The sequence below is a fragment of the Ambystoma mexicanum genome, chromosome 1q (assembly GCF_040938575.1).
Source record: "Ambystoma mexicanum isolate Mex_15411 chromosome 1q, UKY_AmexF1_1, whole genome shotgun sequence".
In the NCBI taxonomy this organism is placed as follows: domain Eukaryota; kingdom Metazoa; phylum Chordata; class Amphibia; order Caudata; family Ambystomatidae; genus Ambystoma; species Ambystoma mexicanum.
This window is the reverse complement of record NC_090922.1, coordinates 1,474,888,556-1,475,032,734: the sequence shown is the minus strand read 5'-3', so window position 1 is coordinate 1,475,032,734 and position 144,179 is coordinate 1,474,888,556.

Here is a 144,179-nt window from a genome sequence, read left to right as displayed (position 1 = left end):
GTCAACAAGGGATGGTTAAACGGGTAGTACATGTAACTGAAATCGTCTTCAAAGGTCAGGGTAGCATCCAAGCAAGGTGAGTAGATGGGTGGGTGAGATGCAATATGCAGATAATTCAAAAAGCGTGCAGGCTCTTACAGTTTTGAAGGCAGGAGGGGTAGTTGTCATCCCATCACTACTTCTGAAGAGTGGGACTAGGTGATGGACCAGTCTGAGAAGTCCGGAGGGCTGGCAAGGCAGCAACCCCGGCAAAACAGGCTCAAAACAGGAGCTGGCCTTGCCTCCCGAGGGCCTTGGAGGGAGAGGGCCGGCTTCGCCTGCCGGCGGCCAATGAGATGCAATATGGGCCTGGTGACCAATCAGCTGGCCTCAGGTGGGCCTGCTTAGGTGGAAGAGGTTGTATGCAGCAGGCGGTCGGCCATCTTGGAAGAGCCAGGTACCTCGTGTACCACAGTGGCGGCGGGGGCTCAAAATAGCATTTAGAGAAAATAAAATGCGTTTTTTTTTCTTTCTGGGAATCGGAATCAATGTGTGCTCGGCTCGAGTAAAAAGAGTGCTGTGCACCCAATTTTCGTAAGGTTGTGCTAGTGGCATCAACGCTTACCGTATTTCGTGGTGGTCAGGGCTGGGCATCTGGTGTCCTCCGTGGGTCCCCTGCTCCTGCAGGGACCTGACCTGGAGCTCCTGCTCCACAGGTAGGTGGTGTTCACAATTAAATTGTTGGCTATTGTGTAGATTTCTAATTGTTTCAGCATATTTTGTAAGCCAATGGGTGTCTGAGAAAGCAAGACCAAATCGTCTACATATAATAAACATGCTATCTTTTGGTGATTAATTCGAGGCGCGTCAGTAGTACAATTCGTCAATGTAGGACCCAAATCTAGAATAAAGAAATTAAACAGAAATGACGCAAGGGCACAGCCCTGCTTCACACCTCTGTGTGTTAAAATTGGGGGCGACAATTTGCCTTCCAAATTTTGTTTCACTCGCATAGAAGTATTCATATGTAATTGCATCACCAAATTCATTGAGGATGGAGGACAATGATGTTGCTTAAGTTTATGTACAAGTATTGATCTGTCTATCGAGTCAAACGCTGACTTAAGTGCAATGGACAGCCACCATTCTCTTGTTTTGATTGAATTAATGAAAGGGCCATAATGTTAGGAATCTTTCCCATTCCTTTTACAAATCCAGACTGGAACGGATCTTTGAGTTGACTATCGGACAGCCACTTATTGAGCTCCTTCAGGATGAGTCTACAGAATATTTTGCTCGAAGCATCTAACAGTGAAATCGGACGATAGCTCTCAGGTAATTTGCGATCGCCTTTTTTATAAATAGGTATTGTGATCGCTTCAGTCCAAGTCTTTGGTAGTATTTGATGTTGATTAATGGCTGAGAATATTTTGAGGAGAATTGAGCCCCAGATTTCCAAATGTTTTTTCATTGTGTAATTAGATATCCCATCAGGGCCCACAGCTCGTGAATTACTGGAGGTCATGATTAGTTGTTTTATGTCGACCAGGTCCACTTGCAACCAAAACTTTGATTTTCCCTGGGGTAAAGTCAAAGGTTGAGAATTAAGGGGTAGCGCATATAACTGCTCAAAATGGTTCACCCACTGGTGTACTTCCACCACTGAAGATTGCATATTCATTGGTGATTATTGGTAGCCTGATTTAGTGTGGCCCACATTTTTGATATATTTTTCTGTGCTAACGTGGTTAACATATGTACACCAGCCCTTTGGTATAAGGTTGCTCGGTATTCCAGGCGCCAGTTGTTGTATGTTAAACAAGCTCTTTTGGTGAGGACCGTTCGGACAGACGGAGAAAGCCTTGTTAACCTTCTTAATTCTGCACGATATGCGGTTTTCCTGATATGAAGGGACCTATCGAACTTGTGCAAGTGGACCCTTCTTTTCGAGTCAAAAGGTTTTGATTGACTAAAAGCTTGCATCACGTCACTATAGATGAGTCCCATATTAGTCGTTTGCTGAGTGTCATTTCGGTTAGAGTCAAGAAGAAATTGATTGAAATGGATCAAAGCATTCTCCGTCCATCATAAACGATTCCCACCACAATTGACAACCAGACAACCATTTTTCAATGCCTTCGGCTTATCAACCTCGGTTCTTATCCCAGATTGCCAATTGGCACACAGCAGATCATGGTCACTCACCATTGACGGTGACACCTGAAACGCTTGCATCTTAGACCATAGCACAAAATTCACATACACATAATCAATCAAAAGTTGGTGCCAAAGGAACATCTGGGCTAATGGCTCCATTCAAAAAATATACATTTCTAAATGACACTAAGGAGTTCCATCGCACCAATCTCTCACATTGTTGCCCGTCATTTTTTGCAAAGCAGTTCCAGTTCAGGTCCCCAGCCAAAATAAGGTGAGTGATGGTTTTATCTTCATCCACCATATCAAACAATGCATTAAAGTCCTTAAAGAACAGGTCTGTGGTGATGGCTACAGGATTCCAATAAATATTGAAAATCGCATATACGCCACCATGGATAACCGCCCTGACAAGTAACATATAAGGATTTGGAGCTGCCCAGAAATCAGATAAATAACCCGGTCCGTCTTTCAAAGCTACTACTAAGCCCGCTGATGGTCTGCCTACCAAGGACTTTAAGGCAGGAGCATGATGGATCTGATGCTCAGCCCAACCTAAAGGTGAAATTAACCACGTTTCTTGGAGGAGGGTTATATCAAACTTGCTTAGCCCACTCTCGTCATTGTTCAGGAGGTGCTTGAAGCCTCGAGAATTCCAACTGACCAATGAGAGGGAATGGTGACCTCTAGGGTTGCATAGCTAATTTCGATTTTCATTGCAGTTGCAAGCACAAGACCCCCTCTCCTTGCAACAATTGTTTATTATTTGTGTCAATCGGAGGCAAGGTTTTAGACTTAGGTGCACATTCCATACTACTTGATGCTAATGGACTGGGCATACTGTCTGTTTCCACACTGAGCACAAAACCCAGGTTGAACAGGAAGCTCTTCGCTTGCCAAACTAAATTTTAAATTGCTCTGGATTGAGTCCAAATTCGAACAGCATTTACGTTATGGTTGGATACAAATTCTACCAGAGTTAAATCAGCTGATGCGATGTCCTGTAATGGCGGTACATCAGAAAAAATTGCCAAAATGGCTCTTCGGTTTAAATCATACTGGGTGCAGGGAGCCAGTCTGCATTTAAGGATCAAAGAGCATAGGGCCGGTCGAATTCTACTTTTCAGGTCTCTCTTGTTTTCTTGTTTTCCTAGTGATGAACCAGAGGGAACAGATGCCTTGCCTTTTATGTTCATTCCCAAGTCATCTAGTGCATTTGTAATAAGTGATAGCACTGTGTTTGAGAGGTCACCTGGAATGTTCATGTGAGATGGCATTATCGGCTTCACACTGTTCGTGAATTAGCTTGTAATCGGGTAATTGTTGTCAATGCTAACTGGAGTTGTACTCAAGGTGGGAGCTACCAGATCAATAGTTCCATTTCTACTTGCATCATTATTGATTGTAGGATGCTACAGAGCATTTCCCAATGTGTTGGATCCATTATTAGACAAGCACTGCTGAATAGCAGGAGCCCCCAATATCAAAGGCGGAAGATGCTGCCCCTGCATATAAGCATCTACCGCCTTCCTTATTTCTGCTCTATGTCGCATTACCTCCTCTGTGCAAAATAGAATGCTGGCCTCACTTGCACCAAGCTGACTACTTTCAGTCATCGACAATGATTTTAAAGGGCCAACCTGAGACTTCAGCTAAGCAATCTCATTCATCAAGGCATCTAAAGGGGGATACTCTTCCACCACCCCTGCGCTGAAAGCCTTGATAGACTCCCTTGACTTAACTCGATTCAACATCATATATATTTTTTTAATTCCATCAGATACATTTACACTTAGTTTTTTGTTTGCAACAGTTGGTACTGAGATGGATTTCATGAATCGTTTAGCAGTAGCTCTCCCTATACTTTTGGGTGTCGGTTGATTTTTTGGTAATTTCATTTTTACTTTCTTTTCAACTGTGTTACTAAGTACTTTCTTTTTCGGAGCCTCATCCCCACTTCTCGCGTTGGTCACTTTGTTATTAACACAATTAAAAATTGAGTACACTTTTTGGGCAGATGTAAGATTCGATGGATGAGCACAGTCAGGACGCGAATCACATGTCACAAGTGGATTCAATTCTCAAGTTACCGGCGCAGAGGCTGCTTCATATATAACAGAGTCAAAGCAGGTAGAATACTCGTGTATCCCTGATTTTGGAGATTACTTACAGGCGAGCATAACACCGTTGGAGGGGGAACCTCTAGAAATGTTTGTGTAGCTACTGAACACATAGATGCTTTCCCCCTCCCATCAGATATAGACAATAGTTCATTAATCTCATTTCCCTGTCTCATGACTTTCTGATCTAAGGAGCATAACAAGTCTCTTAGTGATTGAACATACAAATTCAACGCCTGTAAAGTGATATTGGACTGAAGGATGACTGACGCATTTGAATCCAAGTGGGTGCTAGTCTCACGCGAGCGCATCTCAGAGCAAAAAGTATTCGTGCCCAGGGTGCACACACATGGACCAACACTTACTGACTTGTTTGATGCAGTTGAATGATCATCACAGCTTTGGGAAGAGTCTGTAAACAACATGGGTGTGCTACACAAATTATCTGACATGCATTTATCAGAGAATGCCGATCCATTCATATCTACGTCAATAATGGCAGCATCCCCTGCCACTTGTGCTAAACTCTTTATGGCAATGGGAAGAATTGCTCCTTGAGTTAACAAGTCTAACAATGCTGTATCAGAGATGGATAACTCATGCAGGCGAGAGTTTTGGCACGCGGCAGTAGGTAATTGGCCCGGTGCTGTGCCTAATGTAGGGCAGGCAGTGTCGGGTGCAGGACTTACCCTTAAAAAGTCCACACTACAAACACCCCCAGTCGTCTGTGTCTGATCACTAGCCACGGCCCTCTTTGCCCTATGGGCTGATAGTGAACCGCTGCGAAACATTCGAATGTCCCCATTCACCATCGTACCTTTTTTAGCCGGACCCTGAACCGGAGTCGCACACTCATGCTGAACTGACAATCCCATACCATTGTGGATGGTTGTGAACAACGGAGATTGAGTTTTTAAAGTCATGCCTGATTTCATAGATCTGGTCAGCATAACAGCCAGACCAATTTATTCATCTTTAACCAAGGAGCACAAAAGTCACAGAAGGACCACACCTGCCGCTTCACCTCCTCGGCACCTTCTCACTATGGGCGTGTCTTAGCTAAAACTGTTACAATCATACTATGACTGAATTCTAAGAATAAGAAATGTAGACAAATGATGTGCGGCAACTTGTTGCGAGTAACAAAGAAGCGACTGGGATCAAAGGGTCTAGCCCCACAGTCTCCCGCCACTCGCTATTCGTAAGAACACAAGCCCCCCAGTAAAAATAATGTAGGTTGCTGAGTTGTTCAGTTTATTTACTGACTTTCAATTGCCGTCTTTTCTGATGTGTGTGACCATACTAACACGCCGAATCAAGGGTCCTCAGCAATCTCTACTTACGAGGATCACCGGAGCACACATTCCTCCTCCTGTTTCCGCCACTTTCGATGCACGCTCCTCCAGCGCCAAACAGCCGCACAACAGTCAGCGCCCTTGACTCCAACGGGCTTAACGCGGCAAGGGTGGCTGTGTGCAGCTTTTAAACTTGTAAAGAATTCACGTGAACCAGTCACGTGATCGCGTGAGGGTCTGCGTGTGGGCAAACTGCAAGAGCAAGATGCTCTCAATGCTGTACTTCAAAATGCTCAGCTTGCCAGCACTTTTACAAAACTAAACAATCAGCAGGAGTCCTCACGTCGCAGCGCCGCACGGGCGGCTGTGTGCAGCTTTTAAACTTGTAGAGAAGTCACGTGACCCAGTCACGTGATTGCGCCAGGGCCTGCCTCTGGGCAAACTGCAAGAGCAGGATGCTCACAATGCTGTACTTTCAAATGCTCAGCTTGCCAGCACTTTTACAAAACTAAACAATCAGCAGGAGTCCTCACGTCGCAGCGCCGCACGGGCGGCTGTGTGCAGCTTTTAAACTTGTAGAGAAGTCACATGACCCAGTCACGTGATCGCGCGAGGGCCCACCTCTGGGCAAACAGCAAGAGCAGGATGCTTGCAATGCTGTACTTCCAAATGCTCAGCTTGCCAGCACTTTTACAAAACTAAAAACATCAGCAGGAGTCCTCACGTCGCATTTCCTGTTCTTTTATATTGTGCTTTCTTTCAAATAAATACTAAAATTTATGCTGAAGGTGTCATCTCTCTGACATTGAGTTCATGGTTGTCACGTAGAGTCAGACCTGTATGGGGGGGACGATAGGGTGTTTTATTACAATCAGGGCTGATCCCGGGGTGAGCAAATGCCCTTTTCACCACACTTGGCGTAGTCGGCAGGATTGCGCAAAGCCATGCCATGCTGGAGAGATGATAAATGTGTAAGAGAATACAGTGCAGATTGAGGGGTATGCTGTTGCATTTCATGTTCCCTCACTGCAGCTCTGAATCAACAAATGGCAGTACTTGTGTGTCGATTCTTTTGCCGCGACCGATAGCTTGTGTAGTTGAGATTTCCCTTTCAGTAAATCAGTAAATGCTTGGCTGACTTACTGCTTGGGAATGAAGCCAGGGAGCAGAAGGCTCTGCAAGCAAATTGTTGAAGTGGCTTTGTTCGTGAGCGCTCTGAGGAACAGGTGAGGAAGGATTTATTGCTTTGATTAGGAAATCATTTTTCATGCAATTCTCCTACTAAAAGGTTCATATTTGGATTGCAAAGTGAAACAAAGTTCTCGTCATATTTAGGAAGAAGAGGCAGAAAAAGTTGCAAAAGAATTCAAAATGTAAATTGTGAATGGTGATTCAAACATGCAATTGCATCACAGGTGATTTGGTCCCAGTGTACTAGTAAATGAGTGTGGGGGGCTGAAATATTGACTGGCTATGGTTCGCCTTTTGAAACCGATGTGTTAATTACTGGCATTTCTGAATACAGCATAGGAATGGTTGAGTTGTTAGGAAAATAAGTATCATCTATGTTGAGAGACTTGAGAGGATTTGTTTTTGGCAACTGTAAAATCCATGTGAAGGTGGCGAATTCTGTTTTAATTGGACACGCTAAATTGGCTTCATTGCATTTTGCTGTGCCAGACTTGGTTACAATGGGTGAGAAACTCACTGAAGAAGTGGGTGAATGCATATGATTATTGACTTGTGCATGGATTTGGAATTGCAGGATCAATTTGCAGTGGTTTGGAGGGACAGACAATTTTAATTTACTAAATTGCCCCAAGTGTATTTGATAAGTCACACTCTATGCCATGAATTGGTTGCTAAAGACATGGAAATGTTGCAATAAAGTGTTGTATGCATGGAACAAGACATTGTTGATATAATGTTAACTGTGACACACGTTGAAAAAGTTGTTTACAAATTGACAGCCCACGGGCAGAATAGAGTGTGGGCAATTCATGCAGAGAAAGTACAGGAATCTGCACAAAAAGTGACATTTTTAAGTGATATGTGGTTGGCTCAGTAAAGAAAATAATTGGTTTTATTGTGGCAATGGTACTACTGATTAAAAACCCTGTGCGTGAAGCAGAGGCGCAAAGATTCCGTGGGTTGAGGGTTCTTGGGAAAGATCACACACTGCATCGGAGTCTAATTGTAAGGCCAAACTACAAAGTTACCAGGAAGAAATATGCTTTTGAATGCGACATTGATCAGCAAACTGCTTTTCGAAAGGCTAAAAGATGCTTTCCAGAATTATAGTGAGTTGAATCTGATGACAAAAAGAACCTCTTTTGAACTGAAAGTTCCTGTCGGCAATGATTCTGCTGTGTGGAGCTTCAGGCTTGAGAAGACAAATTGCACAGAAATTCCTCTCATGGGCTGGGTGCGTGAAACTGGCTGTGGGAAGAAGAAGTGAGAAAAGAGCAGAGTGCCGCTCATGTCAAGTGGAAGTGGTGTTTACAGCAGATCACAAAGGCTGGCAGTACGGGGGTTCTGAGTTGCGTGAGCAGATAATGAAAGCAGTAAATCTAGAGGAAATGTCTGAATCGAGTGCCCCTGTAGCACTGCCAGAATCCCCCTTTAAAGTCGCACCCGCTTATGATTTATTGGCAGAAAAAACACAAGAAACAGGCTTGCTTTGGGAACGCCGCTGCCATATATGAGAAAGAACAGAGATACTGGCACGCAATTGCATTCCATCCACATTGAGAAACGCTGTCAATGAGAGAGGAAGTTGGGGGTGTGCAAGCCAGAATGCTGAACTGAAAGCGGTAGCTACCATGATTGTGAAGGTAAAAAGAGCACGATTTACCTTATGCATGCCGATGCATGCATGCTTTCTAACACCAGCATGCTGAACTGTTCAATAATGAGCTGATCAGATGTCAAAGATTCGCTTAGTGACAACACTGGAAGAAAAGGAAATGCTGCATGAAATGGCAGACTGGGCGCATCAAGCATCTGGACATTTGGGGAAACTGGGAACCTGTGAATGGGCTAAGAAATGACAAGGGCCCGTCACAGTGGACATTGCTATGCAAGCTGCATCCCAGCGCCCTACATGCTGTGCAATAAAGCGCTATACACTAGAAAAGAAACCTCAAAGCGCTTTGAAGAGGGGTGAAAAACACAGCCAGCATTAGCGAGCTACATTGCAAGGGCAGGAGTAACTGATAAGACATTATAGCATTCCAGATTAAATCAAATCTGGCAAAGGTAGCCATTTTGCAAGACACAACATGCAAAATTGAGCTTTAGAGTATGACATGAACACTGCACATTAGCCATGATCCAGAAGCCTCAAGGCGTAGTGCAAGAATATGAATGAGTTATTTGTTGAAGCAAATAAAGAAACTGACTGAGACTAACGCTCTCAAGGAGTAGCCCAAGAAATCAGCAGACACTCTTTGGGAAACTGACAAGTGAAAAACAAGAGACTTCAAAAACACAAAACCTAGTTGCATGGAGATCTGTAAAAAATAAACAAGACTGCTTGTGCAAGCAACCGCAGGCGGTAGTGGAATAAAAGATGTTACCTTTGAAAATGGGGTAACGGCAGCAGGGCAAACCAAATCGAGGTCATGAGACACTGGAAGTGAGTTGCTGCTGGCACTTATGGATGCATTGGTGAAGAATAGCATTGATCTGTTGAGAGATGTGATCTACTGGGCTATTTTTAGTATGCTTTTGCCAACAACACAGGTCGATCTGAGGTACCATTGACCAACTATGATCGCATTGCACAAATGATTTGTGAACAGGCAGTTACACCCCAAGTGTTTGAAGGAAAACAAGCCCCCGATACCACATAGAAGGGTGAAGGTGTTTTGGTAGCAATGATATGAAAGTGTGTAGTCACCTGCTGAGACTTCTGAAGGCGGGGGTGGTATTAAGCGAAGGGGTGGATAACACTGATAGTGTACTTTTGTGAAATTCTAACATTTCAGTTTGTTTCTGCTATTAGCCAAAATACCTGGGGTTAAACGTGTGCAATTATCGGGTGCTTCTGACCAGTCAAGCAGACGCATTCTCAGAGAAAACGGGTAACTGCGGGTGCCCTGTAACATTGAACATTTCCTGCACCGCACTCAATGCTACTGACGTACGTTTGTACTACAACCTGCGAGAAGTGCCCAACAGACTAGTAACTTGTACAGAACTGCCACAGTGCTGACTTGGCATATTGTCAGACACTTGATGATGTACATTCCCAAATGTTTCAATGGGTGGGTTTAATAACCTGTTTGATATGTTATGCCTTTTTTGTCTAAAGGCCTGTGGAGAAAGCAACTGCAAAGGGCTGTGGACTATAACATAACCAAATGTGACACAAACAGCTGCGTGAAACAGCACTTGAATGCCAAAATGCTGTGAAATGGTTTTATTATTGGTGAAATGCAATGGGAGATGGATTTATGAAACTGCAATGTGTTTTTTTTTCTCCATCCCAGCTGCTTTACCCAGATTTTTATTTTTGTAGACAATTACTACGTTGCACGTAGCCAGGAGAATGATTTATGAATTGTTGGGGCAGCAGGGTTGTGCGAGCAGGAGCGTTAAATGCTTTGAGATAATGTGAGTGCATACATTAAGCTATCGGAACTTATGTTAGGGTTTTGCTTTGAAGAAATGCTGCCAAGAGTATGAGCTCTAATTGGAGATTTTTTGCAGCCTTGGGCGGGTAGATGAAACCATGACAGACTTTACATGTATTTTATGACACCATTTGTTGGACCAGCAAGTTTCATTTTTTCTGGGGACGGCTGTCTCCAGCACACTGATACAAGGATTTACATTTAACTACAAATGTTTAGATCAAGCCATTTGGTGTTTTGATTGTTAGAGCAATAATTGAGTTTTGATGCAAATTAGTAGAATTGTTTGTTTTAAAAACATGGTGCCCATGTTTTTAATCTTGCTCATGAAATTAGATAGTTTTGGTTGAGTTCCACATACATTGGGGGAGTGTCTAATCACACAGCCCATAGTCATGCTTGTATGCCCTGGGAATAGGGGGGTGGGTAGGCCCTCATACTGCAAAGGTGCCAGGTTTAGAGCTGGTGACTATATATGAATGCAATATTTCATTCAGATTAACCAACACCAGATTGACTTGTTATTAATCACATGCTGCTTATTAACAATGATCAGTTAGAAGATATTGTTGTAGGTATTCTGAATAAAGCAGGTTGTGGCTAGGTTAGATGCCATTATTCATAGTGTGTACATTTTTGTTTAGGTAGGGTTTTCATTCACCTTGCATGCCGAGCTGACTAACAGGTAGAAGACAGTTTGCTTAAACCTCTTGGAAAGCTCCAAGATCTTTAATTGTTTCAGTTATTACTGTATAGCATGAAATGAAGATAGATATAAGCCAGCATTGTTGCCCACACTTTGAAAAGGGGTGGAATGTAGTGTGAAGGAAGTTGCATTTTCCTTGGCTGCATTAGCCTGCTGAGCTAACCATAATACATATTAGGTCCTTAGATGGCTGCATTAACAGCTAAGACTAATAGCTTATTCGAAGTGTGTGCTAAATGCTGAAACAGACCTTTATAGATGGGTTTGTAATGCTTAGTAGCGCCTACATACCAAGCATAGTGAGCTACATTGAACGTGCAGGCATCAAAGGGGTGGAAGGTTACATTCATAGCTTGCAAAGTAGAGGCCCAAGTTTAGTAGCTAATAGAGACCTGTATTTGAGTGCTTAAGCATTATAGCGCTGAGATAGCCAGTCCTGTAGTATCAAGACACTAGCTAGCAGAGTGCAGGCCCATTAAAGCTTGCATAATTATTTCAGCTTCTACTGGAATACTCTTTCTTTGCAACCGTAGTACTGCCAGCCTTCCTAAACAGGCCCATGAGAAGAAACGGCACAACCTTGCCCGCACTGATAAGAGACATTCCTATACTTTCGCAGATGAGTTCTGAGTCTCAGGGAGGGGCAAAAGGGAGGGGTTTGGAAGCTGGGTTTTTTCCATCAGTAAACTTGTTTTGCACTGAGCAAGTTCTAGAATAGTGTGTCACGCTGACTGACAGCACAAAGGTACAAGAATGCATGCACACATGACCATGGGGGGATTCTTCTGTGGACTGCTGTCGAGCAAGTGCCCGGGGCTTGATGTTGCCTTTGTGGCTCCTTGTAGCGCTGTCATCTAAGAGCTGGCTGAAGGATATGAGGGAAGCCACCTGATTGATGGGCAACAGTTTGTTTAAGATGACCTGGGTCTCCTGCGCTAATTAGATCAAGGAACGTGAGACTGTGTTCTGAGTATTTGTGATTTCTCTAACTTGCATATTATTATTTCCAAATTGCTGCTAAATTTACAGTTCTTTCATATTGTGCTTTCTTTCAAATAAATGCTAAAGTTTATGCTGAAGATGTCTTCTCTCCAACATTGAGTTCATGGCTGTCGTGCAAAGTCAGACCTGTATGGGGGGGTGATAGGGTGTTTTATTGAAATCAGGGCTGGTCCCGGGGTGAGCAAATGCCCTTTTCACTACAGCACCTATCCAACCAATGATTCCCTAACCCATTTTGCCCACTAGATTTGCTGTGTCTTGTGTGTGTAATCAGTGCATGCTCCAAAACCCCTGGGGGGATGTGTTATTCGTGCTGCCTCGGCACTGCGTTGAGAGATGGAGGACTCCAGGTCATGTCACTATTATAGGCAAAGTGAAGCTAAGTGATAGTTGGCAGATTTTACTGTGCGACGGAGAAAGTGAACAGCTAAATCTCTGGTGTTCCTTGGAAAGCAGACCATGTTTGCAAGCTCTGCCTACCGGGGATTCAAATTCACACTTCCTCCGTAAAGTGGACGTAAAGTGGATGCTAAATTGCAGTCGGCAGTCTGCAGCTGGTGGACGGGAATAAGGATTGAAAACAATCGAGGCTGGTGTGCCGAAAGCAGTTACAACTAGACACACTGTTCCTTTGCTGTTCTTTGCAGAAGCACGGGGTGAGTCATTACTTGAACCTATTTGTTTGTTGTGCGGGCTGTGTTGGTCAGTACTATAATGGAATCAACATACATCCTCTGCAGTAAATCTGCAAAGGAGGAGGGGCTTATTTCTGAACAAATGACAGTGAATACCCTGCAATATGAATAAAACCCTGAAATGGTTTAACCGATAAAGGTTAAGCCCCTAATAAAAGATCTGAGGGAGCCATTTATATCAGAAGCAGTGTTCACTAAAAGGCTGTGATGTAAACAGCCTATACTTTAATAAGGAGCACAAGTTATTGACACCTAAAGTCCTAACTAAGACAAAAATATGTTGTCTGCAGAAGCCAGTCAATACTGGTATAATTAATTTTAGTAATGACCAAACCTTGACTCCACACCCCTTTAATAGTTCTCTCTTTGATAATAAATCTACATCTCTGGCGCTCCTCCAGAACAAAGGTTTCTTCCCTGCCTGATGTTTGTCCTTGGTAGGGTGTTTGCCCCCACAATTAGAAATGGTTAGGAGTGTATGTAATAAATTGTTCACAAATGAGATCTCACGTGCTGATATGTTGAATATAAAAATGGTTGTACCAGTTGTGCCAATAAATTCAGAGTTTCCAATCACAGGCAGTGCGAGGCTATTGCTCTGTCAGCTTTGAATGTTTTAGCATCTAGGGAGTCGTCTCTAGAGCCAGTCATAAAGTTTTATAGGTGATAGGATCTAAAACAAAAGGATCGAATGCCTTTTTTTCGACACCAAAAGGACCGAAAAGAAGGGTTGCATTTTTTTTACATTTTATTATTATTTTTTTTATGGGGGGTTTCCCCCATCCCCCTTTTTCTTTTAAAAAAAACTTTTTTTTAGCATACTAAACTAAACAATATATAAATAAATAAATAAAAAAGCTTTAGACCCTTTTTTTTCAGTCCTTTTGGTTTCGAAAAAAAGGGCGTTTTGGCTGGACACCATCATAAAACAACTAGAGCCAATACGTTTCCTGTATTTGAAGCTGAGGATAAAAGCCTAAATACGTCAATGGCTTCTCATCATTCTGCGCCCAGGGCTGCGACATATGTTATTACGGAATCTTTATCAATGGCTGAGATGCCTATGGTTGCAATCGATTTGGTGTTGAAATCCTTGGTCCAGCTGCACTCTAATATAAATGATAATATGATCAATCAGAGAGGTCTAATAGCACAGATGATGGCAAACATTTCTGGAAGGCTTTATAACTGGTGCTAAAAGGTCTTCTAACATGAAGGGGAATGGCTTGCATATGGATCAGGGGGTTGACATGGCATACCAGCATTCCAATCCTTTGGAGACGCAGGATGCTTTGATCGTTGTGATTCTGCCTGTTGAAGGAACTTCCAATGTAGACCAGCCTTTGGTCAACATGAAAGTAAGCGACAGTGAAATTGATAACATTTATGAAGTGCCTGAGACTTAATTAAGTAAAAGCGTCTTCCTAAAGCATAGCGAGAAGTTCCAAATAAAAAGAAATAGAAACATCGAAAAGAGAGAAGTCTTAATACTAATAGAAGCTCATGTAAATTCTTGCGTAAATTGGAGGTGTGAGAGCAGTAAAGTGTCCCAATGGAACCTTCACGTAAATCTGCAAAGACAAAGAAGACCAAAGCAAAGGAGGAAGTAAGCAAGCGGGACAAACTTCCTCTTAGCCATGAGAACGACATCGCTTCGAATCTTTACCATCATGAAGCTCAGCACGACGGGGATAATGAGTGTTCAGCAGCTGACCATCTTTTACAAAATATATCAGTCTATTCAGCAGGTTCCAAGCAGAATAATGATGTTTTCCCGACTGCAAAATCTCCTAGTAAGTTTGCAGACTAATGGCACGCCACAATTGTTAAAGCTGTGATTTTCCAATCTGATCAAGAGCTTTTTTTTTATTTGATTTTTTACGTTTTTGTCAAAAACATTGCACACATTACAGGAACATTGTTTGGGGTATAATATGAACATGAACTTTTCACTTCCCTCCCCTCCCCAAACCAACCCTTATTGCCTGCATTGCAACGTCCCTTCCTCTCCCTCCCTCCCCCCGTGGAACAGAGTCTCTTCCTGTATTTATCAATATCCGTTTTTCTCTTGGGCTTGGTGTGTGGACACTTTGTTCAGTGGTTAATAGTCAGGAATTTTGGCTGCCTAATAGAGGCCCAATCTGAGTCACGTTATAAGCCCACTCGGGTGAGACTCCCCTCAGATATAAATTAGCCTTCTTCAAATGTGGATAGTAAGCCATCAAAGTCTGGGTCCTTGATCTTTATACAATACAAACTCTTATGTGTTCGTCATATATTTATTCATGAATCCACCCCAAAGCAGTTCATTCGGGGCAACTCTCACATGGAGACTGCAGTTATCGTTTCCTTTGTACAAATATTGGTGGCAACATTTATCCATTAATTCTTTCCCGGTACCTTAGCCCCTTTCCATTGGATCACAAGGCAAGCCTGAGCGGCTAGTAGGAGCGACGCTGCCACCCCAGTCATTCTCCTGAGCTCACCCTCAAACTCTTCCAGCCCAAATAGTATGAGGAAGTCTCCATTGATAACTTGGATCCCATCCAGTTCTTTCATCCATCCCAAAACCCCTTAATACGGGGGCATCCCCACCACATATGCCAATAATCCGCCCTCTCACCGCATTGGTGCCAACACAGGGGACTCGTTGATTGGAATATCTTGGATGATCTATGTGAGTCATATTGCCATATGTGTAGCAGTTTATTGGCGTGCAGTTTGTACTGGCTCGCAATCGATGTATGCAAGGCCCCTTTGCATATCTTCCTCCATAGGTTGGAATCAATTTCTGATCCGAGATCTCTTTCCCATCGGAGCCTCAGGTTTACAGTTGACCCCCTCCCAGCATCTATCAGCGCTCTATACATGGCTGAGATTAGGCCCTTAAAGTCTTTCTTTTGGCTAGGAGCTCTTCAAAGGGGTTGAGATCTCTCTGGATCTTTTTCTTTCCATGTGTCCCTCGTAAAGATTCCCTTACGCTGAAGGAAGGGAAAAACCAGTAAGGGGCCTATCCCCAATGCCTCTTGTAGTTCTATAATCGTAACAAGGTTTCCTTCCTTCCATAGTTGACCGACCCTCTCGAAACCCGCTTCAAACCAGGATTGGAATCTTTTGTGATTGGGAATGTCTTCCCGGACCCCAGGTGCCCAGATGTTACTCAGGGGGATGGCCATTAGGTGACCGATCGCATGTCAACCCCCTCCCGCCAGATCTCACATATGGTGCCAAATATAGGGTGGTCCCTAATTCTGCGTATGAGCTTGTTTCTCAGGACCCAGAGCCATTCCACAATCGTGGCTGGTGTCAGGGTGAGGTTGTCCAAGTCTATCCATTGGAGTCCTTTCTGCCCTCTGAGGTGGGGGACAAGAACTCTTAGCTGTGCCGCCTCGTAGTATTTCCGTAAATCTGGAAGGCCCACACCATCCTTGTCTTTGGGCAACGTCAGAACCTTGTATGAAACTCTAGCCTTCTTTCCTTGCCACAGAAACCTCAAGATTGCCCTTTTGACTTCAGAAAAAAAGGGTTTCGGAACTCGAATCGGAAGCATTCGGAAGCCAGGATATAGTGATCCATTTTTCTCAGTCTGCCCAGAAGCTTGAGAGGAGAAGAGGAAAGTTGGCAATGTATAGAGAGTCTACTTCCTTCGTTAGATTTATTCCCAAATAATGGAGAATGTCACCTCCAATCATTAGGCCCAGTGGGGCAAATCTATTAGTCTCCACCTGGTCAGACTTCTGCAGAGGAAATAGAGTTGACTTGGTCATATTGATCTTAAAGCTAGACAGTTCCCTGTATTGTTCAATCACATGGATTGCTCTAGGTATGGATATCGGAGGGTTTTGTGCATATGAAAGCAGGTCGTCCGCATATAGACCCACTTTATATTATTTCCTGCCCACCTTCAGTCCCTCTACCTGTCGTTCTCCTCTGAGTCTCTGAGCCAGTGGTTCAAGGGAGAAGGCAAACAATATTGCCGAGAGGGGGCATCCCTGCTGTGTTCCCCTACTTGAACCATCGGGAATAATCCCCATTAACCATTACCGACGCTTTGGGGGATGTATACATTCCTTCACTCCCCTTCAAAACCTAGTGGCCAGTCTCACTTTGCCTAGTACCGCCTCCGGGAAACCCCATTCCACCCTATCGATTGCCTTCTCCGCGTCTACATTGGGGAGGACCGGTCCACTTCCATGTTCTGTGACTCCCCCATTATGAAACCAACCTGATCCGGGTGTATCAGATGGGGCATGTGTGTTTCAAGTCTCGCTGCGAGTAGCCTTGTGTAGATCTTGACATTGATGTTCAGTAGCGATATGGGGCGGTAGGATCCACACTTTTTGGGGTTCCTGCCCTCCTTGGGGATCACCGTAATGAGCAACTGCGAGAAAGAGTCAGGGGCTATACCCGTCTCAAGAATGTCATTAAACAGCTCTACCATGAAGGGGAGGAGAGACGAAAGAAAAGATTTATAGAAACCTGCCGTGTAACCATCCTCCCCTGGGGCCTTCGTTAAGGTCAGCCTCTTCACGGCCCTCTTAATCTCCTCTGCGGTGATTGGGGCATCCAATTCATCTGCCTCCACACGGGAGAGTTTCGGCATCTCTACTTTCTCCATATATTCATCTATTCTCGACCGCACGTGGCCCACTTCAGATTTATATAGGGTCTCATAAAATGTTGCGAACGCTTCCAGGATTTCCCCTTATCTCTGAGTTCTGGACACCTCCCTCGTCCTCTATGGACGTCACCGATCTCTCGGCGCGTTGTCCCCGTAGTCTGGCGCCCAACAGTGTGTCCGCCTTGTCTCCCTTCTCGTAGAACTTCTGTTTGAGAAGCTGTAATTTCTGAACTATCTGGCCGTCCTCTAAAATCCAGAGCTCCTCTCTCTTCCTTTTAGCTTCCTGGATCTTGCTGTCCCTGCCTTCCATGGCATTCCGTGCTACTCTAGCCAGGTGGGCTATCTCTCTTCTCAATTTACCTTCTACTAGAGTTCTCTCTCTCTTTTTCCTGGCCCCTTCCCTAATCAGGATCCCCCACCATGTTGCCTTACCTGCTTCCCACACCGTCATCCTAGGTATCTCCACCATATTATTCGATTTGAAGTATTCAATTATTTCCCCCTCCATCTCAGTTCTGAAGGCTAGATCTTTCCATAATGATTCATTACATTTCCACTTTGAACCCTTGCATGGGAGACCTACCCAATTCACGTCAACCGTGACCATATCATGATCAGACCATGTGATTGGCGAGATCTTTTAACCCATCGCCACCTCCCACAGGTCGCCCGTGATGTAGAGATAGTCATTCCTGGTGAGAGTACCATGAGGTGTCGAGTAAAAGGTGTACCCTTTCTCATTCGGGTGGAAACCCCGTCATGCATCCCGTAGCCCATAGATCTCTAACATTTCCATGACTGCAGCCCAACCTCCATTCAACGGATCTCGTGTGTCGGGGTTACCCACTTGCCTGTCTAGTTTAACGTCTGCCCAGAGGTTAAAATCTCCCCCCAACATTATTTTTGGGAGCGTTGTCTGCAGGAATCGGGGTTGACCCGTATTAGGGGATTACACTGTTGCCAGTGTGAAGGTCATTTTCTGCGCAGTACCCATGATCATAAGGGCTCTACCTTCCACATCTGCCCACACCTTGGTCCCTTCCAGATTCAATCCTCTCCTGATGAGAATCCCTACTCTGTCCTTCCTCAGGGGGCCTGAGCCCTATTATTCCACCCCCAACCTCGGGCCCAGGATCCTACGTTCCTCTCCGCGTGCATATTTGGTTTCTTGCAAAAACATCACATCAAGTCCTGCTCTTCGGAAAATCCCTGGTCACTAGGGACCTTTTTCGTGGGCGAGTTCAGTCCCTTAACATTTAGAGTTCCCACTATGAGGAAGCCACCCCTTTGAGTGTCTAGGTCTGCTGCCATTTCTTCCTCACTACATCTATCGACCCTTTGATAGGCCCCGGAGGCCAAACCCGCAATTCAGCACACACATCACACACATCACCACTATGCTTGTGCTTGAAGAGGATCCCATTCCTACCCTTTCCCCTCACCCCTACCCCCAAAACCCCCCATGAAGGCATCCGATACCGCTCGGTCCCTTCCCAAAACAACCACATTAGCATTGAGCCCCCTCCATGCCAACCCCCCAAACGTCTTACAATCCCCCAAGCCTCCCCCATTTCTCATGTTGAACTTGCCCCATTATCTGACACATCATTAGGACCGCTAGGGTCCAGGATGTTCCTCGTCCCCTATACACCAGTACCTGGATTCTCTAAAACCATTGCAGCGTGGTGATATCATAACCACTTGAGGTCCAGGCACCAACACTAAGCGCATTTCTTCGGGTCCAATGACTCTCTCCGGAGTACCCGCGGGGCGGACCCGCTCCTAGCACTTCCGAAGTGTTTGCAATAAGGTTACACTCCAGGGTTAACCCCCAGGAACTCACATGTGGTACTGCCCCATCAACTTTCAGCACTGTAAGGGGCACCACATTCTTTTAGGTCGGTGTGCCAAAGTTCCTTAGGTCTTTCAAGCGTCTATCCCTGGGGAGGCATTCATCCTCCTATATTTTCTGGAGCCTGGTATGCGTCTTCATCTCAGTCCTTGAATAGTCCACTGTCTGTAGTCATCATCTCGCCTGACATCTTGGTTCTGCCCATTCTCCTGGTTGCCTAAAAGCTCAGCCGTGCAGTTTTTTATCTCTCTCTCCATTTTCAGCTTCTCCTTGTGTCCGTCCAGTTCAAATGTGAGAGAGAATGGGTAGCCCCACCTATAACAGACTCCTTGTTCCTTTAGCCACTTGGTGAGGGGCATGCACATCCGTCTCATGGCCAAAGTCAATGATGACAGGTCTTGGAAGACCGTCACTCTCGCTGCGTCAAGGGTCACTGGACCACTGCATTTTGCGTTTTCCAAAATTCTGACCCTATCGCTGTAGTTGTGGAACCGGACCAGGACGGTCCTCAGGCCCATGGGGGCTTCCCCTGCTCTATGTATCCTTTCAATCTTTGGTTCATCAATAGAATCATCTTCAAAAAGGAGCTTCATAATTTCATGGAGTGTCCTTTTCAGGTCCTGTTCAGACTCCCCTTCTCTGTCCGGGATGCCAAAAAGTCTTAGGTTATTCTGTCGTTCACGATTTCCCAAATCGTCCATCTTCAGGCAGAATTCCTTATCCCAGGTCTCTATTTCGGTTATTCTATGATCTATCTGCGTCTCAAGGGTGTTCAACGAGGTCTGGTTGTTCTCAACTCCTTCGAGCCTCTCCTGCATCTTGTTGATCCTCTGGGTGATTCTGTCGACCTTACCACCAATTCAGCCCTCATGTTCTTGATTTCTTCTAGCAAGGCTGCTACATCTCCTTTGCTTGTGGCATCATCAGTCCCTGAAGCCGCCATGGAGGGGTGAAGAGGGGTCTCTGGCTCGGTGCAGAGTGGAGTATACCTCTATGTCGCCAATTTCTGTCTTTTGTCATGCACTCCTATACCGGCACATGTGCGTCGTCCCCTGGTCTCTCCTTGTGGGGCTGTCTTCGGCTAGTTCTAGAACCCTCGGTGAGGTGGGGCGAACCTAGAGTCTGGGTTCCTGTCATTCTCGGGATGTGTTCCTCTGTCCCCGTGGCAGGCACACAACCCTATGTCGGGGGCCCACACCACACTACAATCGCCATTCCGGAGGGCGGGCGGAGTCCCTCCCCTCTGAGCAGATTGTGTCTTCAAATCTATGTATTCTCATGGACTTCCGTCTCATCGTTCCTGCCCCTGTAGTGGGTACTTGTCCTTGTGTTGGGGGTTCCTCACATGGGGGAGCAGCTCAGGGTGGTGGGATGGTCAAGTACTCACCCTTACTGCTCGCTTGTGTCTCCACTGTGCTCCACCAATACCCAGCTGGCGCTTGACTATTGGGCCTTCCCCATCCAAGAAGATTGTTGACCGTGGAACACTTTCCCTGGGATGCAATCGTGATAGTTTATGTTTTCCTCCCTGGCCACAGCCTCAGAGGAGGGAACACACCCCAATGTTGGGGGGCCAACCTTCTCACTGACCTGGGTTGTCGTGTGGTCCTGCTAGTCAGTAGGCGCACCACTCTTGATTTATTGTGGGAGGCGTTTCCTTAGTATTGAGGGCTTCACAGGTAAGCAGTCCTTGTCCCTCGTGGGGATCGGGTGCTGGTTGGGGGGGGGCACTAATGAAGCGACTTGCATCATTCCCTGCAAGCACTCCTCAAAAGCGGAGTGGACTCTGGGACGTCGATGAGGGGAGTGATGGACCCCTATGGCCCCTATGCATGTGGGCAGGAGAATGGTCTCAACCTCTTCAGGGTGTCTGGCTCTTTATTGCAGGGACGGGCACGGCTCACCCAAAGTAGCATGCCTCAGGGTGCTCACAGTGCACAGGGTTTAACTAATGACCTATACGGCCACCCGTGGCTCACAGTACATTAGTGGGTCTCATCCCAGTGTGTAACTGCATGGGCATGCGTGTATTATGCAAGCGCATAATACCAACAGACCTGATACGTGCTTGCCCGCCGGAAATTAGAGTGCGTCCAGATCTCCTCCAGCCCCCCCCCCCCCCACGAGTGCAGCTCACCTCTGGATCAGGGCAGGGGGGGTCGACGAGTTCTGTTGCTGACGAGATCCGCAAGGTTCCCACTCCTGGTGCGCGGCGCTGTGTACCGCCTCAGCAAGACAGCTCCAGCTCTTCTCCTGGTCCACGGAATGCGGGACAGTCTACGTTGTTCCTTGTTCTCCCAAATATGGGGGTGGAGGAAACAACCACCTCCTACCTTCACCAATCTGGAGCTGCGGACGAAAGTGTCTTGTATGCTCCTTCAATGCCTGGTCTGGGCATGCCGCGGGCTCAGAAGCCACATACTCCTCCTCCTTCGCCGCACAGGAAGAGCAGGATTTTACTTTCGCTTTTGCAGGTGATCTTGTGGGGCCCGTTCTCTGCCTTCTCAAGGCCGATTTCTCTCAATCTTGGGGCAGTCGGTGCTGGGTCAATTCCCACACCCAGCTATATGGTTCTCTCTGCTGGGGGTGGGTATGCAAGTGGGGGCTCAATCCACTTTTTAGGACCTCAGGGCGGAGGTCTACGCAGAGGCTTCCAGCTTCCCTGCGGCCCTGGTGGCCAGTGATCAGGAACTTTTATATTCTAACATGAACTGTGCTCAGTTTATGACTTTAGAACAGAGACTTCTTGCACTGGAGAGAAGGTCCACACTGAACTTGCGTGAATCAGTAACTTTTTAAATTCTGGGCCAAATTCAGATACAATTTGTCTAATTTTAGAAAAACTTGTGATATTAAGGACCAAATGAACCTGAATAAAGCAAATGTTCTGTCACTTTTTTCGTTCAATGTTCAGTTTGATGGATATTGTATCAGCAGATATGGATTGGGTAGAATTTTGGTATGATGTGGAGCTGTATAGGGTTATTCTGCATATAAAATCAACTGCAGCGGAATTAACAGCTTTTACGTCAAGGATATGTCTCCTTTGAATTTTAAGAAAAACAATCGAACGATCACTGCGCTGTTTAAACGGTCAATAGAACTTTCGGGGAAATTGTTTGGGATGTGGCCTTTTGAGAATTACATGTACAGGACCTATCAAGCCAGAGCTATAACTTACGATAATAGTCACTTGCCCAAAATCCATGTCTAGGCAATGTGATTGAAATGGTGCAACACATGACACAACCTGTGAAGGAAAAAGAAGAGACTTGTTGGTTTGATGTGATTTTGGAGAAAGTGGGATATGGCACCAATGTCCTGCTACATGATATGAGCGCCAGTGTATCATGCTCACACCTTAACTATGATGATATGATGGTCATATGATGGCAACAGCTGGCAAAGGTGCTCAATTATACTATTTGCCAGGTGACAACTCAATGTCTCACAAAGGCCTATAGAGAGCCCTCATCTACCCAGACCCTTCACTCCGTGAATGCTGTCTTCTTTTTCCTCGGGGAAATCAGTGGAGATAAAAGAAGCTATCAGGTTTACTGAGGTCAACCATCATGTACTGCATGTCTTCTCACTCACTCATGTACATACATCTCTGTCATCTAGAATAACCTGTGCGTAGAACAGAAGACTGTAGGCAGAGCAATTCAGCTCATCTCTTCCTGACCCTCAATACAGCAAAAGTGCTAAGGGTGTGAGTTAGAGCGTGCATATGACTTACAAGCTCTTTTGATCATTAATATAAAAAACATAGATATAATATAAAACATGATATGCTTTCTTTGCCGATGGTGGGGGGGTGATATACGTCAAGATAAAAAACATATATATATATCTGAGGAGTCTTTTCACACGCACTGCAGTCGATGACTTAATGGATGCCTGCCTCCTCATTCCAGAGAAACTCTAGCACTTTGAGGATGGTGGATTGTGTCCGTTTTCTGGCACCTGCGTCCTTCTGTATGGCCTAGTGGCTGTTACCATAGTAGCAATATAGAATGCTGTTGGTTCAAGTGGCACCCCCTATTCATTGTCTTTGACATGTGGAGATCCCCCCGTGTTCATAACATTGAGCCCCATGTTTCAGTGTCCCCTGGCCACGCATTGAATCACAGATCCATCTCTGCTGGTGCGATGATGGATCTCAATTGAGTGTAAGTATCTGACCAAGGACGGCTATGTCCCCGGCAGAAACATCACGGACAACCACAGGAGGCTACACCACATCATTGAGCAAACTGAGGAAGACCCGGGCGAGCTGGCCATTGTGTCACTGGACGCGGTCAAAGCCTTTGACTCAGTGAGGTGGCCATGGCTGATGGCGACCCTGAAAGGATACGGGATGGGGCCGGGATATATCAGGTGGGTCAAGATGTTATATAGCTCCCCGATTGCAAGGGTCAAGACAGGTACTATAATCTCAGATAAGTGTCAGCTCAGTAGAGGGACCAGACAGGGATGCCCCTGGTTGCCCATGTTATATATTCTTGCGTTGGAGCCATTGGCAATTTGCCTTTGGGAACAATACGGAGAGGTGGGGATTCGTACGACAGGGAACACACACTTGATTTCACTGTACGCAGATGATATGCTCCTCTATCTGCGCTTCCCGGAAGAGAACCTGCAGTACGTGCTGGAAGTGATGGATCGCTATGCTGCCCTTTCGGGCATATCGGCAAACTCCGGGAAGTCCAGCGTGTTCCCCCTGGGTAGGTACAGGAGTGTTCCACCGGGAAGACTGCCCACTCTGCAGATTCCCTGGCAGACTGCAACGTTCAGATATCTAGGCATAAACATATATCATAAGATTGAGGCAGAGCACAAGCACAATACGGAGAAAGCAGTTGAAGGCATTAAAAATAGCATGGTGTTTTGGTCCAGATTGCCCCTTGCCATGATGGGAAGAGCAGCGTTGCTCAAAATGGTGGTCCTGCCCAGACTATTACACTTTTTTGTAAATGTCCCGTACTTGATCCCTAGACGGTTCTTTGTCAGACTTCACAGCCTATGCAGGGGCTTCATGTGGCACAATTCTAGGAATAGGGTGGCCCTGTTGAAACTAAAAAACTCGTGTGATAAGGGGGGCATAAACCTGCCTAACTTTGAATTATACTACCTGGCGAGACAACTGTTTTATGTAGCCAGGTGGCTGTCAGCGGAGGAGACAGCGGAGGCCAGGCTTTTGCGGGGGGACTCTGCCCCATACTTCCTGAAAGAGACAGTATGGCTGCACAAAACGAAAGTGTCGGGGATGGGGAGACTGCTGGTGCTGGGTTGGGAGGTCTGGCGCAGGGCATGGAAAACTGTGGGTGACCCAGATTCGCTCTCTCAGCAGGTCCCGTTGGTGGTGCTATGTGGGGAGGACTCCCAACTGATAAAAGGGGTCCGCAAATACTGGGAACCGGTGGGCCTGGCCACCATTGGAGACATATGGCAGGAGGGGGGGCATTGGAATTCCAGGGGTTGCAGGAAGAGACAGGGGTGCATAAGGGCCAATATATCAATTATACTAGGATCATGAAACGGGTAAGGAAAAGGTGGCCTGAACAGTAGAAATGATGTATGATGTCTCGGAGGGTGGACACGAAATATCTCGGATATACGAGCTCCTGAGGGCGAAGGCGGGGAGGGTGCTGCTCCAGCTGAGGCTTGACTGGGAGGGGGAGGTGGGCGAACCCATGACAGAGGGACAATGGAATAGGGCCCAGAGGTACCATAAGAAAGTGTCCCGGAATGCGAGAGTCCAGCAGATTCAGCTATATGTCACCCACAGAGCTTACCTGACCCCCGGCAGAATAGCCAGGTTTGGAGGCTCAGCTGTACAGAAATGCCCCAGGTGTGGGGAGGAGGAGGCTGGGCTGTTGCACATGTTCTGGGCTTGCCCAGAGGTGAAAAGATTCTGGGTGGAATTGAAGACAAGATTAGCCAGTCGCGGGGTGGTGCTGGATGTGGAGTCTGCTTGGGCGTGTATGCTTGGGGGGTTTTCCAGGCCATGTAATCTAAAGCATATTAGCAAAATGAGAGATGTGGCTTATATTTTGGCCAAGCGTAGAATTGCAATGTGCTGGAAGGCGGCCCACCGGCCCAGAGTAGAGATGTGGTGGGCAGACCTCCTGAAATGGGCTGAAGCAGAAACTGCGGTCTGGTATGAAGCAGTTACTAAAAGGGGGGAGGAAGAGGTAGGCCCTCTAATAGCCTGGAGACAGTTGGTGGCTTCAATGGCAAACCCCCATCAGGTCAATCATGAAACGGAGGACTGTGATGTTCTGAGTACAACTGAGACATCTGAGGAGATCCAGGTGGATGGCACGGATATGACGGCTCGAGTTGTTGGGGAGGATGGGGAGAACGTAGAAGGGCATTAATAAATGTAATGTCTTAAGATCGATTGTGAAAAATGGTTGTAATGTTTGGAGTGTTGTTTGAAAAAAAAAAAATTGTTTAAAATAAAAAAAAGTATCTGATCAAGGGCCTTTAAAATGGGACAGTTGGCAAAAAGAAAAGCCAAAATAATAGGCTATGCACCTGTTTTTAACGACCATTGACATTTTAGTCAGGATTTACCTGATGAAGCATGGCTTCCAAGAGTAGAAGCCAACAGCATTACTGCCCGTATCCACTTTTCATGCAGGTGAAGAGGTTTGAATCCCTAGGGATTCCTGCCTGCTTCTTAAATGTAAAAAAGCAGACGGAATCCATAGGGGTTCACGGTGATAGAGGCCGGCCTGCATTACCGCTTACTTCCCAGGCGGGATGGTCAGAAGGCAAAAGAGCTGCCCGGATTGCCAATGCATTTTTCCCATCCTGACCAACATCCCCTTGAGTGGAGCATGCATGCAGTCTGCTCGGGGGAGTCTACGGCTCATTCCATTGAGTGGGCTAGCGGACACCAATGGGTCAGGCTGCTTTACTCGGATCCTTTGCCAAGATGAAAATTAGAACCTTTGGAATTTAGGGAGCCCAGCCTGCTAAGGTGCTTTCCCAGGCACACATGGACGGATAATCTTCATTGCCTTCAAGAGCTTTAGTCATCTTTCAAAAGTTCACGGCGCTCAATAAACAATACGATGAAACCCTTCCGCACTTTAATATTTCACAATTTAAATACTTTAATAACTTGGAAGTCACAAAGAAAACATAACAGCATTTTTCACATCTTATGGATCAACTCAACCGGAAAGGCAAAGCAAAAGATCTAACTCTAAAGTGACTGTTCCTGACCAAGAGCAGCTTGGGTTTTACTAGTGCAATAATCTCTAGTCGTTTGAGCAGCAATTTACCCAGCCTTACTCCATGGAATCCAACAGAGATATCAAGTGATAACTGCCAGGGTGATCCCGATATCCCTTTTCAAAGATAGACACCACTACAGCAGATCATCAAGAATTGGGCAGCGTCTTCGTGAAACCTGTAGCATTCACAGATTTTGTTATAAGAGCGGCCCAGAGCACACAATCAGATTTATATAAATAGACAGGCATGCCATCAGGGCCTGAGCCCCTGTCCTGATGGTAGACCTGTTGAATTATAGTAAAACCGGGAAGGTATACATAGTTTATTCATATTTAATCCCAAACATTTTGAAATGCTTATTCAGTTGCTGGAATTTCAGGGAGTTGGGTGACTCGTTGAGACCAATGAGGTGAATCTGTGTGGCAGAGCCCAACTTCTGGTGCACATGAATTCTGATTTTTCTCCGGGCATGGCCATGATCGGTCATTGATGTTGGGACGGGTTACTGAATCACCAAGGCACGGAAAGCCAGTATTAGTCGCGGTTTACATGCACGGTGGGTTGGGATTGCACCAAAAGATCGTATCTACAATGCTGAATGCACGTTTAGAGCACATTCGGCAGAGTAGATTACGATCCAAACCCATAATACCAAACAGGAGTGCGGAGGTTGCAGGGGTGGTCCCTGCATACAATATAGGGAGTGCAGGGGACAAACAGCCAAAATCCCAAAAGACTGAATTACAAAATGCGGGCTAATGGGCTCAGAGATTTTGATTCGTTCTTTTGGGAAATGATATTACAACATACAACCTGGTGGGTCAGGGTGGATAGCTCTTGGAGAGCAGCCACATTGGCCGATGCCATGGGCATGTTATCTTATACAATGAAGCCGTTATGGGGGGCAGGTGGGATGCGTGATCCCCGTGTGCCAGCATGAGGATTTGCTGCATGGTACGTGCTGTTTCCACAGATGGATCCCGCGCCACTGCGCAGCAATCCTTCTGCACCCGCACTCCGATCTGACGAATGAGCCTTTGTTGTTGCATCTGCCTCATTAGTAACAGTCAACATTAATTGCCAGAGCGGGGCTGGGTGTAAAGATCCAAAGTAATCAATTTACTTCCCATAAAGTTCGAAAGTGCTTTGTTACCATACGTTCTCCATGTTTCTGTCCAATGATCTTCACTCCCTGGGAATGACCGGGGAGTTTGGATGTGTTTGCATAGGCGTTTCGTTGGCAACGATTTTCATGGAGTCACAATATAGCTAAAATCTCCCTCACTGGAGATGTCAGCACCTCCTCTGCTACCATCTGTCCCACAACAACCATTTGGGTTTGGTGAACCAGATAGGGCCAGCCTAGAACCTGATTGGTTCCTTGCGCATAAGGTGCACGACTGGCACCCGCACTATGTTCTGCAGCGTTCCCCCATCTGCAACCCTCAGATTTCTCTGCATTTGATATTTGTAAACAGATGGAAAGGGGATAAAATAAAGTGTTGTGCTTCCTGTCACTAAGGTCAGTGGACGTGCGGTCCACCGCTCACACACTCTCTCTGTGCAGCTGCACAGGCGACAAATGCTCAGGGCCAGCACACATGCGCATGGCAACATTCAAGATTTCACAGGATATGCTGATCGGCAAATGCATTGGGAACACACCTGACTTTGCTTATGGGGGGAAGTGGACCTCAGAGGTAGCTTGTGTAAGTGCAGCAATTCCATTACCATCTGTTTCCGATGAAGAGGACAGTGGCGATATTCAGTGAAAATGTTGATCAAAATAAAGACTAACATAATACAGAACTACAACAATGAAGGTGGGAAGTGAATGAATTGAGCAGCATAGGGGACCCCCCTCTATTACAAAGGGCACGCGGGGAGAGAGAAAGCTGGTGGACCATTAAGGTGGTTCCACCAATAAAATGGATGGAGGGAAAGGTGTGTTCAAAATCTTTACAGTGGCTAGGATAGTGATAGGGCAAAATTATAGAAAACGTGTCATACTTTTTCTGAATGTTAAAGTGAATAAGATATGTAGTAGATATTGTTGTAGTGTGTATTTCTGGAGTCTTTGGTTTGGCACTCTGTACTTTCACATGAAAAAGGTACGGCTTGTGAGTGTGCAAGTTGACTATTGTGATGCTGTTGTAACCCAAGACAGCAAAAGCACAAGCAGCTAAACGTGCAGCTTCCCATGTGTGATGATCCAGATATCTGCAATACAGTCACGCTGCTAGTTAAGAGTGCTCACAGTACACAGGCAAGGACGCCTGGGTGAGTTATAATGCTAGCAGTATAGCAGCATGTTTTAATACTAAAGGACAGTAACGTTGGCTCTGGATATCTGAGATTTCAATCTTCCAGTTATCCAATGAAATTGATCCTTCTTCACGCAATGTCCAACCCCAATCTATTTTACTTTACAGTCAGTGCCAGCCCATTAGAGCAGATCACCCAACGGTCATGGGAGATGAAGTATCTTGCCCAAAACCATCAAGTGTGTAACTGAGAACTCAAGGGCATAGCTAAGAAAGTCTTGACTCCAAAGATATAGCACTTCAACCCATGCACCGTACCGGCTCCACAAGGCTGTGGGGCACTAGGACCTGACCTGCCTAGAGCCCATATCAAACGCAAAAGGCAAAGCTTTGTTACGCCCAATGACCCCCTGATAATAGTGTGATTTGCAGGGGAGGCTCAGACAGGAAAATCCAGTACCATGGCAAGACTGGAGGCTTTGTATTATGCCATCTCTTCCCTTGAATACTCAGAGCAGCAAAGGATCAAACATCGAAAAACTACATTTGCCATCAGCCCAGGCAGAACATGTAGTCATTTAAAAACCAAATCACAAGAAACACATAACCTGCAAACTCCAGAGGGGACCTGGCCCTCCATCTTATGTCATGTCTCTCAGCTGTTCTCTTTTTATTTGCTGTTCAGAGTAGAATCTCCTCATGATTGGCTAGGACATTCCATGTGAGAAGAAAAAGCTAGCGCCCAGGAGACTCTGTGGGAAGACAGTGGTGCAGGCAATTGTTTCAATCGCAGACTTTGAGAGCAAAGGAATCAATTTGTGGGAAGACAGGGGTGCAGGCAATTGTTTCAATCGCAGACTTTGAGAGCAAACGAGGCACTCTGTGGGAAGATAGAGTGCAGGCAATTGTTTCAATTGCAGACTTTGAGAGCAAACGAGGCACTCTGTGGGAAGATAGAGTGCAGGCAATTGTTTCAATCGCAGACTTTGAGAGCAAACGAGGCACTCTGTGGGAAGATAGAGTGCAGGCAATTGTTTCAATCGCAGACTTTGAGAGCAAGGGAAGCACTCTGTGGGAAGACCGGGGCGGAGGCAATTGTTTCAATCGCAGACTTTGAGAGCAAAAGAAGCACTCTGTGGGTAGACAGAAGTGGAGACAATTGTTTCAATCGCAGACTTTGAGAGCAAAGTAATCCATTTATGGGAAGACAGGGTTTTCTCTGGTGAAGGGTTGGGCAGGAAGAGTGAAGAGCGCTACGATGACTAAGATTCACACCCTTTGTCCAAAATATATATTCCTCTTCTACTCGCAGGCACACATTTTAAACCTACAGATAGCGAGCCGTGGAAAGTTCTGCGATGGAGCTTGATCTTCAGAGCTCTTAAAAGTGAAGGGAACCTAAGAAATAGGACAGCGAAGAGACGGGACAGGTCCCAAATAGACTTGGGTAGTCATGTGTTTTGATTTTTGAAGGACTGCATTTTTTACTCTGGGTTGATGGGAAATGTAGTCTGTGAACATTTGATCCTCTGGGGCTCATAGTAAACAAGGAAGAGACAGCATATAACTCACCACTTTGTGTTTTCAAGCATGTTAGTAGGGACAATCTGTATCCATAGAAGTGCCTTAACGCTGAGCTTTCGCGAGCAAATCGGAAGGAGCACTGTAACATGATGAGCTTCAGATTTCTGTTACACAAAATGATTGGTGCCAGAAAGTGGGGTACTGGGCGGAAAAGACAGACCATAGGGGTCTTTTCTGCTGTTAATGCCTACATGATATGTCATTAGTGATGATGTCTGATAATGGAGGTTTGTATAATCTGCAGTGCCGGAGCCCAGGATCTACCCAAGTGGGCTGAGGGCATAAAGTGTACGGGCAGCCAAATTCTCACAGTGCAAAACATAAATTAGATAAATGCCCGCTACTATATCTATTAACGCTGTCTCGTACTCACACATCTGTGCCAGCAGCAATTGCACCTGCCCCTGTGGCTTAAATACATTTCAAAGATTACTATTATCCTAATAAAGCAAGAGATAAGCTTAAAGTTCCAATGCTACAATGCACCCTCACACTGGAGGAGCTGCTTTGGATGCATGCATCAGTGCACCCAACAATCCCTAAAGCAAAGGAGAAGTGACGCAACAATTCTGCAGGTGGACGCGTGGGAGGCCAGGGTCTGGTGCTGGCTGGCAACCCGCGTGCCTCCTTCATGTTGCCTTGTGGTCCCTGCTTTGGTAATGGCTCTGGTGAGAAGGTGGGATGGAAAGGAAACAGCCACAGGGACATGCTCGTAATGCTGAAAACACCACAGATTTGTAGGTCCATCCATAGTTTCCACCACCATGGCTATTGGTGCTGCGTGCGGGTGGCCCAGGCAGCCCACCTGGCCTGCTCCTGGAGTAGTAGCGTTGAGCGTAGCCGTACTTCATTTCTTTCACTGTAAAGAGCCTTCAAGTTGTTCCCTCTTCTTTCTAAGAGTAATCGCTGCCCAATGGAGCACATGTCCAAATTCTTGCCTTTTAAGTCTGGTTGTCTCCGGTTCCTCCGAGTTCTCCCAAGTCTCCTTGCTTGGTATCTGGCAGTGCGTGTTTGTGTCTCTGTACACATCTGGCAGGATCATGTGCTGTGCTTTGGTAAACAGGGGTTCGTTTCCTGCACTGGGAGAGGTAGATCCACAAAATCTGTTGAAGAAAGAAAGAAGAATGAATACAGCAAATGTTCTCCTGCAGCGCCAATAATCGCATTTACACACCAATGAGTAACGGGCAGGACATTCTGGTGAAAGCTCCATCATAAGTGGTGACAGTCAAGGTAAAGCCAATGGACAGTTATTCACATTTGTTATGTCTTTGGTTTTTTTTAAAGAGCTATGTGTCTACAGGATACTTCAGAGGCCAAAGGAAAAGCAGGGAGCGGAGGGGAGGAAAACAACAAGGCAGCCAAGGGCACTAAACACTCAAGTTCAGAAAGAGAAAAGCCATTAGAAATGCAGCAAAAGGTTTTAGTGCTCACAGAGAAAGATAATCCTATCTCACATAGACATTGCCCTTATAATGGCTGGGCATTGGGAACTGAGCATATGCACATTTGCTCCCAAGCTGAGATGGTGCATACATTTACCAATATCCTTCTAGCCACTGTACTGTCAGATGTCTGAGCCTTATGCACTCAGTGATTCCAGCATACCACCCTTTTATCACTGTCATACATTTCCCAAGTGAGCCTTAAGCACTCAGAGATTCCAGCATACCACCCTTTTATCACTGTCATACATTTCCCAAGTGAGCCTTATGCACTCAGTGATTCCAGCATACCACCATTTTATCACTGTCGTACATTTCCCAAGTGAGCATTATGCACTCAGTGATTCCAGCATACCACCATTTTATCACTGTCGTACATTTCCCAAGTGAGCATTATGCACTCAGTGATTCCAGCATACCACCCTTTTATAACTGTCGTACATTTCCCAAGTGAGCCTTATGCACTCAGTGATTCCAGCATACCACCCTTTTATCACGGTCATACATTTCCCAAGTGAGCCTTATGCACTCAGTGATTCCAGCATACCACCATTTTATCACTGTCATACATTTCCCAAGTGAGCATTATGCACTCAGTGATTCCAGCATACCACCCTTTTATCACCGTCATACATTTCCCAAGTGAGCCTTATGCACTCAGTGATTCCAGCATACCACCCTTTTATCACCGTCATACATTTCCCAAGTGAGCCTCATGCACTCAGTGATTCCAGCATACCACCCTTTTATCACTGTCATACATTTCCCAAGTGAGCCTCATGCACTCAGTGATTCCAGCATACCACCCTTTTATCACTGTCATACATTTCCCAAGTGAGCCTCATGCACTCAGTGATTCCAGCATACCACCCTTTTATCACTGTCATACATTTCCCAAGTGAGCCTCATGCACTCAGTGATTCCAGCATACCACCCTTTTATCACTGTCATACATTTCCCAAGTGAGCCTCATGCACTCAGTGATTCCCGCATACCACCCTTTTATCACTGTCATACATTTCCCAAGTGAGCATTATGCACTCAGTGATTCCAGCATACCACCCTTTTATCACTGTCATACATTTCCCAAGTGAGCCTCATGCACTCAGTGATTCCAGCATACCACCCTTTTATCACTGTCATACATTTCCCAAGTGAGCCTCATGCACTCAGTGATTCCAGCATACCACCCTTTTATCACGGTCATACATTTCCCAAGTGAGCATTATGCACTCAGTGATTCCAGCATACCACCATTTTATCACTGTCATACATTTCCCAAGTGAGCATTATGCACTCAGTGATTCCAGCATACCACCCTTTTATCACGGTCATACATTTCCCAAGTGAGCATTATGCACTCAGTGATTCCAGCATACCACCCTTTTATCACTGTCATACATTTCCCAAGTGAGCCTCATGCACTCAGTGATTCCAGCATACCACCCTTTTATCACTGTAATACATTTCCCAAGTGAGCCTCATGCACTCAGTGATTCCAGCATACCACCCTTTTATCACTGTCATACATTTTCACATATCCAGTACGTTGGTCATCCTTGTGTTCACAAAATGCTCTTTGATTTTATGCAAAGCAGGGTGTGACTTACCGGTGCTATTTGTCCCATCCCCATCCTCAGCAGGGTATTTGGGAAGAGTTCTATGGGAGTGTTCCTCGGACTATCCATCTTGGAATAATAGCTTTACCATAACTGGTGAACTGCTTTGATTTTTCGATTTTGCACTACAACCATAACATCTATTCAACAACGTTTCTTTAGTGACAATTAGAGCAACTGAACCATAATGTCCCTTTAAAAAGTTGCTTCACTGATATAAATATATATATATTAAAAAGGGTATGAGGGGCACCCTCTGGGTCCCAGCTGCAGTCAGTTCCCCTGCCCATTATTGCCCTCCTCCTAGCATGTTTGTTTTCCCCTGCACTCATCAGGGACGCAACTTGATTCAGGTGTTGCTGGTTAAATCCATTCCACATCAGGAAGTGAAAAAATGGTATGCAGGACACTCTGGTAGCTGTAGTGTGAAAGCCAGCAAGGTCCTCTTTCACACTACAGCTTCCACAAACTCATTCAGGTTGATGGACTAGGCCATCAAAATGTTCATTGTCCACAGGCCACCGAGGATTCCGAAACAAAATCCCCCAACAGTCATGAGGCAGGAGCCACAGGACTCCATTTTAATGCCAGACGTCAGACGACAACATGACAACATGGGTCTTCCAGGAGTTTGATCCTTTCTCCAAGTACCACTGAGAGGTTATGATTCAGTTTCTAGCACACATAACAATGTCTGCATTATCATATGACATGTAAAAATCAGCTCAGTAAACACATGACTTCGGGGAAGGATCATACCAATTCAGGAAAAGCTTAAGAGGACGGTGATCTGACAGACGACATGCAGCAGTAACCTCACCCCATTCCCAGCAGCCAAAGAGCCTGGCTCATACCATGTTTTAAACCTAGAAGGTGTCACTCCGGAGACCTTCAAATAATGCCATCTGATTCTCTTCTGAACAAGTTTTAAATTTGCTGGGCATGATAGTGTCACCCTCATAGCACGTTGTTACTTTTAATTACCTTGAGCCGACATTAACAGATGACCTCCGAGGGACCAAAAGACATGAGCTTTGAAAAGGCATTTGAGAATGACAACATATCCATCCAAATGCATGACCTAGTCCCCACACAACAGAGCTTACAAACAATCATTCAAAAGAGCAAAACAAATCTACGTCTAAGGCCATCTTATTGATAACAAACACAACTCCGCCTGTTACCTATTTAGTATTTTCCCTCAGGGCTCCACCCTCTGGCTGCGTCTAGGTCCTTCTGTGATAACCTGGTAGATTTAATCCAGGCTGAACTCAAGTTCCTTTGTTCTGCCATTGCAGGCTAAACTCAAGTTCATTTGTACTGCCATTGCAGGCTAAACTCAAGTTCATTTGTACTGCCATTGCAGGCTAAACTCAAGTTCCTTTGTACTGCCATTGCAGGCTAAACCCTTTGTAATGCCATTGCTTTCTCAGCACCCTTCATCCAATCAGTGTTTCCCCTTAACCCGCTTTGTCGAATCCCCTTGACAGTTGCCCCTCCCTACCTCAGTTCTAGTATCTCCAAGTTGATGAAACTAAGAAGTAATTCTCTCCTATAGCTTCCTGTAAGTGAAGGTCACAAGGCTGGTACCCCAGTCATAGCATAACGTATGGACTCCACACTCTGGAACAAGTTTGTCTACCTAGAGCTCAAGCTGGCCACTACAATCCCATGCTCAAATAGCCAATAGGAGCCACCAAGATCATTTTACACGACTCTATTGCTGTTAGGTCACTCTTTTTGCCTGACATTGCAACTTAGTTTGTTTCTAGTTGTAGCATTGTAAAATCTTTGAGTATGAAATTATGATATGTACCACCACCAGTCACTAGAGGTGGAGGATTTACCTTTTTGTTTGTAATTCTGAACATTTTTTGATGGTTTCTTTCCCAAAGAAATGCATGTAAGAAACTTCAGAAAAGAAAAAAAGAATGTGATACAGAATTAAGTACAAAAAAGAAAAATAAGCAAAATAACAGCAAAATAATAAAATGCTGATTATGCTCGAATTAGAGTCTGACTACTAGTTACTAAAGCTCTATTGTACACAGAAATGAGTTTAATTGTGTCAAGCATGACGAAATAATCCTATGTTTACATAAACTAGTAAGTAAACTGTTGATTATAGAGGACAGGAGGACCCCTTTGTGTTTCAAGTTTCAGGTAGCCCATAGTCCTGACGCCTTTAGCGCTGTCTCTTTTGTTACCACAGCCAACGCAGTCAAAACAGTATTCATATCTCAAGGGCATACATACATTGACTCAAACAACCAACGGAACATCTGCCTATCAGGATTCTGTCTGAGGAGGGCACTGACACTGCTCTTAAGCACATTTGTGAATAACGGCTCTTAGCCAGAGATCGGTGCTTATTTTCCCTTCCCCATTCCCATTTTTGCCCCATAGGAACTTAACGGCCCTCATTACAACTCAGACGTTAAGGGTTAACGCCACCGTTAACCCTTAACGCCTGATTCCCACCTTAACGCCTGCTTTTTGCAGGCGTTAAGTTCCATGGTGCTAAGGCACCTTGGTGCTAATTACGGCACCGTAATTTACGGTGCCGTAATTAGCGCCTTCCCCACTCCCATTATGCCCTATGGGGCAAAAATGGGAATGGGGAAGGGAAAATGGGAAATGGGGATTTACCGCCCCACTCACCTTGTAATGGGGCGGTGAATCCGCCATCCACCATGGTGTAAACGTAGTTTACACCATGGTGGTAAAGTTGGTGCACTTAGCACCTCAGTTGTAATGAGGGCCAACGCCTGCAAAAAGCAGGCGTTAAGGTGGGAATCAGGCGTTAAGGGTTAACGGTGGCGTTAACCCTTAACGCCTGAGTTGTAATGAGGGCCCTTGTGTTAATTGACAAAGACTAAAATTGTCCCTTGTGAGGTCATGGACTCTTCCATTTATTACATCTAGATGACTGTACTGGGAAGCGTACAAAGGGCAGCAGAATTTGGGGATGGGGAACCCAATCTGGGATTGCATGGGGATTGTATGTTCTTGTCTGTGTTAATACTCCAATGCTGCTACTGAAGGTTAGATGAACCAAGCTAACCCTTAATAGAGGGAGGGTGGTTACAAGGGGGCCAGAGCAGTGAATCAGGCTGTACCAGCAGGGTAATGGCTGGATTCATCCACCCTGATCCGTTAAGACCCAACTGTTGGGGTTAAATTAAGGAAGATATGAACAGTTGAAAAGATTCATTTCGCAAAAAGAAAGCGTGAATTGAAGGTGTAGTAGCAGCAAATGCTCAATCTGTTTAGATCCAGCCTCCAACTAACAGATATAAAGGCAAACCTGGAAGGGTGGCAATTCTGGGTCCTCTGAGCACAAAAGTGCATGTGTCCCATATGAAGAAGTCGATCAACGTAAAGGTAACCCCTGATTTAGCTTCCTGTGATAGTTTTACAGATGGCTGCTGATATTTATTTACAGGATTTTTTACATCACTTGGTTGTGATCCATCGTGAAAGTTACAGTATGTGCAACTTGGGCCTCATTACAATAGTGGTGGTTCGGAAAAAAAGGTTCTGGTACGCATATCGGCATCCTTGTTTCCGGACCGCCATAATTCGAGTCTGCCTCCCGGAGCTGCTGTGCCCGACAGGTCAGACCCGGGCACATCGGCCACGGTAGGCAGACCGGTCACAGGAGCACCGGCAACGTTAGCAACGGTGCCGGTGCTTCCGTGTCCCCACTCCCATAGAGTCCTATAGGACTTTATGGGAATGGGGACTTACATGTTACCGGCAACTGACTTTCCGGGCCGCGGGGTTGTTATCTCCCAGTGGCACCGGAAAGTCAGGTACCGGCAGGGTTACCACCGGACCCGTAATGAACTAACCCTAGAACACAGCGTAATGCAGGGAACGATAGCTTATCCAGCTTTCATCGTTTGGTTTTCTGTAGCATAGAGAGGTCAGGCAAAGGCCCAGTTAAAGAGCAAGGGCCTAATTCATGGAACCTTTAGCGTGGTTCAAAGTGACTTTGCATTGCCAACAAACACCCTGATTCACAGACCGGTGCAAAGTGTATTTTTGCAGTGCAAAGCGTAGCGGAGGCATGGTATCACAAGTATAATACTAATAAAGGTTTCACAAATTGTGAAAGTTTCTGGGTTTGAAAAACTCCTACTTTCCCCTATATCTAGGATGGGAGTAGTCTGGACCATCAAATAAAAAATAAAAGTCCTAGTTGAGTCAGTCAAATCAAAATGGCCTATGCTAACAAAACCTATCTCTTGTACAAAGCGTGTATAAAGGAGATATGTATGTAAAGGAAAATAGTGTTCAAAAGAATAAATATGGCTGAATCAGCTCTCCTCCAACACTAGACAGCACGGTGGTACCCGTAGGCCGGATAACACACTCTGGCTCGGGTTTTTAACACAAAAACAGTTCCTGGCCTTCCACGTTAAAATGTGTCTCTTTCTAGTCTTCCAAACAACGCTCTTTTTTTTATTATTGTGTATGATTTACAGAAGAAACCTTGACAAATTCATTGAATAATAAAAAAGAGCATCAGTATAGAAACAAGGAGAAAAGAAAAAGAGCATAAAGAAAGAACATACATTACAATTACATTACAGATAGATTTCATTTCATTACAGATATGTTAAAAAAATACATAAAGACCCACATATCCTTTTTCTATGAATGAGAAACATAAAGCAAATCAATGAAAAAAATTCAGTGCAAGTTAAAATTGGACACAATGTTTAGTGGTTAAAAAGAGCAGCTTCCCTTTACGTATGAACAGATTTTAATAAAAATGTCAATTCAAATTTCAGATTTTTATATACAAACATGGTATAGTCGATGGTATAGCTTTGGCAATAAGGCCTAGTATAGTCTCATAGTCAATGACAGGCTCCCAAGTATCATTCAGAGCATTCTCCCTCTTTGTACAGAGTACTAGCCCCTCTCCCCCTACACCAGAAAGTTCGGTGTAGTGCTCAACCCATTGGACCTCGGGGATAGCATTCAACTGGTCGACCATCGCCACGTCATCTTGGCTAGAGAAAATAGCCCAAAATGCCCTAAGATCTCTTTTGACAAGGGGCCTCATTACACGGATGGCGGTAAGGATTTACCGGTACCGGTAAAATACTGGTACCGGTAAATCATTAGCGCCTTACTACGAGGTCCCTTTGCGGTTTGGGGGATTTAACGCCTGCTTTTTGCAGGCGTTAAAAACCAACCCGCAAAGGGACCCAGGGAGCTAATTACGGTACCGCAATTTGCGGTAGCGTAATTAGCGCCTTCCCCATTCCCATTGAGCCCTATGGGTCAAAAATGGGAATGGGGAAGGGCAATGGTGGAAGGGGGAATTACTGCCCCGCCAACCTTGGAATGGGGCGGTAATTCCCCTTTCCGCCAAGGCGGTGCCGGTATTTTACCGGCATGAACCATGGTGCTAATAGCGCCATGGTTCTCCGCCATCCGTGTAATGAGGCCCACGGACTCTAAGCATAAGCTCCGCATCATTTTGTAACAAACTAGATTTTCTTAATTTGCAGTAATTTTTATATTTTTGATGGATGGCTTTGATTTTTGTTTTTTATTTATCCCAGTCAGTATCGAGGACGTGAACCTCTCTAATAAGTTTCCGAGTGTAGGCCTTTTCACTGGCCAACTCCTGATCAAACCTATGAGCATGGGATTTTTTGGGGATACCCTTCCTAAGTAAGCCAGAGATACTGCTCTGGAGATCATTGAGAAAGCTATCAAAGTATAGGGTGTTGAATACTGCTTGTTTCCAGGAGAAAGAAGCATGATTGAACGAAGAAATCAGTTTACAGTTAAGGAGATTAATATTGGCAGGTGACCAACGTACCCCTGTCCCTTGTACCACAGTTTTAAGATGGCGTGGCCCCCCAACGGGCAGAAGCTTAATATGAAAATGAGAAAGAAATGTAACCAACAGTGATCCATGGTCACTGCATGGGTTGAAGGAGACCTCAACCTCAGACGAAAGAGAAAACAGAGAGTGATCTACATAGACATAGTCTAGTAGACGTTGAGAGACCTCTATGCCATGTAGGGCAGAGTGGGAGAGTTGCATCATAAGAACGGTTAAAACAAGTTAGGCCAACCGAATCCAAAGCGAGATTCCAAAGTCTACCCCATACATATTTCTGGCCTCGCCGATTGTCATCCTCCAAAGCCAAGCCCAGATCGTCATAGTTGGCCTCGGACGAAATAGAACAGTCGGAGTTGAAGTCACCAACCAAGATCAGTTTCCCCCTGGGATGTAAAGATCTCCATGCAAGTACCATATCCGTTAAGCTTTCCAAGAAAGGCTCAAGGGCAGCAATGCCTTTGTGCCAATGTACATTAATCAGGAGAAGGTTAACCAGTCGATCGAGGGAAGTGACCTCCATAGCCAAAATACCAAATGGCATGTCCGCAAGACCTTATTCCTGAAGCCAAAAGAAGCTCTAGTTCCGATGAGAAGGCACCCAGAGGCGCTCCCTCCCAAACTAGATTTAGCATTTTGGGAATGGATATCGAATCCATCAACAACAGGAGGTGAGAGCAACCAGATTTCCTGTAAAAAAAAGCAGCCTGAGGCACTGATCATAAGTACTGTGTCAGTATTCATGAAGAGATGAGAATTTCCCCTGGAATTCCTGGAAAGAAAAATGAATTTATTCGGGACCATAACATTGATAGGAGTGGCAGAGCACTTAAGAGAGTGTTCATTTCCACAGATCTGAGGTAACCTGGGCCCAGTTTCTGGCGTTATCATTGAATCTGGGTGTAAATTGCCTCAGTTGGTGCTGTGGAGCTCTTTCTGTGTGATACACCATTGTAAGGTTTCCCCTATACTCTTCACACCCACCATATTTACCGGGAGGCTGATTAGATTGGAGCAGATTTGCTTCAAAACCAAGCTGCATCTGACCTTCCTTTTGGCCCATTATTAGTTCTAATGCCACTCTTGATTTCATAATAATATTGCATGTCTACACGTCCTCGGGTAGGAAAGAAAATCCGTTCCATATCGTAACTAGAGATGAGTGAGAGAGAAGGAAGATGGTGAAAGATTTTTAGTATATTTCCGCGATTGAGACAGATAGGCATGTTCTCACCCCAAAGGCTAGTAAGCTGCAGGATTTCCAAAGAATCTTTAGCCTCCGCTAATTGAGGTAATGAATCAGTTATACTTTTTGTAAATTGGCTTAAAGAGTTCATTTCCAGATCAGTACCCCTTGCACCCCTTAATATGGTCCTATTTTGGGTTCCATGGGGACCCACAGGAAATCTTTCATACAGATTGGGAGAATTCCTATTTTGGGAAGGTTCGGTCCCGGTGGAAAAACCTTCATGGCCATTGAAAGAGCCTCCACTCGGGGGCTTTGAGTGAACAGAGTTAAGAGAGTTGGGAACATAGAGACCCTCCACTGGTCTAAATCCCATAACACACTCCCCCATTATAGACTCTGGGGGTCATTCCGAGTAGGGCGGTAAGGGTTAACGGTCACCGGTAACGAGACCGGTGCCGTTAAACCCTTACCGCCCTATTCCGAGTACCCTTTGCGGGTTGGTACTTAACGTCTGCTTTTTGCAGGCGTTAAAAAACTAACCCGCAAAGGGACCTAGGAGCTAATTACGGCAACGTAATTTACGGTGCCGTAATTAGCGCCTTCCCCATTCCCATGGAGCCTTACGGGGCAAAAATGGGAATGGGGAAGGGCCCATGGTGAATGGGGAATTACCGACCCCGCCAACCTTGGAATGGGGCGGTAATTCCGCTATTCACCATGGCGGAGTCGGAACAATAACGGCGTCAACCAAGGCGCTAATAGCGCCTTGGTTAACGTCAGGGTCGGAATGAGGCCCTCTGTGTTGGTCAAATGACCATCAAGATGGCAGGATGGATGAGCATCTATCGAGGAAGAAGTAGTTATAAGGGCCCTATCCTGAGATAAGCCTGTAGTCGAATTGACATCCACCCCAGTAAGTGAATTTGTGCTAAGGAGCTCCTGAAATAGTTGTTTCACCATATCAAGGTTAACAAGATTTGCCGTTACCGGAGTGGTAGTGGGCTCAGGGTGGGTAGGATTTAGACCAGATAAGGAGTTGCACGGAACAGTTGAGGGTTCTGCATCCAAAGAGGATGCCATCGAGTTACATACGGTTTGGGTATTCAATATAACTGGAGCAATGTTATTTAGAGGCTCCAGTTGAGTTGAGATTATTTTTGGATGGCAGGTGACGTAAGTTTCCTCCGCCCGCACAAAACTGCCCACCGCCACAGGGGAATATTATCCTTTGGCATAGGACTAACTGCCAAAGGTTCGGGCTGACTGGGTACAGCTGGAATAGTAGGTAATAAGGTTAGCCCGACAGAAGCAGCAACCGCGTTGAGGGTAGCGGTATCAGGTACCACTGATTCCACCGGAATATTAACCCCCTTAGGAGGGGTAAGAGTTGTAGCACACACAGGAGCACTTGCCAAAAACAGATTTTTAAAGAATTGATTAGTAAAAGAATTTATTTTTTTCATATTCTTCTGGTTTTTGGTTTTCTTTATTTGTTGATTATGTTTTTATTACCTATATGAGCAAAGCCCTTTAAGTGTACTGTTTCTTTTGTGAGATCAATGAAGTGAAGCGGCTTCACCAGATTAAGATCAGATGTAAGAACAGGAGAGGGGCAACAATGTCTCCCTTGTGTGATTTAACCATTTCTAATGTAGTAGGTGCATGTCATGATGCCTACCCCCGGGCATCAGGACCAAGGCCCTCAGCTCCGGGAGCAGGCATCCAGACATTTGTTTAAACCTCAGCAGCCCCGGCTAGGGGCTGTCTGGGTTCAGTCCTGGCGCCTTAGGCGCCAGGCTCATCATAGAAATCAGTCCTGGTGCCATATGCACCAGGCTCATAGACTTTACTTACCTGATGCAGACCATGCTGTAAAAGTGTCCAAGCCAACATGCGGCCTGGATGGGACTATTTTGTTACAGGGATTATTTTTTACTCGGGCGTGGCTCCAGGGAACTTCTTACCTGGAACTACTTTGGAGGCTATTTAAACCACACCCGAACAGCAGCACATCCTTCGCGTTATTCTGCATCCAGCAGCGGGACGCTCACCGTGCCTGCAGCCAGCATCCAGTCTTCTGCCACGCCCGCGTGCCTGCAGCCAGCATCCAGTCTTCTGCCACGCCCGCCTCCAATCCGGAGCTCCTAGAATAAAGAAGAAAAGTACAAGGTTATTTGAAATTCCTCACCTAATTCCGGAACCATTTCATCTCCGGACCTGGAAAGTACATCAGTCCTGCATGCGTCGCTTCGCCAGCTCCAGCACGGCGCCATACTCACCAGTTCTCACAGCATCTTTCGATCCGGCACTGTCTCCATCATTTCTTCGCCGTAATCCGGCACCTAGGGGACACAAGAAAAAACAAGGTGAGCCAAGGGAATCAACAAATACAACCTCTTACCACCATAGACTTACCTGATTTACCACCGGCGGTATTATTCCATAACTCTCCACATTTTCATATGCGCGCATCTGTAAAGAGGGAGAAAAACAACACGTTAACGCAAGCAATAGTTACCGGACAGCGTTGGGTAACACAGACTCTTACCTGAACGCCAGCAGCAGCTACGAGACCTTCTTCTCACAAACTCAGTTGCATCTTAAGGAAGGAAGGGGACAAAAGTGAACATCGGGCACATTGAACTCTTTGAACTGTATACTTACCAATCCCGCCAGGGACTTCAGAGTCAATACTTACCGGAACTTTCCCAACGCCTTCAAACCAGTGAAGTAACTGGTATCTACACGCCCCTGCAAGACACGCAGGATGGAGAGCTCATATTTTACGAACATAAGGTGAGATTACTAAGGGGATATCGGAGGTGACCACTTTCATGCACCTCGTTTGGTGAAAAGATTCCATCGGAACTTCCCAGACAAACCGGGGCCAGGGGGAAGAACAACTTTAGGAGGGTCCTTGGGGGGAGTGCTGTCATGATGCCTACCCCCGGGCATCAGGACCAAGGCCCTCAGCTCCGGGAGCAGGCATCCAGACATTTGTTTAAACCTCAGCAGCCCCGGCTCGGGGCTGTCTGGGTTCACTCCTGCCGCCTTAGGCGCCAGGCTCATCATAGAAATCAGTCCTGGCGCCATAGGCGCCTGGCTCATAGACTTTACTTACCTGATGCAGACCATGCTGCAAAAGAGTCCAAGCCTACATGAGGCCTGGATGGGACTATTTTGTTACAGGGACTATTTTTTACTCGGGCGTGGCTCTAGGGAACTTCTTACCTGGAACTACTTTGGAGGCTATTTAAACCACACCCGAACAGCAGCACATGATTCGCATTATTCTGCATCCAGCAGCGTGACGCTCACCGTGCCTGCAGCCAGCATCCAGTCTTCTGCCACGCCCGCGTGCCTGCAGCCAGCATCCAGTCTTCTGCCACGCCCGCCTCGAATCCGGAGCTCCTAGAATAAAGAAGAAGAAAAGGACAAGGTTAGAAAACAAACTTATTTCAAATTCCTCACCAAATTCCGGAACCATTTCATCTCCGGACCTGGAAAGTACATCAGTCCTGCATGCGTCGCTTCGCCAGCTCCAGCATGGCGCCATACTCACCAGTTCTCACAGCATCTTTCGATTCGGCACTGTCTCCATCATTTCTTCGCCGTAATCCGGCACCTAGGGGACACAAGAAAAAACAAGGTGAGCCAAGGGAATCAACAAATACAACCTCTTACCACCATAGACTTACCTGATTTACCACCGGCGGTATTATTCCATAACTCTCCACATTTTCATATGCCTCATCTGTAAAGAGGGAGAAAAACAATACGTTAACGCATGCAATAGTTACCGGACAGAGTTTAGTAACACAGACTCTTACCTGAACGCCAGCAGCAGCTACGAGACCTTCTACTCACGAACCCAGTTGCATCTTAAGGAAGGAAGGGGACAAGAATGAACATCGGGTACATTGAACTCTTTGAACTTGATACTTACCAATCCCGCCAGGGTCTTCAGAGTCAATACTTATCGGAACTCTCCCAACGCCTTCAAACCAGTGAAGTAACTGGTATCTACGCGCCCCTGCAAGACACGCAGGATGGAGAGCTCATCTTTTACGAACATAAGGTGAAGTTACTAAGGGGATATCGGATGTGATTAGTGGGGGAGAGCGAGAACAGTTGGGAGGCCATCACTAAAACCCACAGGTGGTTAATCCCTGTCTCCACTTGCAGGAAAGTACTTCTTCGGGTCCAGCAGACAAGACTAGGCGGGCCAGTCCAGACAGTCATCTCTGCACTACGCATCACGTTGAAGGAGACCGCAGCTGTCCCGGTCTGATCGACACCCCTGTGGGGTCCAGGTGAGCATAACAGTGCACAAGATAGTCCCTGAGAAGTGAAGCCAAGAGAATTAACCGTCGACCCCACTTGGACTTTTTCCACTAAGGGGTTAGTAATCGCTTTTATGGAAGTGATAAGGAATTTTATATCCGGGACATGGTCCACATGGATGCCCTCATCGTTCATGGGGGGAGTCAGAGAAGGTTGATCACCAGTACCCCTGTCCGAACAAGGAGGGACAATAATGGATGGGACCATATTAAGAACGTCCCCCGGAATACTGTCCTTTTCCACATTAGGGGCTTTTCTAACCGGAAGCCCTTCCATAATAGGTTGGCTTGGGAGAATAGAGTCTGGACACTGTTTTGTTATTGAGGGATTATCTTCCTTAATAATTTTAACCAACTCTTCAAATCTGTCTAGTCCTTCTAGCCTAGTATAGATTTCAGAGAGTAGGAGAGAATGTGATCTAACCTCTGACCATATGTTGTCATACAAACTCACAAATGAACTAAGAACCATATTCAATGCAGAGAGTGTAGTTTGAGTTAGTTTTATTCTATCATCCGCCTCTTTAAGTGTATGGTGCAGAATAGACTCGGTAGCATGATCCTTTTTTATATCTGGAAGTAAGCCCCTTTCTCTAAGCCAATTTTGCTTCTCTGTATACTCATCAATAAAATTAGTGAGTTTAGAGGGAGAACCCACATAAGAGGCATCACAGGTACGCTGGGTTACATTGTTTGTATTAGTGGAATTAGGTTCCAACTGACTCTCAGCTATTGCTTTATCTGCACAGGCTATAATATTAATATCGTCAATATCATTATCTGCAAGATCTTCAGTCTCTAATTTCTTTGCAACATCCGCCAGATGCATATGGTCCAAGGTAGCCACTGTTAAAACTGAGTGCGGAGGTTTGATGAGGGTACTGGTGGCAGTCCTTTTTCCTAAGAAGTTGGAGATTTTTTTTCCCTTGGATAGGCTTATCCCGAGTACCCATGCTAGATTTTATTTTAGGGGTATAAAGTGGGGGTTTTGTGAGTGGGGTTTAAAAGACAATGGATTTCTCTGTCGGAATGATAGCAGTACCAACAGAAGTAGCAGAAAGATTAACATGAATAGAGGAGGTATGGTTAACCCCCCTACCAGAGGAGGATACCTCCGGTGATAGATTGACAGGGGAAATACCATAGTTCCTGTTGTCCTCTGATGGGGGAGGTTGTGGAACATTAACCTCCTTGGACAGAACAGGAGGTTCTATAGGATTCGCATCAGAGTCCTCCAGCATAGGGAGAGGCATGAGCAGCCTAGGTTGTGGTTGGCCGGGGGTTGGGGGTGTAATGTTTGCCGTACTATTATTCAGGTGATCAATGCCCGCCCTTGCCCTGAATAAACTACCACCTTCCTCCAAATTCAAAGCTATAGTAGCTGCTAGGCGTTCTTCCTGTGCATCTATAGAAATATCTTGTTTTCCAATGAAGATGCATCTATTATTGACCGGAGTGCGTGGAATAAAGCCCAACAAATTAAATGCATCAGTCCTATCTTGTGAGTGGATTTGGGCATGGGCCACACTTTTTTGAAGAGAGGAATGTAGGAAGCTATGTACTAATGTATGTTGTGGCTTGCCCAGAGGAATAGAGTTGGGGTTCACTGGAGGGATAGGGTCTATCAAAGCAGGAGAAATAGCCACCGCAGCAGGGAAAGTAGAATCAAAAGAAGCCTCCATAGCTGCCTGGCTCCTGAGTCCCTTACGTGTCATCCAAACAAAGGCAGAACCTGCAGGAGCAAAAGCCAGGGAACAGCAGGGGAAATAGAAGAGTAGCTCAATGGATGATAGAGTACGGAAACTCCTAAACTTAATGTTAACATAGCTATCACAAGCAGATAAAATCACAAATACTAAGACCTATGAAGCAACAAACAGTATTTTTTTTAAATGTACTGAATACAAGGAGTAGCTAAGACACATCAAACACTACCCCAAAAACACTTTATAATAGAGTACAAATTGATATGGATCCCTTGCTAAACTCAGGGGAATAGGTAAGAAATGTATCATAGGGTATGTCCTTTAATTATTGCAGTGAAAAACTCATAAACTGAGTAATAGTCTGTTACGCTCACCTGACTCCCACGGAGGCGCTGGCCTGGTTCGTGCTGCTGACCTCTTCTAAGGTGATGCACAGGGTTCGGAAGACGGACCGGACGGGGCCCCCAAATCTGGCTTGTCTGGCTCACAGAAGTATCCTTCTGTAGGTGAAAATAGGGGATTAACTGTCTGCGGGGTAATGCAATCGGCCTCCCACTTTCCCCTCTCACCCTCCTCGAAACCCTTCTGTGATTCCTCGTAGCGTCTGACCTTAGGGTCTGGAAGGACGAGCTCTCCATCCTGCTTCTGATGCAGGGGCGCGTTGGTATCCAGTTACTTCACTGGATTTTCGGATTGGTGAGAACCAAACTTGCTTGGCTTCCAGGTAAGTTTTTTGATAAGAGGTTCCCCTTGTGTCCATGCATTAATGTACTAATGCTAGTGTCTTTTTCCCCATAGGGGCCGGGGTACGGAATGCCGGGGAACAGGCACCGACCCGAGATGAGAGGTGAAATCAGGTAAGTCTTTAATGAGCGTTTTTTGGTAATGTCTTTTCATTCGCTCATTAACGCTGATGTCTCTTTTTCCCCTTAGGGGCGGGGGTCCGGAAATGCCAGGATGTGGCGCGGACCCGAAATGAAGAGGGGATGAATCAACAGGTAAGTCTTAACATGGAGATTTAGCTTTCCTTATTCCCTTCTCTCTCTCACCTTTTGTTCTGGTCTTTTTCTCCCTAGGCGCTGGGGCGTGACTGCAAATTCCGGATGATCGTTGCTGAACATGGAGGCGCCCTGTAAAGGTGAGTGGAATACGGCGCTGCAGCGATCGACGCGATGAGCTTTTAAATAAAAGTTTTCCTTTTCAGGATTGTCGGAGAGATGTCTCCGGGATGCGGATTTAGCAGGTAAGGACTTTTCCTTCTTCTGTTCTCTTCTTCTCTTCCTTTGCAGGTGATCCAGGATGCTGGCAGGCGTGGCAGAAGTCAGGATGCAGGAGCAGACACGGTGAGCGTCCAGCTGCTAGATGCAGAACAACGCGAAGCACGTGTGGCTGTTCGGGTGGGGTTTAAATAGCCTTGGAAGAAGTTCCAGGTATGTATCCTTCCTCCAATCAGGTATGTATCCTTCCCCGACCACGCCCGGATGGTAAATTAGTCCCACAGGTAAAGTAGTTCCTTTCAGGCCTCAAGGAGGCCGGGATCCTGCAGCATGGTCTGCATCAGGTAAGTGCACCCAAGCACTCCCATAATGAGCCTGGCGCCTATGGCGCCAGGACTGATGTCTTTTATGAGCCTGGCGCCATAGGCGCCAGGACACTGTCCAAAGGGCCCCTATATGGGGTTGCTGGGTCCTTCCTTGGGGACTGGATGTCCGCTTTCGGGGACGCAGGGCTTGAACCGGTTCCCCGGGAGCGGGCATCATGACATAGTCCCATAAGTCAACATAGGACTGAAGGAGCACCCAGGCTCAGGGTAAGGAACGCCCGACAGCTTAAGGAGCTGCCAGAGTCCGACTCTCACCCCTTACCCTAAGGACTGGTTAAGATTGAAGCAAATGAAGTAGCAGCGTAGAACCTCGGTCTGGGTTACTCACAAAGCCGTTGCACGGACACAGATCACAGCCAAACAGCAAAACAGAGGCTCCAGCCCTTACTGCCTCCAGGGCTTAATGCCGCAAGGGTGGTTGGGCCTGCAATAAATGGACCTTCAAAGTCACGTGATCCGTCACGTGACCGCGATTAAGTCTGCCTCCTCCAAGAAGGGAAAATGCCCCAGCAAGAGCTCTGGTCGCAGTGCTAGGGGCACGTGGAACACGTGGAGTGCTGCAGAGAAAGGTGAGCGTTTGTGGAGCAGTGCGCTCCTTTCAGTAGTATCAAAACACGCTGCTCGGGCGTTTGGGCCGGCAATAAATGGACCTTCAAAGTCACGTGACCTGTCACGTGACTAAGATTAAGTTCACCTCCTCCAGGAAGTGAAAATGCCCCAGCAAGAGCTCCGCTCGCAGTGCTAGGGACACGTGGAACACGTGGAGTGCTTCAGAGAAAGGTGAGCGTTTGTGCAGCAGTGCGCTCCTTTCAGTAGTTACAAAACATGCCGCTCGTGCGGTTGGGCCGGCAATATATGGACCTTCAAAGTCACGTGATCCGCCACGTGACCGCGATTAAGTCCGCCTCCTCCAGGAAGCGAAAATGCCCCAGCAAGATCTCCTTTCGCAGTGCTAGGGACATGTGGAACACGTGGAGTGCTGCAGAGAAAGGTGAGCGTTTGTGCAGCAGTGCGCTCCTTTCAGTAGTTACAAAACACGCCACTCGGGCGGTTGGGGCGGCAATAAATGGACCTTCAAAGTGTCCTGATCCATCACGTGACTGCGATTAAGTCTGCCTCCTCCAGGAAGGGAAAATGCCACAGCAATAGCTCTGCTCGCAGTGCTGGGGACACGTGGAACACGTAGAGTGCTGCAGAGAAAGGTGTGCGTTTGTGCAGCAGTGCGCTCCTTTCAATAATTACAAAACAAGCCGCTCGGGCGGTTGGGCCAGCAATAAATGGACCTTCAAAGTCACATGATCCGCCACGTGACTGCGATTAAGTCCGCCTCCTCCAGGAAGCGAAAATGCCCCAGCAAGAGCTCCGCTCGCAGTGCTAGGGACACGTGGAACACGTGAAGTACTGCAGAGAAAGGTGAGCGGTTGTGCAGCAGTGCGCTCCTTTCAGTAGTTACAAACAACGTTCAACAAAAGGTTCACGCCAGTCCCCCTCTGTCGATCTCTTCAAAACAAAAGTTCACTTTGGTCCCCTTTGTCCGGATCAGACCTCTTCAAAACAAAAGTTCACGTTGGCCCCCCTCTGTCGGGCTCAGACCTTTCACAACAAAAGTTCAACAATACTTCCAGAGGGTCCCCTTCCCCAAACTTATTACACTTCGGGTCCCCCTCAGTCGGGCTCAGACAGTTTTTGGATGTTGAAGATTTTCAAATGTGCTTGGCTTTCTCTACAGACCTCCGCAGGACTACTTCGACTTAAAGTTCAACATTCAACTCTTTACTCTCCACTTCTCTCGGGGTAATTTTGATCACTTCACATTTACAGTTCATTCACCTGATCGCTACACACAATTCACCTTTCACAGAGACTTTCGAGTGGGCCACTTCCTTTCGCCAGACCACTCCGTTACTCGGTATTGCTGATATCACAGCTACCTTTACTTCAAAGTTCATTCACAGGTCTGCCTTTCTTCACGTCTCATCCATACGCATGCAGCCTTCACTTGCGATATAATGTGGCAACTTCAATCTTTCTTTAACACACACGGTCTCTCAGATCGCTTATCAACTCACTGGCTGTATGCGTTTCTTTCTTGTCTTTACAGTTTTCCAATTCACAAGTCAAGGTTAGTACCACAGCCTTGGCCTCGCCTCCCCAACTCTGCTGGTCACCCGGGAGGGTTGTTGGCGTCCTTGAAACACAATGCACCCTTCTGTTTTGGGATTTGGCCTTCTCCACGTGTCTTTTACAGCCTTTTGAAGGCAACAACCTCCTGTCGGGAACTCCTGGGATTCTCGACCCGCTGTTCTCATCCCTTGGTCCGTCGCTCTGCTCCAGTAGGTTTGCCCTCACCCCGGAGGTTCTGCTGTTACTCGTGTTCCACCTTGCTCAGAGTGTGTCTCTATGTTCTGCCTTTTATCCATGTGAGGAGAGCTAATTGGTATCAGGTGTATGCACTTAAAATCAAGTGCCTGACTTTGCCTGACTTGACTAGGGGGACATGTCCAGTGCAATGCATAAGATTTAGTCTTGTAACTCTCAGTCATCCACTTCCTCAGCCCAGTGTTTGTGCAGAAAGGGGGGGGTGGAGTTGGGACATCAGAGAATTCTAAAAAATATGATGGGTTAGGCGTACAAAAAAGGGGGCATACCGCATCTCACCATCGGCTGCCTCACCCCCACTCCCCGAAGACCCCTCACCCAGGTGATCCTCCCGCACTGGTCCTCCCCCAGGAACTGGATTCAAAAGCGATGGCCGTGTCCTGGCCACCTGGATGACAAGTACCCGAGGACCAGCGGGTGAGACACCCTTTGGTTTCTCACATACCCCACCCCTATGCAAGGGGGATTGGTGTGTTCTTCTCCGAAATACTGTTGTCTGAGGGCTCTGGAGATGACAAGTGGAAATTGTATCCAGGGACTCTTGCATATCCACAGAGTTTATTTTCGGCCTTGCTAGTAGAGGCTGGCTGTTGGCATTAGTCCCCTGTGAGTAGCCCATGAACTGGTATTGAGGGGGATCGAGAGGGTTTTATACAAATAATGTCTCTATGAGGGCCTGTTTCCGTCCATTCCCATACCGATCCTGGGGTGTAAATTCTTTGGGAAAAGAAAGAGGTTCTTCAAGCCAAGTGGAAAATTCTGGGAAATCTCTTCCATTAATACAAAAAGTAAATCCTGATGAGGAACCGTTCTCCAAGGGACACTTATCAAAATGGACCTCAGCGCCCTTAGATCTATTGCAGAGATATTTAGTGTCGCATGAGTTGCGCAACAGCGGAGAAAATGTGGTTCCTCCACTCCGCTTTATAAATCAAAAAAGAAAATAACCTTAATAACCTCTTCCGGAAGAGTAGGGATAATGGCCGATGACACTAGCGGGGATTCCCCTCTGATATGAATGTACACCGATACTCTGGGATAGATCTCATTATCTCTGTGTACACAGGTGACTCTAACCAAAGTTGCGTGTTCTAGATCTGCTGGAGTGAACAAATCGGCTCTTATGGCTGTCTGTTTACTGCCAGAATCAATTAATGCCTTCACTATTCTGCCATTCACCAGAGCTCTTTCATATGTAAAATTAGCTGAGGATATGCAAAAACACATGCTAAAGGTTTCTAGATCTTCCTCTTGTTCTTCCCATTCTTTTCCTTTTAGACATCCTATTTCCATAGGCTCCTCCTTTTCATTTTTGGGACAATTACTAACATCTCTTTCGGGGTCCACTCTTGGATTTTAGAGAGTCCTGCTCGTGCCAATGTCCGGTTCTGAGAGCGGTAAGTTGGTTTTTGATCTTTTCTATCTTCGGTTTTATGTAAGGAATGGAAATTTTTTACTGCGTCTTCGTTATCTCGCCTGACAGTTCTTCGGCGGCCCAACCCTTTCCCTGGGCTCACCAGTATTCTTCTTGTGGTTTCTCAGTGTTCCCGATTCCAAATCGGGTATTCCTCTGTCTCCCACCACTCTCTCAGCCCTTGCCAGCACCTCCGGTAGGAGTTCGGGCGGCTTTAGAGCTTCTGCAGCAGTCGGGAAGCACGTCTTGCTTCCTCGCGTTTCGTCCTGGTTTCTGCTGTACCTCCCTGGGCATGTCGCTCACAGGGCTGCCCTCTCGCTACGCTTAGCTGCTTGGACATCTGCGTCGCCACTGGTACCTCTCTCTGCCCTGAGCTGGAGAACTTAATGCTTCTCTTCCTGGCATGGTTTTCACCCATGTCGGGCAAATTGAATTTCCTGAGCAACTAGGCCACTGACAGTGGTTCTCATTAGGACTAATCATCATTTCTCCTCGCCTCTTCTTCATCTCAGTTTTTGTCACACTGTTTCTTATGTGATGTTGGGGAGATAGACTTGGCAAGTAGTTGAGGTTCAGTGTTACAATATGCCATCAATGCATGAGGAAGGGAGTGGACATCCCTAAAAGGGAATGGGGGGTGTGTGACTTCCTCTGATGATATTGTGTCATCCCTGTGAGGGTCGCCTCCCCCCATATGGTCCTCTCTCATATAGCCATCCGCAGGGTCAGGATCAGGGAGCTGCTGTCGTTCACTGGCCACATGCAGAGAGGCTGTCCCCTGGAAAGGATGATGACGTCATCAGATTCATCACACACATGACGACACTTGTGTGGGTTTAATTGTTTTACTCATTTGTATTGTGCTTTTATGGCTTTGACTCTGATAAATACAGCTGTATACATACTGCCCCATTATGAACTCTTTGAAAACAGAATTCATCTTTCATCAGGCATCCAACACCAACCCTCCCCTCTCCTATCTCTTTCCTGTCTCACCTTCTTGCTCCCTTGACCAAAGCTCGCAATCTTGTCGCACTCTTTGATAGGGACCTCCAACTGCAGTAATTAATCATTATCACTTCCTCTGCTGCTTGTATTAACCTTCTCAACATTCAGGAAATGTGTCAATTTCTTACCACATTACAAAGAAACTATAATCTCCACCCTCCTACTCGACAAACTATCCTACTGTTTGTGCCTACTCCTTGGCCTTCCTCTCTACTCCCACTTGTACTACTTAAACATGCTGATTGGATCTCCTTCAAAACCGATCCCTTTTCAAGTTCCATCACCTAGTCTACAAAGCTATTGATGGTCTTGCTCCTCAGCATCTGGCTGACTGTATCTCTGTCTTCTCACCGTTTAGTTCCTGCCACTCCGCCCTGCACTCAGCCTTGCTGTCTCACGCTTCTTCCTTCCACACTTTCTTCTTACTCCTCTTTAGTTTAAAGCATTTGTCCACTAGGTTAATGTAAGTCTCTTGTTTCTTATAAAGCTTGTTTTTTAAATTTAGTTTTTCCCTAATCTGTGTTCCACTATGTTCACACCCTCATAAACTGGATCATCACTTGTTTTCAACTTTATGCTACTGTACAGGCACCCTTGCGGGGAATGCCTCCGCCATCGGTAAATGTGCTACATCTGATCGAAAAAGACATCCTAGTTCTACAAATGAATACAAATATCCCCCTAAAACAGTGTAGGGTGGTGGAGGGCAGTGGGTTGGTCCAGAAAATGTATCATTTGCTCCACAAACAGGATGCTTCAACTAAGTGCTTCCAAAGACCGCAATGAAATAAAGTGGTGTTATTATTGGTGGTAGAGATTTGGAAATGACCATTGTTGTAAGTATTAAGTGCATCTCTTGGAATGTCAATGGAATGCTTAGCAAAGTTAAGTCTTGCAATATAGAAAGACACAGGACATACGTGGTCCTGCCTCGGGGAACACACTTTGTGGATTGGTTTCTGGTCAGTGTGTCCTGGTTATAGGGTAAAGGATAAAAAAAAAGGGTCGAATGGTCAAAGGATCGACTCAAAAGTACCGAAAACAAAAGGATCGAATTATTTATTTTTTTTTTGGGGGGGGGTCCCCTCCAACCCCCGTTTTTTGGGTAAAAACCATTTTTTTTACCTATACGAAAACCAAAAAAATATATATAATTTAAAAAAAACTCGATCCTTTTGTTTTCGGCCCTATTGTGTCGATCCTTTTGCATTCGATCCTTTTTCATTCGATGCTTTAACTGGACAGCGTGTGTCCTATAGCAGAGTCCGGCACCTAGTATTTACAGATAGGTCTGGGGGTGGGGGGGACATTAACTTAATAATAAAGTCACTTTCAAGGTAATAAGCAAGATATAAGGATATAATGTTGGCAGCTCGCTGCTGACTTCATCAGGCACTCATGTGCGCCTTCCACACTTCGGAGCTATGGCACTGCATTGGACAAATAAGAGAGCAGGTGTACACAGCATGGTGTTCATCCCGTTTCGGCACCTGTAGTGCAGGTGCTCAATTGATTTGACGATCGCTCCAGCGACGTTTGTGCATATAGGACACTCTGGGATTATAGATCAGCAATATCCACCGGGCACGACAGGGTGGATGGTAAGCCTATTGGGGAGCACCCGACAGTGATACGGCTTCTAAGAGGTGTGAGATTACATAAGCCTCCCGCTCCCAAATGCTCAGTATTATGGGACGTGAGAGAAGTTTTTCGTTTAGTTTATTTCTTGGTTGGCCTGACAACGGTCAACTCTCTGCGCCTAGGCTATCTGGGAAGCTGGCAATGTTGCTCTGTTTAGTAGCATGTAGGAGGGTATCTGATGGTAAAGCACTGGAGATAGACAAACAGATTTTCTAACCAGAGCGCATAGCATTCAGTATCGCTAAGCATACTAAAAGTGACTGCAGAGTATGTAAGGAAATAATGGTGGTAACAGTAAAGACAGAAACAAGTAATCACAGTTCAAGGATGTTTATTAAACCTTATAAATGCAGGGTGGAAAAATGCCTAATCTAAATCTAAGATGAGAGCAAGCTTCGACCATTAGATGAAAAATAAGGCAGTCCTTGTGGCGTTGTGTCAAAAAAAAAGAGCTGTTACTAAAACAAAACTATTGCCAATACAACTAATTACAGAAACTGTGTGGGATTGGGTTTCAATAAAGAAAGAAGAGTTCCAAATAATAAGTCAGGATGTGAATGCCAGGGGTCCCCTTTCCCCATGTTTTCAGCACGGCACAAGGTGGGACCTTGGAGCACAGCACAGGCTCGAGCTTTCACAGCACGAGCCGACAGTTCAGTTCCAGCTATCAGGTTCTTTGATGGTCAAGTCTCTTTTCAATAAAAAGTCTCTTGCCTTCGAGGGTCTCATGTATTCAACAACAAATAAACAAAGAGTTCCCCTCCAAGTGGACTTTGGGTGAGGACTTTTCACCCCTGGATTTCCCTAGACCGTGCTTGGACCCACTTGACAAGGGGGACAATTCACTTCCCCTAGTCTTTCAATACTTCTTACTTTCACAAGTCCTAATTTCTTTTTAAACTGTTTCTTCAGGCTTCGCCCCTGATCATCAGCTTCCCTCTGCCGGGTTGGTTCACTCTTGCCAATTTGTACAGACAGTTCACTCTGGACACCCATTCGTCTGGTTCACTTCGATCAACACACTATTCTGGTTGTCAGCTTCCCTCTGCCGGGTTCACTCTCGCCAATTTGTACAGACAGTTCACTCTGGACACCCCTTCGTCTGGGTCACTTCGATCAACACACTATTCTAGTTGTCGGCTTCCCTCTGCCGGGTTCACTCTTGCCAACTTCTACAGATAGTTGACTGTTTTTCGGACTTTAGACTTTGCCCTTTTTTGTTAGCACACCCGCCATGTTCACCCTTGACAACCTTTTCTAAACAGTTCACTATGTAATTGTAATTGTTTGTTTATTCATACAGCGCTTATACACAGGTGGAGTGCTTCAAAGTGCTTCAAGGCGGGAAAGGGAACAAGGTAATACAGTAATCATTCTTAGGCCTTGAAGTTTCCGAATGATCTAAACAGAAAAACTAGCATACTAGGTGTGACAGCATTTCTCATAGTGCAAATGCATGAAATGTTACAATTTCAACCCAGCTAGGGAGTGGGGAACAGAAAGAAAAGGGGGGGAGGGGCAAGACAGATGAACTTAATAGTCCTAGTGCATTTAGATAAGGCATGCATACAGACGGAGGTGCAAGGAGAGGGGGTGGGGAGAACAAAAGCGTCCAGTCCAGCAGGGCCCTGGGTTAATTGCATAGAGGTTGCCTGTCTCATGGAGCGTAAGCTGAAAGTGCAGTAATGCTGAACATAGTGCAGTGGCCCGGAGGCAAGTGCAAATACTGGCAGGAGGGCCTGGGACTTGTAAGGCTCTGGAGGTGAACCAGGAGACCAGTCAGCAAAAACTGAACGGAGTTAGGGAGGAGAAGGAGGGTGGAGAGAAAAAGAAAGGATGTCAGTAGGGAGAGAGAAGGTGGAAGAGAAGAGGAAGGTCTTGAGGAGTTTCCGGAACTTAACATGCTGTGGCTCAAGATGGAGAGAAGCAGGGAGGCTGTTCTTTCACAATCATCTGTCGCTCAAAGACTTTTGACGGTACAGAGGATTTTACAAGACTTAAATGGCAATGCAACACCTAAATATCCCAGGTTGCTCCAAATTACTTAAGGAAAATCCCAAGAAGGAAATGGTTGACAACCTAGAGGAATTGATCATGAAATGGTACAGACAGGGTCTGGTTACGGACGCTGAAAAGGTGTTTTTGACGATTAAGGAACCCACACTTCCTACAATGTATTTTTTGCCTAAAATTCATAAGGAGTACAATTCAACTCCAGAGGCTAGACCAAACCTGAGCGAGATTGGCCGGGCAACACAACCAATTTCGAAATACATCAATATCATGTTAAGACCCTATGTTACTCAACTGAAATCATATTTGAAGGACACTACCAGTGTCTGAATATAATCAAAGAATTTCACTAGAGTAAGGAGTATCTTCTGGCAACACTGGATGTGCGTGCACTATATACATCTATAAAACATGAATTGGCACTTCAAACCATTAGATATGTACTCATAGACAGCTCGGCCTCACACTACCATCATATGAATATGTTAATAGAAATGTTGGATGCTACACTAATCCATTACAAGTTCATATTCACTGATGAATACTATCAGCAAGTTAAAGGTGTGGTGATGGGTACGAAATACGCTCCAGTATTGCAATTGAAGTATGTATGCAAAAGTATGCAAAATATACATTTATGTAACATTGTAAATGCTATATTCCTGTAACACTGTAAGCTTTGCATACTCTTTCTGCTGCGCCCGGTTACCTCTGGGTCTGGCGCGCATCATAAATTAATAAACAAACAGACAAACAAACTTGACAAAGCCAGGGGTATGAACAGGAAAGATACCTTGGTACAAAGGAGCAAGGAAGATCAAGACTTCCAGCATACTGAGGTCAAATTCATAACTAAATTCTGTCACAACCACTATAAGATCAGACGAATAATGAACAAATGCTGGCATTTATTATGATTGGAAGGAGATATAGCGGTATATCTGGGAAATATGCCGAAAATGGTTTTCACAAGAGCTAAAACTCTTAAGAACACCCTGAGTCCATCGCTGCTACCGCCTCCAACGAAAGAAATAGGCATCACTTGGTTAAATCCTACAAGGAAGGGTTTTAACAAATGTGGTATGTGCACATTGTGCAAATATGCACAAAATATAACAGGCAGTTTCACTGATGCTGCAGGCACAACATGGCCTGTGACAGACTTTATACATTGTCAAACGACGTTTGTTGCTTACGCAATCATGTGTGTGTGCGCCAAGATTTATATTTGAAGTACGATACGCACCCTAAGAACCAGAATAAGGGAACTCATGTCATCAATCAACAGCCAGGATCCAAGAATCCCACTAGCAGTGAGTTGGCAGAGGAATCATCAATTGGAACATAAAAATAACATCAGGTTTGCAGGTTTGAAGAGAATATCATTGAGAAAAATAGGGGGCAACAAGGAGAGACTCCTGTGGCAAATGGAGGTGGGAATAATCTGCCACTTTCGAGCAACTGAAAGAGGCTTGAACTTTGATCACGAACGGAGTGCATTTCTTTAAAGTAACTTTTTGGAATAGGTGCTACTGTGTGAGTCTAAAAACTGCTAAAGTCCACTAAGTGCGCTCACAAGTACTGCCTATGATTTACTGGATTTGGGGAGTATGCTATAACTATATGGAGCCAATGTGAAAGTGAGTGAATAAAATAACCAATTTACAGGATGGATTATGCTAAATGAGTAAGGATGAGAGCAATGACTGACAAGACTGGTACAAACATGTGGAAGAAATTAATGTGAATTAAGTTTTTCAGTTACTCTTTGTTCGTGATGGACTTTTTCATATCTGCAAATATTAATTAAGTTTAATTTCAGACCCAACGGAATGAGAACCAGGAGGTCTGGTTGTAGAATGTCCGTGACGGGACGCCAAGTTGAGAAATAATTGTCAGAAATAAGCTCCGGATCTGCTCAGGACTATTTGCATGAATTTAGTGTAAGTTCTGAGCCCATTATAGGCGAACGGATAATTAGCGTCTAGACAAGGACTTTATTAGTCCTTATAAGCGTGCTTGAAGGGACCCTAATGAATTCAACTAAAACAAGTAAATGTGATAGGGTAACAACTATTAGAAGTAGAAGCGGGTAACAATAACCACGCAACTTGATCCGATCGAGCGAGGGGCAGGCCTCAAGGCTTGGGACAACATATAAAGATTATCCAAGATGGCGGCCACGATTCCTACAGGCATCGTGGTTTCGAGAGGATCGTAGCTCCAGCTATTTTGGTAAGTTTGGAAAGAATTGGAAACACTATTTATTTGTGGAGAACACTGGGAGTATGAGGATGTGTTATTGACAATGTGGGAGGCCATTTTGGAGCGTTCTTAATTCTTGCACCAGAATGTTATAGTGGGAGCCATTGGGAGGCACTGGGCTCATGGGGCTTAATAGTGAAGGATCATTTTCAGAAACCTTTCAGGAGGTATATGGGATGACGTTACCTGTTCACATATCAGGCTATGTGAGGGTAATGTGAATCTGGGTCTTTCAGTAACCCAGCATTAATGAATGTTATCTACGTAGGCTGCATTTTGATCAGGGGAACTTTTGGCTCACTACTTTACGACTCACATAATTATTGTTCGCATAATTAGAGTGGGGATTAGTTCCACGCTGTTATGCACTGCTACATATATCTCAATATTATTTAAGTGAAATATATACAAATGTTTATCTCAACAGAGTAACGAGGGATTAACCCGGGACAGGCAAACGTGAAAACCCAATTCACTCTCTTGCATGCGGCAGGTGTTTAATTTTCTCTGGTGAGTAATGCACGCGCAGTATGATCGGTGAGAACTGAAGCATTAAATTGCTCGCAGATATGTCCAGATAGGACTAGGGAAAGTTCAGGTAAACTCCATTCAAATCATGGATTGATTAATACTGACTTTACTAATTTGTTAATATTGGTTATTGAGTTTAAGAGGATAAACATCTCTGTTTATACCAGGATGACAGTATGAATTCCAGTACTTCAGTAGATCAATAGTACTTTAAACAATACACTCTTTATATCTGCATCAACAGAAACACAGTGGTTATGATGTTGTTATGATGTAAATTCTATAGCATGATATTTGGATGTCTCACTTTTTCTAAAACAAGTTTTTCTTGTGTTTTTTGTTTCTTCAATATTTTCTTTCGCTGCTTAATCCTACCCTACTCCAACCCCTCATTCTCTGTCTCGTACATGTAAATGTAATAATGTTGCACATTGTCCATGACTAAATAACCTATGTCCGGTTTTGAGAAAGGCCCCAAAGCCGAAACACGTGTTAACCAATGGCATAATCAAAAGCAATAAATGAACATGTAGCACAATTTAGAAAGTGTCTTTTGTATTCATTGCAAAGATTGCCTTTGTTGTAGCTGTGAAAAACCTGAGGGTGTTTCACGACTCAGTCCTCGGGGATCCCTTATTCGGGTAGCCAGAGAAGGGCCAATGCTATTGGATCCCGTCCCTGGGGTTGGACAAGCGAAGGAGGATCCCCTGGGTAGGGGGTCCTCGGGGAGTGGTGGAGGAGACACCTCAAGGTGAGACATGGTATCCCCATTTCCTGAGAGCTATTTACCCCACATTCCCTCTACCTTTATGGGATACTAAAACTCCCATAATTCCCCTCCTATCTTTTTCAACCCGACTACTGAGTCGAGGAAAAGGAGGACTGAGACTAGGAAGATTACCGCTAGTGATCTGCAATGCCTCTGTCCCACTAATGAGGCCATGCAGGGTCAGGCCCTTAGTCACTGCCACACACACCTGAAACACATTGACAATCAAACAGAGTGTAAAAAGGTGGAGCCCAGAAGCACACAGATAATAAGACCGGGTACGAGAAGGAACAGCTGAGCAATGGATGCCAGAAACCAGGCTGAGGAGAACGGAAAGCTGAGATGTGAACTGACGGTGAGTGGGAGCAAGAGAAAGCAAGGCGAGGGAATTGAATTTCCAAGAAGCCAAATAGGTTCCGAGAGGGAAGCCAGGAAGCTGGAGGAATCATTTATTTGATGTGCCTGAAGGTTGCTCTTTTCCACAGAGCTGCGAGAGTATCCAGGAAAGTCTGATGGGTAAAAGGGAAGACCCTGACCTCAGCCATGATAACAGTGAAAGGTGTTGAAAACAGTCACAGCCAGTGAGTTCTTCAATGAAGGGAGAGCCCGGTTTGTGATAACGCAAGTTATTACAATGTTGCAAGAAAGGTTACGCGTATCATTGCAGACGTGTGGAGGGAAAGATTAAATTGTTCAGAATTACAAAGTAATCGAGTGGTCGTGTGGAAAAGGAAAGACGTATTATTGAAAGTCTGAGGTTGACAAGGAATAAGCCGTGATCCCTAAAGGGCTTGTTTATGTCATGCCCTTGCCCCTGGCCCTCACTGGCAAGTCAGCCTTCCAGTTAGGGCCAGGTCAAAGGCCTTAAAACCTCATCCAAGACTCTCTTGAAGTCAGTCCTGGCGCCTTTGGCGCCAGGCTCATTACCATCATGAAGACCAACATTAGAATGGGACTATTTACTTGGGACTATTTAACTTGTGGGGGTGGTTCAGCCAACATGGAGGCACACACATAGCTCAGTTACAAGGAACTGAGCTATGCAGTCTAGTCTGTTGGTTGTGGCAGGCCTGGGACTACTTTACCTGGACTACTTTGGGTGTGGCAGGCCTGGGACTATTTTACCTGGACTACTTTACCTGAGACTATTTAAACCGCACCCAAATAGCAGAACATGCTTTTCTTTATTCTGCTGTGGGCAGCATAATGCTCACCGTGTCCAGTTCTTTGATGCCAGCTTACCTGAAACCAAGGACCTGCAGAGAGAGAAAGAACACTACGAAACTTACCTGGAACAGTATCCTGTCTTCAATCCATCGCCGACTTCAGTTCCACTCACCTGAAGGTACGAACTCCATCATCCGGCACCGCATGCATCCTGGAATACCATAACCTGGAAAGAGGAGAAAGAAAGACAGCATTAGTAAGCATTTACTCACGTTTCCTCCCGAATGAAGAAAGCCACACAATTCTTACCTGGGTAGTCATCTCCTGGTCAGTATCATTGCTGGAACATTACGGCGCTCGGCGAGGAACATCGCAACCTGCAAGGAGAGAAAAGACACAGGTTAGCAATATAAAAGGCGAAACAGTGCCGCGCATCGCGCATTACTCACCGGACAGCATCGCGCACACCGCACTTTCGCATACCGGCCCATGCTCATCTTCAAACTGCATGACAATACCAAAATACCTTTCCATACCTAAAAGGAAAGACCCAAGACATTATAATTCGAACTAAGAGGAACATAAGAACTGCATATAAAGACTGTAAAGCAGCAAACCTACAAAGTCGCAGCAGGCATGGATTCCCACAGGGGGCTTGCACCAGTGAAGTAACTTGGTCACTGCTCGCCCCCCACATCTACGTGCCGCTGCCACGAGGAGCAGGACGGAGAATCCACCTTTTACAATATTAAGGTGAGGAGAGGGCCCAAGGGGGAGGAAGGAGTTGAGGCCAAGGGAGGTGGGAAAACATAAAGACAATCTGGTATTGAATCCAGCTCTCCTATATTACAGACCCATCTTTAACCGGAGGCCTTACCAAGGGACCGGGAGAGGGTTCGAGAGTGCAAATCATCCAACCAGGGCTGGGTGGCGTCCCATGGATACCAGGTGAGCGTAACAGTTTATGAATAAATTAAACATTTAATGAAATTAAGGTGCTAAGAAAGCCTGTATGAAATCAAGGTGCTAAGAGGGCACAAGTGACTGTGATGAACGGAAACTACAATAACCAAGATGCATTGGGCCTCATTAAGAGTTTGGAGGTAGCCATGTTGCTATTTGCGACATGGCTGCCTCCAAACTCGGGTCCGGGTTCCCTGAATGGGGATTTACCGGGTCATTCCAACCTTGGAGAACCCGGTAATTCCCCATTCAGGGACGCCATCCCCATTCCCATTCTAACCCCCTTACCGGCGCCGTTAACCCCTTACCGCCGCACTCGGAATGAGGCCCATTGTGTTGAAGTGGTCATGCATGGGTGTGATGCTGGAAATGCTTCGGAGGGACAGGGCCTCCGTATCCTTGTCCTTTACTGCTTTTTATCATGTGTTCTGTCGTGTTTTCCGCGCAGGAGTTCATGTGGGACTCCTGGCGGTGCAGCTCTCTCTCTTTTGGTTTGGTGAACAGACCCGTGGGATACCCTCATGGCACCCGTGGGTGGGGGTACAACCCTGTGCCCCTAGTGTATGTTTTTGGGCCTGTGGGTGGCCCGCAGAGCAGGGTATGGGTTGGTGGCAGCTCCATGCTGAATTTGACAGGTGCGCGGAGTATCCTCCATTTTGGGATACCCCGGCCCTGCCATTGGAATCAGTTGATTCCTGATGGAAAACAAAATGGCCCCTGCAGCCTCTTGCTTTCTATTACCCATTACCTTGTTTTCCCAAAGTCCCGGGAAGCCCTGACTCTGTCCCTTCCCCCTGACTGGCTGTTGGGTGGAAGTTCCATATATGGTGTTGTTGTGAAGGCCCGGCCAGACTAGCTGGAGCCTTCCCGGTGATGTATGTTGTGGGTACCTCCTGTGGGTGGGACCCGGGTGAATAGAGTGTGTGACAAATATGCATTCTGTGTTGTGGATGTCTAGTATCTGGTGGTTCACACAATGACTGAGACAGCAATGCCCGAAACCGGCATGAATGCAGTTTGGAGTGTTGAATGGCTCGGTACTTGTCCCAATACACATAACTTGTAGTGAGTGTCTGGAGAGAAGGGAATGGCCTGAATACCACGTGTGCCTGATTGGCTGTCTGCCTGCATGAATGCCTTTAGTCGTGATTGGATGCTTGAGTGTGACCCAGCGGAATGAATGGGAGATCAACAGTATATCTGGGGACCTCTCACTGCTAGGAATCGTGTTCAGAAGCTGAAGTCCACTATGACGAGTAACTGGAGTAACTGAAGCTTGACCTTGAAGCCCTGCTGGACGAGAAGAATTGCTGTTGCTCTCCTTCATAATCTGAAAGCTGCTGTGTCTCCAAGGACTGACCCAGAGAGGACCTGGTAAAGCGCCCTCTTCCCGAGCTACGAGGGACCATCGTGCACCAGCTGATCTTTGCCAAAGCTCCCTGGTAGACAGACGTTCGACAGGCTGTCGACCCGAGACGGGGACCGCCGCGGAATCTCAAAGAGAAGCACTCAGACTGTTGTCCGCCACTGTCGCCGACCGCCGTGGCCGACCGGAGCCGCCGTGCTCCTGTTTGCCTAAGAACTTCAATTGATCATCGGACACTCTCGTCTGCATCATCGCCCGCTTTCTCCCGCTGGAGAAGGTCCAACCGTCGACGCGCCGAGGACATCCGCCGGTCGATACCCCGACAGGGCCGTCGATTCCCCGACACCGAACGCCGAGTTCCTCGACGCCTCTCGACGATCCGTGGCTCCTGCTTTAAAGGCAGTCACTCAAGAAGGATCGGTCGACGCATCTTCGGAGAACGCTACTCCACCAGGTATATTGGGGAGGGTAAAACCTTAATAGGAGGAAATAAGACTATTGAACAATATATGGACTGGGCTTGTGCTATATATCTTTATTTACAGGTTTCCCAGGTGGGGGGATCTCCACACAGAACTGTGCCTAGCGGTAGGGGTCAGCATTCTGCCTATTGTTTCAACCATCTTACGTTCCTGCCCATCTCTATTGCTGGTTTCCTCGTTATTGATCTGTGTGACATTTTAACCCGACAGTTGATGCACTTTAATGAGATTCGATAACATTGGTGGTACCACTTTAGAATTGTATATATTTATCATTATTGACTTCCGAGTACAAAGTGCGTTATTGTGATCGTGTACATACCTTTGAATATTAATTAAATAAAGACTGTGTTTTCAGTAATACAGTGTGTGGACATTCCTTTGTGGGGGTTCGGGGACTACACTGTACTTAAGAACCAGCCTGCATAACCTCCTGAGAAGCTAGGCCTTGATTGCTCGTCCATTGCTACCTTATAGAGAATCTTGGCTGGGGTCTTCTGTGCCTCTCCTCTACCATATAGAGAGCAGGAGTACAGACACCCCCTACCAGTCTTTACAATGGGCCTGAGTAAATCCATGCAGTTTCGAAAGTCTTTGACGTGAAAGTGAAACGACAACCAAGAAGGTTGGGGAAGGGAATCCTAAAGTTGGAAAACTAATTGAAAGAAGTAAAGGTCCAGACTCGGGTGAGGGAAACCTGAGGGGCCTATGGTAAGAGATTAGCCTGAGAGGCCAATTGTGGAAACTGTTGTACAAAGGGAAAGTCCAGACTCGGTTGAGGGAAGCCTAAGTGGCCTATGGTGACAGATTCAGCCTGAAACCCTATTGTACCTGAACTGTGTTATGTGTTATGTTATGTTGAAATTGAAGCAGGCAATGGAAGCCTGAGGAAACTGTGTGATATTGAACTGATGGTAAAGCAGGCAAGGGAAGCCTGAAAGAACTGTGATATGTTGAATTGAGGTGAATCAGGCAAAGGTAGTCTGAAAGTCTTGTTTGCACTCTTTAAACTGTGCAAACTGGCCATCCAAAAGGAACTTTTGAAAGCCCCAGTGATTCGACTTGGGGAAGGGAGGTGTAGTTCAATTCCATTGCCAGAAGCAATTACACAATATGAGTCAAACCAGTAATACAGCAACTAGAACAATTTGCCAGTGAAGATAAATGAGGGAAGAGGGGGTGGAGAGGCGAAGGAAGTGGGGAACAGGAAGTGGAATAAGCTGAGGCGAGAGAGGAGAAGAGGGGATTTAAGACGAATCGAGGCAGGGGGAGAGAGGTAAGATGAGGAGGATAAAAAAGGGGGTAGAGGGGACGGTGGAGGAGGATCAGAGTATCAGGGAGGGGAGTGGAGAAGAAGAGATTTTAAGGAGACACGAAAGGAGGAATAGGTGGAGATGGAACAGAATAAGAGAGGACGGGAATTCCTGTGGCGGGGGCAAGGTGCTGAAAGGAGCGAAAACGAGAGAAGGCACATGGGGACGGGGGAACAAAGAGAAGGAAGAGACCTGCAGATCGGAGGGAACGGGAGGGAGTGTAGAATGAGATGAGAGAGGAGAGATATGGGGGAGCAAGATCATGAAGAGATTTAGGGGCCGATTCATGGAACAAACGTGCGCCGAAAATCTACGCGCAAGCAGGCGCAAGCAGGCGCAAGCGGAAAAAAAGAGGCGCGTGCGATTCATGGAAGTCCCTGCGCGTGTCTTCCTCGGGATGTGCGCCAAACCCGTGCATGGCGCACACGTCACTGCAACATCCCGAAAGACGTGCGCGACGCGCACAGTGAAAGCGCACAACCTCTGCGCATACACTAGAAAGTGGGCGGAACACGGGGCGTAACGCGCGGAATGGGGAACAACTTGCGAAAACAAGGGCGTAACTGGGGATGTACTGCAGGGAAGCAGAGGGAATGCCCACACGCACCCGAACCACACGTATTCATGGAACCGAATAGGGCAAAGCCACGCACAGCGAAAGACACGCACAAGCCGATACACGTCCGCCACACGAAGGCAGGCGGTAGCGTCCCTGCGCATTACAAAAGTGGCAACATACAGCAATTGTGCGAGCGGTGCACGTGTATTTCGGGGGTTCGCGTGAACTTACTCACGCGATCGGGCCTGGGGGAGCGGGCTACGTGTATTACAGGGGTTCGCGTGAACTTTTTCACGCGATCGGGCCTGGGGGAGCGTGCTACGTGTATTTCAGGGGTGCGCGGGAAGTTCCACACGCGAATAGCCTGGGCGCGTGTATTTCAGGGGTGCGCGGGAAGTTTTACACGCGATTGGTGGAAATCCACGTGTGTTCTGTCATCACGTGCAATGAGGGAAACACCTGCGTGCGTCACGTCACTTACGCGCATAGGCCCTTTCCTCGTATTATACGCGGACGTGCAGTTTCCACGCGCGCTTACGCGCATGGCCCTTTCCTCGTATTACACGCTGACGTGCATGTGTGTTGGGGATTGTGAGGACCTGGTGGAGGCTGGCCATGGTGGCTGGGGGGTGGGGGTGATAGGGGACATGAGTGGGGGCCTGGTGGGGGCTGGCCATGGTGGCTGGGGGGTGGGGGTGGTGGGAGACATGGATGGGGGCCTGGTGGAGGCTGCCCCTGGTGACTGGGGGGGTGGGGGTGGTGGGAGACATGGGTGGGGGCCTGGTGGAGGCTGCCCCTGGTGACTGGGGGGGTGGGGGTGGTGGGAGACATGGGTGGGGCCTGGTGGAGGCTGCCCCTGGTGACTGGGGGGGTGGGGGTGGTGGGAGACATGGGTGGGGGCCTGGTGGTGGGTGCCCCTACACTGCTGGGGGGTGCGGGTGGTGGGGGACATGAGTTGGACATGGGTGGGGGCCTGCTGGCAGGTGCCCCACAGTGCTGGGGGGTGGGGGTGGTGGGGGACATGAGTTGGACATGGGTGGGGGCCTGCTGGCAGGTGCCCCACAGTGCTGGGGGGTGGGGGTGGTGGGGGACATGAGTTGGTGTTCATTAGTTCAAGGAGACATGTGCCTTTGCTGGGGGGCATGCCCATGTTGGGTGGGCTGCCTGCGGGACATGACCAGGGATGCAGGGTAGTCCCCTGTGGTGTGGGCTGCCTGCAGGGGCCGTGGAGGGTGTACAGGGAACACCTGGGAGGTCCCACACTGTCAAATCACATGTAGGACTCCCTGGCACCCCTGAAATACAGGTACCCTGCTGAAATCGCGTGTAAAACTTCCCGCGCACCCCTGAAATACACGCGCCCAGGCTATTCGCGTGTGGAACTTCCCGCGCACCCCTGAAATACACGCGCCCAGGCTATTCGCGTGTGGAACTTCCCACGCACCCCTGAAATACGCGCGCCCAGGCTATTCGCGTGTGGAACTTCCCGCGCACCCCTGAAATACACGTAGCCTGCTGAAATCGCGTGTAAAACTTCCCGCGAACCCCTGAAATACACGCACCCAGGCTATTCGCGTGTGGAACTTCCCGCGCACCCCTGAAATACACGCGCCCAGGCTATTCGTGTGTGGAACTTCTCACGCACCCCTGGAATACACGTAGCCCGCTCCCCCAGGCCCGATCGCGTGAGAAAGTTCACGCGAACCCCTGGAATACACGTAGCCCGCTCCCCCAGGCCCGTTCGCGTGAGAAAGTTCACGCGAACCCCTGAAATACACGTAGCCCGCTCCCCGAGGGCCGATCGCGTGAGAAACTTCACGTGAACCCCTGTAATACACGTAGCCCGCTTGCCGTGCTGGTACAGGGTTAGCGCAGCCCTTTGCGCTGGATTGGGGATTTTGATTGCTTTTCCCTGCACGGAAGGCGTTCTTGGGGGCGTAACTTGCGCTGCTGCAAGGTCGCTGTGCCACTGTGCGCCACGGCTGGTTTTGGTGGCTGGAATCCATGAATACGCTGTGCGCGGAAATGGGTTTTGGCGCACGCGGCTGGCGCAGGGATTCGCACGCGCACACTGTGCGCCAGCCGCGTGCGCCATTTGTGCGCTGAATTCTATGAATTGGCCCCTTAAAGACAAGACAGAGGAAGTGGAATTTGAGTTGGGAATGAAAGGAAAGCCAGCAAAGATGTGAGAGCGAGGAGAAGCAGGGAGTCCGAAGAGGAGAGAAGAACAGTAGAAAAGACGAGAGAAGAAAAGGGAGGAGATTAAAAGTTTAGTGGCGTGGAATGTGAGAGAGGAGCGTACTTTGCGAATATTGAAAAGGTGGTAGCGACATGCACGGGAAGTGAAAGAAATATGGTGGGTGAAGGAGAGGGAGGAGTCAAAGTAAATGCCTAGATGCAACCTGTGTTGTAGGGTATGGATTGCTCATTGTTATCGTTTACATTTCAAAATAGTAATTACAAAGATTTATAAAAAATAAAATACAATAAAATACAAAATAAAAAAATTGCAGTTGACCAACTTATTTGTTTGTAATTCTTGTTTTAGCAAATTGAATTTCCAAATGCCAGACACTTTTTCTTTATTCACATACTAATGAATGAACCATAGACTCATGATATTTATAAATTATATGGTTTTCCACTTGTCAACTTCAGGATGAATGTAAATGTCTTTTTCCAAAGGTGGTTCACAATTGTCTTTAACACCCTTACTTTTATCCTCAGGCTTGACGTGGGGGAAACACAAATGTGTTCATTGTGTTGTGGATTCTATCAGTTTTACTGAAATGGCTGGATTCATTTGAGATTGTGCATGCATTCCTTTGGAGAATTTGAAAAACTGAGTTTTATTGGTGAGATTTCATGCACTTTCACTAAATCCTGTATCCTTAATGTATCATTCATTCTGTAATTATGGTGTAGGTGCTTCAGCTGTTTCAACTGCCCATATACTGGTTTGTGTGTGGGTTTATATGTAATGGTGAATGCATGTGATACATGTATTTTTAAACAGTAAGGTCTGTGTTCAGGGGGTGGCTTATTTTAGCTCCCATTGGCACACAAGCTAGATCAAAACTTGACTAATGAAATATAATGTGGCCCTATGTAGCACTAAACTCTGCCACTGTGCTTGTTTTGAAGGTGCCTGAGGAACTTCACATGATGACAGCACCTTACATGTTTCTTCAATGTCTACAGTGGTCCTCTACTTTGCCCGTCAATAAGTATGTTCACTTGCAGAGATAGCAATCTAAGGCACATCTACTTGTACGCAAATGTCTTGGTTCTCAGCATTGCACACTTCAGGGTTTTGGATGCTCCTATTGACTTGCTTTGCAGCTCTAGTGGAATGTAATGGTTGCATCCTTTCTTCGTCTGTTTTGTTAACTCGTTTGTGTGCCTGTCGTGCATCATCACTGTTTAATCTATGTTTGGGCTCTTTTCTCAGGTGGCTTCTCCTCTCTTAATTGTGTTTCATTTTGTCCCCACATCATCATATGGTGAACCTGTGGAAAGTGTTAAAACAGCTGTGCTCTGTCCACTAGCTGTAGTGCAATATGCTGTTGTGGGCCTGGAGCAGTAGGACATGAGTCTCGATGTCTGGAAGCTGAAGTAGCTTGCTTGGGGGTCTGTGTTAGGCAGAATCCTGTGCAGTTCCCTTGGGGAACACTGCAAAAAGATTAAGACTACAAGAGCAAGAAGTAAACCCAATTGGTAGCGGTCTGTACCACCCAGATGTACCTGCTAGCTGTGGCTGAGCAGTCAGACTTCCCTCAAGAAGAGTAGGGCAGAATATAGAGTATACACAATAGCGCTAAAAACACAGTAGAGCAAACAAACACTGACCCGAGCTTTGTATAAAAAGTATATAATTATTTATTTAAAACACATTTTAGGCAATATACTAGCACTCTAAGTCAAAGGCAAGTTAAAACACAGTCAAGTAAAGTATACACACCTCCCTTGATAACTATCAGACAAGTCAGAGTTAAAACACCCCGATTTGTTAATCAAATGTGAGCGCGTAACCTGATGCCACTCCAATAGTTCCGTTAAAGGGAGAGAAAAAGGCAGAGCATAGAAATAAAACAGGTCCCAACACTTTTAGGCGTTCTCAGCAAGGGAATAAAGGCAGTATATACTGTAGAGCCAAAGTTCATAGGCCAGGCCCACTTTAAATGGAGCAAAGCGAAATGTGCCCAGGATCACACAGTTTAAAATACACTAAAAGTCTTTGCAGAATGTTCAAAAGAGGTTGGGGCAATTCAAGAAGGTAAAGTTAGAAGGTCTGGGGCCAACCCAGGTGGAAAGCCAAGGATTTAAGGGTCACCTTGGGCAAACCGAAGAAAAGGAGGCCAGGCAGGACACAGTACCTTAAAGAGAGAGGAAGCTCCAGCAGTGGCAGTTGTTTCTGGCAGTGGTTGCAGTTCATTGTTTCGACCAGGGGAAGAGAGGATCTCGTCGAGGATGAAACATGGAGTCGTTGCAATGCACACGGATGAAACCAGCCGCGGAGTTCGTCGATAAAAAGTGTGTTCCTTTTATTCACGGTCAAAGTGGTGAAGCGTGGCTATCCAGCCGCCGGGGTGCTTGGCACGGGCGATTCGACCAAGAGACGTCTTTGGAAGGCGAAAGGGGTGAACTGGTTGGTCCCACCAGCTCAGAGGAAGAAGACTCGTCCAGCAGAAGATCTTCTCTTGTCGTCGGGAAAGTGGTGAGGTAGTTGCAGCAGGGCTTCACTGGTGGTGTCGTCGTTGCAGATGGCTCAGCTTCTTCCCTCTTTGGATTCTTAGGTCCTGTGGCGACTTCTGAAGTTCCAGTTCCAAAGGCCCTGCTTTTATGCAGAAAAACCCCCATTCAACAGCCTAGCTGTCACTCAAACATGCTAAGTGGTGAGCCGGGCGGCTCACCACTGGCCCAATCAGAACAGAGTGCGACTTGAGTTGCTAAGGCAACGCAGTCAAGGGTGCCAATTCCCCTCCCCACCGTCCTGTGGAACCCAGACAGAGTGGCACCATTTGGAGGGCTTCTGTGGAGAAGCCCGCCAAAATGTGTAACAAAGGACTCGACCTTGATTAGAGTTACAGAGACGGACACGAACGCCATTTTAGAAAAGAGTTCTGGCAAAAAGACCCAACCGTTGATTTAATGTTAAATAAATAAACTGGCGGTATCTTTAACATTGCACCAAAAAGTGGTGCGTTTAAAATCAATGGGAAAATCCCATAGGAAATATTCCGGTGGAATATTTTGCGTGGTAACCACTGCCACCAGCCAGAAACTCAATGAGGGGGGACTGGACAGTCCCCCCTTGAAAACAGACCCAGGGGCAATCGTATTAACCCCTTCCAGTACTTCCACAATATGATGGTGGGTACTGGTTCTGTTCACAATTTTGGACTAGTAAAGTCAATGGTGACTTTACATGCCCTGGGAGACAGTAGTCAGTCCCAGGGTATGGAGTCTATGTTTGGGGGTCACTATGACACCCCTGTATTACTGCACTGAGGGTGCGGTGTAACATACATGAAAAACAGATGATACCCTATGGAGTAAAAGACCCCATAGCCCATAAGCACACAAACAGTCAAAGACATACCTCAAATCATGCCTAAGAGTGGGAGGAAAAGAGTCTCACGCTTAACAGGAGAAAAAACAAACCCCTAAAATCCAGCAAAGCTGCTGGGGGACTCACTAGGTTTGGGAAATTAGCCTTGTAAGAGAATTCTCCCTAACACTCGCCCCCCCCGCCCCGACTAAGGGACAGGAGGATTGAATCCACTCCTGGATGAATCTCATACCTCTAGTCGGTTATAAACACCCTAGAGAGACCATCAGCATTTTGGTGTTGACACCTTGACCTGTGTTCAATGGATAAATCAAAGGTTTTCCTTTGTAAGCTATATGACCTACAAACCCTTTGAGGAACATCTTCCTTGTTAAATTTATAGGGTATCTGGTTGACCAGTCCCTCAGAAGTTGGTACAACTTCTGAACCTGTGTTAGGCTTTTCAAGGGGTCCTTATAAAGGATTCCCTTAGATCTAGAAGGGCTTCCAAGGTTCTTCCCCACCTCTCTGTTGGAAGCAGTTTGGATCTCAGGCCTCTTGGTTGGAGGGGTTGGGTTTAGGCATTGTACCTGCTTCCCATTCCTCTTAGATGTTACCTCACCTACTTTAGGAGTTTCACTCCCAATACTAGGATTTGACTTGGAGGCTTCAGTAGAAGGTCCAACAGTCTGAAGGTTTTTGGCCTTAGATTTTTCGTTTCTGGTTTTCCACCAGCACTGAGAATTACCAGTTCTCTTAGGCCTAGGTAGGGGTCCAGTTGGTCTATCCACCTCTTCCTCAGAAGCAGGGGGGTCAAAGACTCTAAAACTGGAGGAACAATGATGGAGCTTGGTTCGGGCTCCCATTTCCCTAACATTTCAGCCTGAAATTTGCATGGGTTAGAGGTCAACTTACTAACACCAGGGCTTGTAGTGGGGTTCTCAGTAGAGGTTCCCACAGGCTTAGAGTGGTCCCTTAAGGTGGCCTCTCTAGCCAATTTGGTTAGGTTCTGTGTCTCCATACTGGGAGGCCTGGGCGTACTGGATACTACTCCTAGAGTTTTTAGATCATTCCCCAACAGGGCTCGCCCAGGCACCTCAGTCTTAACACTGACAGGGATCCTCACTGTCATGTTATTACACTGAATGAGGGCTGGTAGAAAAGGAACCATCTGGACGGGGCCTCCAGAAATTCTAGTGGGATCTTTGGGTGCCTTAGCCACATCCTCAGGTTTTAAAAAACGTTCATCCACTACTGTTCTGCTAGCCCCAGAGCCTCTCCTGGCAGGAGTATCCAACACTGTCCATATAATATATTTTAGAGTTGGCTGGGAGGGAGTCATAGATTTCCCTATTCTGGCTGCTAACCAGACTGATAGGCTCTAATGATACACTTGCTTGAAGACTCAAATGGTCTTCAGCAAAGACTTCTAAGTGAACACTAGCCACTTGTACTTCCTCCTCAGGAGTGACGGCTAAGGAGACTGTGCTGATCCCTGTAGGTTTACCCTTACATCTGGGATCTCCTTTGATGTGGTCAGTTGCCTTACAGACTTAGCATATTCCAAATGCTCTCTGGAATGGTGGCTTGTTCTGACCTCCTTCTGGTTTGGGCCCAGAAGGTACACTGGCCTGATGGGGTTTCCCTGGTGCTGTCTGAACTCAGGAGAGCAGGTGTCATAAATTGACTCCATCATAACAAGATGTCTCATTCCCTCATAAGTGTTCACTCTGTAACCCTTAATCCATCCCTCTAAGTTCTTCAAACTTTCATTCACCCAGGTAGCCCAAGGGGTACCATCATTCTTTTTGAGGGTCCTAAACCTCTTAAGGTACTGGGAAGGGGTCTTCCCAAATCCAGCTATTAAAGTTAGCTTCACACATTCATAGTCCATCCTATCCACCTCCCCCAACTCCATTACCACATCAGATGCAACAGGAGGGAGCCTAGAGAACAACCAAGAAGCAACTGCTTCCCTGTGATGTCCTGGAGCCCATGATTATATTCAAACATAGCCAACCAATCCAACACATCCAACTTAGGTTCATACATACCCACAATCTCTTTAGGCATCCGGGGTCTTTTGGGACTGGAACTCCTAGAGGATCCGGCGAGAGAAGTATTTTCAACAGACAATTTCTTCATCTCTAGCTCATGCTTGAGCTCCATTTCTCTGAGCCTTAGTTCTTGGTGCTTTTGTTCAGAGATGGCACTAATTCTTTTGAACTGTAATTCAAGTCTCATTTCTTCCAGTTCAATGAATGCAGGACTTAGTGTGGGACCTGACAAAGGTTCAGTAGACACAGGCTGAGGTGCTAGAGCAGGCAGAGGGCCAGTGGGAACAGTTACATTAGTTGCCTCTTCTAACTCTACAACAATACTATCATTACTTTGATTCTTATCATCCTCATGACTGTAGTTTCCATTTGCTGGGGAGGTAGGCTCCTCTGAACCACTACCCAGACTTTGATTCTCTAACAATGTTTCTATCAGTTCTATTTTCTTGCCTTTTACAGGAAGATCCTTATGTCTACAAAGAACTTTCCCAACCTATTGGCAGCTTCTATACATGAACTTGGACCAGGTGCCCTGATGCACCCTCTCTCAGTACTTGTGTGCCCCCTTTGTGATCTCGTACCTAGGTGCTTTAATGTACTACAGTCAATGTGTGATATCAGTGCATGTGAGGTGAATTGTGCCCTATGGTCGCCTCCAGACCACATTTGCATTGTGTAGTGCCTTATGGTCGCCCCCAGACCACATTTGAATTGTGTTGTGCCCCATGGTCGCCTCCAGACCACATCTGCATTGTGTAGTGCCTTATGGTCGCCCCCAGACCACATTTGAATTGTGTTGTGCCCCATGGTCGCCTCCAGACCACATTTGATTTTGTGTTGTGCCTTATGGTCGCCCCAGACCACATTTGATTTTGTGTTGCGCCCTATGGTCACCTCCAGACCACATTTGAATTGTGTTGTGCCCCATGGTCACCTCCAGACCACATTTGATTTTGTGTTGCGCCCTATGGTCGCCTCCAGACCACATTTGCATTGTGTTGTGCCTTATGGTCGCCCCCAGACCACATTTGCATTGTGTAGTGCCTTATGGTCGCCTCCAGACTACATTTGATTTTATGTTGTGCCCTATGGTCACCTCCAGACCACATTTGAATTGTGTTGTGTCCCATGGTCACCTCCAGACCACATTTGATTTTGTGTTGTGCCTTATGGTCGCCCCCAGACCACATTTGATTTTGTGCTGCGCCTTCTGGTCGCCCCCAGACCACATTTGATTTTGTGTTGCGCCTTATGGTCGCCTCCAGACCACATTTGCATTGTGTAGTGCCTTATGGTCGCCACTTTTGATTTATGTTGTGCCCTATGGTCACCTCCAGACCACATTTGATTTTGTGTTGTGCCCCATGGTCACCTCCAGACCACATCTGATTTTGTGTTGTGCCTTATGGTCGCCCCCAGACCACATTTGATTTTGTATTGCGCCTTATGGTCGCCTCCAGACCACATTTGCATTGTGTAGTGCCTTATGGTCGCCTCCAGACCACATTTGATTTTATGTTGCACCCCATGGTCGTTTCCTGTCCACACTTGAAATGTATTGTGCCTACCTTATGTCACCAATGCCCCCTATTCGCCAGTCCTCTGCACGCCACCCCAGCCCTAGCATGCTACTTTGCCTTACCGCGATCATGTTCCCCTTTTGTGTCTTGCAAAGCAATATACTTTGCACTGGCAATAGTTACATATCCTACAACAATGGTCTAGTCAGACCTGCCTGCCCAAGACATCACCCCGTCACTTGCCCCACACCATTCCTGCCTACCACACCGGCCTTCCTCCCGGTATCACAATACGCCTACCCTACCCTCAGCTATGCACACCCTTCTGATGTCCTAGCTATTATGCACTCAGCCGTTTCCAAGCGGAACCCCACCGACACGAGAGCACCATGCCCCACCCTCGACTATAGCACCCCCATAACTGCTAACCCAACTGTCTCTCGAACCACTACTTTCACCCCTACCGATCGGAACATTAGACGTGGTGCCAGAACCCACCACAGATCTAGCAAATGCCCAGTTAAACCACCCAATAAGACCAACAATCATCTGTAACACCCATAAACTCTACCCCTCCTATTCCTAAATGAGCTCTTCTAAATGTTAGATCATTAGTCGCCCACTCCATAGAAGTCGCAGACATTATTCTAACTAACAACCTGGACTTCCTTGCTGTAACCGAAACCTGGTTGCATGATGCTGCAGGACCATCTCACACCCTAGCCATACCTGACAATTACACCATCCTCAGAGCAGATAGACCTAACGCGCGAGGAGGTGGTGTAGCCATTATTTTTAAGTCCTCGCTTGATATTAGACTAGCCCCCTCTCCTCCACTTAAATCTTGTGAGCATCTCACAGTCAAATTACAAACTTCCCCCAAAAGCACTATCACGCTGCATTTAATCTACAGACTCCCGGGCCCACCTGGCTCATTTGAGGAAGACATCACCTCACTAGTTGCCGAAAGTTCCAAACCGTCAGCACAAATGATTATACTTGGAGACTTCAATCTTGGGTTTAATGACCCTCTCGACACCCCAGCCATTGCCCTGGCCACGGCATTAGGGGAGCATGGCCTAAAACAATTCTGCTCCAAACCCACCCACTCGAAGGGCAGAATCCTTGACTGGATAACCGCCCTCAACTGCAACATTACCGTGAAAGATCCCACACAGCTCATTTGGACCGATCACTACTTCCTCCCATTTGACATTAATACCAGCAATCTAGTGCATAAAAAGCCCATTATTGCACCTGCCTGTTCAACTAGGAAAAAGAGTAACATCACAGCGGAAGCATTAATACCTTTGGTGATCCCTACTCTAAACGCACTTCCAGCTACAACTGACTTGAACCAATTGGTCAACGTCTATAACGACTCCATGGCCAAAGCCATCGACATCATTGCCCCACTGAAAATGCGCAAAGGGAAACCTAAAGCACACCTGAATACATGGTACACCCCAGAGCTCAAAACTCTCCGTCAATAAAAAAAGTAAACTCAAAGCACTATGGAAATCAGTGCCTTCAGTAAATAACAGAACTAATCTCGCTAATATCTCCACTCTCTACAAAAATGAGATTACACGCGTTAAGAAAGAATCTCTCAACACTAGGATCTCCCAGGCAAACTCCAGCACAAAGGAGCTCTTCAACATCCTAAAGGAATTAGAAAACCCCACTCCTCCCACTGACTCTTGCACTAAGGATAAACCTTGGTGCACAGGGATCCAGAATGCTCTTGCTAACAAAATTTCAGGGATCCAAACCAAAATTGACAACAAACGACAACAACTCACTCCTGGTCCTACCTCCAGTTCCACCCCTCTTCCACCCACCGCCACTAGCTCAGGCTTTACCTTCAAAAAGGTATCCATACCGGAGGTACATAAAATTATAGCATCTTTGAAACCCTCGAACTGTAAGGGGGATAGTTGCCCCGCACAAATCATAAAAGATGCAGCCAGGGATCTCTCCCCCTTCATTACTAAATTAATAAACCTGTCTTTCTCCAATAACTTGGTCCCCAGCAATCTGAAACAATCCTGCATCCTACCACTACTAAAGAAAACCACTCTCGACCCGGACATACCCACGAATTATAGACCCATTACCACCGTCCCATTCTTACTAAAAATTCTTGATAGAGTGGCCTATCTACAAATCCAGGATTACCTTGAGACAAACCATTTACTAGGAACTCGCCAATCTGGCTTTCGACCACAACATGGGACAGAAACGGCCCTTGTTGATCTCAAGTGCCAGATAGACGAACTCAAAGATAAAGGTAAGGCTGCCATTCTCCTTCTCCTCGACCTCTCTGCTGCCTTTGACCTGGTTGACCACAAAATCCTGTGCAACCACTTGTAATCGGCAGCACACTTCTCCCACTCTGCGGTCACATGGATTCAATCCTTCCTGGACAACAGGACCATGCGGGTCTTCTCACCCCTAGCAGCGGCTGACCCTATTCCCATTACTTGCGGTGTCCCACAAGGTTCCTGTGTCTCACCTACTTTGTACAATATATTTACAAAGCCCCTATTCGACAAGCTGGACAATCTGGGTGTCACCTACACGAACTACGCAGATGACACCAGATACTCCTCACCCTATCCGGTAATTACAACGCGGACGCCAAATGGATCAATGAAGTCTTCTCCATCATTCAGGCATGGATGGCCACACATGGCCTCTGCCTAAATGATGATAAGACCGAACTGCTTCTTGTCGGCTCACCCAATACCATCCGGATAATCTGTCCCAGCTACACCAGCTTTACCATTGACGGTAACCCCATACCCATCGCCAAGAGTGTAAAAACCCTCGGTTTCTATTTAGACACGAATACCAACCTAGCCAAACAAATTAATATGACTGCCTCAGCCACTGCCTACACTGGTAAATTAATCAGGGCCTGCAGACCATTGATCTCCCCTAACAACTGCCTCACTTTAGCCAGAGCACTCATTCAATCCAAATTGGACTACTGTAACAGCCTCTATGTAGGTGCCAACAAAACAGTAATCAACAAACTGCAAGTTTTACAAAATAACGCACTCCGTGCCGCCCTAAATATTCCTAGAAGAGAACATATTTCCGCTACAAGAATCGCTTGCAATTGGCTCTCCATCCAACAAAAAATAGACCTAAAAACCTTATGCCTCACATACAAGGCTCTTAGCCATCTAGCCCCACCCTATCTCACTAACAAATTTACATTAAAACAGAACACCAGAACCACTTATTCCTCTAACACACTACAACTGACGGAGCCCAAATACTCCCTCAAAAGAGCTGGTGGATCCAGCTTCCCAACTCTGGCCTCACAACTTTGGAACACTGTTCCACTGGATATCAAATCCACACCCACCTTCCAACCCTTCAGAACTAAGGTCATCACTTGGTTACTCAACAAATAACCAACCATGTATGTATGCATACCTAATGTACAAATGTTTCCTATTATGTTTTACCTATTATCATCTATGCACTAACTGCCTGCTTGACAACCTTTACTTTGCCTCATTACTACTGTACTATTGTTCCCTACTGTTGCCTGTAACTTGATGTTCAAAGCGCACATATACCCCTGGGTCAAGAGCGCTATACAAATAAATAAACAAACAAACAAACAAACTCTTAAAAAATCAGCTGTTTTTGCAGAAAGGGACTCCTGGCTGTAACTTTCCATAGTTTACTTGTTAAGAAAATAGCTTTTACAGTGCTATGCTTTGTGGTTAGTTGCACTAAAGTATTTAGAAGCACTCTAAAATGTATACTCAATACAAATCCCACCGCTGTACACCAGTGTTAGGCAGAATCCTGTGCAGTTCCCTTGGGGAACACTGCAAAAAGATTAAGACTACAGGAGCAAGCAGTAAACCCAATTGGTAGCAGTCTGTACCACCCAGATTTACCTGGTAGCTGTGGCTGAGCAGTCAGACTTCCCTCAAGAAGAGTAGGGCAGAATATAGAGTATACACAATAGGGCTAAAAACACAGTAGAGCAAACAAACACTGACCAGAGCTTTGTATAAAAAGTATATAATTATTTATTTAAAACACACTTTAGGCAATATACTAGCACTCTAAATCAAAAGCATGTTAAAACAGTCAGGTAAAGTATACACACATCCCTTGGTAACTATTAGACAAGTCAGAGTTAAAACACACAATTTCTTTATCAGATGTGAGCGCGTAACCTGATGGCACTCCAATAGTTCAGTTAAAGGGAGAGAAAAAGGCAGAGGATAGAAATAAAACAGGTCCCAACACTTTTAGGAGTTCCCAGCAAGGGAATAAAGGCAGTATATACTGGAGAGCCAAAGTTCATAGGCCAGGCCCACTTTAAATGGAGCAAAGCGAAATGTGCCCCGGATCACACGGTTTAAAATGCACTAAAAGTCTTTGCAGAATGTTCAAAGAGGTTGGGGCGATTCAAGAAGGTAAAGTTAGAAGGTCTGGGGCCAACCCAGTTGGAAAGCCAAGGATTTAAGGGTCACCTTGGGCAAACCGAAGAAAGGGAGGCCAGGCAGGACACAGTACCTTAAAGAGAATGGAAGCTCCAGTGGTGGCAGTTGTTCCTGCCAGTGGTTGCAGTTCATTGTTTCGACCAGGGGAAGAGAGGATCTCGTTGAGGAGGAACCATGGAGTCGTTGCACTGCACAGGGATGAAACCAGCCGCGGAGTTTGTCGATAAAAGGTGAGTTCCTTTTATTCGAGGTCAAAGTGGTGAAACTTGGCTATCCGGCCACCGGGGTGCTTGGCATGGGCGATTCGACCAAGAGACATCTTTGGAAGGCGAAAGGGGTGAACTGGTTGGTCCCACCAGCTCAGAGGAAGAAGAATCGTCCAGCAGAAGATCTTCTCTTGTCGTCGGGAAAGTGGTGAGGTAGTTGCAGCAGGGCTTCACTGGTGGTGTCGTCGTTGCAGATGGCTCAGCTTCTTCCCTCTTTGGATTCTTAGGTCCTGTGGCGACTTCTGAAGTTCCAGTCCCAAAGGCCCTGCTTTTATGCATAAAAACCCCTTTTCAACAGCCTAGCTGTCACTCAAACATGCTAAGTGGTGAGCCGGGCGGCTCACCACTGGCTCAATCAGAACAGAGTGCGACTTGAGTTGCTAAGGCAACGCGGTCAAGGGTGCCAATTCCCCTCCCCACCCATCCTGTGGAACCCAGACAGAGTGCATCATTTGGAGGGCTTCTGTGGAGAAGCCCGCCAAAATGTGGAACAAAGGACTCGACCTTGATTAGAGTTACAGAGACGGACACGAACGCCATTTTAGAAAAGAGTTCTGGCAAAAAGACCCAACCGTTGATTTAATATTAAATAAATAAACTGGCGGTATCTTTAACATTGCAACAAAAAGTGGTGCGTTTAAAATCAATGGGAAAATCCCATAGGAAATATTCCGGTGGAATATTTTGCGTGGTAACCACTGCCACCAGCCAGAAACTCGATGAGGGGGGACTGGACAGTGCCCCCTTGAAAACAGACCCAGGGGCAATCGAATTAACCCCTTCCAGTACTTCCACAATATGATGGTTTGTACTGGTTCTGTTCACAATTTTGGACTAGTAAAGTCAATGGTGACTTTACATGCCCTGGGAGACAGTAGTCAGTCCCAGGGTATGGAGTCTATGTTTGGGGGTCACTATGACACCCCTGTGTTACTGCACTGAGGGTGCTGTGTAACACACATGAAAAACAGATGATACCCGATGGAGTAAAAGACCCCATAGCCCATAAGCACACAAACAGTCAAAGACATACCTCAAATCATGCCTAAGAGTGGGAGGAAAAGAGTCTCACTCTTAACAGAAGAAAAAACAAACCCCTAAAATCCAGCAAAGCTGCTGGGGGACTCACTAGGTTTGGGAAATTAGCCTTGTAAGAGAATTCTCCCTAACACTCGCCCTCCCCCCCCCGACTAAGGGACAGGAGGATTGAATCCACTCCTGGATGAATCTCATACCTCTAGTCGGTTATAAACACCCTAGAGAGACCATCAGCATTTTGGTGTTGACACCTTGACCTATGTTCAATGGATAAATCAAAGGTTTTCCTTTGTAAGCTATATGACCTACAAACCCTTTGAGGAACATCTTCCTTGTTAAATTTATAGGGGATCTGGTTGACCAGTCCCTCAGAAGTTGGTACAACTTCTGAACCTGTGTTAGGCTTTTTCAAGGGGTCCTTATAAAGGATTCCCTTAGATCTAGAAGGGCTTCCAAGGTTCCTCCCCACCTCGCTGTTGGGAGCAGTTTGGATCTCAGGCCTCTTGGTTGGAGGGGTTGGGTTTAGGCATTGTACCTGCTTCCCATTCCTCTTAGATCTTACCTCACCTACTTTAGGAGTTTCACTCCCAATAGTAGGATTTGACTTGGAGGCTTCAGTAGAAGGTCCAACAGTCTGAAGGTTTTTGGCCTTAGATTTTTCGTTTCTGGTTTTCCACCAGCACTGAGAATTACCAGTTCTCTTAGGCCTAGGTAGGGGTCGAGTTGGTCTATCCACCTCTTCCTCAGAAGCAGGGGGAGTCAAAGACTCTAAAACTGGAGGAACAATGATGGAGCTTGGTTCGGGCTCCCATTTCCCTAACATTTCAGCCTGAAATTTGCATGGGTTAGAGGTCAACTTACTAACACCAGGGCTTGTAGTGGGGTTCTCAGTAGAGGTTCCCACAGGCTTAGAGTGGTCCCTTAAGGTGGCCTCTCTAGCCAATTTGGTTAGGTTCTGTGTCTCCATACTGGGAGGCCTGGGCGTACTGGATACTACTCCTAGAGTTTTTAGATCATTCCCCAACAGGGCTCGCCCAGGCACCTCAGTCTTAACACTGACAGGGATCCTCACTGTCATGTTAGTACACTGAATGAGGGCTGGTAGAAAAGGAACCATCTGGACGGGGCCTCCAGAAATTCTAGTGGGATCTTTGGGTGCCTTAGCCACATCCTCAGGTTTTAAAAAGCGTTCATCCACTACTGTTCTGCTAGCCCCAGAGTCTCTCCTGGCAGGAGTATCCAACACTGTCCATATAATATATTTTAGAGTTGGCTGGGAGGGAGTCATATATTTCCCTATTCTGGCTGCTAACCATACCGATAGGCTCTAATGATACACTTGCTTGAAGACTCAAATGGTCTTCAGCAAAGACTTCTAAGTGAACACTAGCCACTTGTACTTCCTCCTCAGGAGTGACGGCTAAGGAGACTGTGCTGATCCCTGTAGGTTTACCCTTACATCTGGGATCTCCTTTGATGTGGTCAGTTGCCTTACAGACTTAGCATATTCCAAATGCTCTCTGGAATGGTGGCTTGTTCTGACCTCCTTCTGGTTTGGGCCCAGAAGGTACACTGGCCTGATGGGGTTTCCCTGGTGGCTTACCCTGGTTATTTTCTTGTTTGTGGCCCTCTTTGGTATGGGAGGTATTAGAATTCTCTGGATTCACTTTTGGTGGCTGCTTTCCCTCATCCTTTTTCTGAGTGACCCCTGAATCTGTGTGAGTAGCCCTGTTGGCCACCCAAAAGTCAGCAGCCTTAGCTAGCCTTCTAGGATCTATTTACTTTGAATCAGCTTAAGTGCTGTCTGAGCTCAGGAGAGCAGGCGTCATAAATTGACTCCATCATAACAAGATGTCTCATTCCCTCATAAGTGTTCACTCTGTAACCCTTAATCCATCCCTCTAAGTTCTTCAAACTTTCATTCACCCAGGTAGCCCAAGGGGTACCATCATTCTTTTTGAGGGTCCTAAACCTCTTAAGGTACTGGGAAGGGGTCTTCCCAAATCCAGCTATTAAAGTTAGCTTCACACATTCATAGTCCATCCTATCCACCTCCCCCAAATCCATTACCACATCAGATGCAACAGGGGGGAGCTGTAACGCTCACCTGATTCTCGCAGAGGCGCCGGTCTTGACTGGGCGACTACCGTATCTTCAAAGGTGATGTGTAGCACCCGGTTGGCTCTTTGGGCTGGACCTCTGTGCACTGTATGCCTGACGTGTAGAGTAAGATGTCTGCAGATAGAAAATATGGGGTTAATGAACTGGGGTTATTGGGGTGTCCCTATCTCTTTCCTCTTCTCCTCTCCTGTAGACCCCCAAAGGTTAACGCTCTCACCTTAGGTAAGTGAATGCCGAGCTCTCCATCTGCCTCGGGGCAGGGTGCTGTAACCAGTTTCTTCACTGGATAGGTAGCGCAGGCCTCTTGACTTCAGAGGACTGCTGTCCGTCGTTTACTGCACGAACGGTAAGTTTCGAGTCATTCAAATGTCTTTAAAGTCTTTAGTAATGATGTCTCTTGTTTTGCAGGGTTCCGGCGATGGCGGATGACGGGCTGAAGTGAGTTGAAGATGGAGCCCGTGTGATGAATAGAAGCGCCTGGAAGCACGTAAGTAAGCGCTTGTTGCCTGCTTCACTATGCGCTCTAACTGTCTTTTTATTTTGCAGGTACGAGTTCGGAGCGGCTGCAGGGTGCCGGAATACCCACTGGATTAGATGTGGAAAGGAGTAATGGCACGTGAGTATTAAAGTTCCCCAATGTCTTTAAACGCACCTTGTTTTGTCTTTCAGATGCGGGATGCAGCGCCGAAGGCCTCCGGAGCGTGCGAAGAGTTGGTAAACTTTTGTCTTTCAGATGCCGGAATGCAGTGTGAAGACCTCCGGAGCGCACGAAGAGTAGGTAAGCCTTTGCCTTTCAGATGCCGGAATGCTAACCTGTTCTTTCTTGTCTTTATAGGTGTTGCTGAAGACTGGATTCAGGATGGTAAGCCTTTGCCTTTCAGATGCCGGAATGCTAACCTGTTCTTTCTTGTCTTTATAGGTGTTGCTGAAGACTGGATTCAGGATGGTAAGCCTTTTTCCTTAGGCCCAGGACCGGATGCAGAAGACACGATGAGCGTTCTGCTGCAGAGGTTGCAGAATAACGCAAAGCAAGATTCATCCACCGGGTGTGGTTTAAATAGCCTCCTGTAGTGCTTAGGTGTCTCCTTCCACAGCCACGCCTAAGTAAGAAAAGAGTTCCTGGTAAGAAAAGAGTTCCTGCCTTCCAGAAGAGTTCCAGTGTTCTGAATCTAGGGAGTGGCTCCAGCCCCACCCAACAGGAAAAGTAGTTCCAAACAGAAGAGGATCAGAGGCTCAACTGGCAGGCAAGTAAGCAGCATGGTCTGCTGAAGGTAAATCCACCCAAGCATTATGAGCCCGGCGCTTCCAGCGCTGGGACTGGGCATATTTATGAGCCTGGTGCCACTGGCGCCAGGACTGGGTCCAAAAGGTCCCAATTGGGACTGGTTGGCACTCGGAACCTGGGTTATGGATCTGCTTCCAAAGGAGTTGGGAAAACCCTGACCTTTTGGAAGCAGAGATCATGACAGTACCCCCCCTCAAGGCCCCTCCCAAACCGGGCTTCTCCGGGGGTTTTGGCTTGTCAGGAAATGTTCGGTGAAATCTTTTGATTAGGCGAGGAGCGTGGACATATTCAGCAGGTTCCCAGGATCTCTCTTGGGGGCCGTAGCCTTTCCAGTCAATTAGGTAGAATAGTTTAGATTTGGAGATCTTGGAGTCCAGAATGCTTTTGACTTCAAACTCGAGTTCTCCATCCACTAGGATAGGTTTTGGAGATTTGGTTAGTCGGGTTTGAGGTTGCACGGGTTTTAATAGAGAGACGTGGAAGACCGGATGTATCTTCATGTGCGGGGGCAAGTCCAACTTGACCGCTACTGGGTTTACTATGGTAGTGATGGAATAGGGACCAAGGTATCTTGGGTTGAATGTGCGTGGCCCTTTTAGAGATAGATATTTGGTGGATAACCAGACTTGATCCCCTACTTGATAGTGAGGGGCTTCCTTCCGATGTTGATCTGCTCCTTTCTTGTATTGTTCTTTAGCCCTTTGAAGGTGAGAAACAGCTTCCTTAAAGGCTTGGGTGATTGTAGAATGCAGGTAGTCTACTGCTGGTGTTTCAAGATCTTGGAGGGGATCCAACTCCGAGGTTCGAGGGTGACTGCCGTACAAAAGAAAAAACGGGGTTTTCCCAGTTCCCGAATGGACAGAGTTATTGTAGGCATACTCGGCTATCCAAAGGATATCTTTCCAAGTTTTTTCAGTTTGTTGCAGCATGCAGCGTAAATACTGTTCCAGAGTTTGATTGGTCCTCTCGGTTTGTCCGTCGGTCTGAGGGTGGTGACTGGTCGATAGTCTCACATCAATTTGAGCCTACCGACAGCAACTTTGCCAAAAATGAGAAATAAATTGACTACCTCGATCCGAAATTAGAACCGAAGGAAAACCGTGCAGTCGGACGATGTTTTCGAGAAATTCTCGGGCCAGAGTTGCTGCTGTTGGCAAGCCTTTGAGCGGAATGAAATGCACCATCTTGGAGAATAAGTCCACGATTACTAGAATCGTATTGTATCCGGAGCATGGAGGTAGATCGGTGATGAAGTCCATAGAAAGCGTATGCCAAGGGCGAGGCGGGATGTCAATGGGGCGTAAGAGGCCTGCTGGTCTTTCCTTTTGACTCTTGTTTTGGGCGCATACTCCACAGGACATTATAAAGTCTCTGATATCTTTTTTCCAAGACGGCCACCAGAAGTAGCGCTTGATCTTTTCTGAGGTCTTGGCTATACCGGGATGACCTTCCATTAAAGAGTCGTGATAACAAGAGATTACTTGTTTCTGTAAATCTGTGCTGGGTAGGTATAATCGTTCTTGGAAATACAATAAGTTGTCCTTTACTGCAAAGTCCTTTCCCTGCAGATGCCAATTCTGTATGTCTGCTGGAGTTACAAGTTGCCTGGCTTTATCCTTAACTTCCTCTATGGATTCTGTGGCGATTACACCCAGAATTCTTTGTTCGGGAATGATTGGTACAGGTTTAGGGTTGACCAAGTGTTCTTCCACTCCCATCCAAGAAAGGGCATCGGCTTTACCGTTCTTTGTACCAGGTCGATAGGTAATTATGAAGTCAAACTCGGCAAATAATAATGCCCAACGGAGTTGTCTAGAGGATTGGGCTTTTGCGGTCTTCAAATATTGCAGGTTTCGGTGATCCGTAATCACAGTAACGGTGTGTCGGGCCCCCAGCAGATAATGCCGCCAAGCCTTAAAGGCAGACTTGATAGCCAGAAGTTCCTTGTCAGTAATCGTGTAATTGATTTCAGGAGGCGATAATTTGCAGGACCAAAATGCCACGGGATGCAACTGATTGGTTACCGGGTCCTTTTGTGATAGAACTGCCCCCATGGCAAGGCTTGAAGCATCAGTTTCCACGATGTAGGGGAGTTCGGGGCGAGGGTGTTTTAAGATTGGTGCAGAGATAAATTTAGTCTTCAAATCCTGGAAAGCTTGTTCCGCCTCGGTAGACCATTCAAAACGTTTGTTTTTCTTTAACAAGGCAGTGATGGGCTGGACTATTCGAGAGAATTCGGGGATAAACCTGCGGTAAAAGTTAGCGAAGCCTAACATGCTTTGCACACCTTTTACGGAGGATGGTGATGGCCATTTGAGAACTGCATCGACCTTCTTTGAATCCATACGCACTCCGCCAGGTGATAATATGAATCCCAAGAATTCAACTTCAGTCACGTTGAAAACACATTTTTCCAACTTAGCGAAAAGTTTGTGTTGACGCAATCTTTCGAGGACCATTTTCACGTGTTTCCGATGTTCAGATTCCGATGAAGAATAAACGAGGATGTCGTCAATGTAAACAACAACACATACATCTATGAGCTCTCTGAGGACATCGTTCATAAAATATTGAAAGGCGGCCGGGGCATTGCAAAGTCCGAAGGGCATGACCTGATATTCAAATAGCCCATACTTGGTGCGGAAGGCCGTCTTCCATTCATCGCCCTCTTTTACTCGTACCAAGTGGTAAGCTCCTCTAAGATCCAGCTTTGTATATATGCATGCTTTTCTGACTTGGTCCAGGAGTTCAGGGATCAAAGGTAACGGATATCTATTCTTAACGGTGATCTGGTTCAGGGAGCGATAATCGATACAAGTTCTAAGGTCTCCTTCCTTTTTTGGAACGAAGAACAAAGCTGAAGAAGCAGGGGACTTGGAAGGACGAATAAACCCATTTGCCAGGTATTGATCCAGGTATTGTCGAAAGTGAAGGTTCTCAGGCTCGGTGAGGGCATAAATTCTACTACAAGGAGGAGTAGATCCAGGTATCAGGTCTATCTGGCAGTCATAAGACCTATGAGGAGGTAGAGAGTTAGCCTGATCCTTCCGGAAAACATCTTGGTATTCTAGGTATTCGGGAGGTAACTGGGGAGTCTCTGAAGAAATTGCGGCCAGTGCAACACCAGGTGGAGGGTGACAAGTAGAGACACATTCTGGAAACTGGACCGTTCTTGCTCGCCAATCGATCAGAGGATTGTGTTTCTCTAACCAAGGTATTCCTAGAATAATCTGAAACTGAGGGGCCTTGATCACATCGAACACGATCTTCTCATGGTGTCCATCTTGACTTACTAGCGTCACCTCTTGAGTGGTATGCGTTACTGGCCCGGAGGCTATCTCCGTACCATCCACCGTAGTAATGACGTCCTTTACAGCCTTGGAACAAAGAGTAAGATTCATCCTCAAAACCATTTCATGATCCACATAATTGCCGATGGCACCGCTGTCGACGTAAGCTTCAATCGCATGTAATCGATCCGGATTATCAGGGCTAATGAGGACCATAGGTATCACGAAATGCGAGGTCACGGAACTGGTTTTCACGCTCGGCAAGAGGACCTCTACTCTTGTCGGGCGAGGTCGTTTCCCTGCTCAGAGTTTGTAACTTTGGTAACTGCAGCTCCTACTGCCTTCTTGGCAGGTTTCACCGGACAGTCTCGAAGAAAGTGCCCTGAGTTTCCGCAATATAGGCATAATTGCAACTGTTTCCTCCTTTCCCGCTCCCTTTGTGTTAGAGGACCTTTCAGACCCCCTATTTGCATGGGTTCCCCGGAGACTACTCCTTTGGAAGGAGTTGGCGGTTTGGAAAATACTCGAGCATCAAACTTGGAACGATCGGCCTTCCTGTTCTGCAGCCTGTGATCTATTTGAACGACCAAGTCTATATAATCCGAACAGTCTTGTGGGGGATTCACTACTTGGGCTAAAACGTCTTTGAGCTCTCCACGTAGACCTCTATAAAACAGCGTAATCCTTTTGTCCTCAGGCCATTGAGTTTCCACTATTAGTCTATTGAAAGATGCAATATAAGCCAAAAGGTCTTGATTACCCTGTCGCAACGAAAGAAGCTCATTGTCCAAGGCCTGCCCCTGTGAATGTCTTGCGAACAGTTTTTCCATACTAAGCTGAAAGGCTTGAAAATCATGGAGAACCGGATCATCTTGATTAACTAGAGGGATCGACCAGTCTGCCGCATTGCCACTAAGGTACGAAAGTACAAAAGCTACTTTTGCTTGATCAGTTGGAAAGGCTGCTGGCCGGCATAAGAAGTGCAACCGGCACTGATTGATAAATACTGCAAACCTCTTTGGGTCACCAGAAAATCGTTCGGGCGGAGCCAGAGATACATTCCCAGGTAGGTTGATCTGCACTGGATTCATAGAGGATGTTGAAGGAAGATTTGCCCCTGATGCGGGTAACGGGGTCTGTCCGGCTTGTGACTGTAGCACTTGTCTAGCAAGATTGTCTGTTCTCTCCTTGGAAATAATTAGTTCCCTTCTTAGAGCATTCGTTTCCTGACGAGCTGCATGCACTTCTGCCCTTAGTTCCCCAAGTAACCGGGCTAGGGTTACCTAGTATCCGAGGTTTCCATAGCGCCTGGGCGAGAGTTTTGCCGTAGGCTTTGCGTTCTGTAACGCTCACCTGATTCTCGCAGAGGCGCCGGTCTTGACTGGGCGACTACCGTATCTTCAAAGGTGATGTGTAGCACCCGGTTGGCTCTTTGGGCTGGACCTCTGTGCACTGTATGCCTGACGTGTAGAGTAAGATGTCTGCAGATAGAAAATATGGGGTTAATGAACTGGGGTTATTGGGGTGTCCCTATCTCTTTCCTCTTCTCCTCTCCTGTAGACCCCCAAAGGTTAACGCTCTCACCTTAGGTAAGTGAATGCCGAGCTCTCCATCTGCCTCGGGGCAGGGTGCTGTAACCAGTTTCTTCACTGGATAGGTAGCGCAGGCCTCTTGACTTCAGAGGACTGCTGTCCGTCGTTTACTGCACGAACGGTAAGTTTCGAGTCATTCAAATGTCTTTAAAGTCTTTAGTAATGATGTCTCTTGTTTTGCAGGGTTCCGGCGATGGCGGATGACGGGCTGAAGTGAGTTGAAGATGGAGCCCGTGTGATGAATAGAAGCGCTTGGAAGCACGTAAGTAAGCGCTTGTTGCCTGCTTCACTATGCGCTCTAACTGTCTTTTTATTTTGCAGGTACGAGTTCGGAGCGGCTGCAGGGTGCCGGAATACCCACTGGATTAGATGTGGAAAGGAGTAATGGCACGTGAGTATTAAAGTTCCCCAATGTCTTTAAACGCACCTTGTTTTGTCTTTCAGATGCGGGATGCAGCGCCGAAGGCCTCCGGAGCGTGCGAAGAGTTGGTAAACTTTTGTCTTTCAGATGCCGGAATGCTAACCTGTTCTTTCTTGTCTTTATAGGTGTTGCTGAAGACTGGATTCAGGATGGTAAGCCTTTGCCTTTCAGATGCCGGAATGCTAACCTGTTCTTTCTTGTCTTTGTAGGTGTTGCTGAAGACTGGATTCAGGATGGTAAGCCTTTTTCCTTAGGCCCAGGACCGGATGCAGAAGACACGATGAGCGTTCTGCTGCAGAGGTTGCAGAATAACGCAAAGCAAGATTCATCCACCGGGTGTGGTTTAAATAGCCTCCTGTAGTGCTTAGGTGTCTCCTTCCACAGCCACGCCTAAGTAAGAAAAGAGTTCCTGGTAAGAAAAGAGTTCCTGCCTTCCAGAAGAGTTCCAGTGTTCTGAATCTAGGGAGTGGCTCCAGCCCCACCCAACAGGAAAAGTAGTTCCAAACAGAAGAGGATCAGAGGCTCAACTGGCAGGCAAGTAAGCAGCATGGTCTGCTGAAGGTAAATCCACCCAAGCATTATGAGCCTGGCGCTTCCAGCGCTGGGACTGGGCATATTTATGAGCCTGGTGCCACTGGCGCCAGGACTGGGTCCAAAAGGTCCCAATTGGGACTGGTTGGCACTCGGAACCTGGGTTATGGATCTGCTTCCAAAGGAGTTGGGAAACCCTGACCTTTTGGAAGCAGAGATCATGACAGTAGCCTAGAGAACAACCAAGGAAGCAACTGCTTCTCTGTGATGTCCTGGAGCCCATGATTATATTGAAACATAGCCAACCAATCCAACACATCCAACTTAGGTTCATACATACCCACGATCTCTTTAGGCATCCAGGTCTTTTGGGACTGGAACTCCTAGAGGATCCGGGGAGAGAAGTATTTTCAGCAGACAATTTCTTCATCTCTAGCTCATGCTTGAGCTCCATTTCTCTGAGCCTTAGTTCTTGGTGCTTTTGTTCAGATTGGGCACTAATTCTTTTGAACTGTAATTCAAGACTCATTTCTTCCAGTTCAATGAATGCAGGACTTAGTGTGGGACCTGACAAAGGTTCAGTAGACACAGGCTGAGGTGCTAGAGCAGGCAGAGGGCCAGTGGGAAGAGTTACATTAGTTGCCTCTTCTAACTCTACAACAATACTATCATTACTTTGATTCTTATCATCCGCATGACTGTAGTTTCCATTTGCTGGGGAGGTAGGCTCCTCTGAACCACTACCCAGACTTTGATTCTCTAACAATGTTTCTATCAGTTCCATTTTCTTGCCTTTTACAGGAAGATCCTTATGTCTACAAAGAACTTTCCCAACCTATTGGCAGCTTCTATACATGAACTTGGACCAGGTGCCCTGATGCACCCTCTCTCAGTACTTGTGTGCCCCCTTTGTGATCTCGTACCTAGGTGCTTTAATGTACTACAGTCAATGTGTGATATCAGTGCATGTGAGGTGAATTGTGCCCTATGGTCGCCTCCAGACCACATTTGCATTGTGTAGTGCCTTATGGTCGCCCCCAGACCACATTTGAATTGTGTTGTGCCCCATGGTCGCCTCCAGACCACATTTGATTTTGTGTTGTGCCTTATGGTCGCCCCCAGACGACATTTGATTTTGTGTTGCGCCCTATGTTCGCCTCCAGACCACATTTGCATTGTGTTGTGCCTTATGGTCGCCCCCAGACCACATTTGCATTGTGTAGTGCCTTATGGTCGCCTCCAGACCACATTTGATTTTATGTTGTGCCCTATGGTCACCTCCAGACCACATTTGAATTGTGTTGTGCCCCATGGTCACCTCCAGACCACATTTGATTTTGTGTTGTGCCTTATGGTCGCCCCCAGACCACATTTGATTTTGTGCTGCGCCTTATGGTCACCCCCAGACCACATTTGATTTTGTGTTGCGCCTTAGGGTCGCCTCCAGACCACATTTGCATTGTGTAGTGCCTTATGGTCGCCTCCAGACCACGTTTGATTTATGTTGTGCCCTATGGTCACCTCCAGACCACATTTGATTTTGTGTTGTGCCCCATGGTCACCTCCAGACAACATCTGATTTTGTGTTGTACCTTATGGTCGCCCCCAGACCACATTTGATTTTGTATTGCGCCTAGTTGGTCGCCTCCAGACCACATTTGCATTGTGTAGTGCCCTATGGTCGCCTCCAGACCACATTTGATTTTATGTTGCGCCCCATGGTCGTTTCCTGTCCACACTTGAATTGTATTGGGCCTACCTTATGTCACCAATGCCCCCTATTCGCCAGTCCTCTGCACGCCACCCCAGCCCTAGCATGCTACTTTGTCTTACCGCGATCATGTTCCCCTTTTGTGTCTTGCAAAGCAATATACTTTGCACTGGCAATAGTTACATAGCCTACAACAATGGTCTAGTCAGACCTGCCTGCCAAAGACATCACCCCATCACTTGCCCCACACCATTCCTGCCTACCACACCGGCCTTCCTCCCGGTATCACAATACGCCTACCCTACCCTCAGCTATGCACACCCTTCTGATGTCCTAGCTATTATGCACTCAGCCGTTTCCAAGCGGAACCCCACCGACACGAGAGCACCATGCCCCACCCTCGACTATAGCACCCCCATAACTGCTAACCCAACTGTCTCTCGAACCACTACCTTCACCCCTACCGATCGGAACATTAGACGTGGTGCCAGAACCCACCACAGATCTAGCAAATGCCCAGTTAAACCACCCAATAAGACCAACAATCATCTGTAACACCCATAAACTCTACCCCTCCTATTCCTAAAGGAGCTCTTCTAAATGTTAGATCATTAGTCGCACACTCCATAGAAGTCGCAGACATTATTCTAACTAACAACCTGGACTTCCTTGCTGTAACCGAAACCTGGTTGCATGATGCTGCAGGTCCATCTCTCACCCTAGCTATACCTGACAATTACACCACCTTCAGAGCAGATAGACCTAACGCGCGAGGAGGTGGTGTAGCCATTATTTTTAAGTCCTCGCTTGATATTAGACTAGCCCCCTCTCCTCCACTTAAATCTTGTGAGCATCTCACAGTCAAATTACAAACTTCCCCCAAAAGCACTATCACGCTGCATTTAATCTACAGACCCCCGGGCCCACCTGGCTCATTTGAGGAAGACATCACCTCACTAGTTGCCGAAAGTTCCAAACCGTCAGCACAAATGATTATACTTGGAGACTTCAATCTTGGGTTTAATGACCCTCTCGACACCCCAGCCATTGCCCTGGCCACGGCATTAGGGGAGCATGGCCTAAAACAATTCTGTTCCAAACCCACCCACTCGAAGGGCAGAATCCTTGACTGGATAACCGCCCTCAACTGCAACATTACCGTGAAAGATCCCACACAGCTCATTTGGACCGATCACTACTTCCTCCCATTTGACATTAATACCAGCAATCTAGTGCATAAAAAGCCCATTATTGCACCTGCCTGTTCAACTAGGAAAAAGAGTAACATCACAGCGGAAGCATTAATACCTTTGGTGATCCCTACTCTAAACGCACTTCCAGCTACAACTGACTTGAACCAATTGGTCAACGTCTATAACGACTCCATGGCCAAAGCCATCGACATCATTGCCCCACTGAAAATGCGCAAAGGGAAACCTAAAGCGCACCTGAATACATGGTACACCCCGGAGCTCAAAACTGTCCGTCAACAAAAAAGTAAACTCGAAGCACTATGGAAATCAGTGCCTTCAGTAAATAACAGAACTAATCTCGTTAATATCTCCACTCTCTACAAAAATGAGATTACACGCGCTAAGAAAGAATCTCTCAACACTAGGATCTCCCAGGCAAGCTCCAGCACAAAGGAGCTCTTCAACATCCTAAAGGAATTAGAAAACCCCACTCCTCCCACTGACTCCTGCACTAAGGATAAACCTTGGTGCACAGGGATCCAGAATGCTCTTGCTAACAAAATTTCAGGGATCCAAACCAAAATTGACAACAAACGACGACAACTCACTCCTGGTCCTACCTCCAGTTCCACCCCTCTTCCACCCACCGCCACTAGCTCAGGCTTTACCTTCAAAAAGGTATCCATACCGGAGGTACAGAAAATTATAGCATCTTTGAAACCCTCGAACTGTAAGGGGAATAGTTGCCCCGCACAAATCATAAAAGATGCAGCCAGGGATCTCTCCCCCTTCATTACTAAATTAATAAACCTGTCTTTCTCCAATAACTTGGTCCCCAGCAATCTGAAACAATCCTGGGTCCTACCACTACTAAAAAAAAACACTCTCGACCCGGACATACCCACGAATTATAGACCCATTACCACCGTCCCATTCTTACTAAAAATTCTTGATAGAGTGGCCTATCTACAAATCCAGGATTACCTTGAGACAAACCATTTACTAGGAACTCGCCAATCTGGCTTTCGACCACAACATGGGACAGAAACGGCCCTTGTTGATCTCAAGTGCCAGATAGACGAACTCAAAGATAAAGGTAAGGCTGCCATTCTCCTTCTCCTCGACCTCTCTGCTGCCTTTGACCTGGTTGACCACAAAATCCTGTGCAACCACTTGTCATCGGCAGCACACTTCTCCCACTCTGCGGTCACATGGATTCAATCCTTCCTGGACAACAGGACCATGCAGGTCTTCTCACCCCTAGCAGCAGCTGACCCTATTCCCATTACTTGCGGTGTCCCACAAGGTTCCTGTGTCTCACCTACTTTGTACAATATATTTACAAAGCCCCTATTCGACAAGCTGGACAATCTGGGTGTCACCTACACGAACTACGCAGATGACACCCAGAAACTCCTCACCCTATCCGGTAATTACAACGCGGACGCCAAATGGATCAATGAAGTCTTCTCCATCATTCAGGCATGGATGGCCACACATGGCCTCTGCCTAAATGATGATAAGACCGAACTGCTTCTTGTCGGCTCACCCAATACCATCCGGATACTCTGTCCCAGCTACACCAGCTTTACCATTGATGGTAACACCATACCCATCGCCAAGAGTGTAAAAACCCTCGGTTTCTATTTAGACACAAATACCAACCTAGCCAAACAAATTAATATGACTGCCTCAGCCACTGCCTACACTGGTAAATTAATCAGGGCCTGCAGACCATTGATCTCCCCTAACAACTGCCTCACTTTAGCCAGAGCACTCATTCAATCCAAATTGGACTACTGTAACAGCCTCTATGTAGGTGCCAACAAAACAGTAATCAACAAACTGCAAGTTTTACAAAATAACGCACTCCGTGCCGCCCTAAACATTCCTAGATGAGAACATATTTCCGCTACAAGAATCGCTTGCAATTGGCTCTCCATCCAACAAAAAATAGACCTAAAAACCTTATGCCTCACATACAAAGCTCTTAACCATCTAGCCCCACCCTATCTCACTAACAAATTTACATTAAAACAGAACACCAGAACCACTAGATCCTCTAACGCACTACAACTGACGGTGCCCAAATACTCCCTCAAAAGAGCTGGTGGATCCAGCTTCCCAACTCTGGCCTCACAACTTTGGAACACTGTTCCACTGGATATCAAATCCACACCCACCTTCCAACCCTTCAGAACTAAGGTCATCACTTGGTTACTCAACAAATAACCAACCATGTATGTATGCATACCTAATGTACAAATGTTTCCTATTATGTTTTACCTATTATCATCTATGCACTAACTGCCTGCTTGACAACCTTTACTTTGCCTCATTACTACTGTACTATTGTTCCCTACTGTTGCCTGTAACTTGATGTTCAAAGCGCACATATACCCCTGGGTCAAGAGCGCTATACAAATAAATAAACAAACAAACAAACAAACTCTTAAAAATCAGCAGTTTTTGCAGAAAGGGACTCCTGGCTGTAACATTCCATAGTTTACTAGTTAGGAAAATAGCTTTTACAGTGCTATGCTTTGTGGTTAGTTGCACTAAAGTATTTAGAAGCACTCTAAAATGTATACTCAATACAAATCCCACCGCTGTACACCAGTGTTAGGCAGAATCCTGTGCAGTTCCCTTGGGGAACACTGCAAAAAGATTAAGACTACAGGAGCAAGCAGTAAACCCAATTGGTAGCAGTCTGTACCACCCAGATTTACCTGGTAGCTGTGGCTGAGCAGTCAGACTTCCCTCAAGAAGAGTAGGGCAGAATATAGAGCATACACAATAGGGCTAAAAACACAGTAGAGCAAACAAACACTGACCAGAGCTTTGTATAAAAAGTATATAATTATTTATTTAAAACACACTTTAGGCAATATACTAGCACTCTAAATCAAAAGCAAGTTAAAACAGTCAGGTAAAGTATACACACCTCCCTTGGTAACTATTAGACAAGTCAGAGTTAAAACACACAATTTGTTAATCAGATGTGAACGCGTAACCTGATGGCACTCCAATAGTTCAGTTAAAGGGAGAGAAAAAGGCAGAGGATAGAAATAAAACAGGTCCCAACACTTTTAGGAGTTCCCAGCAAGGGAATAAAGGCAGTATATACTGGAGAGCCAAAGTTCATAGGCCAGGCCCACTTTAAATGGAGCAAAGCGAAATGTGCCCCGGATCACACGGTTTAAAATGCACTAAAAGTCTTTGCAGAATGTTCAAAGAGGTTGGGGCGATTCAAGAAGGTAAAGTTAGAAGGTCTGGGGCCAACCCAGTTGGAAAGCCAAGGATTTAAGGGTCACCTTGGGCAAACCGAAGAAAGGGAGGCCAGGCAGGACACAGTACCTTAAAGAGAGAGGAAGCACCAGTGGTGGCAGTTGTTCCTGCCAGTGGTTGCAGTTCGTTGTTTCGACCAGGGGAAGAGAGGATCTCGTCGAGGAGGAACCATGGAGTCGTTGCACTGCACAGGGATGAAACCAGCCGCGGAGTTTGCCGATAAAAGGTGCGTTCCTTTTATTCGAGGTCAAAGTGGTGAAACTTGGCTATCCGGCCACCGGGGTGCTTAGCACGGGCGATTCGACCAAGATACATCTTTGGAAGGTGAAAGGGGTGAACTGGTTGGTCCCACCAGCTCAGAGGAAGAAGAATCGTCCAGCAGAAGATCTTCTCTTGTCGTCGGGAAAGTGGTGAGGTAGTTGCAGCAGGGCTTCACCGGTGGTGTTGTCGTTGCAGATGGCTCAGCTTCTTCCTTCTTCGGATTCTTAGGTCCTGTGGCGACTTCTGAAGTTCCAGTCCCAAAGGCCCTGCTTTTATGCAGAAAAACCCCCATTCAAAAGCCTAGCTGTCACTCAAACATTCTAAGTGGTGAGCCAGGCGGCTCACCACTGGCCCAATCAGAACAGAGTGTGACTTGAGTTGCTAAGGCAACGAAGTCCAGGGTGCCAATTCCCATTCCCACCCATCCTGTGGAACCCAGACAGAAGGGCACCATTTGGAGGGCTTCTGTGGAGAAGCCCGCCAAAAAGTGGAACAAAGGACTCGACCGTGGTTAGAGTAACAGAGACGGACACAAACGCCATTTTAGAAAGAGTTCTGGCAAAAAGACCCAACCGTTGATTTATTATTAAATAAATAAACTGGTGGTATCTTTAACATTGCACCAAAAAGTGGTGCGTTTAAAATCAATGGGAAAATCCCATAGGAAATATTCCGGTGGAATATTTTGCGTGGTAACCACTGCTACCAGCCAGAAACTCGATGAGGGGGGACTGGACAGTGCCCCCTTGAAAACAGACCCAGGGGCAACAGAATTAACCCCTTCCAATATTTCCACAATTTGATGGTTTGTACTGGTTCTGTTCACAATTTTGGACTAGTAAAGTCAACAGTGACTTTACATGCCCTGGGAGACAGTAGTCAGTCTCAGGGTATGGAGTCTATGTTTGGGGGTCACTATGACACCCCTGTGTTACCGCACTGAGGGTGCTGTGTAACACACATGAAAAACAGATGATACCCTATGGAGTAAAAGACCCCATAGCCCATAAGCACACAAAGCGTCAAATACATACCTCAAATCATGCCTAAGAGTGGGAGGAAAAGAGTCTCACTCTTAGCAGGAGAAAAAACAAACCCCTAAAATCCAGCAAAGCTGCTGGGGGACTCACTAGGTTTGGGAAATTAGCCTTATAAGAGAATTCTCCCTAACAGTCTGGGTAGCAGAGGCTGTGACCTGTGGATGAGGGAGCCTAGGATGGTGGTCGTGCACATGTGTGTTTAGAGTAGGTTTTGCCAGCACAGATGTGCGTGTTGTATTCTCCTGTATGGGAGATTTTAGTGAGATGGGGTACAGTTATAGGTGTGTTGGAATTCTACTTTACTCTGGCAACAGGGCCAGTAAGAGGCACTGAATGTGAGCTTGTTTTGAGCAATGGGGGAGGTCTTGCACCAGTACACTGTGTGGCAGAAGGGGGAGGTGATAGTGGAACATGTATAGGCTCTGCAGGAGGTGGTAGCATTCTGACAGACCTTGTAAGGGCATAAAGGCCCAGTTTGCAAGATCTGTCTACAATTGGTTCTAGGTTAAATTCATTGGGCCTCATTACGACCCTGGCGGAAATCGTGGCGCCAAATGCACCATGGAGCACGGCGGAAAGCTGCCGATAGCGCCATGGGGGTTGGCGGATTTACCGCCCCATTCCGACCTTGGCGGGGCGGTAAATCCCCATTCCCCATTTTACCCTTCCCCATTCCCATTTTTGCCCCATAGGGTATAATGGGAGTGGGGAAGGCGTTAATTACGCCACCGTAAAATACGGTGGCGTAATTAACAACAAGGTCCCGTAGCGCCATGGATTTCTCCGCCCGGAAAAACCAGGCGGAAAACGCTCCATGGCGCTACGGGAACTCGTAGTAGGGCGGACGGGTCCGCCGCGAATACCGCTGGCGTAAACCCACTCCGCCAGGGTCGTAATGAGGCCCATTGACAGTTGTTTTTTTGGTGGGTTTTTGCTGAAATATTGTTTCTTTTAAAACATCCGAAATACATTTTTGTTTTTGGAAAGGAGGTCACCACAACCCCCATTCCCTATTACTTTTACTGTATTCCCTAACCCCCACCCCGTATATACCGTTAACCAACCCCCCCACATATATTTTTCGATGGGTTGTTTCGACAGAGAAAATTGGCAAAAAGTCAATTGAAACAACAACTGTTGATAAATTAACGTTATACACTACAATTATTAGTGCTTTGTGTGTACTGTAATAAATGTGGGGTTCTTCAGCACTACCAACCAATCAGTGGACAGCCAACAAGATTAAACAGATCAATTGTTTTAATCTGAGCCTGACCCTCTCCAAGGAGGAAGGTCATTCTGACAGACAGAAAAATAAAATGTGTTCTTGGCTAAAGAAGCTAATAAAGATAAAGGAAATGAAGTGTACTAACCTGTAAACAGTCACTTTTTTCAAATATTACAATGTTCAGTTCTAATAATCGCTTCCAGTATGAATAGTAACCAGATTAAGAACATAACAGTTGTCTTATTGTGCAAAGCATAATGATACAAACTAGAATAACTATCTTCCATATTTCCCGGTGCGCCCCGGAAGTGCCCAGAAAGGGCCTTTTGGAGCATGGAGTAGTCTGGCCCCGATTTTGATTCAGCTACTTGCGAGTCATTTCCTCTGTGAACTTGGTGTGTTTACCCACCATTCTGCCTGCTACATTTGGACTATGCATCCAACTGAAAGTATTTTTTAAAATACTTTCTCGGACTCTGCAAGTTAGTTTAATTCTATGACAAGACTGGAGGCGAGCATTATGCTTCAACTTCTTTAATTTACCACTCTTCAGCAGTTTCAACAAACAAAAAAACATAACAAAACACTGAAAACCGTCTGAACAGACTTTTCTTCTTTTGAACTACAATCCCCATAGTCTCTGTAGTCCATCTCACTCCATGCTCAGCTATGACCACTTCCTGTCCATGAGCTCCTCCTCTTCTTTTACTGCTCTTCAAGCAGATAAGTACTATTCTAGTTATCCTCCTGCTGAATGTGGAAATGTAATAGTTTCAGCATGTAGAGTTTGGATAGCGTTATTAAAATATGGTATCAGAGTAAGGCGCAGGGTCTATAGCGCAGGAATGCATGTTATGTTTTGGCGCTGTGGAGCGTTAATGTCAGATGTTTGAGATAAGGAGCGTATATTTAGTGTCATTAGACGGTGTTATATTGACAGCCCGCGTCGGTAGCTTGTTTGTGCGAGCGTTCGGCTCCTCGACACGTCCGCCCCGTGCCGTATTTACGGCACCCTAGGGGTGGCTGCCTGTCGTTGTGGAGCTCGCCGCATCTCTGTGGTGCCGATCAGAGATACAGAACCCCAGCCTCTCCACCGCGGAGGTGAGGCAGCGGGGACTCCGAGCGCCGAGAGTGGCCCCCTCCCTCGATGAGGCGGGGCCAGCAGCGCTCTAGCGCACCGGGGCCCTACGGCCCCTGCCTTTGCAGGGGCGGGGCCGGAGGGAGCTTGGTGCTTCCGCAGTCGGATTTCAGTCCTGCAACGCGGAGCGGAGCACATCCAGGAAGCCGGGCCCGGCGGTGATTTTCTAATAAGCTACGCGGTAGCTTCAGAGAATATTTCGAACGAATTCCGAGCGGGAGCTCGAATTAGTACATGAGCTCGGAGCGCAGATGCAATCAGCAGGCAGCTGCTCAAGGATTACAGCCTCACGTGACGAAGAAAGACTTTTGATTGAGGCTTACACAGCGCTCCTCACAGACAGTGAGGTCAACATGAATAACGCCCATTGCAAGGCTCATTTAAAAACTGTTGTAAGTCCGGCGCAGCCACTATATAAAAAAAAATATATATATATATAAAAAAAAGAGAAGGACAATAAAGGATTTATTGTTTTTAAAAGATTGTGAGCACCTATAGTGAAAGGGCGTGCAGTGACACCCTCACGGGTATATCAGGCACACAGCACCCTCCCATAATGTCGGATTTTGAGTGGAGTAAAGAGGAGCAGCTTTCAGACTTCGCTGCCAGCTTCAAGGAGGTGCTGGGGAGTTCACTTATAGATGCAGTGGCGCAAGGGGTTAAACCCCTACAAGATAGGCTGGAGTCCCTAGAGGCTATGCTGATCCAGCCATTAGATAGCGCCGGACGGAATGAGCGCTCACCCACGGAACCCTCGGAATCAGGGTCATTGGGGAGTACTAAGGCCCGAAAGAGGAAAGCCCCTCTCGACCACCAGGGCCCTTCGGATGGGGCAAAAGATAAGGCCCCAGAGGTCGTTGATGCTTTCGCGAAGCTCCGTGAAGCATATATGCAGCGTCAGACTGTGCCAGACCTCACGACCTCCACTCCAGGGGAAGAAGGAGATGGAGAAGAGAACCCAGGTTCGGAAGAAGAGCCGGAGGAGGGGGATCCTCCCTCCCAAGATGAGGAGGAACGAAATGAAGAGGAGGAACCCAAACCCAGCATAGGCAAAAGAATCCGCAAAGAGAAACACCTTGAAGAGGAGGAGGAAGATATGTTTGATCCGGACAGCATCCGGAATCCGAGATCCTCAGACTGGCAGCCCTCGCCAAGAGTGGCTCAGTATATGACCAAAAGGTTAAGAAAAGCGCTGGACAAGGAGGTTCGCCAGAGACTTCAAGCAGAGTGCCCGAGGCCGGACCTCCCAGGAAAAGTGGCTGAGACGCCAGAATTAGACTCCAAAATGCTAACTTTCGTTTCGAAAACAAGCAAAGACCCCCGTAAGGGTATTGATAGATCTTGGAGGAGTTGCCAGGAGAAAGTGCTGGACCTGGCCGGGCCACTCGCGAAAATCATGGATTTGGCTGAAAGAGCCAGAGATACGGGGAAGAGGTAGACCGCGACACCCTGGCAGGCTGGGCGCAGAGAGCAGTATGCCTCTTAGGGAATGCGAACTGCACCAGCATGCCGGAGAGGCCTATTATTGAAAATCGATGAGAAGCTTAGTGATTTAGCCTCATACGAGGCCGGAGAGGCAGCTCAGGGACTCCTCTTCGGAGAGACCTTCGGCAAAGAAATGGGCCGCTTTGTGGGCACCTACACGTCTTTGGAGAAGGCACAGGCTTCCATCCGGAAGATTTTTCCCAACCGAGTTTTTGGAAGGACCAGTCGCCACAGGGGTCGTTCGACTGGTCGCAACCGGGGTGGAAGAAGACCCCTGAATCCCAGGGCTCAATACTGGGAGAATAGGCAGCAGGACTACTTCTTCCCGTCCAGAGGACGCTTCCCAAGAGGTCTCAGAGGAAGAGGATCGGGTCGTGGACAAGGATTCACTCAAGGTGAGAGCAGCGCATTATCCCCCTGCGGAGGGGAGAACTGGCATGTTCTTGAGAAACTGGCGCGAGCTTTCCAGCGATGCCTGGGTGTTACAAACGATTTTTGGGTATGCGCCTAGAGTTCGTACAATCGCCCGTGTAAGGGCATAGGCCTCACCAGGAGCGTCTGGAGCGCGCAGAGCAGAGGCTTCTAGACCAGGAGCTAGACCTGCTAGCGGCAAAGAACGCCATACAAAGGTGCCCGAGAGACCCCGAATTTGTAAGCAATATGTTTCTGGTGCACAGAAAAGAGAAAGTGCATCCAGTTATAAACTTAAAGGAGCTGAACGGTTGGATAATCTACTGACATTTCAAGATGGAGGGCATCCATCAACTCTGAGACTCGCTCAGATAGAAGGATTGGCTGACGAGACTGGATCTGAAGGATGCCTACCAAACGATCCCAATAGCAGAGGAATTCAGAACTTTCCTAGCTTGGGAATTGAGAGGATGCCTACAAAGACAGGTAGTGTCCCTCCGAAAACACTAGTGAGGATTGTGGGGCTGTTAGCAGCCTCTATTCAGGCCATATTTCTAGGGCCATTACATTATCGAGCACTGCAGGGGTTGAAGATAAGGCATATGCAGCAAGGCCTGAGATACCACAAATCAGTGCCGTTGGATAAAGAATATGGACGCCTGGAATGGACGTGCCATTTTCGGAGGCAGACCAGATCTGATTATAGAATCCGACGCCAGCCGACTGGGCTGGGGCACAAGGTGCGGAGACCTGCAGACAGGGGGGAAATGGAGCGAGGAGGAACTCTGATTACACATAAATTGCCTAGAACTGCTGGCAGGATCCTTCGCGGTCAGAGCCTTCACGAAAGGGAAGATGAGATCATGCGTCCTATTAAAGATGGACAACATATCGGCAGTGCGATACATAAACCACCTAGGCGGCACCAAATCCAGAATTCTAGCCGAGCTAGCAAAGGACTTTTGGCACTTCTGCCTACAGTCAGAGACGTCGGTCACAGCGGAGTACCTCCCCGGAACTCTCGCTACCTCACGGATTCCAGTGATTGGAGGCTGAATCCAATAGTGTTTCAGAGGATGTCTCAGAGGATGACCTAGAGATGGGGGCCAGTACACATAGACCTCTTCGCATCCCGGTTGAACGCCCAAACAGCAGAATATTTCAGCTGGAGGTTGGACCCGGGAGCTCAAGGGACGGATGCGTTCCTGCAAGAATGGAACAGAAGTCCACACTACGTATTTCCCCCATTCATGATGCTGAGCAGAGTTTTAGCAAAGTGTCGGAGGGAGACAGCGGAGTTGCTATTAGTAGCACCGTGCTGGAAGTCGCAAGTATGGTTCCCGACGGTTATGGAACTAGCAGTGGATTACCCGAGGCTTCTCCCAGAAGGAGAGCACCTGCTCTTTTGAACAGTTCTCTAACTTCGTTCCTTTCCTTCCTTAGATGATGGCCGGCGTCCGGGGATGGCAGTGTGTTGCTGAGATGAGTAGCGCTGAAGGTGAGTGAGAGTGCGATGCGCGATGCACCCCTTTCGTATTTGCATTGAACTGAGTTATTTTTCTGTGTCTTTTAGGTGCCGCGACATTTTCAGCGTGGATGCCAGTTATGAAGAACAAATGTGGTGGGTAAGCACGGTATGCACCGCCTCTAGATGTTTCTAGGCTAACCTGGAGTGTCTTTTCCCTCTTGCAGATGGATGAGAAGTTCCAGAGACAGAGTTCCCCCAGAGCGGCTGGGATTCAGGTAAGCGTTTGAAGCTCGTACAGTATTTAAAAATAAGCGAAGATTTGCAGAATGCTTACTAATGCCTTTTTTCTGTTCTTTTCACTTTTCTTTAGGAAGTGGCGTGCCAGGATGGGAATGACACCGCCGAAGATGCCTGCAGAACAGAAGGAGCGATGACTGATGGGCAGAAGCACCGCAAGGTAAGGCTGTTCCTAACGGTGTTCTTGTTCTTGCAGGAGCTGAGCGCAGAAGAAAGATGCAGGCCTACCGGAGACCGATCCGAACACGGTGTCACGCTGCAGGTGCAGAAAATGCAAAGCATGTTTCTCAGCCTGGGTGTGGCTTAAATAGTCTCTGGGTGTCCCAGGTGCCTCTGGGCTGAACCACACCCAAAGACTAGACCGCACTTGCAGTTCTGGGAACTGAAATATGTGGGGGCATCCATCTTATCCCCATCAATGCATTACAAGTCCAATCCCCAATGTTATCCTATGGGGTGAGTGAGTCTGGTGCCACAAGCGCCAAGTCTGACTCCAAGTGGGTCTTTGGAGGGATGAAGAGGCCCTTGAGGGCCATGTAGGTGATTGTGGCCTGGCTCCAGCCTAACATCTTGGAGGGCTGGGGACATGAGGGGCAGGAATCATGACAGCACTCCCCCCCAAGTCCCCTCTCAAGGTGGCTCTTCGGTCTGGTTTTGGTTGGATGGTTTTGATGAAATTGTCTAAGCAACTGAGGTGCATGGATGTACTCATGAGGCTCCCATGTCCTGTCTTGTGGACCATATCCCTTCCAGTCTACTAAGTAGTATAATTTGGATCTGACGTACTTTGAATCTAGGATGTCCTTGACTTCGAATTCTGGCTCCCCGGCGACTACTACCGGCTGCGGTGGCGTTGCTACCCGGGTCCCAGGTTGAACAGGTTTAAGGAGAGACACGTGGAACACAGGATAAATTTGCATGTTTGACGGCAAAGCTAGTTTGACCGCCACAGGATTTATCACAGAGGTGATGGTGAATGGACCCAGGTATCTTGGACGGAATGTTCGGGCTCCTTTAATGGACACGTGTTTAGACACCAGCCAGACTTTGTCTCCCACTTGGTAGTTGGGAGCCTTTGCTCGGTGTTGATCAGCAAACTTCTTTTGGCGATTCTTAGCTTGAAATAGGTGTTCAGCTGCCCTTTTAAAGGTTTGAGAAATGGTTGTGTGCAAGGTTTTGACTGCTGGCATTTCCAGGGTTGTAGGAACGTCCAACTCAGAAGTACGTGGGTGCCTGCCATACATGGTATAAAAGGGTGTCTGCCTAGTGCTGGTGTGTAGGGAATTATTACAAGAATATTCAACTATCCATAATAGGTTGAACCAGCTTTCTTCAGCTTGGTGTAATATGCAACGCCAGTACTGCTCGAGCGTCTGATTTGTCCTCTCAGTTTGACCATCCGTTTGGGGATGGTGACTGGTGATAGCCGGATGTCGATCTGGGCCATAGAGCAGCATTTTCTCCAGAAGTTAGATACAAATTGAGTACCTCGGTCTGAGACCAAAACTGAAGGAAACCCATGGAGCCATACGATGCCTTCAAGAAATACCTTTGCCAGAGTTGAAGCATTTGGGAGCCCCTTAAGAGGAATGAAATGTGCCATTTTTGAAAATAGGTCCACGACCACAAGAATAGTGTTAAACCCTTGACTGGGTGGTAAGTCCGTAATAAAATCGAGGGACAACGTGTGCCAGAGTGCTGGTGGGATTTCCAATGTTTGTAATAGCCCAGCCGGTTTCTGCTTGGATGACTTGTTTTGAGCACACACTCCACAAGATAGGATGAATTGGATAATGTCTTTACCCCACGTGGGCCACCAATAATTTTGTTTTACCTTGGCTAGGGTTTTAGCAATTCCGGGGTGGCCCTCGATCAAGGAATCATGATAACCGGACATGACTTGTTCTTGTAGTTCTTGGTTTGGTAAGAATAAACGATTCCTGAAGTAGGGCAACTGATCTTTTATCATGTAATGTTCTCCTTGTGCACTCCACGATTGTAATTGCTCCGGACTCATCAGGTTTTGGATTTCTTCATGTAATTCTTTCTGAATTATGGTTGCTGTGATTCCTAGCAGCTTGTCACTTGGGATGATTGCTACTGGGTCAGGGGTCTGATACCCTTGCTCTTCCACAGCCATACGGGAAAGGGCATCGGCCTTCTCATTTTTCACCCCTGGTCGAAATGTAATCACATAGTCATATTCAGAAAAAAAAGAGCCCAACGTAGTTGTAGTGAGGATTGGTCCTTTGCCGTTTTTAGGTACTGGAGGTTCCGGTGGTCAGTTATTACAGTGATTGTGTGTCTGGCGCCCAAGAGGTAGTACCGCCATGCCTTAAAGGCTGACTTAATGGCCAGGAGTTCTTTGTCTGTGATAGCGTAAATGAGTTCAGGGGGTGTGAATTTACGCGACCAGAAGGCAACAGGGTGTAACTGGTCCGTTTCGGGGTCCTTTTGTGAGAGGACGGCTCCCATAGCCATGCTTGAGGCGTCCGTTTCCAACAGGTATGAGAGATCAGGGCAAGGGTGGCGTAAGATTGGGGCAGATGTGAATCTTGCTTTGAGTTCCTGGAAAGCCTCCGCGGCTTCTATTGTCCACTGGAACTTTTTGTTGCTTTTCCTTAGTAATGACGTGATGGGATGCACGATTTGCGAAAATCCTGGGATGAACCAGTGGTAGAAGTTTGCAAAACCCAGCATACTTTGAACCGCCTTGAATGAATTTGGGGATGGCCAGTTCAGGATAACATCTACCTTGTGTACATCCATTCGGATTCCATTCGGGCTGAGAATAAAGCCCAGGAATTCCACCTCAGAGACGTGGAATGAGCACTTTTTGAGCTTGGCGTAGAGCTGGTGTTGACAGAGTTTCTCCAATACGGATTGGACGTGTTTAACGTGGTCCTGCTTTGATGCAGAATATACTAGGATATCGTCGATGTACACTAGAGCACAGACATCAATCAATTCCCATAGGACATCGTTCATGAAGTATTGAAATGCAGCAGGCGCGTTGCAAAGGCCAAAGGGCATTACTTGAAATTCGTACAAGCCGTATTTGGTGCGAAAAGCGGTTTTCCATTCGTCCCCCTGTTTTACGCAAACAAGGTGATATGCCCCCCTCAGGTCTAGTTTTGTGTAGATTTGGGCATCTTTGACATGATCAAGCAATTCAGGGATCAGTGGCAGGGGGTAGCGATTTTCTACAGTAATCTGGTCCAGTGCGCGATAGTCGATGCACGTTCTCAAGTCCCCCTCCTTTTTCGGTATGAAGAATAGAGGACTGGCTGCTGGAGACTTCGAGGGATGGATGAACCCGTTGGCCAGGTATTGGTCAATATAGGCCTTCAGGTGCTGGTTTTCTGGTTCCGTGAGTGCGTAAATTCACCCACAAGGGATTTGTGTGCCGGGTATCAGGTCGATTTGGCAATCGTATGGTTTATACAATGGCAGGGTATTAGCCTGTTCTTTCTGAAAGACATCTTGAAAGTCCTGGTATTCACTTGGTAGGGTGCCGATTGCCATAGTCGCAAGCGTGGAGGTTCTGTTGCCTATTGGTTGTTTCTCTTGGCAATAACACGTGTCGGCGCACGACTCGGGAAAGTCCAATTCTTTTGCTCGCCAATTGATTCAAGGATTGTGAGCTACCAACCATGGCATTCCCAAAATAAACCGGAACTGTGGTGCCTTAATAAGGTCGAAAACGATAGATTCTTAGTGTTCATCCTGGCACAGGAGGGTTAAAGCTGCAGTGCATTGGGATACTGGACCAGAAGCTATTTCGGTGCCGTTGATGGTGGTAAAAGTGTCGGTGGTTGATTTAGGGTGTAACGGAAGCCCCATCTTTGCCGCAAGATCCTGGACGATGTAATTCTCAACGGCTCCACTGTCTATGTATGCTCTTACTGCGTGCATCCGAGATGGTTGTTGGTGATTGATCAAGACCACATATAGTGCAAAATGGGAGGTCTGTAGTTCACTTTCTTCGCTCGCTCGACAAGTGGACCCCTACACTTGCCGGGCTGGGGAGTTTTCCGATTCCTTGATGGTATCTTCCTTGTCCGTGGCCCCTACCGTCCTCCTCGGTGGCTTCACAGGGCACTCTTTAAGTAAATGATCTGATCTTCCACAGTACAGACATAACTGCTGCTGTCTCCTTTTATTCCTTTCCGCTTTAGTCAAGGGGGATCTGACCCCCCCGATTTGCATTGGTTCTCCTGAACCTTCCGTTGTTCGGGCAGTATTGTCCTTTGAACGCACATACATAGGGCGAGGGTCCAGTCTGGTTCGATCTGCTCTTCGGTCCTGCAACCTATGATCAAGTTGAACAACAAGGTCAATGAATTCTGAGCAGTCTTTCGGAGGGTTCACTACTTGTGCGAGAACATCCTTGAGCTCCCCCGCAACCCCCAATGAAATAACGTGGTTCTCTTCTCCACTGGCCATTCTGCTTCAACTACGAGTCTATTGAACGTGGCTATGTATGTTAATAGGTCTTGATTCCCTTGGCGTAAGGACAGAAGTTCGTTGTCTAATGCCTGCCCATGAGTACGACGGGCGAACAGCTTTTCAATCTCCTGCTGAAAGCCCCTGAAGTCATGCAGCAAAGGATCATCTTGGGCCACAAAGGGTACAGACCAGTCCGCGGCGCTACCACTCAGGTAGGATAGCACAAAAGCAACCCATGATTGGTCATTCGGAAAGGCCCCTGGCCTACAAAGGAAGTGCAGGCGGCACTGGTTCATGAACGTTGCAAACCTCTTGGGATCCCCCACAAATTGTTTGGGCGGGGCCAAGGGAACTGCCCCAGGAAGGGTTATCTGAACGGGATTGGCTGATGGCGCTGGCATCGAGGGCACGCTTCCCGTTAACGGTACGAGTTTCAAACGCTTACCTGAATCCCAGCCGCTCTGGGGGACCTCTGTCTCCGGAACTTCTCATGCATCTGCAAGAGGGAAAAGACACTCCAGGTTAGCGTTGAAACATCTATAGGCGCTGCATACCGCGCTTACCCACCGCATTTGTTCTTCATAACCGGCATCCACGCTGAAAACGGCACGGCACCTAAAAGACACAGAAAAATAACTCAGTTCAATGCAAATACGAAAGGGGTGCATCGCGCATCACGCTCTCACTCACCTTCAGCGCTACTCATCTCAGCAGCACACCGCCATCCCCGGACGCTGGCCATCATCTAAGGAAAGAAAGGAACGAAGTTAGAGAACTGTTCAAAAGACTCATTATACTTACCTGTCGAACTCTTGCCAGTGAAGTAACTAGGCAGCAACGAGCCTGCATCAATCAACGCGCCCCTGCGCTGAAGGCAGGACGGAGAGCACACTATCCAAGAAAACAAGGTGAGCTGTGGATCAAAGGGAAGGGTTGGACCCCAGGGAAGAAGGGGTTCAAGCACACAGAGACAGTAGGAAGTTAAACTCTACCAATCCTGTGTTTCAGGCCCAGTCTCCAGTCGATTAGCCTCCAGGGAAGGGTTCGAGGTCGTAAGAGGTCAGAACAGGCTGAGTGACGTCCCCGTGGATACCAGGTGAGCGTTACAGAACACAAAGCCTCACATCAAAATCCACCTGGGCGCCATGGAAACGTCAGAAACCGACCAGTTAGCCCACATGTTGGGGCAGCTACATTCCGAAGTACATGCAGCCAGGCAGGAAACCAACACCCTGAGGAGAGAGCTGATAGTAGCCAAAGAACGCACTGAAGATTTAAGCCAGCAACTTCTCCAGTCACAAGCAGGGCCATGTAGGTGATCGTGGCCTGGCTCCAGCCTGACATCTTGGAGGGCTTAGGGACATGAGAGGCAGGAATCATGACAGCAGCTTTGATCAAGCATAATGCTTGCCTCCTGTCTTGTCATAGAATGAAGATTACCCCTGTTATCTGCGCAGGGAGTATTAATTCTATTAAGGACTAGGAGGCGAGCATTAAATTCCCACCCAAGTTATGTATTGAGCATGATATTGGATGATCGTATGTGATAATAATATGATGTTATTGGCAATACATGGACACCACCCTGATTTCTCTGCTTTCTATTTTTCCTAAGAGAGGTGCAGAAGAACAATTGAAGTAGGAGACTAGCAGTGGTAGTTGCCTGGGTCGAGGAAGTTCGACATTCATTTGGAGTGGTTCAAGTCGTTGCCAGTTGCAGAACTTAGTGTGGAGTTCTCAGTGTGACTTTCAGAGCGAGTAAAAGAGAGGAGGAGCTCAGGGACAGGAAGTGGTCATAGCTGAGCATGGAGTGAGATGGACTACAGAGACTATGGGGATTGTAGTTCAAAAGAAGAAAAGTCTGTTCAGACGGTTTTCAGTGTTTTGTTATGGTTTTTTGAGTTTGTTGAAACTGCTGAAGAGTGGTAAATTAAAGAAGTTGAAGCATAATGCTCGCCTCCTAGACTTTAATTGAATTAATACTCCCTGCGCAGATAGCAGGGGTAATCTTCATTGTTTGCTTTTTTTTTTTTCTCTGCAGTGTTGTGGATTGGCCCTGCCCCCTTTTTGCACAGGCAACTTTCTTCAAAAGGCACAGGCACGCACCCCGGAACTGCCCCGAAAGTGCCTGTTGGAGCCTGTTAGAGTGTGGTAGGCGCCCAGCTCTGCTCCAGTTCATTTTTACTACCGCTCTTAAGGTAACACGACCTATGTTTATTACACCGTGGCATAATACTAAGTTCTTCTTATTTTCATGTAAAAAGAAAATGTGTGCGAAATACAGTTTTTTAATATTGTCACGATCTCAGGCATTTGCTGACTCAGGTCGCAATAGACCTTTTGTGGGTTGCTCCGTTTGAATAGATCGCTGAGATATTTACTGTATTAACCCTCGCATGAACATATGCCGTTTTGGGACTGGCATATTGTCGATGCAAGGCTGTATTACATTGTTTGTTACACTGAACTCTTTACTCTTGGCATCCCACTCTATGCCCTGCGGTATCCATGCCGATGGGTGATCCTTTTGTATAGCTGGAAGGTGTCACTGTATAGGTTAGCAGCAGCGCACTGAGTTTACAAATCTGTGCCAACAGACCTCTGGTGGGGCACTTTGTTCTGGTTAAAAGCGGTATATTTTGTGAGTTTAGCCTTACATGGACATAAGCCGTCCTGGACGTGGCTGGTTACCCATCCGAAGCTTTGTCACACTGCAGTATAAATCACCCAAATTTACCTTTTCTTTTTTGGTTCACTCTTTACCCTGCTGTGATTAAGCAGGAGGGTAACTTTTTAAATTTTTTTTATTTATTGTATTTGGAAGGTTTGATTCCAGTGGCAATTAGCACTGAACTATATTTGGTATAGTGGTAACAGGACTTTGTTCCTTGGCTGTGAATTCATCTACAGTGATAGGTGTGGATATTTTTCATTTTTTCTTCTCTCTATTATTGAGGCTGCGCTATTGTTTTGATTTGACCCCCATAGTATGGTGGGACCTCTTCAAAGTGGCAACCTCCGGAATTCGTCCTACATTAATAAAATTCTAAAGCAGTCCATTAAGTTAAAAATCGCTGCAGGCAGCAAGACTGCTAATAATTACTCAACTATACGCATCCCCCTATAAGCTCTAGTAGTAGCGGGGCTGATAATCTGACACAGGACCAAGATCGTTCTGACGTTCTCGAGTCTGGCCTACCACAGTTAGAGCGTCGGTGGACTCTGTTAAGCCCGTCAGGGAAGCAGACGTGCCAAAGCATGAACGTTTTTTAAGTATTCAAGAAACAATGATTCACTCTACTGATGTTATGGAGGATGAGGAAGATGTATTCAAGAAACAATGATTCACTCTACTGATGTTATGGAGGATGAGGAAGATGTTTTACCTAAACCTGTTTCAGATACCTCTCTGATTGCACCTGTGGTCGTGGCGGAACTAGACAAGAGGGTCCGCCTGTCTTGAGGACCCTCCACGCCCATTACCACTAGAGGGGGGGTATGGATAGTGTACACCTACACAAAGCTCAGGGTCTCGATAACATTCTTGATATATCCACTATGCAAAAAAATATAGGATTTTGCAGGAACTACAGAATGATATACCAGAGGGCAATGTAGGGGCAGAGGAGACAGTTAAATTGCAGATGCCTTCAGAGCCCTATAAATGTTCTAGTCCCACGGCCGCCACCCCATTGCCTCTATATGATCACGAAGTTTCTCACATTAATCCTGCCATCGAAACATTGACCCCTATGGATTTACTATCCGCGCACACATCATTTCCAGTGTTAACACGTATTCTGAATCTTCTAGACAAGGGATATGAAAGGACCCATGTTGAGATTCAGGAGCTTCGGCTCTTCCTAATAGATTGTGCGGATAAACTTAGTAGGTTGGAAGGGTTTATTTTTGCTCAGGAGACCCGGCTGGCGGCCATAGATGCAAGGACAATGCTGTTCCCTACTAAGACTCAAAGCACTCAAGCTATGCATGCAAGCTGTGAAGAAAAGCGAATCCTAAAAAATACACCATCTATTTTGGGGAACTTGGGTGCTAGGTCCTTTGCCGAAGTAGTACGGCAAGGAGCACCAGATTCAAAAGTACAAGAAAAATATAAATTGAAGGCTCTGGAGGAAGTTGTCCAAAGTAATTTGCTTAAGATTGAATGTTTAGAACATACAATCAAACTTCTTCATAAGTCGGAAGAAAAAGACAGTGGGATCCCCGGCACTCTAAACCAATCGAGTAATAATGTAGACATACAGCAGATTTCTGATAGTCCATCAATTCTTCTGGAGGTAATGGAACAGGAGCAAAAGAAGAATCTGGATGGAGCTAGGAATACTGTGGCTGCTTTTGACGAGGTGTCAGATGATGTTTACAGTCATCATACATCTCAGCGGGAAAGAAGAATGAGGGCAAGGGCCCTTAAGATCAGAGAAACTAAACAGACGCAGCCTTCCCAACCCAGTAAAAAACAAAAAAGTTACCTTCGATAAAAATAAAAAATTATAACTCAAATATTAAAGATATCTGTGCAATAACCCTGGAAGAAGGGACGCTAGACTTAACTCAGTTAGATGAGGAAAGCAAAACGGCTTTTGAGCTTAAGGAATCTGCGCAGAATATCAAAAACTCGATGGACCCTACTGTAAATATCAACAAAAAATATCTAAATAAACAACCTGCAGTCCAAGATACAAAAAAGGTAAAGGAGGTTGAGAGGGACGGGATGTCACGCTTCCCTCGTTTTCCATCCTACATGTACCTAGGCCAGACAACACTCGCACTACTTCCGGCAACACTACTCACAGCCTCACTTCCTGTCACGGTGGGAGGGTGTCACGTGAGCGGGTTTACCCCAGGGGCCAGATACGCAAGTGCGAGGATTCCCCGCTCCTTCGCTGGCGTCTTCCAGGGCATCTGCAAGATGGTGCTTGCAGCGTCTTCCATGGCATCTGCAGGATGGTGCTTGCAGACGGCGTCTGCATGATGGTGCGCGCAGACAGCCGTTTCCACGATCACGAAGACGGAACCAGCGCTCACGTGTCGCCCTTGCCGGTCATGTGATGCGCTTGCCCGTCTCACTCGCGGGTCACATGACACGGAAGCGGCCGCTATTTAAGCCTTGAACTTTCACGCTTCACAGCCATTTTTTTGAGGCCTCTGTACGGCGTTAAGGATACTTTGTTTCATGGCTCTTCGACTCAGGAATTCTACTCGGATTTGTTTTGGTTACGCTCTTTGGCTCTGCTTCCTTGATAGATCACCCGACCTCGGCTTGTACTCTGGACTGCCTCGGATTGCCCTGTATGGACTTGGCGTTTTTGGTCTTCTTGCTTCATCGAGTTATCAAGTTCTTTTGATTCCGGTTCTCCTTCACTCGCTGCAGGCAGGTAGGCTGAGGTCCACACCCGGCCCACTGTTCCTCTCCCCCACTGCCATCGGGGAAACCAGCTCACGTGCCCCTTCCACAGAATTACCACCAAGCACAGGATTTAGGGCCACACCAACTCCCAGCTTAGGTAAGCACTTACCCTTATTCATTCTCTGGTTGTACTGTGCTCATTTGTTGTACTTACCCTTATTCAGTCTCTGGTTGTACTGTGCTCATTTGATTGCTAACCAAAGCTTTCCTTTGCAGCAGCCTTGGGGTTATCAACGTTCCGTGGTTCCAGGCTTCGAGGACTACCCACCTCTGGCCTCAATGATCGCATAGGGAGTAATCTTGTATTCTCTCTCTGTGATACTTGGGGACGGAGGTCTCATACGCTTCATGACAATCAAGAAACCTGACACGGGAACACCCTTCCGCATTTGGAAGATAAAGCGGAAAACAATTCCAGAGCCAAATTGGGAAAGGGTTTGAATGAAACACCCAGGAACTCCTGGTGTAAACTAATTGATAAAGATAGGGTGGTTATAAATAACAGTGTCCATGCCATCGGCACAGTGGAAATTATTGATCTTACTGTTAGTGATGATGAGGATGGAAAATATGAAGAACTAATTGGTTCCTTGAGTGAGGCTATGTAACATAAAGGAAATAAAATAAAATTTGAACAGGAAAGTGGTATAGAAGGGTAAGAGAACTGCTAAAGAAGATATTGTGATCAGTATTTCTAATCAAGATGTGGTCTCTAAGGGGGGCATTCAACAATTTTTCACAAAAAATGTCAAATTTGTTGGAAAACCCCCCACTCACAGCCCCGATAATGTACAAAATCAGGATGGCTTGATCAACAAACAAGAGACCATCAACTCCACTTCAACATCTAAAAATGAAAATGAGATAATTATTGTTGAAAAAATATTCAAGAGTGAACAGACTGTGGAGAATGTACCGATCAATGCGACAACCTTAGTGGATAGGGAAGCTGTGATTCCCCCTTCGGAGGATATCAAAATTCTGGTGCAACAAGCCTTATTCAGACTGTTACAATGTCCCATAAATCTTGGTTTCTGTCCTACTTCTTTTATTGAAATGCCTGCCTAGAGTGGGGGCGGGGTGGATCAACGTCAAATCACAGCTACTACACACAGTACTGAAACCCCATGCCTATTGGGCGATCCCCTTAAGGATATGCTATTTCCATCAAGAAGTCATCCAGGTAATAATTCCAAAGACAATCAGGAACCCCATAGCATTATTGAGAAGAATACAAGCAATTTAACTCGAGACCAGAGAGGAGTGGGTGTGGAAACTACTAATGCAGGAGAGCTGCAACACACAGAAAGCTCTTACCAACAAAGGGAATACGAGGGAACGTATCCTGACAATAGACGCCGGGATACTGGTACCGTGGAATACAATCAGGGGAAACGGAGAAACCAGACAAGCTGCAGTCATCTTTGTGAGGAGGTGCAGTGGAGACCTCGGGCCTCATTACGACCCTGGCGGAAATCGTGGCGCCAAATGCACCATGGAGCACGGCGGAAAGCTGCCGATAGCGCCATGGGGGTTGGCGGATTTACCGCCCCATTCCGACCTTGGCGGGGCGGTAAATCCCCATTCCCCATTTTACCCTTCCCCATTCCCATTTTTGCCCCATAGGGTATAATGGGAGTGGGGAAGGCGTTAATTACGCCACCGTAAAATACGGTGGCGTAATTAACAACAAGGTCCCGTAGCGCCATGGATTTCTCCGCCCGGAAAAACCAGGCGGAAAACGCTCCATGGCGCTACGGGAACTCGTAGTAGGGCGGACGGGTCCGCCGCGAATACCGCTGGCGTAAACCCACTCCGCCAGGGTCGTAATGAGGCCCCTCCACACTTTATTGATGACCCCAGTGTGACACTGAGTTTCCTGTTACCCAAGAGGGACTCCTATTCCCTTACTTGTGGTAGGATTCTATCTTTAATGAATGAAATTCCCCGTTTGTCACTTATTTCATCAGGAGATATTAAGCTGATTGATTTAATTCATCCTGTTAGATTTGACTATGTGAGGATATTCCTGCACTCTCAAGCTATTTATGAGCTCAAATTGTCTGAATCTGAGTCATTTAACAAATTTGAGTATGATGTTCAGGATTACAATAAAGGCAGTTTCAAACCGAGGGATGAGGAATATAGACACATCTTGACTAATACGATAAACCCAACAAAGGAACCAAGGGGGTTGCCATTTTTAAATGTACTGGGCAGAGGTGTTGCTAGGGGGGTCTTCTAAGAGGTGGATTCTTCGAGTGTTACTGATTTGAGATGGTTAGCACTGACTTTGAGAGAGTCGATTTCTAAAATACAAGATTTTAGGGAAAAATCCTAACGTTGGAATTCTAGAGGATCATGGTTTTTAAAAAACTCCATTGAAATATGTTCTCTACTTTCTTCCTGTTCCTTTGTTTATCTCCAGGAGACCTGGGCTACATCACCACTCTCTTTAGATGGTTATACGATAATTCAAGAGTTGGCCACAAAAAAATTAAAGGGGAGACCATCTAGTGGGGTTCTGATTGCCTTCAATAATGAATTAGAAGGGAAACTGCTTAAAGAGTTTAAAATTGCAAATGGATAATTGCTGTTCTTTTGGAATTCCCGAAAAGTAAACCCCTTCTAAACCTGCTGATCATTAACATATATTGGTCCACTGACTCCAACCTAAAAGATACCATAGGACTTATAAATCTGGTTATTTCTGAATGCCAAGAGTTGTGTGCTGAACACAATATTATTATCGCGGGGGAGTTCAACTCAGACTTGGGTACTAAAGTTAGTAAATGTTATCTGAATGCTTCCTCAATTCTGGTCCACAAATCTAATAATCAGAGTTTAAGTCATAGAGAGGATGCAGCAAAATGTATCAATGGGGAGAAATGGTTACAAATGTTTGAGGATTGGGGTTTGTGTTGTGTTAATAATCTGCTCGATGCCTCCTGTGACTATTTTACATGGTCCAATGGTATATTCTATTCAGTGATTGGATTATGTCTTTGTTTCTAGCAAGTTGTACAATCTGGTGAATGATTTCTCTTTAAGCTCAACGTATAAAAGTGATCACAAAGTTTTAATGGTGACTTTTGCTATAGATTTGATTAGATGCATCAAGCTTCTTTTCCCATTAGGCTTAGTGTTAATAATTCAAGCAATCGCATTACCTGGCATAAAGGGAATGTGGAGAGAATAAATAAAGTTTTTTTACAGGACTTTGAGGACTTTGAGCTCACCGAATTTAATAGGAAACAAAGCCTTTACTCTTTGGAATTTTTCAGCGATTATGTAGGCTACGCAGTAAAAGCAAGAAATCTTATGAAGGAATCATGCCCCATAAGCATTCTTTTTACGTGGACATGAGAGAACTTAAAAAGGAACGGAATAGGGAGTATGTCGTAAAAGACTTTTGGAGGACAAATCATCTATTGCTTTTGTTAGAACCATTAAAAATAAATGGAAAACTAGAATCAAAAATGTTCGTGCCCTCTTATATCAACATGATTGTTCCGACATCTTTCTGGTACTCGCTATCAGCTCTCTTGCATCGGTTTGTCATATCCTGGAGCGACCGGACTTTGGCGCTTCTGGAGTAGCTTAATTTTGGTTCTGCTAGGTGGTTACGATCTCCTTGCGCTCTCTGCCTTCTGGAAGTGGCTTCCGTGTTTCTCCACCCATCACACCTTCTGCATGGCTCAACCTCCAGGCTCCTACATTCCCGTCTCTGTGCAGCTACGCAGGTTGGCTTCTGTCACCCTCTGGCTGGTTCTCTCCCCCGTGTCTGGGTCCCTGTGACTTCTTCCCTAGAACACGAACACGAAGGAAGCATTGATTGGTTCTGCTCTTCAGCATGGATGCTAAAAAAACACAGGTCAGAAACCAAACCATCCACTTTTAAAGGGCTCTGCACATTTTTAACCTATTCCGATATAGCCAACAAATGATTGACAGTCGGTACATGACAGAGAATGATTTAAAACCCTGTTTGAGGCATCCTTGTCCCATAAAGGGGGTCCCCCCCTGGGATTCTACTTGCCCTGTCCCCTAGGGGTTGTTAGTCATAGTGGGCTCACCTTCCTAGTCCCAGAGGTGGTGAGCTCCCCTTGGGGAGAAGGGACCAATTCCTTGGATTCATCACAACAATCCATTGAGAAAATGGAAGAGGAAAACAAGCACCCATGAAGGTTCCTGATTGCTTTGCATAAAATCAAAGAACAATTTGGGAAAGAAAGAATAACTGCAGATTTCAATATTTGAAAAATATTCCTGTGATGAAGGAGTTGTAGCCTAAATCACCACCAGGTTTGGTGCTCATTGAATCTTTTACAACACTCACTTTAAAGTGTTTGTAAAAATGAGCCATATATACTCATTCAGAGAGTGTCACGGTTTGAATATGAGAATACATTTTCTGTGACATATGTGCCTACTTTGAAGTCCATGGGCCCAACTGATCTAGAATTTTACAAGAGGATGTGTTAACAGAGCAAGCAGGTTAATAGGCATCCTCATATAATTAGAAATGTAAGACTGGCTGAGCAAGCAATGTCATCTAGTTCTCTATGATTCTCTGTCTGTAGGCAAGAGTTGCATTGCTAGGTAGGTGTTTATACAGCCACCAAAGCCATTGCGGATAGTAGCGCTACTAAAGAAAAACACATATCTTGAACGAGGTGGGGAGTGCTGTTGTTGTTAATGGTTAAAAGTAGAATGAGAGCAGCTGTGACAGAAGCACCAACAGAGATCGAGAGTGGACAAGTATTTGGAGACATACATTGTCACCGCCTGTGTCCTACAGTAATGTCACCATCACACTAAAAGTGCTTTGTCTGCATGAGTGGTAGAGGGGGACATGGATCGCCTGTACGAGCTGTGCTGGCGTTCTGATAGAACTTGTAAGGGCCCATAATGTTTGTTATTTTCTATTAGTAACTGGCGTGAGTCAATCAGATTGTATCAAATGATCTGATTGGCCCTCGCCGGATCATTACGCAGCCGACAAAGACTCACCTTCTGTGGGTCCGAGCTACGTGTCCCGCAGATATATGTCCCTTTCTTGGGTAGGCCACAGTGGAAAGGCAGAAGGGACTACATGTAGTCCGTTTTCCCCAATACATGACAGCCATTTTTTTTCGAGTTGAGAAACGGTTTCAATGCAAGAAAAATTACTACTGATAGCAATAGAAGGTTCGGATGGGTTCATTACCTGACTAGTAATGACCTCCCTCCTCGTGTTCTATTGCTTTATTGTTAGTTATGGATTAGTGTTTGTTAAGACTGTACGAAAAGGGCAGGTTCAGTAGCACAACCAACCAATCAGTGACCAGCATGTAAAATAAAATCTTGAACCCTGCCATGGACTTTGAGATAAAAGGGGGTGGGGAATGACAAAGTCTTAAGCAGATTGACACATTCTCTTATGGGGATGCACCATTGAAGAAGGAAAACATCATGTAAGATAATATATATGATAAACATCCACGGGACATTTGTTTACAACTGTTGAAATCAAAATGATGTATTATCTTGCTAATTCAGGTAATCTATCATTGGGGAAGACTAGGTGCGTATGTGATTAATCTGATGGACTCATCAATAATTCCCTGGTGGTGACCTCCTCACATGTGGCCAGGGGACGGCAGCCGCTACCTGAGCCTGACCCTGGGGGTAGTTATATGAGGGAGGATCACATGGGTGGGGACAACTACTGGGGAAAAGGGATGATTACATTAGATGAGACGCTGTATTCCTCCCTTTTTCCTAACCAAGACCCTATAACACCGAAGTCCCTACAATTCCTCCTTATTGTGAAAATCCGAAATCCTGTCCTTTATGTCACTCTAGACAAAACTCGATGCATACCTCAAACATTCGTAACACACATAAAACATATTCTGTTTCTGACATTTCTTTATGTGAAGATTTCGAACTACATCATAATGGAAATCCAATTGCATCTATAAAGCCTCAAGTACTGAAACGAAGAAGAGGAGGGAAGAGTTGATGCAAACTAAGCAAAGTCCAAACACTAACATGGTTTTATTCAAGTGCCTGGAACCAGGGGTTTTGCTAGGTCAGGAAAATATCTGGGGCTATTCTAATGCCAGGAGTGTCGGGACTCGGGGCTAGATAGCCTTTTGGTTGTAGCCCCTGAGCTTCTATCTGGGGCTACAACCAAAAGACCCCCCTAGCAACACCTCTGCCCAGTACATTTAAAAATGGCAACCGCAGAATCCAGCAAGGCAGTACGGGAGAGAACCGTTGAAGAGAAGAATGGCACATTCATGCGGCGGCTTGTGTACGCGAGTTACAGACACTGGCGTGGTGTGAAGAAAGGAGAGGTTCAGCAGGCATACCTGGGGAGCACCGGGAGGCACAACTGAGCTCCTGGAGGTACAGTCGTGTCAGGAAACAGCATTCTCCGGTCCAGGCCACAGAAGGAAGCCGTTGAGGGACCGTGGAGCTGCAGGAAACGCTGAAGAGATGTCTGTATCATGTCCGCATCATGTAAGAAGCCAATCCAGGGAGGAAGCTTCACCGCAGAGGCACGCCATAAGTCTGAGACGCCACAAACTACCGGTGAGTCGGCCCAGAGCCATTGAGGACCCCGGGACGTATCAACAAATAGACAATCAAGTGAATGAATCATGTGAGACTGATATTTTAGACACTACTCAAAGGCAATTTAAACACAGACCAAACTTAAGGTTACATCCATGTTTAAAAGGAAGAAGATTTTAATACAGAACAAAGTGGATGCTGAAGTGATATTTGAAAATAACAAGTGAAACCAATAAGTATGTCCTGGTAAATAGAAAGCACCAGGCAGCTGACATTTAGGGAAAGATGCCTGGCAGGGGAGTATACCAGGGTGCCTGGAATACTCCAGAGAGGGATTCATGGCAGGGTAGTATATCAGGCAATCGACTGGAGTTGTGAAAAGATTTTAACATTGTGGCAAGATACTTGGCAGGGTAGTATATCAGAGGATCTAAGAAGGCCATAAAGAGAAGTCCTGGCAGTCAAATACACCAGGCATTTGAAACAATATAAAGAAGTCTAACATTCAGGGAAGATACATGGCAGGGAAGTGTACCAGGGAATCTGAAGAGCCCCATGGCATTTTGAAACTGTATGAAGACCCTTAACATTCTTGAAAGACAACTGGTATGGCAGTATACAAGGGATTCTGAAGAGCCCCATGAAAGGATTCCTGGCAAATGAGTATACCAGCCAATCCACAAAAGAAGAAATGTATACAAGAGGTCCTGGAAGCCAAATCTGCCAGGCGTTTTGAAAACTGTGGCAAGATACCTGGCAGGGTAGTACACCAGGGGATCTGAAGAACCCATAAGAGGATTCCTGGCAGAGGAGTGTTAGGGAGAATTCTCTGTTTAGGCTGAATTTCCTAACCTAGTGAGTCCCCCAGCAGCTTTGCTGGATTTTTGGGGGTTTATTTTTTTCTCCTGCCAAGAGTGAGACTCTTTTACCCTCACTCTTGGACATGATTTGAGTGTGTTTCTTTGACTCTAGATGTGTTTAATGGGCTATGGCGTCTTTTACTCCATAGGGCTTCATGTGTTTTTTGTGATGTGTGTTACACAGCACCCTCAGTGCAGTAAAACAGGGGTGTCATAGTGACCCCCCAATATAGACTCCATACCCTGGGACTGACTACTGTCTCCCAGGGCATGTAAAGTCACCATTGACTTTACTAGTCTCAAATTCTGAACAGAACCAGTACAAACCATCATATTGTGGACGTACTGGCCGGGGCAATTCGATTGCCCCGGGGTCTGTTAGTCGAGGGGGCACATCTCCGTCCCCCCTGATCGAGTTTTGGCTGGTGGCAGTGGATACTACTTTTTATATTCGACCGCAAATATATCTCTATGGGATTTCCCATTGTTCAAGGCTACCAACTTTCATTATTTAATTCCTATAGCCTCGAACATACCGCCGGTTTATTTATTTAATATTAATTCTCCGGTTGGTATTTTTTGCCAGAACTTGGTTCTAAAATGGCATTTGTGTTCTCTTCTGTGACTCCAACCCAAGTCGAGCCCTTTGTTCCACTTTTTGGCGGGCTTCTCCACAGAAGCCCTCCAAAGTAGTGCCACTCTGTCTGGGGTACTTAGGAGGGGTGGAGGGGGATTTAGGCACCCTGGACTGAGTTGCCTAAGCAACTCAAGTCACACTCCGTCCTGATTGGCCCAAGTGGTGAGCCGGCCGGCTCACCACTTAGCATATTTGAGTGACAGCTAGGCTGAGTGAATGGGGGTTTTCTGCATAAAAGCAGGGCTTTGGGGACTGGAACTTTAGAAGTCGCCACAGGACCTAAGAATCCGACGAGGGAGAAGCTGATCCGACCTGCTACGATGACACCACTGGTGGAGCCCTGCTGAACCGTCTCACCACTTTTCCCAACGACAGAGGAGATCTCCAGCCCGGAGAGTCTTCTTCCTTCGACTGGTGGGGATAACCAGTCTGCTTCCTTTTTCGCTTCCTGGAGCATCTCGTCGCCACCTTGCCTGTGCCAAGCACCCCGGCAACCAGGATACCACGTTTTACCACTACCGCGAATCAAAGGGTAGTACCTTTAACCGGAAAACTCTGCGGCTGGTTTCTTCCTTGGCAGTGCAACGACCTTCATCTTTCCTCCACGTCGAGATCTTCTCTTCCTCTGGATGACGCCGCGACATGCACCCGCTGCCAGGAACAACTGCCCCCGCTGGAGGATCCTTTCCACATAAGGTACCGTGTTCCGCCTGGCTTCCCTTGCAACCGACTCTACGGGGTAGATTTAGCCCCCGGATTTCGACCCTGGGTTAGCCTGGGACACCCTGGCTAAACTTTTCTGAGCCTAACTAAAACCTTTCTGAACTCCCTGCAAGACTTTTTAAGTCTGTTGTCATTGTGTGATCTTGGGTGCATTTGTGCCCTGCTCTCTCCAAGAGTGGACCCGGCGTTTGGACTTTGGCTCACAAGTAACTTTTGACTTTCCTGCCTTGCTTAAGACTTCCTAAGTATTAGTGTGGTGTATTTTCCTACATTCTGCCTTTTTCCCTCCCTTTTTTCGTTAACTTATTGGAGTGCCATCTATAGTTAAGCGCTCACCTCTGTCTGGAAATAAGTGGTGTTAACTAAGACTTGTCTGATAAGGAATAAGGGATGTATATATAATAATAGTAACTGTGTTTAGAGTGATTTACAATAATAGTGCTGGAGTGTTTCAATAAGTGTGTTTTTAAATAAATAATTATATACCTTGATACCAAAGCTCTGGTCAGTGTTTGCTTGTGCTATTGTGTCTGAGTGTCTATTGTGTATACTTTATATACTGCCTAACTCTTCTTGAGGGAAGTCTGACTGCTCAGCCACAGCTACCAGGTAAATCTGGGTGGTACAGACTGCTACCAAGTGGGTTTACTGCCAACACCTGTAGTCCTAAATCTTTTGCAGTGGTCCCCAAGGGAACTGCACAGGTTTCTGCCTAACAAGGAGTATACCAGTCAATCCACCAGAGTTGTAAAGAAAAGTTTAACAGTGATACACAATGCCCGGCAAGAAAGCATAGTATACCAGGGAATTTGGAAAGTACCTGAAAGAAGTGCTGATATGCAACTACAGAAGCCAAACCTTTAGGTTTACAGAACAAGAAACCTTGTGAATCCAACATAAAAGAAATTGTTGTTCAATAGAAACACCTTTGCTACAAAGGCTTTGTTGGGTGTTATGGAAAATATTGTGTGAACAAGAACTTTCTGAATCCAGTGTAAAAGCCTCAAGGAATTGTTGGATAAAGAGACACTCTTGTGATAGAAACAAACTGTTGTTCCAAAGAGACACTTTGCCATCCTACCTAAAACATCAGAGGAAGGGAATCATTCTTTGGATCCAAGGGGGTCTCCCTGGAAAACAGTTTTTGGATGTATATTTATATTCTGACTATGAGCATTTTCCACTAAACATATGTTAGAGGCATTTCCTTGCACCCTTACTTGTTTGTTTCTAGTTTGAGGGTCAGTTTATAATGTTTTGGACACAAGGACGGTTTCTAAGTTACTAACTACTTGACACAGATTGATTCTTAATTCTAGTTTCTTAAGTTAGGGAATGTCTTCCTTTTAGGATCGGGCCAGAGAGGTGTTTTTCCAACCCCCTTTCTGTTAAATAAAATGATTAATAATGATCATTTCGACCCCTCACATATGCCTGTACAGATTAGCAACACACTTAATCTTGACCAAATCACATCTGAAGCTCCACTGTGAGTGAAGCTAAGAAGCTATAGCAATGATGAGCAGAACATGCCAAAACATGAAGTTATTATTGCAATGATAAACAAAATGCCAGCACATGTATTATGTATTCCTTCCCCAGGAAATGCCCAAGGCTACCACAGGCCCCGCAGACTTCTTGTGAAGGGAGCTGCCAGGGACATAGAAGCTCTGGTGCAAGAGCCCCTATGACAAGCAAATACCGTGCCTCTGTGCACTGTCATTTTGAGAGCCTGTACAAAGAGGATTGTGCTTTCTGTTCTACTCCACACTTGCAATTGTTTTAAACAACACACCACCTAAGTCTCAGGCCCTCATTACGACCCTGGCGGAGTGGGTTACCGCCAGCGGTAATCGTGGCGGACCCGTCCGCCCTACTACGAGTTCCCGTAGCGCCATGGAGCCTTTCTCCGCCTGGTTTTACCGGGCGGAGAAATCCATGGCGCTAAGGGACCTCGTTGTTAATTACGCCACCGTACTTTACGGTGGCGTAATTAACGCCTTCCCCACTCCCATTATACCCTATGGGGCAAGAATGGGAATGGGGAAGGGCAAAATGGGGATTGGGGATTTACCGCTCCGCCAAGGTCGGCATGGGGTGGAAAATCCGCCAACCCCCATGGCGCTATCGGCAGCTTTCCGCCGTGCTCCGCGGTGCATTTAGCACCGCGAATTACGCCAGGGTCCTAATGAGGGCCTCAGTCTTAAACTATATATGTTATGTTATGTTGATTTATACTGCCCAAGGGCAGGCCCCGGGTGCGCTACATGATACAAGTCCCAGCCTGATGTGATCTGTTATCATTAACCTCATATCCACGATTTGACCTTTGGACCTGATGTGATCTGTTAGCATTAACCTCATATCCACGATTTGATCTTTGGCATCATAGCCTGAAAAGCCGGACTTGGAAGAGCAATTACCAGCTTGAATGTAAATAAAGCGATTGGGTTTTTCACCTTCTGGCACTTGTTCTGGCATAGCATGGCATCCCCATCGCGCCGGACGCATCATGACAATCAGCAGGAAAACTACGATCAGGACCACAAACAGGTAGGTACACTGGAAATGCAGACCGAGTTTGATTGCAGGGCGGCAGAGTAGTTTAAAGACACATTCTGAAAATAATGCCATAATTAAAATGTGTAAGACAGGTGAATACATTACTGCAGATTGTCGGTGCATTAGACAATGAGAATCATTTTCCTGCAAACAACATCTTAAACCATGAGCTTAGATTCATATTTTGGAGTGCAAGGGCTTTAAACTACAGATTGATGGTGGGAGTCTAGAAGGATCCATATGTTTTTTTGCAAACAGAGTAGCTTCTAATGGCAGTAGCGCTTTGAGGTAGCATATTCAATGTGATCTACGAGCCTGGAACATGCTAACCCACCCTGAAGGAGCTGTATACTACATGTGTTTGCTTTCTGCTTTATAATATGAGATTGATGGCTAGGCCGGGAGGTGAGAAGTGTGTGTATTGACCGGTGCTGTGCAGGCCACAACTCTGCTATAGCTTGACGGTCTAGTCTAGAATATAAAAGAAAACATTTATGTACTGAAACTAAGGAGATATAACAGGAACATTGGGGGGTTTCTTATTCTTTCCATGACATTCATTTTATGGTATTTATTGAGCAAGCATCTAGCTTTGGGAAGCAACGCTGCATCCAGCTGGGGTAGCAGCTCCTCATCGCCGTCGCCGTGTGCTGTACGGAGCACCACACCCATCCAGAAAGCCTCTGAGGCTTGCTAAATTGCCCTGCAGCCCCTCTGTGCCCCTCTGATGGTCACCTTGCACAGCAGCTGCGCCCAAAGATCTGCCGCGGACGCGCGAGTCCTCGCAGGAATAGCATCTCATGCTATTTTATTAATTAAAATGCCTCTATGAGCGATTCTCCCAAGAGGCTTACTACAATAAGATGGCCGCCGTCCTGAAACCCACTGCTGCCTGACTTTATCCCTCGGTGCGCCTGACCCTCAGCTCTGCCGATTGGCTGCCCGCCAACACTCATTTCCACCCACCAATCGCCGGCAGGCATTGCCGGCCAACGAAGTAAGGACAAGGGAAGAAGGCCATCAGCTGACTGAGCTGACAGAGCGCCAAAGGCGCGTAGGAGCCGCCATGCTGCCGCGCACGCTCCTCCACTTGCAAAGGAACTTGGGTGAGTCTTCTGGACACCACTCCAAAAAATCCTTCCCTTGCAGCCCCCTGCCAGCAAGCCAGTGGCCCCCCTGACCCTTTCTCATCCCAGGCATAGCGCTTTACGCCACCTCTCCCACGCTGCCCTTAAGCACTAACTCTTAACAGGCTTACAAAGATAATGGACCACTGTGTTACGCAGCCCTGACCTATTGTGTACTGCCTGCCCCTAGCGGCCCTGAGCTATTGTGTACTAGCTGCCCCTAGCAGCCCTGAGCTATTGTGTACTGCCTGCCCCTAGCGGCCCTGATGTATTGTGTACTGCCTGCCCCTAGCAGCCCTGATCAACAGCGTAATTGCCTACCTGCCTGTACATCTGTTGCCTAGAAATGCAGCCCCTTGGCACACACCCCATAGCGCTTTCGCATCTCCTTTCCTCATCATATCCCTCTCCCTTCTGGCCATCTGCAGCATGCCGCCTGCACACCCAGACCAGCATGCACACCCATGCCCCACTCCACTACCTGACCTCATACACACCACACCACAGTCTGCACTCCAATCCACACTCAACCACCGCACCAATCCTTCCGGACATCACCCATTCCACCTCAGGCTCTGCAGACTAAGAACACGCACCAAACCCCTCCTAGCTCTCTGCAGCACTCCACCTTCCACACTCCTTAGGAACAACAGACTCAGCTCTCGCACCCAGACGTCAGTCACCCAGCTTCACCTCTCTGACCATGCTCATTACCCTAGCACCCATCACGCTGCATCTACCACGCCCCAGCCTCCCACACTCAAACACGCACCTTCCACCTCCAATATACCCAACGCTAACCCACACACTCCACTACCAGATTTAAGATGTGCACTCATCAATGCCCGCTCTGTCCATGCCCATGCCATCGAAATCAATTACCTTATCACCACCCATGATCTTGACCTACTGGCCACATCTGAAACCTGGCTCCATGAAGCTTCCAGCCCTTCCATCCACCTCGACCTCCCACAAAACTATACCATCCTCAGACAGGATCGTAAAAACTCTAAAGGTGGTGGTGGCGTCGCTCTCATCTTTAAAGACACCCTCGCCATGAGAATGTGTAATCAACAATGGTACAACAACGCTGATCTCCTCACCGCTAACCTAGCCCTTTCTCCTAACTACACAATAAACTTCTTTATCACCTACAGACCGCCAGGATCATCTACCCCCGACTACCGAAAGCAACTCCTCCAAAACATAGGCAACAACCTCAAAAACACCACCAAAAGCATCCTTGTAGGGGATATTAACCTTGGTTTATCTGACCCGAAGGACAAAGCAGTTGCTAATTTAGCCAAAGAACTATCACACATGGGGTTTGAACACAAAATTATTGCACCCACTCAGAACAAAGGCAGATCCATTGACTGGCTAGCGGATCACAACTGCTCATCTACAATCACCTCCATCTCGGATGAACTGCAGAACCTGGTCCAAAGGGTAAACAGAGACTATTTACGTACGGCCTACTGGGTAGAACACTACTCGAGAAAACGATGAGAAGAAACACAGCACTCAGGAGAAGGGAGTCATACTCCTGGCCTTAGTTAATTATACTAGTGGTAGAGTCAGCTAGGTTAGATTTGGACAGTGGACAGACTTGTTTTGGATATTCACTCTGACTGACGAGCACCTTAGTTCATAAATTAAGTAGGGAACACCCCATAGACATAGGGAAAGGTAGGTCATATTTTACTATAAATAAACTGCATAGTATCAATCTCTTTACACCATATGTGTGCATCTTCTGATCCTCCACAATACCCTGTACAAGAACATTTTAGAAGAGACATGCTAAATCACCAAGGAATGACTAAGGAGCCAACATGTTAGGAGCACTCTCCAGAATCTACTATGAGATATGAGGTCCTCAAACCCCCCTGCGACCCTTCCTTTCCTTTTCCGTTTGTCCTCCCATACCGTCCAATTCTCTGACACCTGACATTCGCTTGTCTCCTTCTGTTAACATTTTCTGTTATTGCTTAAAAGCTCACCTTCTTTCCTCCCTCTTTGCTATCTAAACTGCCGACCAGTTACATAATGCCATACTTTCTCTCCTTCTAAGTAGCTTTTTATGGTAATACTTTGTACAGCGCCTTTGAGAAATCGCTATATAAATTCCAATAACATCAAAAATAAGGATCACAAGAATAAATCGGAAGAGAAGACATAATAGAGTCAGAAGAAGCAGGCAAGAAAACCTGATCAAGACATGAACAGAAACATGAGAAGCAGGGTACCAATTTCATTAAAGTCATGGGAATTAAGTAGTGGAGGGATCGGAGAAAGGGTGTGGGTTGTGAAAAGATGAAGGTTAAATTCTCCTATAAGAAAAAGAAGACATTTGAGAAATGTGATAATACTTGGCCTTTAAAAAGCAAAGGCTGAGATATTCTTGTGGCTCTAGCGTGAGTCTACAACCGGGTCTGTGGCTCACTGGACTAATCCATCCACTACAGGGGCCTGTGTTTGACTTCATGGTCACAGGTTTGAATCCCTGCAGGTTCACTCAGCCCTTCATCCTTCCAAGGTTGCTAAAATGAGTACCATTAGGTTGGGTAACAATAAACATCTGTTATTAGCGACAAGATACCCCTTTGGGGGTGAACGTGCGCTTTACAAATGCACCTGTTATGTTATGTTAAAATCCAAGTTTCTCTTGAGGTCTTGGGTCTCCTTTCCATTTCTAGAGGCCATGGAAGTGGTGTGTGAGGTTCATCAAGATTTCCATTTTGTTTGGATTTAGTTTCAGGTTGTTATTGGTCATCCAGATGTTAGTCTCACTAAGTCAGTTTGCAATGGCGTTGTTTGAGTTAATGTCCGCTGTCATCTTAAAGATTAATTGGGTGCCGGGCGCATGGTTGCAAAATGCAAGTCTAGGATGCATTTTCCTTAGTCTCATGAGTGGGGCACGTATATGTTGAAAAGATGTGCTAAATGACTTGTTCCTTGGGGGATACCATAGTTGATGGTTTGGTACCTGTACCAGGCTTTTTCATAACCTTGTGCACAGCCATAATTTATTGCCAACAAAGTAGTACTGCTTGTTAAATGGCATGTCCTCATATTCTATGATAAAATGCACCCCTAGCCCTTGTGGCTTTTTTACCAACTTGGAACAGAGTATGAGGAAGTGTCTTAAAGGCTGATGCTCTTTTTTTAAAATTTTTTATTTTCATTTAGTTTATTACAAACTTTTGAAAAAAACAAATTTACTTATAAATGGCACACTATCGCTACAACACTGTAAATTGTATTAAGTGCTACATTTACACACTCTTTAAATACTTAAAAATCTTATTACCACATACATTTTTAGATAATGTCACAGTTAAGTTGGACATTTTTTTCGTTACTGAACTTCAGAAAGTCTGATCTAGAGATATTTCAAAAATGACGTAAGTGCAATCACCAGTTTCTTGTCTGTACTGCAATGCATTCTTGACCACCATTCGTCAACAGTGTAAGTCGACCCCATACTCAATTCTAGGACCAAATATGTGGTTCTTTGTGTTTTGAGGTCAAGGCATAGCAAAACTAGATGTTTAAAGGTTTCATCTTCTTTGCCGCAGAACCGGCATTTATAGTCACTTGCGAGCAAGCTCCTTCTGTAATTTTGAATTTCTCTGGTCTCATAGAGGTTTAGCCTGAATTTCAGGTATCCCCTCCTCAAGTACTTGCACGGCAACACTTCCATATATTGGGGTACCTCATTCAATCTTTTTGCTTCAGGTGGGAAGTCGCCCATGCATTTGTGAGATCTTCTCTTCTCGTTAGTCTCGATCCAGTCTAATTCGAGAACTTTTCTCTTAACCAGATTCGGGTTGGCTAACAAAGTCTCTTTGTCACTTCCTATGTGGCGCAATATTTCTCTCCATTTTTGTCGCCATTTTTGAAGTGTTAATTGATTACCCTTAGGGCCATGTTCTGTTAATATGTCAAATTGAGGTATTGACTTTCCCAGCGTTTTGCCAAACAGTGTTAGCGAGTTCCATGTTATTCTAGCATTCAAGGTTGACATGCTTGCTTCATATAAAACACATGCAGTTGGACAACTTTGTGGGATTTGAAAAATTTGTTTCCAAAACATTCCTTCACAGCGAGATCAGATTTGGCTTGAGCAGCCAAACATACATTCTGCTCCAAAAGTTAGCGCTGGAATTACATTATTTTTATAGAAGTTTATAACGGGCTTGTACGAGAATTTCCTGTATCTTCTTTGGATTATAGTTGCCTGTGTGGTCAATTGTTTACATTTACTTAATGTTTTGGTTACCATTGGTTCGTCTCTTATGCTCGCATTGATATATGTTCCCAGATATTTGCAGGAATCGACTTGCTTTAATCGTTTACCTCCCAAAGTCCATTGAAATTTCTTATTTTTGGTTGACCCGCCTTTCAGATTTTCAAGGACCAGAATCTCTGTTTTTGCTGAGTTGATTTCTAGTCCTATTTCGTCGATATATGTTTTAAGGGCATTTAGTTTGCGTTGCAGCCCTATTGGGGTCAAATCCAAAAGGACTATATCGTCCGCATTTAGTATCCAGCTCAATGGCCGGCCATTCATCTTTGGTGGAACAGATCTCACTCCATCTATCACTTCCCCAACTTCAGAAATGTAAAAGTTGAACAGCGTTGCGCCGAGAGGGCACCCTTGTTTTACGCCGCGGGCCGCTGGAATGGCCTCGGAAAGTTGATCATCGTTATCTAGGCGAATCCTCACCTTTGTCTGTGAGTGCAGTTCTTTTATTGCCAAGATTAAGCTTATTGGACAACCTCTTTTTAGTAGTTTTGCCCATAGTATTTCGCGGCCCACGCCATCAAAGGCATGGGCTAGGTCAACGAAGGCCAGATATATTTTTCGACCTGTACTGATGGCATCTATCTTTAAGATGTTAAGCAAGAACAAGTTCAAGCTGCATCCCACACCTTTTACAAATCCTGTTTGTCTATTGTACATGGCCTTTTCTGCTTTTATCCAGTTGGATAGTTGTTTTAAAAGCAGGCTTGCAAATATTTTTCCCAACACATCGAGTAAGGCGATCGGCCTATAATTTGTTGGCTCCATTCGGCACCCTTTTTTGAATATTGGGACTATGATCCCTTCCTTCCACGTGGTGGGTATTCTTGCTTTCTGCACTATATTTTCAAACAAGATTTAACAGAACTCTGACCATTCTTCGATGTTATTTTTCATCAATTCGACAGTCCATCAGGTCCTGCTGCCCGCGATGAACTACAGGTTTCAATGCATTTCTTAATACCTTCACATTCGAAACTTAAGTCCCATTTTTGTCATTTTGGGATTTGCAGGCTGTTAGTTGGTAATTTCTTCTCAAAAAGCTGACCATAATGTTCAACCCACTGGATTTGATTGACCATATTCTTCCTCAAAGACCCCGACAGGTTTTCAAATTCATAGAACAAGGAACAGAATCCTCTTGAGTTCCTTAATGCCAGGGACTTAAGCATAGCTTCAGCATCATTTTGCTCCATCATTATTCTGTGTGATTTTAACCAATTTTTTTATGCATTTTTTTAACAACTTAATTCATTGATTTTGATTTCCTTGGTTGTCTTTCCTTATTCTCCTGCAGTTTTACGTAGTTCTCTTTTCTTTTGAACTACTTGTTCATCAAATTTATGTTTCCTGAATTGTGGTTTCCCCAAAGCTACACCCTTAATTTTGTAAATTTCCATAAATTCCTTGTATTCAATCCCGATGTCCCTACATGCGTCTGACTGAGGTCTGATTTAATCTGCTAAGGACATTATGTCTTGATCGTTCATTCGCAAGCAATTCCTACTTGGCTCAATCTCCAGTTTTTGGGTCCAAACTTGTTTGAGTTGAGTTTTGGGTTGGTTCCAAGTGAGCTTCACTAAATTATGGTCACTTTTAGATGTTTTTATGACTTTTAAGTTGGTGATCTCTGTTGACATTGCCTCCGAAATGAAGAAATAATCAAGTATCGACTTTTGATGGCCCCTATCCCAAGTCTCTACTGGTGGGATATCTCCTCCTATGTTCCCATTCATCATATTTATTAAGCGATCATTCATTTCGTCTAGCCATAATTTCACAATTTTCGGCTCTTTCTTCGTTGATTGCTCTTTATTCATTTTGGTTAGGCTGATATCAATGATTTTCAAATTGAGGTCTCCACATATCACTATGTTAGCAGCTGCATTGTCCACCAATACCAAGCCAACTAGGTCCAACAGATCTCCCATTAGGTTTCCTTGATTGACGTCTAGATGATTCCAATACACGTTGAAAATGTGTACCTCCTTTATCATTCGATTTGTCAACCCAACAGCTTCAAGCTTTGCATACTGAATGTTGGGAGAGTGGTTCCTATTTATTTTTACACTGAAGCCACTTGTTCTCTTTACTAGAATTAACTGGCCTGACATCGGACGTCCTTTCTTTGGCAGTACTGCTGGATTCATGGCAACCTTCTCAAAACCTTCTATATAGGGGCAGTTGGACAACCAAGTCTCCTGGAGACATATTATATCACAAGACCAAAGTTCTTCTTCAGGCCTAGCTATTAGATGAGCATATCCTCTAGTATTCCCAGTTGCCAAAACAACTTGAATACAGTAGTCTTGCCATTAGCTCTCAGGTGTGGAATGTATGGCCTTTGCTAGACAGAACCAGTTTCCTTCTTCTTCACTATTGGCATTCATTTGTTTTGCTGTTCCAGTTGCCAAAGATACCGGCAGTGTTTTTGCAACAGTGATTTCAATCTTTTTTATTTTCCGGTCACTACTCAATTCTGCTTCAGACCTATTTAGATTTTTGGTCTCTATTTCAAAATGCTGAGTGTTAATTCCTTCTGCACTGACGATTTTACTGGTTGATTGATTAGCCTGTCGACTGGCTACAGATGTAGAGGGGGATGTTAAGATGTTATCAACTTCATATATTTGAAACCCCTGGTCAATTAGTAGTCTTTCGCACATCATGACGAGCTGAGCTACTTTCTGCGATTCGATGTGCAACAATGCCCTTGCTTGACCGGATTCGTCAATAAATTCCACTCTTTTGATTTCAGCACTTTGGATCGTCCTTAGTGCTGGAATTACTTTACAGAGCTGTAATATCAGACTTCGGTTTATCGGGGGAGTTGCGTTTTTTCACCTCGATTCTTTCAATCAGAATTTTGTAGCTCAGACTTTCAGACATAACTCGCTGAGTTGCACCTTTGCCGCTAGGCACCGCATTTCTTCCATTCCCAGTCTGTTCACCCATGTCTGTTTTCCCTTGAATCGATCCTTGTGCTCTCAATCTTGCCTGTGAGCAGACTTCATTTAGCGGCTTTACATTCATTGATGGGATGGCAAGTGCAGGATTCATGAGGGACGTGCCACACTCAGGATCTTTTTTCGATAGACTACGCTTACATTTTTCAGCCATCGTATAGAATCTTTTTTCCTCTGTTTTTGCGCCTGTAAGATCAATTACGGGAACTTCAGTTTCTTTGGTAGGCGATTCTATTATTCTTATCACTCTTCTTGCCATGTTTGCATCCTTTGGAGTCTCGTTCAAGGGAATCGACTGCTCTTTTCTGGGCTCTTTCTCAACTTCAGGTTCTTGAGAACTGACGTTGCCCATTTTTGATTCATCTAAATTATCCTCAGGTGTGCTGTATGTCGACAAATTCATCAAGTCAGCAATGACAGATTCATCGTCACTACACACATCGCCATCTTGGTCCATTTCCGGATTTGGTAGAGCTTTTCTCTTGCTCTTTTAGAGTGCTCTTTAAGGGTACTTCCTTGCTCATCTCTGCGTTATTAATTGTCACATTTAGCGCTTTTATGTTTCTGAAAAGGTTAGATGAGTTTTTTGCGTTTTTATTTTTTTGGAGCAACCATGTTTTTAGTTTTATGTTTGCATTTACCTTGTTTGATAGCTGGTTCATCTGGCTTTTTACTATCTTTTGTTCGATTTGAGGTCTGTGGTTTATCAAAGATCTCAAACCAGTCCTGCTCATTTGATTTTTCCTTGTTTGATGGAGAGTTCAACTAAGCGTTTTCTTGCTCGTGATCCTTCGGTGTTAAAGGCTGAGCGCGTGGTGTTTGTTTTGAAGGAGAAGAGGAAACACATGGAGGTTCTTCTTTGCCTCACCACCTGAAGTCATCGTGAGCAATGGATCTGGTGCGTTTCCTACCTCTTTAATTGTATGAGTATCCTCTTGAACCACGTCAGCAGCTTTAGCTCTATGAGTGCTGCTGAAGCTAGGGGCAGGCACAGACTCGTTAATACGAGAGCTGTCAGCCGCCCCTTGATCGGTGCTCACTACCTTTGGCAAAAGGACAATTGTTTCACTTATTTTGGGGTTTGAGCACTGAAACTCAAAATTATGAATTGCCAATCGTGACACCTGATGGGAATTTGTAAGATCGATCTGGATTGGTATTCCCTGGGTCCTTGTAGACTGCGTGCACTCGCTTTACGATCTTGTTCTTTGTTTAAGACATTCAAGGTTTGTTTTGGGACTTCGGCAAACAGGCGTTTATCTTCAGCATTACTTTTTAAAGTTTCTTTCAAAATAGATATTGATAAGTGCATTATTTGATTCTGAGAAGCCATTTCTGATAGATCACCTTCCAGTTTAATCATTTTTGCATTAAGTAATGCGATCAAAGTATTTTGATCTTTGCAGGAGTCATTTAACTGCTCATATAGTTTTGTTAGAGGTGCCACTGCGATCGTTGTTGCTGACATCAAGATTGGTCTTAAGCTATCCACCACTTTTTCAGTCAAGGTGACAGCTGGCTCTGCCATTTCACAAGCTTTGTGTAGATGACGATAGGAGACTTTCTCTTTCCTATTGCGAGAAGGTAAGTTCTCGGATTCGTATTCAGTAGTGGTAGAGCTTGAAGTTTGTTTGTTTGTTTGTTTATTAATTTATAATGCACGCCAAACCCAGAGGTAACCGGGCGCAGCAGAAGGAATATGCAAAGCTTACAATGTTACAGAATCAACAATTTACGATGTTACAGAGATGTACAATTTACATACTTACAGGTATATTCAAATGGTTGAAGTAAGATTAATATACATCGGTGCAGTAAGTTGTCTCAGACTGGGGGTATCTAGATACATCAGCCTGTAATTTATAACAAGTTTTTGGAGCTTGATTCCTCACAGGCTCAGCACATTTGGCGCGCTTTTGTGAGTGGCTGAACTCACTCTCAGAACTAGCATCCTTTCGGGACTTTTTCAACAAGTCATATTCTCGCGATTCTTGGTATCTCTGCATCGCTTGGTTCTCACTACGACTATTTGTGCTCCTCGCTCGATTCACAACAATTCGCATGTTCGCATAAGGTACTGGCTGAGATGTTGTGTCCGACCTCGGACGTGCCAGCTTTGCTGTGACAGTTCTGGAATCACTTGATCTGCTATTACAATAGAATTTCGATGCAATTGTGTTGGGCTGTTGCCAGTCTTACTTTGTTGGAAGTCCAAAGATGCAGCTGGCACCCACTGACCATCCACTGCTTTTTCATTTAACACTACATCTTGCGGGCTGCTCACATCAGAGTCTGAGAGCGTGTTTCATTTTATACTGTCACTTAGTTCTCTCTCTTGTGGTAATTGTTCCAATGTCTCAGACATAATGGACTTTGATTTTTGTCGTGCGGTTCATCTTGTGCCACCATCTACTTCGCACCAGTCGACCCTGTGGGCGCTTTACTTTTTGTTGCGTCACAGTCCTGACGCTTATGGGGCAGAGCCGGCAGGGCAGGCGAATGAATGGTCATTTCCTTCGGCTTGTGGAGAGAAATCCCAACTTCAGTACTTAGTTGTTTTTGCGAAGCCCAAGTTGCAGTTACTGAAGCAATTTTTCCAGCTTTTTCGACGGTCTTCCATGTCATCAATTTCAGCGTGTTTATTTTCTCCTAAGGTTGCACAGCCATGATTCATGTTATACTGTGGGCGATATTCTGCGCTTTTAGAAACATCCTGTACTGTCAAGTGCTTGACCTTATCCTTTGTCCACAGCACAGGTTTCAAGAGCGCACTGATACTCTTGGAACACCACTGCCCAATCTGGCCAAACCTGAGATAACCCTTCCAAAGAGCTGCACACTTGGTTGAGTGTTTGAGAACTAGACTGTGTTGATACTCCGGAGCCACCTCATCACCCCCCTCGAATTGGATATTGGATATGGACGTGGCGGTTCAGCATTTTGTCAGGTTGCAGCCCTGTTTCTGCTCCACTCCACTAATTCAGTGCTCTCTCCATATGTATCACTGCCTGGGAAAAGAACCGGGCCTCTGCCTGTGCAGTGACCTCTAATATGGTCAATGAACCTGGGCCCAGCAATAGAAATTGGATAGAGTCCATAAATTGCTACTTCAGAACCACCTCCTTCATCCAGCGAGTCAGTTTACCTCTTTCCTGCCAAAAACAATACAAATCCCAAATAAATGATACTTGTCTGTTTAATATTGTTTGTCCTCATACGCGGCACACTTAGATCATACTAGCTTGGCCAAGCTACTGCAGAAGGACACTGCATCTTTGCATGGCTGGAGATTCAGCTCTCCCAACTTGGGGTGCAATCTGTCTGGAGTCAAGACTTGCTTACCACCTTTATTCTTACAGATACACAGGGCCGTCACCTAACATGAGCTGGAAGGAAATCAGGCTCTTTACCCTTCGCTGTTACAACTGCAACAGTTCCCTATGATATGTGATTTCCGAGAGCCTGGGGAATCCTCAACGGTGGGACCCACACACGGTATTGGATAGTTCATAGCTGTTGCCACACCGTCTGCATTGAGTGTTGCTATTCCAGCTTTTCCTGCTTCTGGGCTAGCTTTGCATCAAAGAACTTTCATTTTTGATTGAGATGCCTGTGCTGAAAGAGAGCTTCCCACCACAAAATGATGATGAGGAAGATCCCTCGCAGGAGGCCCTCAATTGAGTTTGATACTCAACATAAAGGTTTTTCCATATCTAAGCCTCTGTGAAGCTGGCTGGATCCTCCAGAGAAAGAAATGAAAGTGTCCCAGATGTGAACTTCATGCGCCATATGCTGCACTGGGCCAGCTGCAGTTCTTGATGACCACTTCAGACCACAGGAAAACCAATCCTGGCCACAGATGTACAGCTATGGTAACAGGGTGGGTGGTTAAAAATAAATGTAATATGCCCACCTTCCTGCAAATGTCAGCACACTCCCACAGTCTCTTTGATGGAGGTTTTAAAGTATGAATAGCCTTCTTTGCATAGTATAATCCTTTCAAGAACCACCCATAGGAATTAGGTATAGACAGATGAAAGAGTCCTCATCGAAACCATGGTGGGGATCACAGAGCAGTTGCTGAATGCAAGGTTCTGTCTAAGATCTAGCTCTATCTCACTAGGCCTAGAACAGGCTCTACCTGCGACCCAGGTGACTGCTGATTGTTTACAAACAATGTTAATGCTAGATTGATGGGTTCATGGATTGTGAGGGGCGCATTGAAGAAACCATCAGAGCAGAGCAGGCGCTGGTGTCATTTTGTGAGACGGTGGTATTCGTCTCATAAAGTGGTTTCAGAGAGAGGTGGACTATTTTGAAACCCAGAACATAATTTAAAAATAAATGTATATATATATTTTTTTTATTTTTAAAGTGTTCAGCTCACAAGGACCTTTTAACATAATCAAAGGTATTTGTCAGTTTATAAATACAAATTAAATAAATACATCATATCAAACATTAGTGCCAAAATATCCAATATCTCATCATGTGATAAGAACAGCCAATGCCTAAAATATCATATTTCATTATCAAAATTGTGTCATAAATTAGACAGATAGCATACACAATCATAATATAGTAATATTTTCCTGTGCTACGGTCAAAATTTTTTCTACCGTAACCCATATTCGATATATAGGGCCGTGTGTAACGATGTCAAGTCTGAATTTAAACACTAGAGCGGGGGGCGTGGCTTGAGGTGCCGGCAATGCAGTCTCCTCTTTGAGAGCTCAGTGGGACGACCCGAGAGTCCACCACCATACGCCCGCTTTAGCAACTGGTGGAAGGCACAGAGACTGTCAGAAGCTGGCTGAACCACCCCCTTGACCAGCTGACCAGATCTGGGGGTTGAATCGGAGGGAGACAGCTGCGGAATACCGGAGACAAAGAAAGCGCTGAAGAGGCTCGCCGAAAACAAGATGGTGGCTCCCCGAGCACAATGAGAGTGAGGGAGGAGGAGCTGCCCGTCCTACCGCTGAAGCTCCTTCCCTGTGTCGTGCCAGCTATTCAGAGGTGGCGGAACTGATCCACGATTGCCCCACCGACTCAGCAAGCGCAGGGTAAGGGTGGCCCTGCGACTGAGATTCTGCTTCCTCGGCCCGGGAGTAGAAGGTGAACCCCAGCCAGCATCGACTCTGTGTAGGAGATCAGAAGTGGCGCAAGCAGTGTGCCCTGCCAGAGGCACAGAGGCAGCCCTTCGCCCCACACAGCAAAGCCTGGAGCCTGGGCACTTGCGGGAGCCAGTGGAAGCTTAGGGGCAGGGAAGACCCGGCCACTCTAGGAGGGGATCCGATCCCTTGGTCGAGGCGGCCGAGGAGGCGTGGGGCAACCCTCCAACAACACCTCGCAGCCACCTTGAATGAAAACAGTGGGGGGCATCTCCCCTCCCCAGTACATAAGAGAGAAGGGCCCCGGCAGCTTTTCCAGCGTAGCCCTCCCAGCAGGACACGCTGCGCAACATATAGGGCCCAGCGGAGAAGAGAGGTGATCTAGCCTGGGACACCGGCTCGTAGAGGAGAAGTGACGGGCCGATGGAACCCTCCCGAACAACTCAACACATGCAGAAGGTACTGGCTGCCCCCAATTGAGCCCCCCACAACACGCTAAAAGCCCATTCTGTAGCAGGAGCGTACAGGGACCCCACATAACAAGAGGTACCCACCTTGCTAGCAAGGAGAGCGGGTCCCATTGTGCCATCCAGTTAAAGCAGCTGGGGGACCCAGCCGACCCACAGAGACCTCCTGTGACCGGCTCACAGCTGACATCCAGCCAGGAAGCAAAACAGAAGGACTCCCCTCCCGTCCCTGGCAGTAGGTCTAGCGGGCCCACCCTGCCGGTCCGCTGGGCCCCACGCAGAACAGCCAAGGGAGGATTGCACCTACAATCTGGCGGCCCAGTGCCTGGGGATCCAGAACAGCAGTCCCAATACGGGACACACAGAAGGAGAACTTTGCAGGCCCACCACGCATCCCAGGAAGCCCAGAAGGGCCGAAAGTACACCGGGTCATACGCCCAGTATCCCAAGCCGCCCTAATCACCGCCCTGACTTGCCACAACTCGCTTATCAGAATGGCCAAACAGAAACCCTCAAAATCAATGGACATTGCCAGCATGCTGCAACAACAGGAAAAATCCAAAAAAGCTGACTCTAATCGCGCCCAAACCTCAACGCCTGAAAGTTCTCCGGGCCAATGGGCCACTAAAGACGATTTACAAGCCCTCTTAGCAGATATCAAGTCGGAGTTCTGCAACTGCATGACAGAGGTATCGGCTAAAATAGAGGGCCTGGTCAATCGAATGGAGGAAGTGGAGCACAGGGTTGGCAAAACGGAGGACCAGATCCTGGATCACTCAAAGCAAATTGCAGACCTGCAGCAGAGACTCCAGAATCTTGAGGAAGATGACAAAGGCATGAAACGCAAGCAGGAGGATTTGCAAAATAGGGCCTGCAGGAACAATATCTGGATCTGGGGGGTACCTACCTCAATACCGGACCAGGCACTGCCGACCTACATCAGCGACCTCTTCCAAACTCTCCTCCCCGAGTGCGACAAGTCGTTACTCCTTCTGGACCGCACTCAGAGGCTACAAGGCCGTAGAGGCTCTCCAACAACAGGCATACCTGAAGTAATCACAAGGGTCCACTTCTTTTCCACGAAGCAAGAAATTATGTCAGCGTGTCGCACGCAAGGGGGCCTGACATATCAAGGGGCCTCCCTTCAGATCTTTCAGGGCCTGGCAACCACAACAGTTCAGAGGTGCAGACCCCTAGGCCACTGGCAACCTTCCTCCAGGACCAGAAAATCATGTACCGGTGGCTCTTCCTGGCAGCGCTCCAATTCTCATTTGAAGGCCAAACATGCTTAATACACTCGCTGGAGGAAGCAGTGGGATCATGGTGGAAAGCCGGAGAAAGATCTCATGAATCTGTCTCCAGAGAGGGAACGAGGAGCGAACCCGAAGTTTCATTGAAATTGATGGATAAAAGTCCCCACAAGAGGGGAGGGGAATGAGAAATAACCTGTTCTCCGTGCCAGAACACACTCTCGGCGCACAGGCGTCCCACGATATGCCCCAGCCGAGTGGATGGACACATCAGGCCCAGTTTGGTTTGGGTTCACTTTTTGTTTTGGTTCACTGTTGGTTCACTTGGTTCCCGGGTCGAGTTCAGACCCATTTCAGAAAATGTAAAACCCCAGTTACAGCAGGAAAAAACTTGCAGTCAGCACTAGCAGACAGACCTTTGCAGACAACGTTGCCCCCTTCTCCTCCCACATCCCCTGAGTGCTGAGGGGGCACTGCAAAAGGCCACCCTTCCACACCTGAAATTCAACCATCACTCACTGAACATTAGGGGCCTGAACTCCCCGGAGAAGCGTAAATCCACATTCCGGAGCCTGGAGGACCTTCATAGCTCAGTGGTATTCCTTCAAGAGAGACACACCTGCTCCCAGTGGACTTCCCACAATTACGTCACAGAGCATTCCCAAAACAATACCTGGCAACAGGGCATAGCAAGAGAGGTGGTACAGCAATCCTTCTAGCTCAAGGGATACCATTTAGAGAACGAGAGGTCCTGCGAAGCCCAGAGGGCAGATTCATTGATCGCAATAAAAGGGATGCTTTTTGACCAGCTGCACACTCTAATCGCATTCTACGCCCCGAACAAGGGCCAGGAAACCTTCTACGCGGAACTGGAATCAAAGCTTCTCCCCTTCCTCGAAGGCCAAGTGGTTATTGGGGGCGAGATTAATGGTGTCCCAAACCCCCTAAAAGACAAATCAGGCACCCCCTCATCCAAGGACTTTAAGACCTCCCTGAGTCAATGCCATCTATTTAAATCCCTGGGGGTGGTGGATACTTGGAGGGTCCTCCACCCGGAGGCCTCAAACTTCTCGTTCTTTTCCAACATTCACCGCTCCTCCTCGTGGATAGACCTGATACTGGCCAGCCCCCAACTTCTCTCGTTTATGGATGAGGTGGAAATAGGCACAAGGATCTTCGACCCCGACCCCTCATGAGACCACGCTGGGCTCTTTTCGAACCAATGCTACATGATATGGCAGTTTGTGACGCTGTAACCAAAGCAATTCACAAATACCTTAAAGAGAACCGCCCGGATCACACCTCCACAGCGACTAGATGAGAGGCTCTGAAAGCAGTGATCAGAGGGGAATTCATCGCCCAAGCTGCGGCATACAGGAGAAGACGTAACAAAATGAAAGAGCAGCTGGAAGGGGTGGTTGAAGCAGTGGAGAAAATCCACAAGAAAGGATTGTCACCCAAAGCTTCCAAACTCTTACGACTTGCCTGCACTAAATTAGAGGCACACTACGCAGAAGACAAAGCCCATGCCCTGATCAGAACGAAGCAAAGTTATTATGCAAGCGGCAATAAAGCCAACAGGTTTCTGGTCGGTAAACTGGTGAAAACACGACTGAGAAACCTTGTCGTACCCTTGAGGAACCCGGAGGGCACAACCTTAGATGGGGAAGAGGCAAAACTGCAGTTAGCAACCTTGCACCTTGCCAACACGTTGATGGCCTCTCGTCGGTCGTAATCACAACAGGAGCAATTCATAATGCAAGCCAAGCTTCCACTCATCTCGGAAGCTGACGGGTCCATCTTGGATCGCCCAATCACACCCGAAGAAGTTGAAGAAGTGATTAAAGTGTTGAAACTAAGGACTCCAGGCCTCGATGGATATCCACCAAAATTCTTCAAATCTTTCGACCTCTTTTACTGGGCCCGATGACAGAACTCTTTAAGTCATTCTGAGAGACAGGCACTATCACTCCCTCTATGCAGGAGTCCACCACGATCATGCGCCTGAAGTCTTTGAAGGACCCCAAGGAATGCGCATCAGACAGGCCCATATTCCTACTCAACGTAGATGCAAACATTTACTCTAAAGTTCTGGCGAACAGACTGGCATTAGTAATGCCGACTATCATAGAACCGAACCAGACAGGACTCATCAGAGGGAGGAACACAGGAGACAACATCCGGTGGGCCCTCAACCTCATCGAAGTAGCTGCTCAAAATCAGCAGGAGTTAGCAGTACTAACCTTGGATGCCACAAAAGCCTTTGACAAGGTGGACTGGGCCTTCATGCGTCTCACCTTGGAAACCTTCCAGTTTGGCCCTATGTTCCGCAAGATACTTTTGGCCAATTACAAAGCCCCAAAGGCATCCCGTCGGATGCCGATGAACCAAATGCTTTCGACTCTGATCGCTCTCTCATGCGGGACGACAGGGCTGCCCGCTCTCATCACTGATCTTCGCCCTCGTGATGGGACCATTCACCCAGAGAATTCCCTTTTTTCAAAAAGGTAACAGGGATGGACCTGAAAGGGGAACAATTTAAGATATCACTATACGCAGACAACGTGATGCTCTCCCTTACCAACTGCCAAGCCTCTCTCCCGGCGGCTAGATGCCTTTGACCAGGTTGCCGGGTTTGCAGTAAACTATACCAAATCGGAGGCGCTAGGGGTGAACATGACCAAAGAACTCATGAAGAACCTCCGAACAACTTGCACTCTGAAATGGAACACTACATCCATGCCGTATCTAGGGATACACATGGTTGCGGACCCCAAACAATTACACACAGCAAATCCCCCCCCACCAATTCAAGGAACTGGAGGCTGCCCTGAAGAGATGGGAGTGCCAGGAAATCTCCCTGCTGGGCAGAGTCACAGCATGCACGATGAAGATTTTGCCCAGATTCCTATACTTATGCTCGACCATACCCGTTCAACTCCCCAAACAACCCCTTATGCATCTACAGAAACAGTTATCGAAATTCATCTGGTAAGGATGTAGAGCGAGAATTCAGCTGAAAGTAATGACTGGAGCGGTCAAATGGGGAGGTATGAGTTTGCCAAACCTTTCTAACTACTGCATAGCAGCTCAGCTAACGCCTGCCACTGCCTGAGCCGAGCAGACAAACCCCTCCAAAATGGACACAAATCGAACAAGCCAAAAAAAAACCTCTGCTAAGCTCTCTGCTGCACCTATCGGGCACGGCACGCCGCCAATGGCCATTGATCTTGTCTTCCACCATAACCACTCTGATCACTTGGGCCAAGGCTTTGCGAAAGAAGAAGCTCAAGGGTTTGGGCCCTCTCTCCCCGATCCCGAAACCCAGCCTTTTCTCCTGGCATGAGCAGAGCAAATGTTGGCGGATGGACCCAGGGGGGTCTCAACACTCTCTCACAGCGGTTTGCAAATGGATTTCCACTTTCCTTTGAAGAATGCCAGAGCTGCTTACACCTAGGAAATAGAGAGGGTCACCTACGCCCAGATCAGGCATTGGATCTCACAGCCAGCGGTTCGACCGGGAGCCATGAGAGATCTTCACTTCCTTGAGCATACGATAATCGTGGGCCCACGCTGGGGGCTGATTGCCAAGCTCTACACACTACTACAAGATAACATGCTAATAATTAAACCAACGTACATGGCCAGATGGAAAGGAGACCTGGGGCACTCCATAGATGACCAAACATGGTTGGACATTTGGACCAGGAGCGACTCTGCCTCGTAATGCTTCACCAATAAGGAAGGCCACATTTAAACTCCTTCACCTCTGATATTACCCCCCGGAGAGTCTACACCACTTTCAGAAGTCTATAGACCCGATCTGTTGGAGGCAATGTGGTGCCCATGGAATCTTCCTCCACATGTGGTGGGAATGCCTGAATGTACAAGCCGCACTGCTAAACTACTCACGCAGCTGCTTCTGGCGGCCAACATAACTGTGGCCCGTAAATGGAAAACTCAGGAGTGCCCCTTAATATCTCTGTGGTGGCTGAAGGTTGGAAGATCCTGGTGGCCGAAAAAGGTTGCAGCGGCAAAGGAAGGAGCATTATATTGCTTTACGGACTGTTGGGCTCTGGTCCTGGAATACAATAGCCAGTTCCCGGCACTGACCTTACAGCTGCAGCTGGTGGAACGCTTTTTAAGAACATAGGGCCAAAGAGTCCGACAATTTGGGGAGCTTGGGGGGAGGAGGCAGAGCGGTGCTACTTACTGTGTCATGTATGTCTGTCTGCATATATACTTACCT